At 35.6% G+C, this 144,179-nt stretch overlaps 14 protein-coding genes across 25 annotated transcripts in view; 6 read left to right on the top strand and 8 right to left on the bottom strand.

Annotated features, from left to right (window-relative positions):
• The window catches only part of LOC136275418 (proline rich transmembrane protein 1B-like), a 3,232-nt gene extending 578 nt beyond the window's left edge, over positions 1 to 2,654 (top strand). Inside the window, exons 2-3 of the mRNA XM_066084487.1 lie at positions 100 to 218; positions 2,239 to 2,654. Coding sequence (XP_065940559.1) covers positions 100 to 218; positions 2,239 to 2,364 — 245 coding nt within the window. The 3' untranslated portion in view covers positions 2,365 to 2,654. The remainder of the gene's footprint in view (positions 1 to 99; positions 219 to 2,238) is intronic.
• Positions 2,655 to 3,268: 614 nt separating this feature from the next.
• On the top strand, positions 3,269 to 12,091 carry LOC105324274 (uncharacterized protein DDB_G0286299). Its single transcript, XM_034453738.2, has 5 exons — positions 3,269 to 3,474; positions 8,891 to 9,089; positions 10,245 to 10,366; positions 11,036 to 11,124; positions 11,290 to 12,091. Exons 1-5 carry the CDS (start codon positions 3,318 to 3,320, stop codon positions 11,899 to 11,901), a joined length of 1,179 nt encoding a protein of 392 aa, XP_034309629.2. The 5' UTR covers positions 3,269 to 3,317; the 3' UTR covers positions 11,902 to 12,091.
• Positions 12,092 to 14,961: 2,870 nt separating this feature from the next.
• On the top strand, positions 14,962 to 36,016 carry LOC105337379 (glutamate--cysteine ligase catalytic subunit). Its single transcript, XM_011442085.4, has 16 exons — positions 14,962 to 15,243; positions 18,541 to 18,650; positions 23,629 to 23,748; positions 24,126 to 24,191; positions 24,382 to 24,495; positions 24,728 to 24,786; positions 25,825 to 26,042; positions 28,002 to 28,118; positions 28,624 to 28,762; positions 29,919 to 30,031; positions 30,455 to 30,547; positions 33,121 to 33,225; positions 33,495 to 33,576; positions 33,678 to 33,796; positions 33,934 to 34,060; positions 35,428 to 36,016. The coding sequence occupies exons 1-16, from the start codon at positions 15,094 to 15,096 to the stop codon at positions 35,685 to 35,687; spliced, it is 1,992 nt and encodes a 663-aa protein (XP_011440387.3). The 5' UTR covers positions 14,962 to 15,093; the 3' UTR covers positions 35,688 to 36,016.
• Positions 36,017 to 36,607: 591 nt separating this feature from the next.
• On the bottom strand, positions 36,608 to 39,736 carry LOC105337377 (probable palmitoyltransferase ZDHHC24). Its single transcript, XM_011442084.4, has 2 exons — positions 39,597 to 39,736; positions 36,608 to 37,781 (listed from the first exon to the last, which is right to left on the bottom strand). The coding sequence occupies exon 2, from the start codon at positions 37,771 to 37,773 to the stop codon at positions 36,721 to 36,723; it is 1,053 nt and encodes a 350-aa protein (XP_011440386.2). The 5' UTR covers positions 37,774 to 37,781; positions 39,597 to 39,736; the 3' UTR covers positions 36,608 to 36,720.
• A 1,221-nt stretch (positions 39,737 to 40,957) lies between these two features.
• On the bottom strand, positions 40,958 to 42,826 carry LOC105337376 (uncharacterized). Its single transcript, XM_011442083.4, has 2 exons — positions 42,688 to 42,826; positions 40,958 to 42,604 (listed from the first exon to the last, which is right to left on the bottom strand). The coding sequence occupies exon 2, from the start codon at positions 42,599 to 42,601 to the stop codon at positions 41,510 to 41,512; it is 1,092 nt and encodes a 363-aa protein (XP_011440385.1). The 5' UTR covers positions 42,602 to 42,604; positions 42,688 to 42,826; the 3' UTR covers positions 40,958 to 41,509.
• A 2,302-nt stretch (positions 42,827 to 45,128) lies between these two features.
• LOC105337375 (neuropeptide Y receptor type 4) lies at positions 45,129 to 49,055 on the bottom strand. Of its 2 annotated transcripts, none has more exons than XM_011442081.4 (3): positions 48,901 to 49,055; positions 46,127 to 46,728; positions 45,129 to 45,790 (listed from the first exon to the last, which is right to left on the bottom strand). In XM_011442081.4, exons 2-3 carry the CDS (start codon positions 46,685 to 46,687, stop codon positions 45,290 to 45,292), a joined length of 1,062 nt encoding a protein of 353 aa, XP_011440383.3. In that variant the 5' UTR covers positions 46,688 to 46,728; positions 48,901 to 49,055; the 3' UTR covers positions 45,129 to 45,289. The 2 variants fall into 2 exon arrangements, with proteins under 2 accessions (XP_011440383.3, XP_011440384.3); XM_011442082.4 differs by having other exon boundaries at positions 48,897 to 49,036.
• Positions 49,056 to 53,844: 4,789 nt separating this feature from the next.
• LOC105337394 (acetylcholine receptor subunit alpha) lies at positions 53,845 to 55,188 on the bottom strand. The gene has a single exon (XM_011442102.4). It carries the CDS (start codon positions 55,186 to 55,188, stop codon positions 53,845 to 53,847), a length of 1,344 nt encoding a protein of 447 aa, XP_011440404.3.
• Positions 55,189 to 58,930: 3,742 nt separating this feature from the next.
• Positions 58,931 to 67,398, top strand: LOC105337374 (Uncharacterized protein C2orf50). 8 transcript variants are annotated; one of them, XM_011442075.4, is made up of 6 exons: positions 58,931 to 59,232; positions 62,917 to 63,040; positions 63,857 to 64,018; positions 64,869 to 64,908; positions 65,177 to 65,200; positions 66,247 to 67,398. In XM_011442075.4, the coding sequence occupies exons 2-6, from the start codon at positions 62,991 to 62,993 to the stop codon at positions 66,436 to 66,438; spliced, it is 468 nt and encodes a 155-aa protein (XP_011440377.1). In that variant the 5' UTR covers positions 58,931 to 59,232; positions 62,917 to 62,990; the 3' UTR covers positions 66,439 to 67,398. The 8 variants fall into 8 exon arrangements, with proteins under 8 accessions (XP_011440377.1, XP_011440381.1, XP_011440378.1 ...); XM_011442076.4 differs by lacking the exon at positions 62,917 to 63,040 and having other exon boundaries at positions 58,942 to 59,232; XM_011442074.4 differs by lacking the exons at positions 58,931 to 59,232; positions 62,917 to 63,040 and adding an exon at positions 62,394 to 62,649.
• A 1,228-nt stretch (positions 67,399 to 68,626) lies between these two features.
• On the bottom strand, positions 68,627 to 76,321 carry LOC105337373 (phospholipase ABHD3). Its single transcript, XM_011442073.4, has 10 exons — positions 76,138 to 76,321; positions 75,604 to 75,767; positions 75,388 to 75,506; positions 73,561 to 73,621; positions 73,206 to 73,248; positions 72,651 to 72,763; positions 72,214 to 72,390; positions 72,004 to 72,055; positions 71,742 to 71,907; positions 68,627 to 71,314 (listed from the first exon to the last, which is right to left on the bottom strand). Exons 1-10 carry the CDS (start codon positions 76,246 to 76,248, stop codon positions 71,133 to 71,135), a joined length of 1,188 nt encoding a protein of 395 aa, XP_011440375.3. The 5' UTR covers positions 76,249 to 76,321; the 3' UTR covers positions 68,627 to 71,132.
• Positions 76,322 to 76,703: 382 nt separating this feature from the next.
• LOC105337371 (double-strand-break repair protein rad21 homolog) lies at positions 76,704 to 84,049 on the top strand. 2 transcript variants are annotated; one of them, XM_011442072.4, is made up of 11 exons: positions 76,704 to 76,862; positions 77,322 to 77,495; positions 77,606 to 77,835; positions 77,971 to 78,077; positions 79,799 to 80,005; positions 80,293 to 80,367; positions 80,757 to 80,855; positions 81,527 to 81,909; positions 82,035 to 82,137; positions 82,336 to 82,694; positions 83,026 to 84,049. In XM_011442072.4, exons 2-11 carry the CDS (start codon positions 77,352 to 77,354, stop codon positions 83,320 to 83,322), a joined length of 2,004 nt encoding a protein of 667 aa, XP_011440374.2. In that variant the 5' UTR covers positions 76,704 to 76,862; positions 77,322 to 77,351; the 3' UTR covers positions 83,323 to 84,049. The 2 variants fall into 2 exon arrangements, with proteins under 2 accessions (XP_011440374.2, XP_034309486.2); XM_034453595.2 differs by lacking the exon at positions 80,293 to 80,367.
• A 2,660-nt stretch (positions 84,050 to 86,709) lies between these two features.
• On the bottom strand, positions 86,710 to 93,328 carry LOC105337370 (uncharacterized). The gene is made up of 6 exons (XM_011442070.4): positions 92,993 to 93,328; positions 91,191 to 91,341; positions 89,641 to 89,710; positions 87,985 to 88,059; positions 87,703 to 87,888; positions 86,710 to 87,238 (listed from the first exon to the last, which is right to left on the bottom strand). The coding sequence occupies exons 1-6, from the start codon at positions 93,208 to 93,210 to the stop codon at positions 87,216 to 87,218; spliced, it is 723 nt and encodes a 240-aa protein (XP_011440372.3). The 5' UTR covers positions 93,211 to 93,328; the 3' UTR covers positions 86,710 to 87,215.
• A 7,104-nt stretch (positions 93,329 to 100,432) lies between these two features.
• On the bottom strand, positions 100,433 to 120,606 carry LOC105337369 (recombining binding protein suppressor of hairless). Of its 3 annotated transcripts, none has more exons than XM_066085569.1 (13): positions 120,304 to 120,606; positions 115,231 to 115,582; positions 112,977 to 113,157; positions 111,463 to 111,486; positions 110,855 to 110,950; positions 110,384 to 110,549; positions 109,975 to 110,149; positions 109,038 to 109,175; positions 104,074 to 104,186; positions 103,372 to 103,512; positions 102,967 to 103,122; positions 102,188 to 102,373; positions 100,433 to 101,925 (listed from the first exon to the last, which is right to left on the bottom strand). In XM_066085569.1, exons 2-13 carry the CDS (start codon positions 115,532 to 115,534, stop codon positions 101,752 to 101,754), a joined length of 1,854 nt encoding a protein of 617 aa, XP_065941641.1. In that variant the 5' UTR covers positions 115,535 to 115,582; positions 120,304 to 120,606; the 3' UTR covers positions 100,433 to 101,751. The 3 variants fall into 3 exon arrangements, with proteins under 3 accessions (XP_065941641.1, XP_065941640.1, XP_065941642.1); XM_066085568.1 differs by lacking the exon at positions 120,304 to 120,606 and adding an exon at positions 119,262 to 119,818; XM_066085570.1 differs by lacking the exons at positions 115,231 to 115,582; positions 120,304 to 120,606 and adding an exon at positions 113,740 to 113,888.
• Positions 120,607 to 126,606: 6,000 nt separating this feature from the next.
• On the top strand, positions 126,607 to 142,630 carry LOC105337368 (ubiquitin carboxyl-terminal hydrolase MINDY-2). Its single transcript, XM_011442066.4, has 9 exons — positions 126,607 to 126,880; positions 127,510 to 128,078; positions 128,249 to 128,355; positions 128,581 to 128,771; positions 132,626 to 132,768; positions 137,561 to 137,757; positions 138,519 to 138,620; positions 139,512 to 139,707; positions 140,481 to 142,630. The coding sequence occupies exons 1-9, from the start codon at positions 126,751 to 126,753 to the stop codon at positions 140,493 to 140,495; spliced, it is 1,650 nt and encodes a 549-aa protein (XP_011440368.3). The 5' UTR covers positions 126,607 to 126,750; the 3' UTR covers positions 140,496 to 142,630.
• Positions 133,314 to 136,491, bottom strand: LOC105337367 (uncharacterized). The gene is made up of 4 exons (XM_066085571.1): positions 136,159 to 136,491; positions 135,702 to 135,798; positions 134,382 to 134,527; positions 133,314 to 133,570 (listed from the first exon to the last, which is right to left on the bottom strand). Exons 1-4 carry the CDS (start codon positions 136,220 to 136,222, stop codon positions 133,473 to 133,475), a joined length of 405 nt encoding a protein of 134 aa, XP_065941643.1. The 5' UTR covers positions 136,223 to 136,491; the 3' UTR covers positions 133,314 to 133,472.
• Positions 142,631 to 144,179: the final 1,549 nt, after the last annotated feature.

The raw sequence follows: 144,179 nt of genomic DNA, 5'->3' as shown, positions 1-144,179 counted from the left end.
TCTACCTTAAAACTTGAGAGTGTTTCAATGCTATATGAGAATATATTGGATCGAATTGACCTGCTATTAATTTTGTTTATTTTGGTATTTCTCCTTTAGACACGTCACAGAAGGCGGACGGACGGCTGGTCCACGACTATCTCCCCACCTCTGTACTGGTGGCATGTCTGTGTTTCTACATGCCTACAGGTCTGCTGGCGGTCAGATACGCCCACAAGGTACCCACAGAAAACTGCAATTTACAATATCGAAAATCTAAATTCACCGTGCAATGCTACCTATCTACACATTAAACATATAGTAGAGAGATAGGAAGATACTCGTATATAACGTTTAGAATTTGGTCAAAAAGCTTATTCCCCCTTTGTCTTCAAATTTTTTATCCAAATAAAACATTGTATTCGACTGGCAATACCGGTATGTATTCATTGGTATACAGGTGATAGTTTATTTCTCATTGATAGCAAAACAGAACAAGACTGACACAATCTACATACATGTAATTACATGCATAAACGTACATAGCTAACAACGGATTTTAACAATATTTTTACAAAACTAATTTCATCTAGGAATTTGCAATATTTTATGATAGTCAAGGCAATGGCTGGTGATGATTTCAAGGTTATCTACTTTTACATATTGAGACAGGGTGTTGGGGGTGGGGTTTACATGTGTGTTAAATTAACACCTAGCGAATACATCCTCGTACACATCATATCATCTCTCATCAAACTTTTCAAACGTACTTAAACAAACGTCCCCTGTAGGTGTTTGTTGTTAAAAGGAAGGATTGCGCAATTCACCATCCATCACCGCATTAACCGCTTCTAACTCTATACCGAGTCATTCACTAACTGTAAGTGTGTTGTTAAAAGAGGTTCAGTACAGTTTATATGTACATGTATATATATCTAGAGGTCTAAGTGTGGCAAGTGTTTCCGGTCGATAGGTTTACATGTTTGTTTTAAAAGAGACTCACTTATTTGTCGTTATACGGTTATATAATTGCAAGGAGATATGAAAGTAAACGAAGAAGAAAAAACAACGCAGTTCACTTTCTTTATTATATCCTTGTACTATATATAGTTCAATTTCTTTTCAAAACAACAAATAAGTGCATTATTGGCATGGTGAGGAGTAAATCTCAATTCAATCAATTCAATTCTTTATTCACTCAAGACCAGTTCACTGGTATTTGAGGTTCAAAATCAGTATATACAAATGTACACGAACACAGTCAAGGATCACATGTACAGTAGGAGTAATAATGACGAAAAAAGGTTAAAATCACAATACAATAGGTTGTTAAAGTTGGTTTCTGGAAGAACAGACTTTGAAAATTTTCTTAATAAATATTGACAAGTTTTTTAGTTTTTCTACATTTATTTAAAAGTATTCATGAGCTCGTTAAATTTTATAATATTTGGGTTTTCATAATATCTCTTGGGCAAAAACATTTTTCTATCGTTTACAAAATGTGTAGATTCTAAAATATAATGAAATTCATCCCCAATACTATTAGAGTCACACATTGTACATTTTCTTAATTTTTTTTCAATATTATGCCATCTACCTGTTTCTATGGGGAATCGATGATTATGTAAACGTGATCCGTAGATCTGTAGGTAAAATCAACGAGTACTTTTCTAAATTGAGATTTGATCTCGATCCTCAGGATAGCCACTTTGTGTAATGTATAGCGCTATTAACAAAGTGCCCAGAGCCGAGGCAGTCCCGTTGTTAAAAGAGTCCGCGCATAAGATGGTAATGTCATTAGTTAGAAGTAAACGAATTCAATTCTGGCACTTACTCGCTGTCTGATTGGATAAAAAATAACGTATCACAAAATCGTGTCACAAAATCTGCGAAAAAGGGGGAAATCTGTAACATTTTAAATTCACGTCAGCCTTTTTTGCGATTTAAAACGTTTCTCATAGAATTTGATACAGGGTACAATTTCTGCGTTTTCAATTATTTTTTATTTAAAAGAGATCGCGAAAAGGGCGGATATTAAGTCCTCATCGAAGATTACCAGATATACGGTTTTAATTAATCATTGTAATGAATAATACTTTATGACATTTGATATTAGGGTGCTAAATGTTGTATATATCCTTTTGTTGTTGTCGATACTATATTTACCGTTATATATAAGAGAGTACGTTCTGAAGTTTTACGAACTTATCGGTGTCGGTGTTTTTTTATTTATTAGAAAACCCAATTTATAATTTTCAGGCTAGGCAATCTCTACGCAATGGAAAAGAAGAAGAAGCAGAAAGGTTCTCTCGGAACGCCTTGCTGCTTATCCTTACAACAGTGTTCACACTCCCGATACTGTGCTTTACTGCTTTTGTCACGTGACTTGACCTGCTTGGTGTTCAGACATTTAGGAAATATTGTCTATATGATCCAGTGGAGCGTAGCAGGGTCATCAACCCAATTGTTTGGCAATCAATCTGATTGCACGTGGTTGAAAATACGTTAGACCTATGTAATGAAGCTGAGAGTATATTCTATTCATTCTCTTTGTCAGTGCGACGGATGATAGTATCCATGATTTGAATATATTTTATTGTATACATACATGTATATATAAGATACATAAACAAATGGTTCGGACACAAGTTCTGACAACTTACGAGGTCTTTACCAATAAATGAAAAAATTATACAAAACTTACAACTGTTATTACATGATATAGAACTGTTATTACGATAAATGGAAATAAGTTATATATACGAGAATAAGAAACATGCACATAAACTATATAAAACAAATCTATCAGTTTCGTTAATATACAATTGAACTAATGAGAATAATTGCTTGTTAATATCAAGAGATAATGACTCATCGCCCCATAATAAAAGATGAGTATTAATTATATGAAAGTGGTCTAGTTGTAGCAGATTAAGAACAAAAATATTTCTAGCGATAGTATAATTTTTCATTTAAAGAAAAAATGGTAAGCATCTTCGGGTAATTCACACCGACAATTACTGCTTTCTATAATATTTATTTTGTGTAAATCATATATTATCCATATCAACACGTTGTATATAAATTAAATTGTATTCATGTACATAAACATTTTTTTAATGTGTTGTGATAGTAAGGAACTTTTTATATAAAACAAATAAAAACATGAAAATAAGCTATTTTGTGATTTTTTGCGACACACAAATGACGTCATAAAGACGTAACGTCACAAATCGAATGTTTGAAAGAGGGAAAATCTACGGTAATATAATTATGTTGATTCCTTGTTGCTACGTACGCTATCACGTTCATCACATAACTTCTTCAAGAATTGAAGGATGGAAGGAATACTGCCCTACAGAAGTAGCGAGTTTGAAGTTAATCCACGCATCTACCAGCCATGGCGAGACACGGAGGAAATCGAGAACATGATGATACAAAAGATGGTGGACCAAACTTTAATGTCCGTGCTATCTACAGTGAGCGAGGAAGTGTGTAAGTTTTTTCAAGTATATTAGCACTGACTCTTCTATGTACTCATTTAACAGCCATCGTTCCAATACTCCACTGATTGATAGATTCAGGTGGTATAAATAAGGTGTTTGGATATCGTTTGTCACATATCTGAGAGTGATGAAACAATATCATGATAATGTAGTATATATATTACAATGTTGCGCGTGTCCTTTATTTTAAAACAGTGAGACAGAAAACAAGGAGAACGCTTTAATTCAGCAAAAAAAATATATATGTATCATGTATCATGTATATATGTACATGTATATAGCAAATCCGCGTAATAAACAATTAACAATCATATCTTTTGCTTATGTAAGTTTATTTAAAATGTATTTGTATCATTATATTTACATCCACCAAATAAAGATTCCCTCTATTTCTACCGAAAATGGATTGTAATTTATTACTCGGTAAAAACTGACAGGACTGAAATATACACGCTCCGTTTATCGATTGGTTGACCTTCATCGACCTAAGAAAACTGCACGAAATTATCATGACGATGTCAGTTCTAAAGACGATATGGCTGTTTCTTTTATCAAACGCACTGATGTACATTAATCTTACTTTGTTAATTAAACAAACCGAATTCAAGTATCGATAAAAGGGGAAAAATCCAAGATTTCATCATTGATACATCATCTGTTTTTACCCGGAGAAGTTTACAGGGACGAAAACAAACATAGTACGGAGAATCAAAATGGGAAATGTTTACATCTTTTCTCCATTCGGGAGTACTCGGGACAACTCGCACATTATTTAACGTTATTATCCGGGGTACTTTCATGTCCGTCGACTCTTTATTTTGGACTGTGTTGTTAAACATGGAGAGGTAGAGGTGACGTTTCAAAACAGATAATCTGGACTTTTTTCGTTTTAGTCAATGGACGTAGTTAAATTGGGCATAAAAGTATTTATGATTATCGAGTTATTACGCAAAAAGTGGTGGAAGTAGAGACGTGGGAAAAAGTATTGTAACTTATCAAATCTTGAAGTTGTATCTGTGAACAGCAGCATAAATATTAGTACTAATCTGTAAAGGTAAATATACCCCACCCGATGACAATAGATTTGTATCGATAATGTTAAAATCAAGCAAAAAAGAAAGGCGATGAAAAAAGGATTAATTCTAGCAGTAAGATAATTTTCCACAAGCAAAAAAGAAATGATGCGCATCTTCTTTTTTCCTACATGAACACAAAGACCTATTAATTATATTGCGTTTTTATGATATTAAGAACACATTTATGTCTTAGCTTAGTGTCTTAGCTTAGTTAAAGTAGTCATGTTGTATATTTTATTTGATAAAATGAAATATATCGGAAAAGACAGTATGAAAAAAGGAGTTTTATTATACTTTCATGTTAAATACTGAAATCTGATTGGTTAAAACGCAGTTGATAACCCGTTCTATTACCCTCAGCGTTAGCAACACACTTGGCAACGGGTAACACAACGAATTGTTACATGCACGTAAATTATGCGCGTACAGTTCGCCATAGAATTCACGCCATTCCAATATAAAAGCAGTAAAGTTTTCTTTGAAATTAAGACATTCAGTATAATAAAATAAATAGTGCCTGTTTGGGAAGGTGAAAGTTGAAATTGAGACCCATCGAAAACCATTGTCAACCTCCGCTTCGCGTCGGTTGACAATGGTTTTCTCGGGGTCTCAATTTCAACTCTTACCCTCCCAAACAGGCACTATTTATATAATGGCGTTTTCAAAATGAAAAATAATGGCGGATGATGTATCTTCGAAATAAATCGATTGAGATGGTTGTTCGTGCTTAGAACTACCTTTAACGAATTCTATTCTTTTATAGCATCAGAGATGAAATACTTTATAACTTAATTGAAATATCTACACCTTTGAATAAAATATTGATCTTTGTCACGTACGTTTGGATGATATTGTCACGCCTGTTTGGATGATATTGTCACGCCTGTTTGGATGATATTGTCACGCCTGTTTGGATGATATTGTCACGCCTGTTTGGATGATATTGTCACGCCTGTTTGGGTGATATTGTCATGCCTGTTTGGGTGATATTGTCACGCCTGTTTGGATGATATTGTCACGCCTGTTTGGGTGATATTGTCACGCCTGTTTGGATGATATTGTCACGCCTGTTTGGATGATATTGTCACGCCTGTTTGGATGATATTGTCACGCCTGTTTGGATGATATTGTCACGCCTGTTTGGATGATATTGTCAAGCCTGTTTGGATGATATTGTCACGCCTGTTTGGATGATATTGTCACGCCTGTTTGGGTGATATTGTCACGCCTGTTTGGGTGATATTGTCACGCCTGTTTGGATGATATTGTCACGCCTGTTTGGGTGATATTGTCATGCCTGTTTGGGTGATATTGTCATGCCTGTTTGGATGATATTGTCACGCCTGTTTGGGTGATATTGTCATGCCTGTTTGGGTGATATTGTCATGCCTGTTTGGATGATATTGTCACGCCTGTTTGGATGATATTGTCACGCCTGTTTGGATGATATTGTCATGCCTGTTTGGATGATATTGTCACGCCTGTTTGGATGATATTGTCACGCCTGTTTGGGTGATATTGTCACGCCTGTTTGGGTGATATTGTCACGCCTGTTTGGATGATATTGTCACGCCTGTTTGGGTGATATTGTCATGCCTGTTTGGGTGATATTGTCATGCCTGTTTGGATGATATTGTCACGCCTGTTTGGGTGATATTGTCACGCCTGTTTGGATGATATTGTCACGCCTGTTTGGATGATATTAGAGAGGTTAAGCATTTCAACGTGTACGTGTACGAGTACGTGTAATTAGGGGAATCCCCTAATCTTATGTGTATTACGTCACATTGTCCGTGTACCGCGTAATTCTACAAGTTGTTCAAAATGTGTAGAATCAAAAGTACACGTAGATGAAAACTTGTAGCATTTTTTGATAAGAATATAGACTAAGTGTACATAAGATGTTGTGTAATGTAAAGCAGACGATAAATTAAGGACAACTATGCTTTTGGTTTCATCATAGTCAAAGAATTATATCATAAACAATGAGAGTTAACTGAACATGTTGAAAACGTTGAATCTAATTATTTTACACGTACGCGTACACTAACATATATACAAATTTTGGTACGTGTACGTGTACACATACTTGCAGCTCTACACGTACTCGTAGACGTACACGCTTAAATGCTTAACCTCTCTATTGTCACGCCTGTTTGGATGATACTGTCACGCCTGTTTGGATGGTATTGTCACGCCTGTTTGGATGGTATTGTCACGCCTGTTTGGATGATATTGTCACGCCTGTTTGGATGATATTGTCACGCCTGTTTGGATGATATTGTCACGCCTGTTTGGATGGTATTGTCACGCCTGTTTGGATGATATTGTCACGCCTGTTTGGATGATATTGTCACGCCTGTTTGGATGATATTGTCACGCCTGTTTGGGTGATATTGTCATGCCTGTTTGGATGATATTGTCACGCCTGTTTGGGTGATATTGTCATGCCTGTTTGGATGATATTGTCACGCCTGTTTGGATGGTATTGTCACGTACGTTTGGATGATATTGTCACGCCTGTTTGGATGATATTGTCACGCCTGTTTGGATGGTATTGTCACGCCTGTTTGGATGATATTGTCACGCCTGTTTGGGTGATATTGTCATGCCTGTTTGGATGATATTGTCACGCCTGTTTGGGTGATATTGTCATGCCTGTTTGGATGGTATTGTCACGCCTGTTTGGATGGTATTGTCACGTACGTTTGGATGATATTGTCACGCCTGTTTGGATGATATTGTCACGCCTGTTTGGATGGTATTGTCACGCCTGTTTGGATGATATTGTCACGCCTGTTTGGATGATATTGTCACGCCTGTTTGGATGATATTGTCACGCCTGTTTGGGTGATATTGTCATGCCTGTTTGGATGATATTGTCACGCCTGTTTGGGTGATATTGTCACGCCTGTTTGGATGATATTGTCACGCCTGTTTGGAAGATATTGTCACGCCTGTTTCGGGTGTTATCTCGCAAATATTTAAGTACCCCCTCCAATCCCCTGTATGAATTTTGAACATGGTAGTCATTTTTGCCATATTGCCCCAGATTTCAAAGTTTACCGACCCGTTTCAGAGTAAGGTCCTTCTATAAAAACAAAAATAGGAAATCCACTAACAATTCTAGCAGCAGATAATTGAGAGTCATTTTCAAGTTTTTCAGCACTATGCATCCAAAACAATGGAAGGATAATTATGATATAAATATCATTAAATGTAGAGTACAATTTTGAGAGGTTTTTCCTGCCAATTCCAAACTTTTTTTTAGAAGACCAATCTTTTTATAATTATAAGCATTATATACAATATTCTGACTAGCTAAGATTTTGAGACAATGAAAGACATTGATGACGGAGCACACCAGTCGCCTTTAAAAATAATCAAGGCAAAGCAGAAAATCTCTTTTGATGAAAAAAAAACTACCTTTGTTTTAGATGGTTTTTTGAGACGCCATTTATTTTTTTAATTTTTTTTATTTTTCTTAAACGTCTAAATCGTGATTTTACTTGTACTAGTATTCCATATGTAATTCATGTATATATTGTAAGTTTTATCATTATGTCATAAGAGTATGTGTTTGCAGGGGTATATAACTTTTTCGAAAGAAAACACGCCACAAGACGTGTCGAATATCCATATGATTACTCTTATCATATAACTAGTAATATATTAATTAGTATTTACTCTACTCATTTGAGTTTTGTTTGGACGATGCTTTCTTCAGCCAAGACAAGTTCACAGTATTCGTTGAAAATCATACATTTTTAAAGGGGCATGGTCACAATTTTGGTCAAATTTTATTTCTCTGTTTTTATCATTTACAATGCTTTATGAATGCATTTCTAATGATCAAATGAAATTTTGGTGCAAGTCGATGAGTTTTAAGCAAGATACAGAGCACACAATTCTTCGTCATGTAAACAAGGCTCGTGCCCTGTTTTTGTTTACATAGGTTCAATATACCAGTAAAAAATCTTTTTCAAGCTGATTTGTCTATATTCTTATTCATTTTAAGCATAAATAAACAGTTCCTAACGATTAACACATTCATTTAAGGTCTTAAACTGGAATTTTCATTTCAACATTCAAAATGTAAACAAAAGCTTTGTTTACATAGCGATGAATTATAAGCTCTGTAACTTGCTTATAGCTCAACAAATGACACTCAAATTTTGGTTGGCTATTAAAAATGCCTTACTGAAGCATTCTAAACATTAAAATCGAAAAAATAATTTTTGACCAAAATCGTGACCATGCCCCTTTAAGGCATTGTTATAAAAATGAAAAGTCATATATCATACTGATAAAACATTTTTAATTTCTCAGCCATGGATAAAAGTCGATCAAAGCCAGTTAAGATGGTCATCAGAAATGTTCAATACGCGCCATCTAGCGGCACAAGTCCTTTGAAGCCCTCAACCAAGAACAAGAAAGAAAGGCGACCAAAGAAAGGCAAACGAGAGGAAACAGGATCTGACGTCACTGTCAATGAACCAATGATTTCAGTCCCGGCCTCAAAATTCAAGTATTTTTATCTCTAGTTTTTCCTTTTCATGCATATATACATATATACTTGTATCTGTCGTTCGTTAAAGTATAATTTAAAATAAAAACCAAGATACATGGAATTGACACTTATGCCGGTTGATAGATATTTTGATATTAGATCTCAAAAGAAATTTTAACATGCATAGAGGGATTTACCGCCAGATCTTGTGATCACTATAATTTTGTATTGTTATGAGTATTGTTTACAATACATGGTATTGTTTACAATATATTGTACTGTTTACAATGCATTGTATTGTTTACAATATATTGTACTGTTTACAATACACTATACAATATAAATTGTACTGTTTACAATACACTGTATTGTTATGACTATTGTTAACAATATATATTGTACCGTTTACAATACATTGTATTGTTATGACTATTGTTTACAACACATTGTACTGTTTACAATACATTGTATTGTTTACAATATTTATTGTACTGTTTACAATACATTGTATTGTTTACAATATATATTGTAATGTTTACAATACATTGTATTGTTTACAATATATATTGTAATGTTTACAATACATTGTATTTTTATGACTACTGTTTACAATACATTTTATTGTTTACAATATATCAAGAGCGCCTGATGATCTTGGTCATTTTTAGATTGGATTGACACCCCCTTAAAAACAGGAGAATTGTATAAACACATATGAAAAATACTCAAGTGTATAGGCTATTTATTAATTGTTCTTTACAAAATTATAGCTTATATCTTAACAAATTGTATCTTAAAAGTAATCATGAAAGTATCAAATTGTGGGCCACCTAGTCTCCTTTCTCCATTACTTAACGACCTTCTGTGTAGAAAATGAAACAGTACGTGTCTTAACAATACTACAATATGTATATGAGATCATGGGAAAAGTCACCCTGATACGTTTATTCAATTTGATATCATTATAAAGAGAAGAGTTGGTTTAATTCCGTTTTTGGAGAGCCTGTAGGCATTCCTGATATATGTCAGAGGTACCAAATCGTCAGAACTCCGAGATTTGTTTCTTATTTCCTTCATATTGTATAGAAAAAATGACAGTTTAGTTACCGTTTAAAATTCAATTTACCTGTAGGCACCTTTCGTTACTAGATCTTGACCTTACTTCCCCCACAGGTCTATGGTACTGAGCGAGGTGGAGTCTAGAGCCACGCGGGTACACGACTACTACAGCTACCAGTGGAACGACTTACAGAGAGACAGGCTCCAATTGTACGGCGACTTCATCAGGCTCTCCGGTACGTACACGTTAGAGATATCCATGATACATGATACGTACCATCATCTATTTTATTTTAACTCTCCGGTACGTACACGTTAGAGATATCCATGATACATACCATCAGGCTCTCCGGTACGTACACGCTAGAGATATCCATGATACATGATACGTACCATCATCTATTTTATTTTAACTCTCCGGTACGTACACGTTAGAGATATCCATGATACATACCATCAGGCTCTCCGGTACGTACACGTTAGAGATATCCATGATACATGATACGTACCACCATCTATTTTATTTTAACTCTTAACCATTATAAATGTGCATGTATATCGAATCCTTAGATAATTTGAAATAGTGACTTTTTTTCGTTTCATCTAGTTCGAGTTATGAGGGTAAACTATATATTAATAGAACCCAGGATAATGAATTGATAAAAACCGATGTAAATGGAATAGAACTACTTTGCAATCTTAGCCTCCATAATATCAAGGACTGATGACCTCGCCATGGGTCTCGTGGAAACAATAAAAGTCGTGTACAACTTCATAATTCAATACTAGTAACTTGCTACAGGAATTGGAATGGTTTATCGATATACATGTGTTACCTGACGCGCCACGGGTCAGGCTTTTGCTGATCGCATGTAATGCATTTTTGCTGTATTTTCCTGGTCTAGAGCGAGACAGAAGGCTTGAGGCACAGATGGACCTCGCCATCGCAGAGATTCATTGCCTGCAGAATGAAAACGAGAAACTCAAGATAGAGGTCAGCATCTCTCTCTCTCTCTCTATCTCTCTCTCTCTCTATTTCTCTCTCTCTCTCTCTCTCTCTCTCTCTCTCTCTCTCTCTCTCTCTCTCTCTCTCTCTCTCTCTCTCTCCCTCTCTCTCTTCTGAAAATAAGTAATACGTGACATTGTTGTTTTCTTGCAGCTTGATGACATTAAGAATGCAAAGAAAAAGAAAAGAAAAGATGCTAAGCTCCGACGAAACAAAGACAAAGAGCAGGATAGACAAGCTGATTCTGCAGAGAAAAATGGCGATACACAGGAAAGGGAAATGTCTAAAGAGGAGGAAAAGGATGAAATGGCAAAGGATGGAAATAAAAAAGCCAGGAAAGGCAGGCATGGCAAGACGGAGAACACAGAAACAACCGCAGACGCTCTTCAAACCGAATCTAATAGAACAGCAGGTTCTAAGACATTGAGGGATAAATCTATGTTAAACACATTGCTTGATCTCCAAAAAGAAGCGACCTCAAATCCGCTAACCAGAGAAATGGGTACGGGTGACGACGGTCAGTTGATAGTCCACGATGACGGTTGCGTTACAGCAACAAGTATTGTAGAACTGAACTTCAGGTCAAAAGGCGTGGCCCTAAAATCAAACGTCTTGGACAAGAAATCAAAGGAAGTGGGCGTGGCTCTGGACAAATCAGAAGACTACGAAGGTTTAGATTCAGGAGAACCAGCTGAGTCGGCCAATGACGTCAGCAAGTCAGGCGTGAAGAAACAGGGGGTGGGAGTTGAAGATGAACTAAGATAGGCAGTGTATTTAACTAGATCAGGAAGAAAGATGGCTTCTGTCTCAGACTAAGTTCGATCCTATGAGAACCAATTATTGTAAAAAGTGTAAATAACATATCAGTCGTAAATTAAACATATCCATTAGATTATACAGGTACAATGAAAATGTTAATTCAATATCAGATCAAATAAATTTGTTGATTTTTGTGTTTTTGTGTTTAATTAGTTAATTAAACCTTCAACTTTGCACACTTTTAATCCGTAGTTTCTGCATTTGTATCTCCAGGCTCGGCAATAGCACATCTGACATGATTGAAACAAAATTGACAAATGTAAAGTCTACAAGTTTGTCGAATTTTGACATGACCTTATATGGCAACTGCTTTGCTGCGGGAATAGGCATGATGTAATCGCCGGAATGGACGAAAAATAAACATAATATTCAGCTAAACGTCAAGGTTTTGTGATTAAGGAACTCCACACAAACAATTGTGTGTTATAGATCGTACATGGTAGTATTATTCTTCACGTTCAAAAAAGTAGGTCATTGAATATTTTATGAAAATTACTGAAAAATACCTAAATATTTTACACTATGCTTGAGATTTTCTATTAAGACAGTACAGCTGAAAACACATGTGTGAATAACTTCAGATTTACCTATTGTATAGTTAGGAAATAAGAAATAACGTTTATTGTAATAGTTGAAATACATGAAAATCCCTTTTACATACTTAATTAACGTAATTATGAGCTTCCGGAAATTCAAGGGTCGTACAAACCGCAATAATCTTATATCGTTTATTTGTACCACGTGGACTTTGATTGACAGTAATTGACACGTGCTGAAAACTACAAGATCTTCGTTCCACTACGGTCATCATGGAAAACGAGGTTAAAGCGATTCTCTAAATGAAACACGTCCTTACTTACTCGATAGTTTATAAATGTTTTACCAATTTAGGTTCATTTAAAAATGAATAGACATAAATATGTCAAATAACCCCTCAAGGGGCCTCATTTATAAAAATTATAAATTTAGGTTGTAGCAACTCCAATGATAAACACGAAAAATACATGCTTACAAAATAATAATTGTGGTTATTTTAAAAACTTTGAACAGTTATTACCTATGAGAAGTAGAAAAGACATTTTATCAATAAACCTGTCCAGGAGATTCTTCGCGAGCCCTGCATGTGTTTTGTTTACAGTAAATACGCATGCGTAATAGTATAGAAGACTGAACCCCGAACACGTTGCGATTTATTTATGTGATAGGTTATACGTAATTATTAATTTTAATGAAATAATTAGATTTATTGCATGGAGAACTTTGTAATTTTCTGAAAGTTTATACATTCATGAGCAGTACAAAAATACCGCACCCGATCGGAAAATTTTTTCAAGTCGGTTTTTCGATAAAATTCGCCGTACTGTCTCTTTAATTGTGTAAATAAAACAAATTGCTAAACTCTTTAAAAATGAAATACAGTTTATGAATTGCAGTGACATTGAATAGATACTAAAAGAAATAAACAACGTTATTTAGTGAACATGGCGTTATGAATAGCAATTGCTCTGTTGGCATATTCCATGATGCGCGCTAGCCATGTTGTTTATTACTTATGTTTGCATTTTACCACTCGCAAATGCCCTGTATTAGCCTTGGAAAAATCAACTTTAAAGTTGGAAATTCCAAGATTAAAGTTGGAAATTCCAACTTTAAAGTTGGAATTTTAAAGAAAAAAAAATACGAAGTGGCACTAATACGCTTCCGTAAAAAGGTGATGTTCGAAGTCAATATCTTGTATAGTCTGTCCCAAGATATTTATGCAGCACATTTGGACGAAGTGCAGTTGAAATAGATGAAAGGGAAAATTTCCAAGGTAACATTTAATATTCACAAATTATCATTTTTCACTTGTAAAAATTCACAGGAACGGAAACAGATATCTTACAGAGATTTATAATGGGGAATGATGACATCATCGTTTTTTCCATTCGAAAATCACTAGGAATACCTGGCACAATTTTTTAACGTAATCATCCGGGTCTGTTGCAGTAAAATTTAATTTCCCGTAGACATAACTTTTTTTGCGATGTATTGAAACCTGATAAGGTAGAGGGGACATTTCAAAGATGAAATCTTGAAAAATTTTCATAATTTTGAATGAACATCTTTTTAACCCCGATGTATTTATAAATATTAAGTAATTAATCAAAGATATCTTGGAACAGAGTATCAATGAAAGGAAAATATATAATTTATGTTTCAAATGAGAGTTTCTAAAATATTTCTTCACGACTATTATGCATTTTGGTTTGAAAGTTTATCATTGAAATCTCTTATTGTCTTTCATTTTCAATCTAATTCAGACCATTTTAACAAGAGCTTGGGTTTTGGGTAATTGTGTAAAACAGAAATACGGGGGCTATCTATTCAATTGCTATTTGTTAAAATATCAATTAATTTGTTAAAATCAGTATATCTTTCTAATAAACAAATATATAAAAATAAAAACAGCTAAATCCTATTACCAAAACATTCAAAATATTATATTTTTATGAGTTTGTGTCCTTTAAACAATATTAATAGAGTTTCAGGTGACAGTTAGCTTCCCGTCGTCCGAGATTTCGCCAACGTTTTATAGCTGACCTATATATTTTCTATATATTAATCTTAATTTTCAATTCATTGCTTCAAAAACTTCTAAATCCTATGCACATTTTACATAAAAACAATATACTCTTGGATTAAGATCAATATATCAATTTTACTTATATGTAGTTCTCAAGGTACAGATTGGTCCCGTAACATTTTTCAACAACAAAACACACTAATGGCAGAGTTGCCAATCTCTGTTATTTATGTCTCTGCTATATGTGAACCCTCGTCTCCGTTATCGTAATTATATCCTCGGTCATTAATCCGTCAGGTCTATAAAACATAACATATATTCAAAATACCAAAAACGCGAAAAAAAAAACAACTTCAAAATCAAAAGATTTTCAACTGTACAAACTTTGTACGTCTCAGTACTTTCAGGACTTTGATTTTTTTAATCGCCATTTCAGGGAGATCGCGCATGCCCGCCCGACCGTCATCCAAATATAAACATTAGAGCACGTTATTATTTACACTATGGGTTTTTAGAAGCAAGCTGACTGTCAGAGCCACACACTTCGGGAATTTTGTGAATTTTCAATAAATATGGGTTTACTGTCCGAGGGCTCTCCACTGGACTGGCCGGAAACGAAAGCCAAGGCAGATCACGTGCGGAAACATGGCATCAAGCAATTTATCAATCTGTACCACAAACTGCAGGACAGAACCAAAGATGTCCTTTACTGGGGTGACGAGGTAAGAATGGATGGTCAGAAAGGGCCCAGACAACTCTGTGATGATATGCAACTCGGTATGACAAGCCTTTTGGGGATGTCATGTTCATAATAGGACACGATGTTATAGCTATAGGTGTGCCAGGACGTTAACCATTGATTGGGCTAAGAAATGGAACATGAAATCTATGGGTGTATTCAGGTGTCAGCCAGTTAGGTGTAATGAAAGGTATCGGGTGTTCAAGTTAGAGTAATTCTAAATGGCTGAAAAGTTCTGGTCTAATTGAACAAATATATCCAGATATTACTGGATCAGTCTGAGATAGACAATCATCAGCACCATGCTATGCTATGTGTGTTATTGATATTTTTATGTTTACTGAATTCCTGCTTCTAGACGGGTAGTTTTGTCCCAGACCTTGTATAAAAGAGCCGTGTTATCAGGCATTGACCCCATCAATCAAATCAGGTGTCTAAATAAATAAGTAAATAAATAGATAGATAAACTCTGTATGACTTGAATTATATTTGATCTTTTTAAACACCGATTCCTATGTTTTGTGTGCATTATTTGCATCTAAGATGATTTATTCCTCACCCGATTTGATGCCCCTTATGGAATATACAGACCATGTATTAACTGTATTAATTTAAGTCAACTACAATTAATAAACCATGTAACACATAACGTTAATATGTCAGTGGTAGGCCTGTTTTTTTACTACACCTCACACAATATTTTTTTTAACACTCTCATTAGCCGTGTCATTTGCAATGTAAAACAACAACCCCTTCCTCCCCCCCCCCCCCCCCCCCCCCCCCGACTTTTTTATTAGTACTTTGTCGTATGTTTTATGTTTTTCCACCTGATGTGATTAATGTGGAGCTCTTCCAAAACAGACAGTACATATTAAGCAAAACATGATGTGGTTTGGACACACAGGAACAAGAGTTATCTTGTGGGATTTTCCTCTCGCACCATTGATAAAATGCTGGATTTGTGAGCCTGAGGACCTGGGTTCAATCCCCAATGGCAAATCAGGTCTCTGAAACTTGTTTTCACTGTGCAAAGATGACTGGTTTTTTTGTCATTATGTTTAGAGTCCAACTTAACTAATCTTGCATTTTTAAAAAAAATTATTTATTTTAAAATAAACAAAATCTCAGAAAATGATCAATTTTTAACATCAGGAATTTGTAGTAATATATATTAATCTGATGTAGGTGTATAAAGTACCGGCATTATAATTAAATCCACAGGCAGCAGACCCTGGTTCTAACTGTTAGACAGTGGACCTAATCCCATCAAAAGACCTGAACTTGTCCTTACAGATATCAATTCAGTTTTTAAATGCTGTATTTTTCATTTCTATAATGAAAGGGTTAAAGTTTCTCACAATGGAGGAGATAATAAACCAATAATGGAAATACCCGTAGTAGTTGAAAGTCACTCTGAAATGAAATCTGATTAATTTTATAAGTTAAGCCTGCCAAGACGTGCTTTGACCAGTACAAAAATGTTAACACCAAAGGAACATAACAGTTTGAACTTAATACCTAATATTTTGTCATATGTCAGGTCAATCTTATTACGTGCAATAATATATGAGGAAACAATCGAAGCATCTGAGATAGTCCGTGGTCATTTGTCCAGCCAGGGACGTATATACATCCCTGGTCCAGCAGGCTTAATTAGAGGCTATCTCAGGAATGTGATGTGTTTTGAGAATATCTAGGAAACATCTGAGTCTTAAGTTTTTGGAAGCTGTCTTACATTCAGGTGAATAACCCCCCCCCCCTCTGCTTTGGAATTGTTGTACCGTACAAGTGTATCATGGTTTCATGGTTTAATGACTTTAATTATGTAGTTGTAGGTAAGGAGTGTAAATCCCAAACTAAATTAAGTCAACCAGTGTAATAGCAAGGGGGCAAAAAAATACCATACTCATTAAAGTAGTAGGTGGGGTAGAAAATCCTTGTATGATTTTTTTGTCGATGATTATGGTTAATTTTCGTAATTACAGCTTTATATATTATGTTTGTGTGATTGTGTCACTTGTACTATTTATATATATATATATATATTACCACAATATGGCATTTTCATGCCAGTTTCTCTCTATAATTATCTACATTCAGTCAGGCTCGACGGTCAAGAAATTTTATCATCTATCTTAATACTGTTTGACACAGCATTCACAAGGTGCAGTACTCGGCCTACCAAATTTAGATATTCTTAGAACATATTTGCTACATGTCATCATATTAATGTTCTAGAACTTAACTTTCTGTGTCCCTATAGGTGTCCTTATACTTCAAATAAATACACCAACGCAAAGTTCTGCCTGTGAGATTGAGAGTTGAATGGCCTATTAAAACAGTGATTTAAAGTCCAAGAGTAGTACCGTATTGAAAAGATACTACCGTAATACTAGTAGCTGTTGAGACGTCTTTTTGATCTTTTCATGTTTTCCTTTAGAATTCTCTAGCATTATAATTATAAAATCCAACATTAGGATTGAGAAAAAGAAAGTCTGAAGTCACGCTTATTTCAGTTCAATTGTTGTCCACGTCATTTGCTATCATCTGTTAAACGTAAAATATCAATCCGAGATGAAGAGCAGATCAGCTTTGGGTCATTTATATTTCAGATTGTTAATTAAAAGCAAAAATCCTTACAAGTACGTGTTCAATTTCAGTTTTATTTCACTTGATGTGTAATGATATACATGTACATGTACAGTTAAACTTTGATATCTTGAACACTGATATCTTGTTAACAATGTGGATATGTGAAAGTGATTTGTACAGTAAGTCCCAACCACTTATTTTTTAAGTATTTTACCCTCAATATCTAAAATACTGGGATATCTCGAAGTTTTAACCAGTCCCATCTAGTTCAAGATAAGAAATTTTGACTGTATACAAATATCTTTCAAATTCTAGCCATATATATATTTAAATTGCAATACTGCAAGATAATAAAATTATATCATAATAATCATTGACAACTTAATAGAGAAATGCATGGAAAAGTTGTTATCCCCAAAGTTAAAAGTTCAAAGGTTGGTTTATGATCTATTAATTAGATTAATTAGAAAACTCAGCATCCCCACACCCTTGATGTAGAAAAATAATGTTCTATCCTGATACGAGATCAATCACCAAAGTTCAAGGTCACATCACGAACAAGGCACCTATTAGAAGAGAGCTCCTTTGGGGATATTGCTCCTACAAATTATCTGATTAACAATGAAGTAATGTTTACAGATTTGCTCCAAGTTTTTGCTGGCTTGAACTGTCAAATTGCGTGTTGTAGATAGAGTATATGTTGGTCAAACTGAACAATGAGCAGAAGAAAGCCCAGCTGGCCCTGTGTGCTGAACCTATCCTGAAGACACTACAGAAGGCGGAGAACGACAACCCCAAGTAAGAACCACGATCCACCACCATACACACACGATCCACCGCTGTACACACACAATCCACCACCATACACACACAATCCACCACCATACACATGATCCACCACCATACATGCATGATCGACCACCATGCACACACGATCCACCACCATACACATGATTCACCACCAAACATTCATGATCCACCACCATGCACACACGATCCACCACCATACACATGATCCACCACCATACATGCATGATCCACCACCATACACACACAATCCACCACCATAGACATGATCCACCACCATACATGCATGATCCACCGACATACACACACGATCCACCACCATACACACAGGATCCACCACCGTACACACACGATCCTCCACCATACACTCATGATCCACCACCATACACACACAATCCACCACAATACACACATGATCCACCACCATACACACACGATCCTCCACCATACACACACGATCCACTACCATACACACAGGATCCACTACCGTACACACACGATCCACCACCATACACACACGATCCAACACCATACACACACTATCCACCGCCATACACACACTATTCACCACCACACATACTTGTACCACCACCATACACACACAATCCACCACCATACACACACGATCCACCACCGTACACACATGATCCACCACCATACACACACGATCCACTACCATACACACAAGATCCACCACCATACACACACAATCCAACACCATACACACACTATCCACCACCATACACACACGATCCAACACCAAACATACTTGTACCACCACCATACACACACAATCCACCACCATTCACATGATCCACCATCATACATGCATGATCCACCACCAGCACACACGATCCACCACCATATACATGATCCACCACCATACATGCATGATCCACCACCATACACACACAATTCACCACCAAAGACATGATCCACCACCATACATGCATGATCCACCACCATGCACACATGATCCACCACCATACACACACGATCCACCACCATACACACACAATCCTCCACCGTACACACACAATCCACCACCATACACACACGATCCACCACCCTACACACACGATCCTCCACCATACACACACGATCCAACACCATACACACACTGGGTGCGTTCAGAGTATTTCCAGTGGTACCAATACCTGTTTGCCAATGGTAACAATTGATGCCACTGGTGCAATTGGACCCATATGTACTCTGAACGAGTTTTGGGGTACAAAAAGTGGGAAATTTACCAATGTTAACAATGGTACCTTTGGTGTACCATTGTTAACACTGGTTGATTATTTAGCGCAAAATGTCAAACCAAGATGCAATATTTTTGCCTCGTTGATCATTTTGTACATTCAGAAATATTATTTGTGTACAGTAAAGTATTTTTTCTTAAATTTTTTTTCTCCTGCAAAAAAACGTGTGTAGATTTTTGAAAAACATGGCTAAAATAAGTCATTATCATATGAGATTACTTTACTATCATATACACCCGATGATTTTTATACCGGTTGTCCAGCCAGGGACACATTAGAAAGTAAATTAAATGCTATGGTTATTGCCAATAACAATCTAAAGGGTCCTACCCCTAATGTAAAAATAAAAAAACTGTTGGTGTTTTGTGGAAACTCTATTTGAGAGCTTACGATGTATGGCTGATCGGTTTTAGAACATCTATAAAAGAAAGTTTTTTATAGAATATATTTTCTTCCTTGAAAAATATTGAGGCCGAATAGATACTGGCACTGTACCAGTTATCGGCTATAATTTTACGTTTTCTTTTCGTGTTTCCTTATTTCTTGATATATTTGAATAAAACTTGACATACTTTGAATGGTGAACTCCTTATTTATCCATCGTTAGATTATATCATCATTTAGAACCCAAACATATTGTTTTTGTGCTATTTAGCACGCTCCGAATTTGCCGAGTTTTTACGATTTACTGTACCAGTTATCGGCCTCGTGATAATAACCCAGTAAAATTCCTTTACATGTTGATTTCATATTCTGCAAAGTGAAAATTGAATTATGTCAATTGCAGGGTCAGCCTATAGGTCGTGGGGTTATTATACATAAACAAAACTCATAAAATTATCTGTTTATCGTCATACGGTAATACATAAAAACGTATGCTGTTCAATACATAATTGTGCAATTAGGCGTTCAACTGCACCATGAATCCTTCAGAATTTAGTAAATTCCTATTGTTGAGAAATTTAATATGCATTGATATTATATGTCAAATCAAAGAAGGGATATAAAACGTATCACAAAGAGGTCATATTCTATTTTTAACTTATTACGTCACTTTCCCCACAGCTGAAAGTGCAAAGATGTAAATCAGCGGTAAACAATGATCGTTAAAGCTCATGTTTAAAACATATTCAAGAAAGTTTTCCAGCAAACTTACTTTTCTTTATTCGAAACAGACGACTGAATTAAAAAATCTCGGATAGTCGCATGCTATAAACCCGAACCCTCGGTTTGGCCGATAATTGGTCTTAGCCGATAACTGGTACAGTACCAGTAGCCTACATCATAGGCAAAAAATTGGAGAAAACTTTCTATTTCAAAATGATGCTTTAGATGTCATTCATATTCCAACCAATGTCCCCACTCACCTGCAACTTGCCTACATATACGGAATGAAATTTTATTCAGTTGTACTTATGGCATGTTACAATGCTTATAAGAAATTGTTCAGCTACAACAAGATTTCAGGCGGAAAAGCCGTGAAAATAATCTGTTGCCTTTAATGCATACACAATATTCGCCATTTTTGTGACGTCATAAAAAAGTTACCATCGCTAACAGAGCTCTAGATCGTCTGCAGAAATGTCTACCTATGGTAAATTTTATCGGCAAACATTGGTACCGTTGGCATACCAATGGTACAAAAAATTACCAGTGGTAACTTTTGTCTGCCAACGGCATTACTCTGAACGCACCAACTATTCACCACCATACACACACTATTCACCACCACACATACTTGTACCACCACCATACACACACAATCCACCACCATACACACACAATCCACCACCATACACACACAATCCACCACCATACACACACAATCCACCACCATAGACATGATCCACCACCATACACACACTATCCACCACCATACACACACGATCCTCCACCATACACACAGGATCCACCACCGTACACACATGATCCACCACCATACACACAGGATCCAACACCATACACACACAATCCACCACCATACACACACGATCCACCACCGTATACACATGATCCACCACCATACACACATGATCCAACACCATACACACACTTTCCACCACCATAAACACACTATTCACCACCACACATACTTGTACCACCACCATACACACACAATCCACCACCATACACACACGATCCACCACCATACACACACAATCCACCACCTCACACACGATCCACCACCGTACACACACGATCCACTACCATACAGTGCCAGCAGTTGTTCCTTACAAGAATTACATGTGAACATTTTTCAACACATTTAATAAGAATTTCCCAATATTTTGATAGAGAATAAATCATATGAATTAATGTTCATTGTCACATGCATGGTACTTGGTTTTGTATTTTCTTGCATAAAAATAAAGCTTTATAAAAAAAAAAAAAAATTAATGAAATTTATATGGAACTTCGTGATAATATTTTTGTTTGGAGATTCATGTTGAATGCGTTTCTCCACATGAATTTCATGTAAGACACAACTGTACAGTATAAAATAATATCCATTCACAAAAAGCTGATAAATGTCAGTTGTATTCAATCATTCAAGCTGATAGATGTCACAACACAGGCACTCTGCTATGGTTCTCAGTACTCCATCAATTGTGTCAGAAAAAAAACTATGTTATTACCTCCAAATCTCAAGGTTAGAAATATTTTTGGTAACAACTAAGTGGAAGATCATCAGATTTCGTAGTATACACAAGCTGTGCTGACTTACAACTTTTAAAGAGTTTACGGATGCTAAAATTTTAAGATATAAAACAATTACGGTCCGGTACTCTCTGTGCATTATTCTTGTCCTGTATTTGATCATCTCTTTCCTCTTTCATTGTTTAGAAGTTAAAGTTTTAACATGGGAAGAATGAAAATGTAAACTTCTTTAATTGAATGTGTTTCCCATCTATATGAGACAAAAGGTTTGAATAACATAAGTTACTGATCTAGATTTCAATGACAGACAATTGGCGAAGCAAAAAAAGAAATTGTGACTAGCATACAAATGAGAGAGGAGAAATGCTTTATCTACTCCAAAGCTTAAATGTGTGTGTGACATTCTTAGCTGTTAAATGGAGGGATTGTAGTGATCTCAAATTGTGATGAATCACTGTGACACAGCACATCTCAGAGAAACAGAGTGAGAGAGAGACTCAGAGAGAGAGAGAGAGAGAGAGAGAGAGAGAGAGAGAGAGAGAGAGAGAAGGGAAGGAGAGTTTCCATTGAGTTCAAGATTAATCAGAATTCTCTTCCCATTAGTTGATTTTCATTATCTTCACGTTAAATTATTTCTTTGTTGAACAATATAGACACACCCTTACTAAATGTTGCATCCCTAAAAGCGTAAAAGGATTTACCTTTCCTGTTTCGGTTATGAAGTGATTTGTATTTTTCTATTAAATGTGTCTCTTGTAGCAAAATAATTCCAGTGTTACATTTTTTAGACCATGAGTAGATTTTTTTCTGTGTCTCAGGAGTGTTTAACTCCCTTACATTAGCTGAAATAAATTTCTTATTTTTCCATTTAATGGTTAATCAATATTATTTCATATAGCTAATGTTGATGACAGATCAAGGTTAGGCAGCTGATCAGTAAAAGCCTTCAAAGGCTGAAGGTCAAAACTAGCACAGCATCATGTGACAATATAAAACTTTTGCAATTTTTTTGGATGTTTTGGATATTTGATTCCCTGGCTGTATTGCAGGAACCATCCCACAACATGGAGACCCGAGTATGCCAATTATATGGTGGAGGGCACCCCCGGGAAACCTTACGGAGGAATGATGGCTCATTTCAATGTAGTCGAGTCCAACATGAGACTCAGGTAAGGAACCCGAGAGATACCCTAGGGAAAGAGATGGCTCACTTCATTGTAGTCGAGTCCAATCATGAACAACGAAAAATTGTTTTTGAAAACTTGAACCCTAAGTAAATTTATAGGTATTCATTATGCAAGGCAAAACGAGTTCGTAATGTACAGTATTATATGAAATGGGATATATAAGTGCGTGTTAATTTGATATGAATCAGAAGAGGATTGTTGCATAATAGGCATTCTGTCATAGATTTTATCAAAGAAGATACATGTATCTTGCAGGGACACTATTTCAGATTTTGGTTTCCTTTTACATCTAAATCTTATTTTAAATTTTTTGTTGTTGGTTACAAATTTTAGAATTGATTCATTTTTTGTCTGTGCAGGAGAGAGGAAATTCAGAAATGGTGTGGGAAGGACATAGTCCCTCTGTGTCTGACTTCTTTTCCCAGGTAGGAATTTGTGTCTGACCTCTTTTTTTAGGTAAGATATTTCTGTCCCTTTGGGACTGTAGGTTCCTTCAAAAGGACACTGCTCCAGAAAAATGTTATTTACCTTTTAATATAAACATGTTGGAGATTTCTGAGTGTACATGTATTAACATGGACTTATTGATTTTCTTTTTTTTTTTTTGGATTCAAGAACTGGAAGTCCTGGATTCACTGACCCGGAACATCCACCCACACCCTCTGATGGAGCCTCCCACTCACTCTTTTATCCGGATCAGGCCATCTTCCCCGGACATCCACGATTTAAGTAAAAACTTAATAATTCATTTTCCCTGGAAACGCAAGATATTTATAAGTTAAAATCTCAAACCCATGTTTTTACTAGACACCCAAGATTTAGCATTCACTCTGTTTGTTAACAAATTTGACCTTCAAAGTTAAAGTGCTGTTGATTTAAATTTCAAATCATAGTGTGTACATGTATGACTGTAATATATAATGTCATCAGTACCTATTGTATATTTATTTTTATTTTTTAGAACATTAACCAGAAATATTCGTCAGAGAAGGAATAAAAAAGTAGCAATAAACATTCCAGGTGATTCTCAATTCTACTTGATTTTATACTTAGTCAATAAGTGAATCCATTGTTTGTGTAGAACGCTGTCCAATCCGAGTCAGTGTAGTGTTTGTAACAGACCTGGGGGGGATTGCACCTACACTGTTGACCTTAATATTAACTTTCTCTTGTGTGGAGTAAACATTGGACTCCAAGGATTAAGTAGTCAAGCTACCAATACATGTATCTCACCAGTTTAACTGTTAAAGGTATCAACACTACTGAGTGAATTTCAAGGGTCATAACTCTTATAGTCCTGGTATATTTCTATTTTGATTTTTTTCATGTGTCACTGCAGTTTGACCAGGAATAATGGGCAGTCTTCCTCTGATTGTCTTCCAATTTTTATCAGTAGTCAATTAAGCTTGACATGAATTGATAATACTTACAGAAGGGTAAATTGTAATTTAAATATTAGGTGGTATGGGACACCTCCATATTGTGACGTACCTCTAATCGAAATAAACAAAGTCAAGTATAATTTTATAAATTTTTTCTTTTCTGAAAAAGTTACTTAACAGCATAGCACAATGGGTTAGAGTGTAAACAAATAAACAATTATTACAAAATAATATTTAAGTCATGAGTTCAAATCCAGCTGGGGCGTTTGTAAATTTACCCTTGCAAAAAACCTTCAAATTTTTTGGTCATAAATTGTAAAATTAAATATTTTAAGACGTTGAAGTATTTTGACAACAATGTACTTTTAACCACATTAATATTGACAGGTGTCCTATACCATCTTAAATCACACAAGGTGTTAGCTAGATTCTTGGTATTATTTCTCCAAAATGGATCAATACTTATCACATCCTGCAAATCAGTACCATTTTTGTACGTACTGTTACGCTATTTGAGCATAGTATAAGGATTATTTTCCGTTTATTTCTCCAAATTTATGATGCAAACATTACTTTTTCTAAATGTAGTTGGACAGAAATATAGATTAAATATTAAATCAGATAACTTTTTAGATATTTCTGTCTGTTCTCTAACTTTCCATGCTCTCTCTGACAGTGTACAAGGACAAGAACACAAGGTCGCCCTACCTGGACGACTTCCAGGCCCTGGGGGATGATGGAGAGGCTCGGGCGGGGGCTAAGCCTGACCACATTTACATGGACTGTATGGGCTTTGGGATGGGCTGTAGCTGTCTTCAAGTCACGTTCCAGGCCTGTAACATCACCGAGGCCCGGACACTGTACGACGAGCTGGCCCCACTCTGCCCTATCATGGTAGGAGTTGTCCCCCTTTAAACTCATTTTTCCAGCAACTGCTAATTGAAAAATCTTCTATTGACACCTTGTTTTGTATTCAGTCATACATGTAATTTGAAAATGAGCTATTTTGTTCCTATTTTTAATGGAAAATTGTTGTTTTATTCAAGGAATAAGGAATTATTCTCTGAGTATCTCTGGGGTGATCAAATATGGTCGGGAGTCATCAAATCCAATATAAATCCTGAATGGCTTTATGATAAATATGGTCACGCCCGACCGTATTTGATCATTTCAAAATATTCAAAGAATGATTCCTTATTAATACTTATATTTATTAAATTTACAGCCATTGTAAGAATGAATATTAAGGAGGCTGGGTGGTCGTCCGTAAATTCTGAAATCTGATTTGTTTGGCTATAAACTATAATTAGGGCCCCGCAAGGATTTGCGGGTGCCCTATAGTAATCACTCTGTCCGTCCGTCCTTCTGTCCGTCCGTCCGTCTGTCACTCTTCTGTCCACAAATTTTCTTTTTTTTTCTAATAACTTTTTTCATGGTTGCCCAATCAAGTTCAAATTTGGTATGGTAGTTCAGTAGGCAGAAATACATATTTTGATGCTAAGTTTGGTTCTCTATGTCTTCTGGTTTGGAGCTGGGGTGGTGGGGTAAATTCCTTAACTATGCATAATGATAATGGGCAAAGAGAGATAACTGCTGAGAATGTTACCATTGTATACAGTATTTGGAAGGCTGTGCAATATTTGTCCTTTGGGATTAATTAACCTTCCACAGGAAGAAAATCATTGAGATTAATTACTGCACTACCTGTGTCTTCAAAATGAACTTTGTATTGAAGTTAAGGTTAATTTTGAATGATGTATAGTATTGTGTACATTCTTAGAAATATGGATTTAAAATATATAATATTCATACTTTATTTTGGTTAAAATACCGTACACAATGATTTATGAAATTTTATTGAATTCTAAAATCAAAATATATATTAAGATATCCTTTTTCACTATTTTATTTTTTAATTATTAATTTTATTTTTTTCTGCCTTTATGCTGTTAATTTTAACAGGTAATCAGATAATAACCCCATTCTGTCATTTCTGAAAAAAAAATCTTATTGTAAATTTAGAAGAAAAGGATGAGAGAGCAGAACAATTAATCCCCTGGGATTAATTATCTTGCCTGCTGCAGAAAATTTAGAGGCTTATCTCTATCTGTCATATGAAGATTAATGAACACCTTTGTCTGCAACTGATGTTTGTTTTGAAGTTGAGGTCAACCCTGGGTGATACAATGTATTTGCATTCACTGAAGGCTTGCATTTTATAAAACACCTGTTTAAATCTTTTTTAAATACACATTTCATTTAGTTTTTTTTACAAGACATGAGGTTATCCCTGTTTTATGCAGATACAAGGTTACTATTTTGAGTTTTTGGACATTCGGGAATTATCTTGAAATTTTAAAAATACAGTTCTTACTTATAATTTTCATTTCTTTTTTTTACCACCTTATATATATTGCAGTTCTTTACATCTTATGCCGGGCATTTATTTTTCATCATTGTTAATATAAAGAGGATGGAATTCAAAGTTTTTTTCACTTCTCTATATTAATTGTCATAGCGGGGCCCTTCCTGACTGGTCAGTTTTCTAGTTTAGTAAAGGAAAAAATGGCATAATTTAATAAGCTTTGAAATTTGAATATTTTGCTGTACCTTCTTATAAGTATTTTCTGCCACAACCATCGAATGCTCTTGAAATAGTCATTGATGAAATGTATTGGCCTCTACATTAGAAAATCGATTTGTGTTATTTCAGTCAAAGACACTGGAAAATGTAAATATAAGTACTTGTAACTTAAAGACATTATTTGCTGGCTCACTTGATTTGGATGGTTGAATAAAAAACCATGTTCTCTCAGTTTTTTTCTAGTTTGATGAAATACGATTTGTTTACAGCTGGCCCTTAGTGCTGCTGCTCCTATATTCCGCGGCCATCTTGCTGATATTGATGCGAGGTGGACAGTTATATCTCAGTCTGTTGACGATCGGACGGACGAGGAGAGAGGAGAGAAGGTATGTCGTCAACAGCATGTCAGCCTCTGAACTTTTCGAAAACCAGTTAATGTGATTTATTACAAAATGGAGTTCATACCGATAATTATATCCTTAGCATTGCATGGAGAGATCAAGTTTTATCAATTGATAAATTCTGTTCTATCTCTTTGTCGTATTGTAGATTCTTTGGAACAATGTAACATTTGATAATTTAATTTTGGATGAAAAAAAAAATTAATATTTTCAATATGCACATTGTAGTTTGATGCTAAAAATCTGTTTAAAAAGTTTGGATATTTGTCATCTTCTCAAGCCACGGGTTTTGTGTCCATTCTATTTCCACAAATAATACTGTGGAAATAGAATGGACACAAAACCCGTGGCTTGAGACGATGGATATTTGTGTGAGGGAAGTTTTGGTAATGCATAATGAATTATAAATGCCTTGTACCATGGTTCATGATGCTTTCAGTAATGTTCTGATTTTTAAGTTTGATGATTTTCACTGTTACTTCTGTTTCAGCCTTTAAAAGAGAACAAGTTTGTGATCAATAAATCCCGCTACGACTCGATCGACAGTTACCTTTCGCCCTGTTACCGATGTTGTAATGACCTTGACCTTGTTTATGATCATGACATCTACAAGGAACTCATCGCAGCCAGTAAGAAATCTTTATACAGTGGAGCCTCAGTTATCTGGACGCTTTCGTTCCCAAGTACAATCGTCCGGATAGGTGAAGCGTCCGGATATCTGAAATATGTCTTATTGTTGTCATGAATGATAATGTATTAGTATACAATGGCTCCCAGGGTTGATACTAGGTTTTTTTTGCATTTCGTACCATATAGCAACACATGCTAGAGTTGTCTGTTGATATGAACGTTTTTAAGAGATAAAGAACTCTGCTTTATTTTAGCATTTTATTATGAAATATTAACCGGACAATAATGACAACCGAATCTATCTAAATTCTTTGTGTCCAAGTGTGATATGTGTGTGATACTCTGTTGTTCGCAATTTTTCAATTTTTGAAAGTGCTTTGGGAAGTCAGTGTGTTTATGCAAGCTACTCATGAGGGTCTAGCACGTAAAAAAGGTGTGAAACTTAATTGCAGGGGCAATCTTTTGTACTGAGTAGGGTATCATTAAAATTTGCCGTCCGGTTAAATGAAGCAAGATTAGTAGTAAATTAGTGTTTTGTGGTAATAACAGACCGTCCGGATCCGGAACACGAAATTCCGGATAAATGAGACAAAATAACGTATAAAAAATCTGTTCCCAAATAAAATCGTCCGTAAACTGAAGCGTCCGGTTATCTGGCGTCCGGATATCTGAGGCCCCACTGTATATTATTAGTATTTAGGCCATGCATGAACTTGCCTGGGTCCTACTGTAAATTCCTTATATTACGCGAGTACTAAATTCCGCAATTCCACTGTTTTCTATCAAATCGCGAGAATATAAATGGCGATCACCAATTTTTTTGTTATGATTTCTTATAATTCAAAATTTCTGAAAAATAAAAGTGAGATTTTAAAGTCTGTGAGGTTTGCTTCTCGCGATTTTATGTGGAAATAAATTCCTCACTTTTAATGAGGAATCTACAGTATTTTCATTATAAGTCTATACACCTGTTCAGCTTTCTGATTGGTTTCTTGTTTGTTTTTTTGTTACAGACGTAGATGTACATGTAGAAAAATTTGTTTTATCTATTCTTCATTGTGTGAGCAAACCCTTTATTAATCTGTTACACAGGTTAGGGTTTTATTGTCCATGATTATCATACAAAACTGATCATGGTTTTGTTGTTTATAACAGATGTCGACGAGCCTCTCTCCAAACACATCGCTCACTTGTTCATCAGAGACCCTGTCTCACTGTTCAGTGAAAAAGTCAACCAGGATGACGAAAAAGATACAGACCACTTTGAGGTATGTAAGAATGACATATAAATTTAAAATCAATTCATTTATGTATAATTGAGGAAGAAGGGGGCAGAGACCTGTTTATCTTGCTTCTAGTATACTGTGGAATCATTAAAATTCATTAGGGCCAATTTTTGTGGATTGCTTAAAATTTACAGGTTCGTGGAGACGTAATTTTGTATATTCTCTTTTACATACAAAAGGAAATATGACTTTATAACCCTAATTAATTCATTTGTGGAGGATGTTAATTCGTGGATGAGAGGTACCCACAAATTCCATGATATTTGAGCCACCATTTGAGAAATCTAATGATTCCGTGGTATATTTCTGCATTACAGGCTGATCAGTATGACCCTTTATCAAAATTTTATCCTCCAAGGGAAAAAGGAAACCTAACCCGATTGTTTGTGGTGTTTTCTTTCACAGAATATCCAGTCCACTAATTGGCAGACCATGAGGTTTAAACCCCCTCCCCCCAACAGTAACATCGGATGGAGGGTGGAATTCAGACCAATGGAGGTAAATTTTTTATCAGACAGCATTTAGGATGACCAAGCAATGTTTCTGTAAAAGGTTTATGATCTTGAAATAGGTTACCTGGCCCCGTAAGCATGTTCAGTTATCATACTTTGAGGATGTCAATACTGTGTGATACTCTTTACTCTCTATATGTCATTGATATATGGTTATACTCTATGATATTTAGTGATACTCTGTGATATATGGTGATACTCTATGATATATGGTTATACTCTATGTTATATAGTGATGCTCTATGGTATATGGTGATACTCTACGATATATGGTGATACTCTTTGATATATGGTGATACTCTATGATATATAGTGATACTCTATGGTATATGGTGATACTCTATGATATATGGTGATACTCTATTTTATATGGTGATACTCTATGATATATGGTGATACTCTATGATACATAGTGATACCCTATGATATATGGTGATACTCTATGATATATAGTGATACTCTATGGTATATGGTGATACTCTATGATACATGGTGATACTCTATGATATATGGTGATACTCTATGATATATGGTGATACTCTATGGTATATGGTGATACTCTATGATATATGGTGATACTCTATGATATATAGTGATACTCTATGATATATGGTGATACTCTTTGATATATGGTTATACTCTATGATATATGGTGATACTCTATGATATATGGTGATACTCTATGATATATGGTGATACTTTATGATAAATAGTGATACTCTATGATACATGGTGTATCATACATGGTGTACATATCAAAGGGGTGATGCTCTATTAAATACTTCTGGTCCAAACTATTTTTGACACAGCCCCTTGCTTTAACGCTTCAGTGACCTATTTTTGAAGATTTGGTAGTACTTTCAACATAGCTATATCCACTACAAAAATTGATATAAAATGAATTTTGTCAAAGATCTAAATTACAAATATGAATGAAAGCACATAACTGCATAGCATAGGTGTGGGAACCTGTGGGCTGTTGGGGGGGGGGGGGGGGGCAGGGCTTATTCCCCCCCCCCCCCCCACTTTTTTGGCAAAGTTATACATAACTGTAACCAAAAGACCCTTTTACTTGTTTGTCAAGATTTTTGATAAGTTTAGCCCCCTTCCAACTTTCAATTTGCTTTGTGAAGTTTAATTAACTGCAAATTACGTTAACTATTAAGGAGTTCATCCTGACGACGCGATGAAAACAGAACGCTCTGGTTGTAATTATATACAAGAACTTACCGAAATAATGTTTCATGAGACTTTTATTCCACCACCAGTAAGCATCCATATTCAGTATTTTCAATTTCAAATCATTATGCTAGTGTTTGTTTTATAAAACATCACCAACTGTTGCTTGTTCAGGTCAATTCAAACTAACGAGCATTTGCAACTTTGTGTATGTCAATAAACTTGGTTAATCAAGTCTTCTGATCAGTATTTCCATTTTATCAAGTAAATGAGCTGTAAGAAAAATTATTTAGAGCTAAAAAATTATTTCAAGGTTTATTTCAGTGAAACTTTACATTTAAACAGTTAGATTTATCTCAGAAATGACGTAGTAAATTGTATTGTGCAAGGTCACAATAACCGCATAACACAGTGTTGTATCATCGTTTTAAATCTTTGAAAAATCAATTCTGGTCATATAAGGGACCGTCTCAAAAGCTTCATAATATAAATCAAATTGTATGACATAAATAGAACATCTATAATTGTGTGATTTTATATTTGCTTTATCCAACTCGTTGAAATGGTTATATTCGCTCTGCAAGCCTCACGATTATATACACCATTTCAACTCGTTGGATAAAGCAAATATAAAATCACACAATATAGATATCCTCTATATTCTTTATGATATATGCATGGTGATACTCTATGATATATGGTGATACTCTGATATATGTTGATACTCTATGATATATAACAGGTCCAGTTGTCTGACTTTGAGACAGATATGGTGATACTCTATGATATAAAGTAATACTGTATGATACATGTATATAACAGGTCCAGTTGTCTGACTTTGAGACAGATATGGTGATACTTTATGATATAAAGTAAAACTCTATGATATATAACAGGTCCAGTTGTCTGACTTTGAGACAGATATGGTGATACTCTATTATATAAGGTGATACTGTATGATATATAACAGGTCCAGTTGTCTGACTTTGAGACAGATATGGTGATACTCTATTATATAAGGTGATACTGTATGATATATAACAGGTCCAGTTGTCTGACTTTGAGACAGATATGGTGATACTCTATTATATAAGGTGATACTCTATGATATATAACAGGTCCAGTTGTCTGACTTTGAGACAGATATGGTGATACTCTATGATATAAAGTAATACTCTATGATATATAACAGGTCCAGTTGTCTGACTTTGAGACAGATATGGTGATACTCTATGATATAAAGTAATACTGTATGATATATAACAGGTCCAGTTGTCTGACTTTGAGACAGATATGGTGATACTCTATGATATATGGTGATACTCTATGATATATGGTGATACTCTATGATATAAAGTAATACTCTATGATATATAACAGGTCCAGTTGTCTGACTTTGAGAATGCAGCCTACACAGTGTTCATTGTCCTCCTGACTCGGGTCATCCTGACGTACGGTCTGAGCTTTGTGATCCCGATATCTAAGGTAAGTCACAGGTACAGAGGAATTAGGTGATCCCTATATCTAAGGTAAGTCTCACCTGTGGTACAGGTGCATACTATTCTTGCTGACGACAAGCATTACTACAAACCAACTTTCAAGAGATTTTTCAATTGCAAATGGCTGGTACATCTGAGGATATTTATTCTCCCCACAAAGCATTTTTGTACTTTATTTATTTATTTTCCCCACAAAACACTGTTATGATTTATGTGAGATGAAATCTTTTCTACTTCTATTCATATGATTTTTAGGTTGATGAAAACATGAAAACAGCTCACAATAAAGATGCAGTCCTCAATGACAAATTCTACTTCCGGAAAGAAATCTTCACAGGTCTGTACATATAACATGGCAGAGTTTTATACACGTGCTACTGACTGTATTTGTGTTGTATGGGTGAGGTAGACTCATTGCTGGCTATTATCTGTCCACAGACTGTACCCCCGAGGAGTTCACCAAGTGTATGCCCGAGTGCTGCTCAGAGTCCAAATGTCAGACCAAAACCGAGGACCAGTGTCAATTAATGACCATCGATGAAATCATCAACGGCAGCGTATGTAGAACCATTTGATTCAGATATAAGGTATTCAAGAGAATGAGTTAGTCCATGATCAGTAAGCATATGTGAGACTGACCATGGGTATCTGACAATGGTTAATGAGACTTTAAGTTCTTTGGCTCTGTCTGTAGGCTGACTTCCCTGGAATGATTCCTCTCATCAACCAATACCTAAACAGTATGGAGGATATGGATCTGGACGTGGACACCAGATGTACAATATCCAACTATCTCAACCTGATATCTCACCGAGCCTCAGGTAAATAAACTCATGTATTACAACCATATATACAATATCCAACTATCTCAACCTGATATCTCACCGAGCCTCAGGTAAATAAACTCATGTATTACAACCATATATACAATATCCAACTATCTCAACCTGATATCTCACCGAGCCTCAGGTAAATAAACTCATGTATAACAACCATATATACAATATCCAACTATCTCAACCTGATATCTCAACATGCCTCAGGTAAATAAACTCATGTATTACAACCAGATATACAATACCCAACTATCTCAACCTGATATCTCACCATGCCTCAGGTAAATAAACTCATGTGTTACAACCATATATACAATATCCAACTATCTCAACCTGATATCTCACCGAGCCTCAGGTAAATAAACTCATGTATTACAACCTTATATACAATATCCAACTATCTCAACCTGATATCTCACCGAGCCTCAGGTAAATAAACTCATGTATAACAACCAGATATACAATATCCAACTATCTCAACCTGATATCTCACCGTGCCTCAGGTAAATAAACTCATGTATTACAACCAGATATACAATATCCAACTATCTCATGTATTACAACCAGATATACAATATCCAACTATCTTAACCAGATATCTCACCAAGCCTCAGGTAAATAAACTCATGTATTACAACCAGATATACAATATCCAACTATCTTAACCAGATATCTCACCGAGCCTCAGGTAAATAAACTCATGTATAACAACCAGATATACAATATCCAACTATCTTAACCAGATATCTCACCAAGCCTCAGGTAAATAAACTCATGTATTACAACCAGATATACAATATCCAACTATCTCAACCTGATATTTCACCGTGCTTCAGGTAAATAAACTCATGTATTACATCCAGATATGAAAAATCCAATTATCTCAACCTGGTATCTCACCAAGCCTCAGGTAATTAGTCTCATGCATAACATTCAGAAGTACAATATTCAACTATCTCAACCTGATATCTTAAAAAGCCTAAGGTAAACAGAATCGTGTAAAATCACCATTGTTGTTGCCTTGAATGTATAATGAATAGACTAATTCACAATTTGCAAATAGTGTATTGAGTTGTTTCCCTTTGCGGTTCAACCCAAAGGTAAAAAGTAAAAAAACAACCTTCCCTTTTTCGTGCTACCAAATATTAGGGAATCCTATTGTGAAATCTTTTTAAAATTTAATTTAATCCTTCCATGTGTAGGTTGCTCCATCCTCAGGCGAAAGAACAGTCAAATAACAGAGTTACAAATCTCTAAACAACAGTCTAAAAAAAAAAATTTTACAACAGCCATTTGTTAGGTGTGGATTGGTCTATATACTAGTAATTTGATTCCCTTGATTTCATTGGTAGGTAAGTCGGAGACCACTGCCCGGTGGATGAGGAGATTTGTGCTGCACCACCCGGACTACAAACAGGACTCGGTGGTGTCTGATCGCATTAACTACGACCTGATGCAGGCCTGCATCGACCGCAGCAAGTGCTGCATATCTGCTACCAAGACCAACCTGACGATTCCTGAGGCCCTCATCAAGTCGGAGAACTATCTCAACAAGAAGAACCCGTTCACTTACACCAACACCATGCGGGAGGACATGGTCAACGGGGAGTAAGGAGCCACCCTCACTGACCACTCTCTGTCACCGACCACTCAGATCAGCCAATCAATGACTGCGGGTCGTCGGAAAAACTGTAGCATTGTTATACACAAAACTTGATAATTAAAAAGTGTTGAACTGTTAATGTAAGAAATCCTATTGATACAATCCCTGTTCTCTGTTATGGTGTTGACACAAAAAGGTTTGATTAATAGGTAATTAATATCACTGAAATGTCAGTTATTGGATCCAATTTTAATATTCTTCATTAGAGATTTTTTTATATGGAAATGTCTATATTTCAGTGAAAATTAAAGTACAATTATATAAATTGATAATCTTCATTATGTGTCATTTATTCTTTACTAACACGCGTGCAGTTAATAAAATGCGTACCAGCACGTTGCAACACCTCAAACCACTCCCATGCGAGTTACTTTTTATTTCTTTCCCATAGATTCTGTCTACAGGAACCGGTAGTTTTTGTAAGTATTTCCAAATCAAGACAAGAAACAAGTGACTGTTCTATCCATTTAAGTGAAAGACATCGTATATGATGCGTGAATTCAGAAAAAAATAACTGTTCTGTTTCTAATTGCTTAAATAAAGAAGCTTGCCTAGGCATTAGCCAATTCCCCAAGCTGAATGTAGTTGCAGACATCTTCTTATCAATACTCAATAGGGTAAATTTATTAAAGGCCCTCCTAAAATTGACTTGAAATAGCTACACAATAAACACAAACACAGCATGGAAGATATATATTGGTAAATGTATCAGCGTTTTATTGTTTCATGTTATATCATGCTATTCAACCATAAAGTTTATAATGAGCGTCAACAAGTCTTGCATCGAACTCAACTTCTTCCAACATCTTACAACTTTCTACAACATCTTACAAATTGAACACATAAGTTTGAGCTCATCCATCGCATACATGGAAAATCTGTCGTATTTTGATTCTTGCATTCCTAACTGATAAAATGACGTGCACTTTATACACGTTAATGGCGTTCATGTTTTAGACGACCAGATTTTACACTATGCCTTCTATTCTACGTCAGAGCCCTGATAGTTACTGTTGTGATCCAGTTTAATGCCCTTCCACGTGGTGCCGTCATTTTCCAGGGGGAACATAATCGTCATCGGGAAGATGAAGTTTAAGAACCAGAAGTTCCCGAACACCTCCACAAAGTTGGCATTGGTTGATTTGTTGTTCCTGATTGGTACGTTTTTGGCGAGTTCATATAACGTCACGCCTTTTGTTACTATTATTAGCTGAGATGTAAAATATAACAGTCCAAAGAGTCCTATAAACGACGCAGTGTAAAGATGGACAATCATAATTGCGATGTAACCTTTCATCGCCCCAAATAGCCCTCTATATATAGCAACAGGAAGTAGGAAGTCCGTCCACACAGCTTCCGGCCAGTATAACATGCTCAGATAGCAGGCAGTCAACACAACGCCGCCAAATCCCACAATGATTGCGTAAAACGTCAAAACCACAAAATACCGCTGATTATAATGACCCACACAGGTCCCAATAACAAAACAATGATGGTCCCTCTTCAGTATGCAGGCTTTACAAACCTTGCAATGATGTGCTCTCGGCGGTTTCATCATATCACACTTATCACAGTAAGACCACGGAATTCCGCCATTATCCGGCAGGTGCCCGTTGGGAACTTCCGCCATTGGCAAACCGAACTGATCGGGGGCGTTCTCCCATCGCTCCCTCACTTCCTGGGCCTCGGGCCTGTCTCGTGTCTTCACATAGCGTGTACTGTATAGCGTGACACACACCAGATTGCCTAGCGTCTGAATCACACAAAATATGTAGATGACCTTGACATAATATTGAGTCCAGTCCGTGAACTCATACATGATGTATGGAATGATGTGAGCGAACGCCATGTACGGCTGTGTAGGCGTCTGGAATACCCACAATGCCCAGCACAGGTACAGCATCCTCCGCGACTGGTGGCCCTCCCGCTTCTTCTCCTCGTAGTGTTTCCGCCATTTTCCCATCAGTGTGCTCGGTTCGTCTTCTTCCGCTTCGTTTGTCGGTATCTCCACTTTCACGCTCCTGGCTATCGCCATGTTGGAAACTGTGACAATAAAACGATGAATGTTATTTCTTGTGTCTGTATACCCGACTTTTTTGTTTAACTCTTTTGATTTACTCTGAGTATTTTTGTTACGTTAGATTTCAAGTTTTATGACTAACACAACCCAATAACAAAATTTACCTGTATAAAAATTTAAAATTATCTAACAATTGCCTGAAATTAAATTCATTCTGACAATTGTTATGATATTCTTTTGGATTCTATTGTTGCAAATGGTTATTTTGTTCATTTTGTTCAGTAACATCGTATGATTAATATACATGCACGTGTATCAATGAAACAAAAAGCGTCGTGCAATTTTTTTTAGTTCAATCCTGCATGTTAAAACTTGTTATGATTTTCCTATTCTGTAATTAGCGGTTAATTAATTTACGGTGATTAAAGGAACAACAAGTGTCAACAAGGTCATCAGACACTCGCAGTGTAAAAATGAAATATACAACTACATATTATTCGTACTATAACTTTTCAATTCAATTTATTATCCTTGAGCTTTACAACTCATCGGAATACAAATTATAATACATATAAAATTATATACAAATGTGCAATGTGCAGTAAGTGAGTGGACATATTAAGACAATATAATCATGTACATATCAACATAAATGTATAAGAAGCTTAAACTGTGGTATTATTACAATGCTGCGCTCTCATTTTGGAAGCGCTAGATAAATATTTTCATAAATTATTGAGTTCCTTTGTATTGTTAACACTTAAAAGTTAATTAAAAACACTTGGTTTTTTGTAATAAAAACTCTTTATATATTTCTTTCGTAATTCAGTGTAAAAAGGACATATGAGTATAAAGTGGAACTCATCTTCTAAATCTTTTTTATTACAATGATTGCAAAATCTTTCATTTCTTGGCACCTTGTTGTGTCGACCTTTTTCAATATTTAAAGAGTGTGATGAAGTTCGAAAAATACTTATAAATTTTTTTGAAGTATAATTAATCGGTCTCCTAAGATAAGTTTGCAAACAAAAATTATCCACAAGGTGTTGATATAACATACTCTTCGGAGATGTCGAAAAAGATGACATCAAACTTTGTTTATAAATATCTAATATTCTACACTAATTACTGAATTGTTTACGATGATCAGAGGAACGGGTGTCAACATGACCATCTGAGGATATAGACCAAATGTGATAGAAAACACTCTAAATGTTGTCTTGAATTGTTAATTAGTCCTTGGTTTCAGAAGATTTCTCAGAGCCCATCGAAATAAAATTTGGAACAATTACCATTTAAGTGATAACATGTTATTCCATTACAAATAGAGAATTCCCCTTTCCTATAATAAAATATAAACATTACAGGTGTGTTAACGTTTATTGTTTACGATTGATGACAGTAAAGTTTAACCTATAATTGATTGAAATCAATGCTACCGTCTCTGGGTACATTACATAGACGGAAGCTGATCGATATTAAATAAGATTATAACGGTGATTGATTTTGGAATATGTTTTGAATTACCATGGACGTAAGTTCCAAACATTGCAAGTCAGATGAAAACTTTAAATCGCCGGTCAGCGAAAGGATCAAATCTTAACACCATTAGAAAACTTGTCCGTTATTTAAAGAAAACACGTGTCTGAATACTGCATTAACTATATCTTCCATTAGTCATATCAACTTAGAAGCAATAAGAAAGGCAATGGCAAAAAAATAACAAATTTAATTTGTGTTAATAAAATTTATGTCGAATTAAAGAAAAAAAAAAGAAATTTACAATACGTAGGTACGGTGAAACATTGCTGTGCTTCCCACCTTCACCCCTATCTTACCTGAATTAACACCTGTCTGTAGCACCAAGGTCTGTCCTATTCCGGTAGTCACAGTGAGATTCTGGTCAGAACGTATCCAGCTTTCGTAGCTGTCCAGGTATGGTGATAAGTACTACAACCATACCGAAAGGTGGTACTCAGAATGTTTAATCCGCGCGCGTGTTACAACAGGTACCCCTTGCCGGTCAATCACGGTCGGAGAAGCCGCGGAAGTCCGTATTGTTTGGGGTTAAATTACTTTCTCGGGACACCTCTGTCCATTTGTTGCCTAGTTCCCACAGTATAATCCAGTCAAAACAACCATGAAACTACCGGTTAAGACTTTACACGGAACTGTTGGCCCTCGATAAATCGATACCTAATTGTTTCTTCGTCCGAAAATTGTTTACTTAACAGGTTTTCGATAATCAACAACAAAAATTCGAATTCTGTATCTTTATCGATATAGATACAGAACCTTTTAAAATTCGTTTGCTACTAAATACTCGGCAACAGCATGTTGCTAAACGATCGTGCTGGGGATAGGGGGATTGTACAACATCATTAATTATTGAAACCAGAGGCAGGATAGAGGGTCTCTAACCTCCGTTATTGGCCCGTGGCGACAAAAAGGAATCCCGAGGTACCGGGACTGCACAGCTGAAACCAAATTGCAGGTACAGGTGTATTACGGCATCACGTGTACTTGTATGGATCATTGTAAATCTGCAGGCATGCACGGAATGTACATGTATGTGGCATCGGGAATGGTGCAGAGAGCGGACGTTATATTTATCATTCGATCCAGGTTTGAATGGGCTACTTCTCTAAATAATAGTAGTGATTTTTGACTGCAGCTTTTAAATAAAAAATTAATAAAAAAAATAATGGCATTACAGGCACATGACGTTAAATATTTTTCTCACGATTAAAAATACACAATATGCATACATACTACCTAATAAAACACCCTTGTGTATTTTAAGGTAAAGGGTATATATTTTTTTTATGAGAAAAATACATAGCATCAGGTGCCTGTGCATGACATCGTTACTTCAGAACATATTTCTAGGGATGAATGGAAAACTATTTTGGGTGTACTGCAAAAATGAAATAAAATTAATAACACTTAAAATTTTTTAGAAAACAACTTGTAAATTTAATGGCACAATGCTAGTCAAAATAAAGAAAACTCTCATCAATCCCCTAAGGATAAAGCGTGATTCAAACCGTTCTGAAGAAGTAGAACATTTAAAAAGTGAACAGCAGATAAAAGAACCAATTAACTGATGAACAAACATTTGATCAGCTCAGGTGAGCAAAGAACTTGTAACTTAAAAAAAATGTATAAATACAACATCATGGAATGAAAACTTTTACAATTTAAGATAGTATCTTTCTTGTAAATTTATTATGTTCAAATATGAAATAAAAGGAATCAGCATTAATAACAACAAATTAATTAAGTACTAAGAATAAAAAGGAATTATTATGCTTTTGATATATTAAACCAATTTACCTTGAAAGTAAATGTAATATGTAATATATACAATATTGAGTCATGCAGAATGTTAACTAGGGACAAGAGAAATATCAAAACTAGAAAGATTTATAAACATAAAAATATCACATTGGACATTTCAAAACAGTGTATAGATGTTTTGCTGGACGTTGCCTTTGAGCAGTTTGAGCATTCAGGTTAATCATGGCACTAAAATGAAAGTTACTCTGTGCACTCAAGTATTTTTTTATTTACAGTTTAATTATTGAGTTTTCTTGATGTAGACTTTTTTTTCTTTTTTTGTTAGATTTTTACATAGAATATTTTAAAGCCACTTTGTACATATTTGTAAGATTTCTGAGTTGTGAATGATTAAAGATTTTTTAAACCAAATTTACAAATAATAAATTTAAAGTATACAAAGCAATTAACATTACACAGTTTTAATTGAACTTCTTTTGTCACTATATTTCACTTGTTTCTCACAATTGGCATTATGATCCAACTTGACTCCTTCCCACTTTACTCCATCATCTTTCTGTTGAAATAGTATTTGCATTGGAAAAATGAAATTGAGTCCCCAGAAGTTACCAAACACCGACACATAGTTAGAATTCACCGAGTTGGAGCTTTTAACGGGCACTTCTTTGGTAAGTTCATACAGAGTTTTCCCTTGAGAAATGATCAACATCTGCGATATAAAATAGAATGTTCCCAATGCACCAAACAGAAACTCCATGTGCAGATGATAGATCATGAGGCCAATGTGGAGTGGTATGCTGCCGTGCCATAGGGTCCTGTAAATTGTGAGAGGAAGGAAAAAGTCTGTCCATGGTGCGAACGGCCAGTGTAGGTGTTTAATGTAAACGAAGGTGAAGACCCCACCAAACAATCCACACACCATGGTCCAGAATGCCATAACTACAAAGTACCTCTGATTTTTATGTCCAATACAGGTGCCAACCATAAAGCAGTGGTGGTCACGCTTTAGAATGCATGCCTTGCAGAAATAACAGTGGTGTGTTCTCGGTGGGATTTTCAGTTCACATACATCACAGTACGTCCATGGTAAGCCCCCATGGTTGTCCTCTACATGGCCATTAGGGGTTCCATTTCTGTTCGGGTGCAGGGGTACAAACTTTTCTGGAGGGTTGCGCCAACGTTCATGGATTTCTTTTGGTTGGGGGTTGTCTCTTGTGGTTCTATACATTGTATCATACAGACGAACACACAGGTAGTTAGCACAGAATTCTAAGCAACAAAAAACAATAAAGACCTTCAGGTAATATTGAACCCAGGGACTGTATTCGATAAACAATGTTGGAATAATGTAATAAAGGAAAATGATCAGCTGGGATGGAATTTGGAAGGCCAGCAGACTTGTGACGACGCATATTCCTACTTTTGCATCATGACCCTCCTTTCTTTTTTTCTCCACGTGTTTCCTCCATTTCTCCATTAATGTTAATTTGGATTCATCGTCTGGTTCTTCCAGATTGATTGTGACCGCGCGAGAGACAGCCATGCTCTTTAAAAATAATGATCGTTTATTAATGAAAAATACATTCATTGAGTAAAAAACTATATTTTACTGGAGAAAGGAAACCATACCTAATGGAAACTTATAGCGGCACGATCAAAAACAAAGATATGTTGTAACATGCTGTCATAATTGACAAATATTCTTGTAGTCGTACAGGTTACCAACAAAAACAGAGGTTATTATTAAGTCGCACAGCACATCATTCGTACATCTTCAATGACATTTAATAAAATCAAAGTCTTGAAATTACCAATGGGAGTGATGTGAAGCGCGGATGACAATTTGACAAACATCCCAATCGAATTGCTTTTGTTGACTATTTATTGGAATGAATTAAAGTTTCATGGTGAGAATGAGTATATTGTCATGTCATAACGTTACCATGAAAACCCTCATAATATTATTTATGAATTTGTCAACAGATATAACGTTAATCAAATGTTTATCAATTTTTTTTACCTTAAAAGATACAAGAATTTTTCTTTCATGGTACTTGATATATTAAGTGATGCTACAGATCGATGCTTTCTTACTAAATTGACAATCGAATATTCAGATTGCTATGGCAACAAGCGATTGAAATTTTAGATGACTCCCTAGAAGTTAATTTCACGTGTAGATCTATATAAGGTTAATAATTGTATAAAGAATCAATCTTAATCTCATAGCCCAAAGACTGAAGTTGACCAAAAAGAATAGGATGTCAAACGTCACAGCAATTATATTCAACAACTTGAACTCTAAAAAAATTAATGTTATAGGAATATTTGTTTGAAAAAGGCCATTTGAAACTACTATTTCGTTGAAATCAATTAAAATGATGATGTAAGAATTACAATTCATTTGGGAACATCAGATTTCACTGATGAAATATGTACAGTACCAAAGCAGACCTATGGAACGCCATATCTACCTGAAGGTCAATTTCGTACATGTATTGACCCGCGTTAGCAAGTATTTTATTGTCCGGCTATATTTCATACTTCTTTCATTTAACAAATTGATTAATTGATCACAAAGAGCAAGTAAAGGTAACTAAATCATTGTTAATGAACATCAGTACGTTAGATAAAAGAAACACCCAAATCGACTTCAATATATATACATTGTATATAGGAATCTGAGCTTGACATCATCATGATTATTTAGTGCAGTCCGTGATTTTTCTTAGGTTGTTCTAGGCTACGACCGATTAAAAACTGGTCTGAACTGAATCGTGTAAATTTCAGCCACGCCAGTTTCTCTAAAGCTATAAACCACAATCGTTTTTTTTTAAGAAATAGAGGAGAAAATACGCGGTTGATGTAGATTCGATTTCAACAAAAGTGTTAGAGTTGCTAGTACACCAGTTTGCTTTTAAAAAGCTTAAAATTTAAAGTGCTTTACATGTTTTTTGGGGTTTTTTTTTTTGTTTTATTTTTGATTTTTTTTCTATTGTTTTGTTTTTGTTTTGTGTTTTGTTTTGTTTTGTTTTTTTGTAATTCACCCCATATCAACCTATCAAGTTCAACAAAACTAAGTATAATAAAAATGTATAATTTAAGTAACAACTGCTGAACGGCATATGTGTACTAGTATATAGTACCAAGTATTTATTAACTCTGCCCCAAGTTTCTGCTTTCACCAGTTTTTGCTTAATATCACGATAATCATAAATACTTTTGTGCCCAAACTGCTTCCATACACATGAAAAACGGCAATGCACAGTATCTGTTTTGAAACGCCCCTCTAAACGTTTCAGGTTTAATAACGCAGTCCAAAATAAAAAGTCTGCCACCAGGGATTTTGCATTGCAAAAGACTTGAAAGACCCCGGATAAAAACGTAAAAAAAATGGTGCGAGGTGTCCCAAGTACTTCCGAATGGAGAAAAGATGTAAACATTTGCGTTTATAAATCTCCGTAAGAAGTTTGTTTTCGTTCCCGTGAAATTCTCCGGGTAAAAACAGATGAGGTATCAATGACGAAATTTTGGATTTCTCCCTTAAAACGATATTAATTGTTCTTCATTGACAGGTATGTTTATTCTAATTAAAAATAATAAAAAAAAGTGATGGAAACAATAACTGGGGAGTTAAATTCTTAAAGTCTTATAATGCAACATACCGTGAAATGTACTAAAATCAAAACTGTTAGAAATGAAGTCGAATACACACTGTAGTGTTTTTGATAACAATACAATTAAAACAATGTACTTAGCATATGACAATGATTTTGTATATCTTGTATTGATTCTTTTATAGTACCGATGACGTTAATCAAGTATGGACCCAACATGTTTACAAACAAAAGAATTTGACGGATACACAAATGTTTACCATAAATACAACAAAAATCAGGATTTTGTTCCGAAACTATGCATTCTAGCATTAAGACCGCTGTGGCGCTTCTGTTTGAGTCAATCGCCTTTCCCTCTTTTTTTGAAAATTCTTTTCATACGAGAGACAATATAATTACGACTAAATTTGTGAAGAAATATATATAAAAAAGTAGGACAACGAATTTGCAAAATATCACAGCTTTAAAAATATTTATTCAATGCATAATATAAGGAGCTGATCATACTTTATTCTGCCTTGCATATGATTTATCACAGTTTTTTTGAAAAAAAGAAACAAGCAGCAGAAGGTTCAATCAAGTCGTGTTGTCACATTTAAAATAGAAATGATCAATCACATGATCAGACCGTACATTTTTTTCACTTCATGTCGGAATTTAGAATCCCGGAAACTGTAAATGAATGGGTTAATGGCGCTATTGATGAAATAGGACCACACGAAAGTATAGTAAAACTGACCGCCGATCAGCGTCATGGAGCAGTCAAACGCAGGGTTCACAAAGAATATCACCGACAACACGTGATGTGGAATGGCGCTCAGTATATAGGCCAAGGTCACGGTAAACAGCGTCCCCGTGGTCCGCTTCAGCGTCGCCTGGGAGATGGGCGAGGGCCGGTTCTCGTTTTTGGGCTTTACTTGTGGAGACTCCTCTGCAAACTGGACCGATCCCGTCTGCACGCTATCCCGGAAATAGGTGTGCACGTAAATTTTCCGCCCTATGACGACATAGATACCGATGAGAGCAGACGATACGGCGAGGAAGAATAGAATATGAAATATGTGGAACAGAGCCAGATGTTGCAGTGTTTTACCACTAGCCAGGCATCGGAAACCCTACAATTCAAATTGAACAAAGTGAGTGACTGTTTAGATATCATAAATTGACCAATTAATCAATTCTCCTATTATGATGATGGTTAATAACATTTGTAATAGTCCTGCAGGACGACTATCACAAATAAAGGCTTCAAAAGAAAACTCTAAACATTTATAGATCGCTGCGATTTGAAGTAAATATTTTAGAGTTTATTGTTTTACCAATATTTTTGCTTGGTTTTAAATATAAATATCCCGTGAATAGTTAAGCATTGATAAAAATGTGAAAATAGAAGAGAAAATATTCATATGAAATCGTGATCATATCACTGCAGCAATTTAATTTCTAATCACCATTAATCCTGGAATTCCCGTGGGTTCGTCGGTGATTCCGTACAGGACCAGAGCGGGCCACGACAGCAGTAAACTTATCCCCAGACACGCCGCACACATCAGCCGGGCCTGAGAGGTGGTAATCTGGGTCCCCAGTGGGCGTGTCACCTTCCGGCATCGATCGATCGCAATAACAACAAGGGCACACGTGGAACAGATCGAGGCAAAATACAGAATAAACCTGTAGGTTTTACAGAAGACTTCAGACTGAAAAGTGACGGCGTTACACAGGTAGATGATCACCAAAGGTGCGCTGACAGAACAGTTAAATATGTCCAGAATAGCCAACCATAACACATATATCCGGTAATTTGAATTTTTGAATTTGCGGGTGTACACGTAGATCACATGGGCATTTCCAACCAAGCCAATCACAATTAGAATTGCCAGAAATATGACCCCGCCAATCAAGCGCGCCACTAATATCTGATTGGCTAACTCAAGAGTGATGTTCCTGTCTCTAGGGAGATAGTCCTTGACCCAAGTGTGGCAAGTAAGGTTAAGGTCATCGCCGGACATCATCTAAATTTTGTAAGATCTACTTTGATAACATTTCAGCTCAACTGGAAAAGAGAAGAAAGATCGAAATTATGCAAATATTAAACAGATGGTCTTTCGATTAAACAATGTAAATACTAAATACGTTTTCTTGGGTGATTGATGCCTTAATAAAAGTAGTAAGCTTCATAAATACAAAAATACCACATCATAAAATATGAAACGGATCATTGCAAAAAAATAAAAAATAAATGCATAGCACTCTAACGCAATATTGTTTCAGCAACGAATGCTAGCCCATTTATATAACCGTTGGAGAAAACATTTCACTGTTTACATTAACATCTTTCTCCCTCTTAACATTGCTTCGGTTATCTATATTAACTTTATTAAGTGGATAAAAAGTTCGTAAATTATCATTATTGTCGATAACGTTTTGCTTCCTGTACATTCGAGATTCGGTTGTAAAACGTTTGTCAGAAGCTGCATGAACACAATCGAGTTTCTAAACATCCAAGTTAACGAAAACTAACACATATGTATAGATGCAGCAATGAATCAAACAAAATATTAGCTCCGTATCCATTCCAGGGAATCTCTTTTTCAGTTTTAATTAATCAAATAAAACAGATTATTGGATTAAACCAAGAAGCTCTAAATAAGGACACTCTACTTTCATATAGTACTTGGGATACTTGGTTCGCCTCAGCGCCGGATATTTCATTGGGAAGTCGTACTCTCTTAAAGGAAATCGGCGATGGAATCACTTCCGGTTTAGGCTGATCTAACACGATGGCCTAATGGCGGTGATCCGCTACTAGTTCAAGCCGTGACTGATCATAATAAACCACACACTCTGTGGGATTATCTCTCTTATTTCGAGCTTACAAAGATTAACTGGTGTTGCATGACCAAAACTTTTATCAGACATTTCATTTTAAAAGATCAACTCCTGCCTCCATCAATTTGACATAAAAATCAAAGTAGATTTTCTCTGGCTTTTTGACACAAAACGTAGAAAGTTTTTTGATACGAACATGTGAAGAATTATGTGAATCTTTGCCTTTAAAACTCCTTTAGGTAAGAAAAACAGCAAAACACTGAATTTGAAGACAGAATAACCTTTTTAAGGACACGGGTCAACATGTGTCCTTCCAAAAATAATCTCCTTTCACAATTCAGCAGTGCTTTAGTGAATAATTTTCATGTACAATGTATGTCACTTGTGATCGACACACAAAACTGATAAATTAACTTCAATTTGATTTCGAAATAATTACCTATAGATATTTGGACGACGCGTGCTATTGTATGAGTGTATCCAAAGTAATAAATCACCACGTTAAAAAAATAAAAAATAAGGATATTAATGACCATGGTATGCAAATCAACACATTAACTAAGATGTAACAGTTGTTTATTACATAACACTTCATTTTTATAAATGATGCAACGTATGATGCAATTATTTTTCATTCGCATATTGCATATATTTTTGCATCAGGAAAGCCATAAGGTTTCAAGAAATACGTTGTAGGTAATTATATAACACCCCCACCTTTTACCCACCTTCAATACGCCCACCGCGATAAGTTTGGAATGTGGTGAATAGTGTTTAATTAACTGATACATGTCAAAATCGTCTAAGTTCTTACAAAGATGATTCAATTCACAATTGTACATAATGGGGACATACGCACATGCATGTGATCTCCGTAAACAGGATTAGGTATATACAGTTTACCTGTTTCCTGGAAAACACTAGTCAAATCAACAATAAATGAAATAAAAAATGACACATACATATAGACCAGACCCCCCCCCCCCCCAAAAAAAAAAAAACAAAACAAAAAAAAAACAACAAAAAAAACAACAAAAAACAAAAACAAAACAAAACAAACAAACAAACGAAGCGAGAAATCACTAGTCCAGGGTGTTTTTGTTACATCCATTACATATGTAAGAGGAATGTAATGAATTCATTCTCGATATTTTTTAGTAGTTGCATGAAGATCTAGAATTTAATGAATCAAATATAATTGAATCTTATTTCGAGTCATTTGTTCCCATTGTTTAGAGTAGTTATGCCTACTTCTGACTGAATTATAATACTGACTCTAGGAATAGACTACTATAACAGTAAAATACTTCCCTGTACAAGCGTCAAATATTAACCATTTTTGTCGTTTCATTAAAAAAAACCCAGTAAAATAAACGATAAAGTCAGACATACTCACATGTGCTGAGCCATTAGTTTCTCTCTGTTCTGACCTCTGTGGTCATGTCCATTACTTAGCGTTATGAAAACATCCCACAGACAACCAAAACACAAACCACCAACAGGGCGAACGTTGGAGCAATTTCAAACACCGCACCACGCCACTATTGTCTCTCTGTAGTCAGTGGCTAAAATCTATAGGTCCCCGATTAACTTCAATCAACAATATTGTTACAGACGAAAGTAAACGTGTACGATAGAACAAAATGGCAGCTAGTAGACTTATTGAATCGTTTTGGATGGCTGGTCGGGACGGGGGTCCCCTTTGTTGATTGTTGAATGATTTTGTGGTCAGAAGTCCGCGATGCGTTAGGTGTCGCTTGATCATACATCGACAAATCACTCATTACGCCGCTCATATATATAAAGTGTTTATCTCCACACGTGCGCTGTGCACTGAGGCTACACGGCCTCTCACAGCAAGACAATTACATCAATCTAATGATGCATATTATGTATCGTATATAAGTGGGAGAGATTTTCTAAACTTCACATCTGTCATTTGTTCATCAAAATATCATGTAATCGGGCGAGGTCGTCAGTAGTCAGTTCTTCCGGTTAACTTGAATGATGTTACTATTCACCTTATTTGAAATTCCTGGTATTTTTTGTTGATTTTTTAAAATTCTACATTTATTTAGTGTCCATTGATTATGAATGTAATTTAATTTTATGCTGTACAACATTCTTGTTTCCTTTTGCTTCTGTGGGGTAGTGACAATTTGTCTTATAACACAAACTGCTTTATTTTTTCAGTAGTTCAAAACTTTATTAAAGAGTATAGACTTTAATAATTAATTTTTTCTTGTTTTTGTTATTCTATACTGTATATCAACACTGTTTACTATTTCTTCGCAAATACTTTGTTAATGCATATTTATGAATATTACTATTATAAAGTAAATAACTATAAGTAACTAATATCAAAATGATAATTGTGTATATATTGAATGTATTATCATTAGGAAAAGAACACATAAGTTGTTAGATGTAAGAACTTGTTTCCAATTTTCTCCTGTAATTAAACAATAAAATATGTTCAAATCAAATATATTCTCAAATAATTTTTATTACCAAAATGATTTTAGGGTGTCTTTTTTGGGCAAGTCCATTATGACGTCATAATTGATTGGATCTATTTTTTCCTGTCCTATAGAAAATAAAACAGTTTTATCCATTTCATTTGAAATCCTATAAAAATTATACCTATGTTCAATTTGATATCATTTTAACGTTTTAAAGAAAGGTAATGAACATTCTGTATGCCGTTTTTTGACAAACTGAATGCATTCTGGGTGTATTTCATCCGTCAAAACGGAAGAATAGTTGTACCTTTTTTCTTCATTTTTCATTGAAAATGAAACGCTTTTCATCTTAAAATCAAGTCCCAATACACCTTTTAAAACCATACTACATGTTTTAATTGTAAAGAAGCATCCTTGAAAGAATTCATATATCACGACGGGGGCAATGCCAAGGTAACATATTAAGCCGATGATCTGGCGAACAAAATGTCCTCGTATCGTCGGCTAAAGAAACATAATAATGATCGCCAAACACAGGCATCGGACGACGCGCAGCAGTCACTTTTATTCCTAGAAACACCGATATCTCCAATATTTTGAATATTCATCGGTCGGTGAATCGTCACCCGATCATCGAACGTTGAGCCACAATTTGATTTTAACGGTCGGACAATTACATAAAAATTTGGCAAATGCTGTATATTCACTTATAACCACGTGGACATTACCCTATTTTATTGACGAAAAAAAAATCTGAAGCAAGGCGCCGTGCGCCTGACCGCCCCTTATCGACCTGTAGACGGTAGCTGTTTAACGTTATCCATGTACGTATGGCCGATCATCCATCAGCCGATTTTCCAAAATCGCCAAAGAGAACAGTCGACCCTCGGCCGATTTTCGGTCGTCAATCGGCGTCTGCAGGCCGACATGTATTAAAGAAAATTCCAAATGCCTAAATGTCGACCGACCGACGACAGACATAACGCGGGGGTGTTAAGGAAGCATATGGGCAATTTGCCGTCTTATTTTGACTGTTGTATTCAAAATCGTGAAATTAAATAATTATTTTGAATAAGATCAAAAACTTAGTATTATCCTTTAAAATAGATGTCAGTGCAATAAAATCGGGTAGTACATCACTGCCACATTGGTGCATTATCACGTGACAACTATAAATAGCTTAAGTATATTCCTTAACATAAAATGAGATAGAACAACACTACCCCGCGGTTTCTAAAATAAAATAAACATACCAAGTGAAGGCAAAACATCTCCGTTTAATCAAAACCGCTGCTAGAATCCTATGTATTTCCTTATTAAAAAGTTATTCATCCGGTTCTCGTAAAACCTTCCCAACATTTATAAAGTTTGCACGGAAAACGGCAAATTGCATTAAAACAACACACAACATGGGATTCTAGCAGCACTTTTCAATTTAAGCATTGATCAAACTAACGATACGTATAAAATTTCAAGTTCAATATACACGGGGTAGTGTTGTTCTAGTCGGATTTTTATATCGTAAACAACGACAGAGGAAAGCCTGGCCGAGAAATAAAAGCAAATTTACATACCTTTTAGCGAATGATTGATGAAACTAACATCTCCCCCAGTATTCTTATGTTCAATTCTCAATAAATCACACCACAATACTTTATTAGAGTTCTTAGATTAGTTATATTTTGAATTTGTTTACAATGCTTTCCGATCAAATTCACACGGCATTCAACTTTTAGTCATGACGTCATCAATGTGTAAATCTACGTAATACAAACTAATTTCTGGCGAAAATTGTCTTCAGTATCTTTTATTTGTTTTTGGTCTACGTTTCGTTGCTTATATATTTGAATATGTACATAATAACTAAGATTTGTGATTTCACGGAATTACATGTAACTCAGATTCCATATGCTTCCTTAACACCCCCGCGAAGAAACTGTCTGTCGATGGTCGGACGATGATTGATGGATGCTCGATAGACTATTCAACGACTGTTTCTACTCTAGAAATCAGCCACCGACGCAGAAAATAAATAATTTGGCCCGACGGACACAAAATTGGTCGGCCGACGAAAAAAGAGGTCGATATTGGCGATAGGACAACGGCTGATGATCTACCACTTGTTGCCCGAATAATCCCATCCCCCCCCCCCCCCCCCCCCCGACCCCAAATCCCGTCGGTTGATTTTGGAAATGAGACTGGGATTTAACAGTAAGAGGAGTTACGAATTAGAGTTTAGGCTCCAAAATGAATTTCAAATGCAAAAATGACACTCTCTGACGGGTTAGCCTAAGGGCTGTGGGCCGCTTGTATTTTTTACCTTTCCAAAATGTTTAAAACATATTTATTTGTTATATATTATTTACACTTGAACATTCAGAAATATATAGGCTTCTTTCATTTACTATATCTTGACCTTCATTGAGCCAATCGTCCCCTTTCCTGAAACGTTGCACCAAAAGAAGTATCCAGAACTGATTACTAGTATAATAGGAATAAGGACTTAAATATGTTTGGCGAATTTATAGTTAATCTTTTAATTAATTTTGGGGAGAGGAGTCTTTTCAAGGTATTTTTTAGCATGATCTTTTCCATTCCCATTGGCATCCTCTTTGAAAAACTGCGGTATGTGCCTGCATTTACTGAACAGATAAAATTTGATCAAGGTAATAAGACATGAATTCTTTGGTATACCTTTCTTTTTTTATATCCAACTGCGCCATCTTCCTAATCTATAAGCTATAAGCTTGTTTTTGTATGATTGCATCCTAGCAAAAAAGAGTATAAGCATATTAAACCCTTGCTTCCGAAGATTGTGTTATCTTCTGTTGAGTTTATAAAACCTTTTTGCAGTTTATATGGCATAAACAAACCCAATCTAAAATATGCAACCGTAGCTCGTGTATAGCTTTTCCTTTATTCAATCAAAAAAGGAACACAGATGCATTAACTTCAGATGCTAGAATAAGTAAACGAACCAAGACAGGAAACAGATTCCTTAGTATTATTTCAAAGCGGCAATATGGTCAGAAACATTGATTATTCATGGTTTCTGGTTCATTGGTGCTTTTTTAACTACCGCAGTTTTGAAAGTTTAGATATCTTAAAAGTTATATCTTTTATACTAGTATGTGACGAATATCAAGAGTTTAGCGTTCCCACAATTTAAATTACATAGAATTAAAACAGCTTTGCAATGCGTACACGTATTGTCCTTTACAAAAATTTATTTTTGTAAAGGACAGTATACTTGCAGTTAGACATCAGTCTGACTGCAATACAAACTGAAATAATTTTAATGAAATAAATAACAATTCTTAATCACCCAGGTGTTTTCTTTTAGTTAAAGCCCATATCTTAAGCATTATTTTGTTATATATCTTTTAACTAATTTAATTTTGTGTTTTGTCTTTTAACTAATTGGTCTATTTTCTTACCACTCTTTTGAAGGAAAGTTTCATGATCTACGTACATGCTGTCCAAAATATCTTCATACTTTGTCTAAAGTTATATAATATATTCAACATTCTAAGAATGTATTACCGGTATAAACCTTTTACACGTCAAAAATATTACCTCTCTTAGCAAAAATATTTTGATATCTCGTCTAATAGCAGGTACCACAGCTTCGTCTTCGCTAGCCAAGGGTTTTCGGTCCACTCCGTTCCCCATAAACCCATGAGTTTATGGCCCCAAAAACCCATGGGTTTTATGGGGAGTGAAGTAAACAGAAAACCCTCAGAGAGAGAAGATGCCATAGCTTGGGTATATCAATAAAATGATACACATTTTTTTTACTTTGAGAAACAAATACAAAAGTACATGTATGTTAAAGTGTAAACATTAGAATAAAGACTGAGTATTGTGTCAATTTTTAGTCATCTATCGGCTTTGTAAGCAGGGTAGAAGAACCACATATTGAGAACAATCTGGGTTATTAGGAATATCCAGAACAGAATGAAATCAATGGCGGACGACACGTTGTGCCACGTCATCTTCCTGGCCCCCACGTCTGATGACGCCGATGGAATGGACGACGACGCCGACGTCTGCCCATGGAGATCGCTCTTTGTTTTCATTCGTCTCATCACGCGCGTCGTCTTCTTGTATTTTGCTGTAACTTCCTTCGGTGGAACATATGGGTGGTTTTCTGACTGCTTACTTTTGTTTTCTCCCTCCTTAGGACAACTCTCCACTTTATTTCTTTTACGCAAAAGAATGTTGACGAACTTAACAGTGCATCGATACAGGTAGGGGATGTCTTTCTCATCGTCACGATGGTACAGCCGTAGCTGAAGTGTGGTACAGAATATGGCGAATGCTCCAATGAAAAACTGGAAGATTATGTAGTAGATCAGGTCGGAGACGTTGTCGGAATCTTCCGGAATATTGTCCGCGACGAAACTGACGAACACGCTGTAAGACAAGAGTAGGGCCACGGCGTAAGACAACTTCTCCCCGGCGTCGGCGGGAATCACAAACACAAGCACCTCCAGGTATCCCAGAAATACCACCGGAAGTATGATGTTGATGACGTAGAATAGCGGCTTCCGTTTCATGCTGACGGTGCACATTAAGTCGGTGAAGTTGTCGAACTTAATTAGCTCGTGGGCCACTCTGAGATTGCTCCACCTCGGGTTGCCATTATCGAATTCTGTATTTAGACACGATGAAATTTCTGAGTACCTGACATTATCTCCGACAGACATGGCTAAAATGAACATGAAGTATTGTTCATCAAAAGGGAAATCGGTAGTATCAATAGAGCAGAAAAGGGACAGACTTAACGTTGTGTGGCGAAACACCTTTCCGGTATGATCAAGTACCATTTCCAGCTCTTTGCTCTCCCCCTCCATGATTTGTTGCGTCGTGGTTCCTTTCTGTGGGATTCTGATCAGCACCTCGGGGCGCCACACCCAGTCGCCCTGCACGTGCAGGTGTTGGAGGTCACCGTACTGTGATGGGTCCCAGTACAGATTCTCGTCCGTCCACGAGGTCTTTACGTCCATGAGAACCTTGACCTTTTTCTCGACCTCGATAAACTCGATGTCAATGGCGGACAGCAACACAAAAATGTCGACGTCCAGCGTCTGGTCTTGGTTTTTCAGAGGCACAATATGGCGGTCGTACTTACTCCGGTTCTTGAGAACTTTGTGAAGGTTCACCACATCCGCCATAGAGGTGTAACTGGAGCCAGATACTATTGCCAACGTCCAGCACATTAGCGCTACACATAAACAAAGCATTGTCGAAGGTTGAGTGTTCGAGCCGAAGCCGATGTAAATCATGAGTCGCTGGCTTACGCTTTGTCATCTAAGCCAGGTAAGGGAAAAGCTGTGTATAAGGAGTTTCATTTCGCATGTCTCGTTACCTATATAAATATGAATAATTAAACTTCTCCGCTACCAGTGCTTGAGGTTTGTAATAAATATGAAACAATTTCCTCAGATCGGGTTGTTTATGGCTCTTTTGAGACTAGTCAAATCGATGAGTGACCAGTGAAGGTAAGATTTTATTACTCTTTGTACTTTGATTGATTTAATGAACTGAGAAAAAGATGGGGATGAAAGGGGTGAATAAAATTACTGTACATGTATTTATTTTGATGAAGATAAAAAATTTAATACTGCGCTGAATAACCTTAGATTTGTATACATATTCAATATAGGATAATTGTTTTCGACTTATTATTCAGGAAATGTGTGATATAGCAAAACACGTTGTCTTTTTCGTTTAATAGATCTAAGGAGACTTGAAATGATGTAAAAATAACGTTGATTATTGTTATAAAGACAAAGTAAATGCAACCGCAGCTCATTATTTACCAGCCATGTGTAAGAAACAAACATAAAAAGGAAAATGTAGTATGATACAAATAATGTAATAGACAACGAAAAAGTAATGTTTATGTAGCAATAAGAATTAGTTTAAAGATAAAGTAATTATAACTGCAATTGATAATGAAGAAACGATGATTATATATATATCGGTGATCATTGGTCCAAAGTGAAAGTACAGATGTAATAGTTAATCAAATAGATAAAGTAAAAGCAATGATTACTAAACAATGATCATTGGTGTGAAGCAGTTGTAACTGCAATATTTAATGTTAGAGCGATGATTATGTAAGAATGTTTTTTGATCTAAAGAGAGAGTAATCATAACTGTATTAGATAATAGAGAGCGATGATTATGTAACCATGATTATTAACCTGAAGAGAAAGTAATTATAACTGATAAAGATATTGGTAGAGCGATGATTATGTAACCATGATTGTTGATCTAAAGAGAAAGTAATTATAACTGTATTAGGTAATAGAGAGCGATGATTATGTAACCATGATTATAAGTCTAAAGAGAAAGTAATTATAACTGCTAAAAATATTGTTGGAGCGATGATTATGTACCCATGATTATAAGTCTGAAGAGAAAGTAATTAAAACTGCATTAGATAATAGAGAGCGATGATTATGTAACCATGATTATTGGTCTAAAGAGAAAGAAATTATAACTGATAAAGAACTGTGTTGCCTTGCCGATGACGACTTCCTCGTTATTCTTTTGGGGCGACGAACTGATACACCGCTAGAAAGCTCAGCATCAGCATCTTTTCGCCTGTTGAATTACAGGCTCCTAAAAAACACTGTAGCCTTATACAGTAGGGCATTATCATTTCAATGTATGTGACAATATGATTTATTTACTGGCATGCCCATGCTCTTTTGTATATATGTTCGGATATTTATTTATTTATTTATTTATTTATTTATTTATTTATTTATTTATTTACTTATTTATATAGTGATGTTTTGTTTGTAATAATAATTTGATATGTAATGATTTGCTCATCATGATCCTCTACGGAGGGAAATAAATGATGAATGAATGATAGAGCGATGATTATGTAATCATGATTTTTGGTCTAAAGAGAAAGTAATTATAATTGCAAAAGATAATACAGATCATGATGATCATAATTATGTAACAATGATTATTGATCTAAAGAGAAAGTATTTATAACTGTATTAATTTAGATAATAGAGAGCGATGATTATGTACCCATGATTATAAGTCTGGAGAGAAAGAAATTATGACTGCATTAGATAATAGAGAGCGATGATTATGTAACAATGATTTTTGATCCAAAGAGAAAGTAATTATGACTGCATTAGATAATAGAGAACGATGTTTATGTAACGGCGATCATTGGTCCAAAGGAAAAGTAATTATAACATCAATATATAATGAAACAGCGATGATCATGTTACGATGATAATTGATCTAAAGAGAAAGTTAATGTATATTCAATAGATAATAGAGAGATATGTTTATGTACCGGCCCAAAGAGAAAGTAAATTGTTATTGTAATAGATGTATCCAATTAAAGAGCAGAGTTGTGAAGCGGTGTCAGATTACTGGACCAAAGAGAAATAAAATGTAACCGCAAAAGATAATGAAAGAGCGATGATTATGGAACGGTGATCATTGGTCTAAAATGAAAGTAATTTTTACTCAAATAGATAACGTAAGAGCGATATGATTACGTAACCAATCCATGATAATTGTTCTAAAGAGAAAGTAAAATGTAACAGTGATCATTGATCTAAAGAAAAAGTAATTGAAACAATAAAAAGATCGATTCATACTTTTTTTTTTACTGGCCTTTTGACAATATAATTCTCACGGTCTAAACATAAAGCCAACAGAGATGTGATAAAGGCCATTTTTCTCAAATAACAAAACGATTGATTTGTAACAGATATGAATTCAATAACCATCTAAGTTATATCCAAATAAATAAAGAAGTCCGTAAAAAAAGATCATTTATCAGCAGCGATATGTGTATAGTGGGATGAAGTCACCGTAACGGTCATAAATTAAGTTACTAAAATTGAATACATGCACAGTATTTGTACCCTCGTTATTTTGGTTGATAAAACAGTTCGTAATGAAGCACGGTTTATCAGCGATGTTTAGATGATTGGGCTGAAGATGAAGTCACCTTAATCAGGATAAATGAATAAGTAACTGAAATTGTTAACAATACTTGTAGGTAACAGTGGGCAGTGGTGTAAACTCAAGACATCAAGGGATTATTAAGACGGTCGTTTGGGGGAGAGTTATTGGTAGATGTTGCATAAAATTATTTACATTAGATTGAAAAAAATTAGACTTAAAAAAAGATAATGTGAGATTAGTAGATCAGTAAAATATATTTCAATGATTGAAGTTACATTGTATTGCAATAATTGAATTTATATTGTATTGTAATGATTGAACTTACATTGTGTTGTAATGATTGAACTTACATTGTATTGTAATGATTGAACTTACATTGTATTGTAATGATTGAACTTACATTGTGTTGTAATGATTGAACTTACATTGTATTGCAATGACTGAACTTGCATTGTGTTGTAATGACTGAACTTGCATTGTGTTGTAATGACTGAACTTGCATTGTGTTGTAATGATTGAACTTACATTGTATTGCAATGACTGAACTTACATTGTATTGCAATGACTGAACTTGCATTGTGTTGTAATGACTGAACTTGCATTGTGTTGTAATGACTGAACTTACATTGTGTTGTAATGACTGAACTTACATTGTATTGTAATAATTGAACTTACATTGTATTGTAATAATTGAACTGACATTGTTAAAGGAGATTTAAAATTCAAATCTCGGTCAGAAATTGACACAAGGCTAAGAACTTCAGCTGAATCAATGTAATGATATAAGACTTGGCTACAATAAATATGTTTTATAAACATTTTGTCTGTCGTTGTGTGTTTGTCAATTTGACTTTATCAAGACGTAATTTGATCTAAGTGACAAGACACAATGGCGGAGCAGCCAGTAGAATGAACCATTACAGCCATCAAACAAAGCGCCACTGTTAATATTTCCTATATTCAATAGCCTTTATCAAACATGTTGAAAGCTGATATTTAATCAATACCTCGCTGTCCGTTAAGCCCTGACGGTTGTTAATATACATAGCAGGAGGATTAAAGGGGCCCGCTTTAGCACAGTGTTCTGTGGTAAGCCCTCTACAAGACTGGGCCCATTTAGCCGAGTGTGGAACACTTCATTATGTAGTGGACACAAAAAACAACCAAAACAAAGGCGATATTGAAACAGTTGGGATAGCAAGGATCCAGTCCGTTTTATATTTAATTCCTTTTTTGGATTGTTTATTACAAAAACCATTCACAATGTCTTCCGGAGTCGGAAGTTATATGCTGGCAACCAGAAAAAGGTGAGAACAGTTTTTTGTTTATATTGTGAGTTTATCAATTGGCCTCTAAACCAAGTTTTTGGATGTTTGTTACTGAAATATAATGGAAAATAACATTTCAAGCGAGTTTGTCAGGATTCAGTATCATTTTATTTTTTCTTTAGTTCCTTTTTAGTGATTGAAATTATTGTACACGTACAGTATTGATTGAAAAGAATATTCTGTGTGTTGGTGGTTTGTGATTGTTTTCCAATCTTTCCCTTAAATGAAAAAGGAAATAAAAGATATTGTAATGAATAAATGACCCTTTTTTAATCAAAATATTTAGTAAGTTCTCGTGTGACCCTTCTTGTTGTTGGTATTTGTCATAAAGTTTTTAATGTTGGTCGTTAGGGTGCATGGATTTTAAGCGTTTAATTCTGTGATGTGCCTATATAATTTCACGTAATTTCAATAAGCCTATCTTTCAGGTCTCTGAAATAAGATATACCATCAGTTGATTGATTTAAATTTTAATGAATGCGACAGTAATGTGTGAAAGATCGATAAAGCCAACGAAGGGTGATCTTTTTTATATATAAAAGATTGGCACTGCACAGAAATAAAATCATCACCAGCCCTCTATCCCGTGCAATCATTAATGGGGAAAGAATTCATCGTTTTGTAATATTAGATAGATAAATTGCATGGTCAGTACAGGATCTCTATGAACAATTTTTCTGCAAACTAACTTAAGTTGCATCAAGATGTTTTTGGTGGGTAGCTGTTCCTTCGCACTGGGAGAAATCGATGTTAACCTTCCAAGCAAGTTAGAAATGTTCGACGTTAAAAAGGCGTTCTTGAAATAAATCAATCCGCTGAATACCTACATACCTAACGTTTCACCTCCTCCGATCGATAGTATAGGCCATTCATCAACTGATTAGGGGCAGACTATCTTTTTTAGAAGCATGTCTAATAATAGTGGTTTGATAGAGAGTTGGATGAGAGGGGGTTGTGTTAGGTCAACGAGTTCTATAAAGTATCCTAGAATATTCCGCGAGTGGTGCATGAGAATAATACGATACCATGGTAGTCAAGGTAAATCTAGAGAGGCTACGAAAGATTACAAATTTTCTTTGATATTAAGTAGCTGTTGTAAATCTAGAGAGGCCACGAGAGGCAAAGTGGTTTTGTTGAAAACGTTTGAACAAACTTTTGAATCGGGTTATAGAAATTAATAAAGATATGTGAATTTAAACTTACTTCACATATAAGTATTTAACACGATTGTTCAAAGAATTAGCACGCATGTGCATGTTTAATACCCCTTTGTGCAAAACAATTAACTTCCCTTAATTGGATTGGTGTGAACGTCCCTGTTTGCGTTTAGCGGACCGATATTAATTCTCACCGTTGGTGACAGGCATTTAACAATTTCTCTTCACTGCGAGATTCCAGTATAAAGTTATTGTTAGGATCACCAGAGGTGTCACGACTTAAATCGACAGCCAGTCAATCGATAAATTCACAACACTTTTTTTTAAATTTCCATTATCTAAATTATGATTTGAATGACAAATTAGTTAATTGTGGGCAAGTCTAAAAATATAAAGAGGGTATAGTGCAACGACCGATGGATTACAAAGACGGACAGGATTTTGTTCCGCCACTTAATTGTAACTTTATGAATGAGTGTTAATTTTATGAATTCTATGCATTTTATGAATGAGTGTTGAATTCTATGAATTTTGTGTTAATTAATAATAATATTTTGAAGAAAACAGCAAAACAGCAAACAATATTAATTAAGCTAAGAATTAAACCATTGTCTATAGTGGGTACTCGTAGTATTGAATATACACTGCATTATACGGCGTGCAATGGGTTCGGTCTATTAATTAAAAGGATTTTAGAATGTTCATGTAAATACGTATCAATCAAATCCGTCGTTTGTGTAGGATCAGGACAGTAGGATCGGTGTGTCAGAGGTAAACAGTTGGGGAAGGGGCACATTTTTTTTAAGCTCGGGGTGGGGGTGGGAATGGGGGGGGGGGGGGGAGGGGGTCATTGCACGTCACGGAATCCTCACTTTACACAACAGGTCGTCCTCTGATCAACAGATCGACGTCAACTGTTCAGTGGCCATCGTGTTTGACAGGTTTGTTTACAATCTACAACGTAAGAAATGGACAGGAAATAAATAGAGTTGTTTGCAGTGAGTAAGGTCCCAACAATTAGGAGGGGAGGTCGCGGGTCTCTGTATACAGTACAAGATCATGTTTGGGTGGTTTCCTTTCCGGGGAGGGTCTATTGTAGGGTTCTATTGGTTATACTTAAGGGTAGCACAATGCTCAGCCAGACCTCATTCGTATAAGGGGATGGGACAATGTCATTGTGTAAATCCCTAAGTACATGAATATAATATTTTGGTTATGATGCCTCTCCCACACAAGAAAAGGTATTTTGCTATCACTAATACTAAGTGACTGTAGTTTGGTAATACATGTACTGTATGCACCTCTCTCTCTCTCTCTCTCTCTCTCTCTCTCTCTCTCTCTCTCTCTCTCTCTCTCTCTCTCTCTCTCTGTGAAATAATTTGAACTTTAAACATCACATTAATCATTTTAAAAAACGATATAAGACAATGCATATCATATAATATAGTTTGACGACAACCTTCCATCAAGAAAACTTCTGTGTGTTACCTCAGGGTATCCTCGTCTTGTTTACTACAGAGAACAATCGATCATTTAAAAATCAGTGCAAACAGTTTCACACACTTGATCTACCTGTATCGATCTGCCTATACCTGTCCCGGCAGGTGTCAGGGGAAATCGCGATGTCACTAAATGAACCCAGTGAATCTTGATCTAGTTTTTGTAATCTTTGCTTTATTTCGTATCAATTCTCAATCGGAAAGTGCTTCAGATTAAAGAGTTTGTAACAGTTTCGATCTTGTATTTCGATCAAGGGAAGTGTGTAGGACCAGTTTATGGAATAGATCCATGTAAGATTCGACGAGGGTTATTCATTAAGCTGAAATGCATGCAGTGTCAAATGATTTGAACTTGAGGATATTTAGAAAAACCTTAAAGGAACGATTAAATAAGAAATATATCCGCAAAATAGACCCAGAAACCAGATTAAATGTTTTCCCTCATCCGTACTTTTTGGACTGGGTACAAATTGCGTGGTCACATTCCGTGTCATCTAATGTCAATAAAATCCGAAAGTTATGGCATTGTGGAGAGCTAATATAGGACAATCATAAACACAGCGGTAGCTAAGTGGTGAAAATACGGCTATTCAACTGTGTATAGGGCAGTTATAAAGGACCAATAAAGGATAAGAAGCCGTGAATTAAACTGATTGTAGTAACTTTGTTAACTGGTCAGTCAGGATGAGTGGACAGTTTGGGGGCATCATGTTCTCCTACTACGGCAGGACCAAACCCAGGTATCTACAGACCTACATTGTATCTTGTACAAGTATATCTAGGTATATAAGTTAAGGTATATCTAGTTATATACAGGTGAATATAGGTATATCTCAACCCATCTTCGCATTGTTCTAGGAGTTTACCATTTGCCGGTGCTATTATTTTGACAGCTCCCAGCGGTTTCAAATTCTCTTTGACTCAATAGCTTTGGGATATGTATACGGCCAAGCATTCTAAAATTCACTGTTATCGGGAACTCTATCTTTGATTTGTATTTATTTCAGTTTGTAGATTAAAAGAAGTTTCTTGAATCATAAAAGTTTTTGAATGATCGAAAAGATAAAACAGAAATTTTAAAATGTCTCAAAACGGATCTTCGCCAGACGTTGCAAATTACCATCTTAAAAGGTAACAATAGGTAGCAGCGATAGGTGGAGGTAGTCAAATTTAATGGAATCACAAATTGAACGGAATTTATAACCGTACACTTTTTGTAATTTGCACTTTGTATAGTGAGGAATTTGTTGGTGCACGCTTTGCAACGAAATGCAGAAGTATCAGAAAAGGTCTGTGTGAATATCATATATTTATCATGCTTTGGAATACTTGGTGATTGTGGATACTCTGTGTGGGGACGTGATAATTTTGTTGCGTTATTTTTAGAGGGAATAATGGTATAATAATGGTATTTCGTATTTTATTTTCTCCTTCTATTATGACGTCACAAATGATTGTCCGTTGTCGTATTTTTTTTTAATTTAGATCAATACAATTAAAGATAAAACATAATGACATCTAATGAAATTTACTTTGAGGTTAAATAGAATAGGGCAATGAAATTAATAGAAAAAACGTCAATAGCTAAAAAAGCAAGAGCAAAATTTATTGCTAGCCATAAAAGTTTTCATTGTGACGTAACGGAAACGTCGTCATAGTTACGTCCGTCAGTTAGATGACAGATGCATCTTGTTGCAGTCACCCTGACTAAATAATTTGGTCACGGTGTGAAAGCTAAACAATTTACTCAAGGGCTCAAGTGCGGAAAGCAGAAAAAAGGGCAATTCATAGTCCTTGGCAGGCAGTGGAATTAGTTGCAGGCCGTCGCTTGCGATCGGAATAAGATATCATATCCATTTAGCTTTCTTTAACTGGTTGTAAAATGCTGTGGAAGTCTGTTTCTAAGAAATATAACCTGGTTTGCTTTTTTCCCAATGGTTTCACCAGCCAGTACCATGACAACTGTATCCCACCCGAGAGGAGACAGCAGACCACACAGACGACAGAGAAGGCGCACAAGGAGGGGGACTACTCCAGCTGTGACGCCGTCACCCAGGACCGGATCTGGAAACAGAGCGTGGGCAAAGAGGGCATGTGCCTTAAAAACTGGTATTTATAACAGTCATGCTTAATTCTTCAAATTAAACATACTTAGTTCATGATGTATGGCATACGGTTCAAGATGTTCAACACCATTGTAAGAGTTAAACAATATGAGCTGCTATTTTCTTGTTGAAAATTGTTTTTACGAAAATGTCATTTCCTTCTAAAATGACAAACAATATCATGGTTTTTTTTTTTATTTCTGTTAGCCATATTTTTTTGGGAAAAGCAGCTATGGAGCAAAATTGAATTATTGTTATCTTGTACAAAAATTGATCTGCTAAATATTCCTTAGAAGAGAAATCTTTCTTCTGACAAAAAAAATAATGAATTTTTTTAAAAAATCTTATCTATTATAAAAGAGTAAGTTACATGCAGACTTATCATACTAGCAGGTTTTTGAAGTAAAATAAAAATTCTTTAAAATACTACTTTAACTTAAGGTATGGCATAAAGCAAACGTTAAATTAGTGGTAATATCGTGGCCAAACCGAATACATATGCTTATATCATTCTGACAAGGGATTGCACAGTCCAATTTGTTTTGATTTTATCATTGCCTCCCCCCCCCCCTAAAAAATACTTATTTTAGGTGTATATATTACAGTACTTTAAAAAACAATATCTGAAAAAAGAAACACCTTACAATACTTGTTATTTACACACGATCTATCTATTTTATACATGTATGAAAATTATATATTTTTAAAGTCAATACTTTCTTTAGGGATAACCCTAAGCCTATTCACACCACAACCAAGATATATTATATGATGTGCAGTACCAAGCTTTGGTTGCGATATACTGGTTTAGTGGGTATATAGATTTTATAAATGCTATCTTTTTCATTTTGTAGGGAAGGAAACTGGGGCTTCTTAACAGAATTTGATTCTAAGGTAGGAAACATTCAACCAATTAACAATCATTACGGTACAATGTGACGGTGCTACGGGATATAACTCTTACTGACAGGAAATCAATTACAATTGTTCATGATGATTTACGTCATAATAATGGTGAAAATTGTGTGCATTTCAATTACAATTTTGAATGAGTTTACGAGGCAGTGTTGCGCCATAAGAGGACTGGTAAATGACAACAAAAAGCAGTTTGTACTGATACTTCGGTTTGATAGTATATTTGTATTGTATGTCTCTGTTACAGAAAACCAATCCCGGATTTACTATGGTAACTGATTTGGTGTGCAAAATAAATATTTTTTGTGGTGGCGAAAGCTTATAATCTGTTATTGTTTAATCTGATAATCTCGGAGAGATTTGGTGAAGGAGCTGCAAGTTTTAGTATCATCTCTAAATATAAGTTGAATTTTGCCCACATCATTATCGTGTTTTTGATATGGTTTGTATTTTTAAAATGCAATGATTGAAAGAAGGTTCAAAAAATAAAACGCCCATGATAAAAAAAAATGTGTAAACTGCAACGAGCCTGAAATGATGGGAGAGGCTGGGGACTTTTGTTTTAATTTATCATATTAAGTTGAGCATGAAAATAAAATCACAACCATGGATCGAGTGGCGAGTACAAGAAAACTTGTGTTTATTGTTGAATAATGGAAGTTTCTTATCAGAGCATTTGCAAAAAAAATTCATTTTCGGGGTTGGATTGAAATTGAGTAACTTTAATAACAATAAACCATAACCAGTCTAGGTTGTATTGATAAACGAGTTTGATAAATTCGTGAATTTGGTTTGCGTTTTGCATATACTAATTATGCTTATTTTAACCTGACATAATGTTTTATTAAAAATTATAAGTTCCGTACGCATAGCTTACTGAGGCTGTGTGTGTGTGGGGTTTTTCTTAATCATTGGGGACCCAAGACCCGCAATAGTTATCATAGTTATAGTTGTTTACAATAACCACAACAATATTGTTATATAAGGAGAGCAACTTGTAAGTTGTAGGAACTTGTTTCTGGTCCATTTGAAAAATTTCAATAAAATAGTTTCAAACCAATAATCACACAGCAATTAGGATTAATATAAACCAGACCCCCCGACTGCTTACGGCTCCATGCGTTCAGTTTCTCTCTTTCGAGTCCGTTGAATCCGCTGGTTGTAGAATTTGCATGATTGACGGTGATGCTGTATTAACACGGCATAACACAACAACATGTACTAAAATTATAACGAAAATTGGTTTAAAATATTCAAATTAACTTGTAAAAGAAATAATTGTACCAAATATTAATTCATTCGTATTTCACGATTTAGGGAAATCCCAAGCCCCGGGAAGAACTTCCGGAAGATGTCAACATGTACTCCAACGCCGTCCCAAACACCAACTCCGGTAACTATGGCAACAAGGTCAAGTCGGAACTAGGGATCAAAATGCAGAAACTAGAGCACCAGTTTTTTGGTGGTCAGCGAAAGCGGAAGCTGGGTAGTGAGATGGTGTGTTACTGATGTTGATTTTTTGTAGGGTGGTTCCTTTACTGCTGATAAAATATAAATATTGTAAATCTGTGATACTATAACCGTTGTCCATTGTTTTACATATATTTTATATTCTTCCATTTATATTTTTAAAGAATTTATTTTGTACTTATTGTTATGCACTGAGTGCAATATGATAAAGTTTATAATTGCTATAGTGTGTAATTCCCCAGTGTCAAATGGGGCCAGTTATCTAGATATGGTTTCATTTCTTTGAGATTCTATCAACAACAGTAGAATTTTTGACTTATTCTAGATATATCATGTTGAACTGAGCGAGTGGCATGACTCTACCTCAAGCAAAACTTGTAAATCAGAATTCAGTCTATAACTTTGTTTATAACATGTACATGAATCTCCCACTATTCTGTAAAAAGATACACCATTGTTTTTATCATATAACTTGTGTCTTGACAGACTGAAATGCTTCAATTTAGTTCATGCATTTGTTCCCAGCTTTTCTGTATACATGTAATTATGGCCTAACTGTTCTGGAGTGTATATTTTTGCCCATATTTGCATTTTCCAAGCTCTTCAAAGTTTTTTGTCTTTTGCCTTGTTTTTCTTTCATTGCTTTTGAAATTTAAATATATGTGCTAGTTATTATCATCTTGCTGAGCGAGTTTTTTTGTGAAGTTTTCTTTCTGGTCCAGTCCAGTCCACAACTGCTGATTAAATTCTGCCTTTGTTTTAGACACCGCCTTTGTTTCTCTTAGACTTGTACAATAAGCCTCACTCAGTCTGCTTACATTGTCCTGCAAATGACCGTGCCAACTCAAAATCCAACCCTCTGTTTTACATAATAAACTCAAAGCTTACTCAATTCTTGGGGTCTGAAATTGTATGATGTAATGAACTAACTCTTGTATGAATGGAATGTTTTCTTTTAATCATTAAAGTTTTATATCAATAAAAGTGTAATTAAACATATTGTCATCTGCAGCTTTTATATACATGTCCCTGTCTTTTTAATAAGATTGTATTAAGGTAAGAGCCATAACAACTGCTCAGCTGGTGGATCTTGGGTGGAAATTGTGCTGTGATCCAAAAGGAGGCATTTTTGGTTATATTCAAAGTAAAATTGCACCGGTACCCAATGTTATATATTTTTCTCGTAATAGAAATATATACCCTCTACCTAATATTAGGTAGAGGGAATACTTTTTTTATGACGAATATATAATGACAGGTGCCTGTGTAAAATTGTAATTGGGTCATATCTTACAAACTAATTGTGACTTCAAGTTTGCAAACACAGAGAGGTATTCAAACAGAATACAATATATATTGTCTTGTTTATAAATTGGGAACCGATGGTCAAAACATCTGGTAGTGAGGACTTGCATGTAAGCCATGGAAGACTTCAATGCACGGATTTGTAAAACAAGATTCACTTCACCTGGTAGAACACGGAAGTCTGTAACTGGCAAGATTTAATGTGCTATATATGCATCAATTAATAAATAATCAAAATACATTGACATCCAAACAAAGATAGAATCTATGACAAAATAAAACAAAGCACCAATATAAAACATTGTGTTCAAAAAACTACCAAACATCTCAAATCATTCAAATCAGAGTTACTAGTAATACAGATACAACTTAACCTATATAACTCTTTATACACTATTTAAGGAATAATGAATCATTCTTTGAGTATTTTGAGGTGATCAAATATGGTTGGAAGTGATCAAATCTAAAAAAGCATGAAGGGCTTTATGATAGATTTGATAATGCCCGACTGTATTTGATCACTTCATAATATTCAAAGAATGATTCCTTATTACCCTGTTCTTATATTTACATAATTTTCAGCAATTGTACAATTATATATATAAAATAGTCATTGATGAAATGTTTTGGATTATACATTACAAAATCGATTCGTAGTTTTATCTCAAACAAACACACTGGAAAATGTAAAAAATACATATATGTGTTATACACATACATTTTACTTATTTCAATTTGTAAATATCTCGAGCACTTGGGATATTGGAAGTATTACACCTTGATTAGCTTCAAATGTAAAAACGATACAGTTTTGAAATTTTGTATGTACCTGGTAACATTTTTTTTTAAGTTACTCAAATAAAATACGAAAAAAGATCAGACTGAGCAGGGTACCTTTTCGTTAGTTCGTATGGGGAGAGCATTATAAAGGTGGCCCAATATCAAATTTTTTTGGCATATCATAGATCCATTTGAAGAAAATTGTCTCAGCAATACATAGCATAATAGCAGATTTTGACCTACTTTAACATCTACTCCAGCTTTTTCAAAAGATATCACGACTGATGTAAACCTTATAATTCAATGGAGACATTGTGACAAACAGAAAGGGAAACAACTCTGGAAATTCTCAATATTCCTAAGCAATACTACTGCAGATCCCTTTTATTTTTCCATAAAAAAATTGCTGCATGAAAACAGCAATTTATTTATTAGTGATACATATGGAAATGGTAATTTATCATTGATCAAAATATCTACCTGTTCTTGCATTTTAATATTTATGATTGAGAACTCAGATGGTTTGGAGTCTCACAAATCCATAGACGTAAAAAAGTTCTTTACAAATTAAAAGGGATTTACAGAACATGACTAGTTTCAACAGCGTTGGATTTGATGTACAAGGTGGTCCAGAGACATTTTTATGTGTCCGTCATTCTTGAGTGAAGGATGATGAGGTGCCGTGTCATAGATGGCCATTATATAAAAATCTCTAAATTTGTAAAGCTCAAACGTGTCTGTATATTGAGGTAGAGGAAAAAACAATCACAACAAAGGGAATATATGTGTAAATGTAACAGTGCATGCATGGGTTGAATGTAAATATTGATTTCCACAGAGAGGCATCTTTGGTGCAACATAATAAATATCTGGTATACAATCAGAACATGTAGTACAGTTACAGACAGTGCAAGGTGTCCCACTAGATAAAGACATTACATATACACATATTTATCAATAAATTGCAACAAAACAGCTGAATATGAATTAAGACAAATTACTTGTCAAAATTGAAGTGTGCCCAACCCCAGATCATTCCAAGTAAAGACAAAATTACAGTTCACACACACACAAAAAAAGTTTCATTGCCATTATAATGAAGATTGCCATATGGTCAAGATAGTCTTTAGGAGAGTTAATATTAAAACTGGAGCCCTATATCTGTTTAAGTTCCTGGGTCTTACCTTGGTCAACTGTTACATTGTACCACTAGGAAAGTTTAACTTTCATTACCCTAGGCTCAAATATCACAGAGATATCACAACTATTTAAGGAATAAGGAATCATTCTTTGAATATTATGAGGTGATAATTTCGGTCGGGGTGTGATCAAATCCAATAAAGCCCGAAGGGCTTTATGATAGATTTTATTACACCCGAACCGAAATCATCACCTCACAATATTCAAACTTTTCAAAGAATGATTCCTTATTACTTATAAATGTTTTTATATAATTTTAAGCCATTGTACGATTAAAAATCTAAATATAAATAAGCAAACCCCGCTGGCGCCCCAATTATACGAAGTAATGGGTTATATAGTACAAAATCAATACGTAGAGTTATCACAAACAAAGACACTGAAAAATGTAAATACATCCTGAAATATACTAAATGAGGTTTGTATATAATTATAATAATTAGATAATAAGAATATACGCTGTCAAGTTATGGTGTTACACTTATTATGAAGGAGACATACCTGGATGATTCCGTTTCATTTGATACAATACAGTACTTGCAACAATGGTCCTATATCACCAAACAGACATATACTTTTAGTCTCGGGATTAACTATTATCAAACACGTCATACATGCACACCTAATCACTATGGTTATACAAGTGTGTATAAAACAGATTTTGTTCAAATATTTGTAAAATTTGATTACTGGTATATAACAGTCTAAAAGCTTTCTAATCATTTTCATGGTAAATTTACAATAACAATACACGTCCTTATTTCATAATTAGATCACCACATATCAGGTGTCTAGCAATACGTGAACCAATACAAGTTCAGAACTACATGTACATCAGGAAATAGTAGAAGTTGGAGGAATAATGCATCTTTATGAATTCATGTCAGCTTTGAAGCCTTAGGCCAATCTTTAGGTTTACTGAACTTTTTCAGACTCAACTCTTCACCAGAAAAAAATATTAAATATATAGTAAATGTTTCCATGTCCAACATGAAAAATGTTTGTTAAGTGTACTAACCCCCACTGACTACAAATTTACATCATGGTCTAAGTTTTAGAGTGTTTGGTTGGGGCTCTGGACCCCCACTCACAAGCCATCTACAGGTAAGAGAGCTACTGGCATTATTTCATAACTGTAAAACTCCTAATGAACACAGCTTGAGCTTTGATCATAACAGAAATATCAATCATAAAGTTATTAGGTCAAGAACACTATAACAGTCCTAGGAAGAGCTAATATTTGTAAAGCATTTGTTATAGCAGAATCAACTATACTCAGTGATTAACAGGATTATGTCTGTACAGACCATTTTGTGAGATTGTAAATTTTTTTAGAAATTCTACCCATTGGATGAGACATTCCTAAAGTGAGTTACCTAACTGAACACGTTGACAGATTAATTAGGTCAATCAATGCCCCAGATTATTGTGCCATGGTTGGTGACCAGTCAGTCCTGTTTGAGGTGCTGGGGACCGTGAGTAAACACAGCCTTGACATACTGAGCGAACAGGCGGTCCATGTAGCCCTCGTGCCGTGGGAACAGCCCCTCCATGAATCCAATATGGCCCCCGTGAGAGGTGATTACTATGGCGATGTTGTCATTCTGCTCAGCTTCCTCTGCTGGTATGGCTATATACAAACAAATAAATATTCAACTGATCAAATAGAATTGAAAGAAATCCTTCCACTGCTTTAAATATTTATACTGCTTTTAGTTTTCTTGATGTTATGAATACAGTTAAAGAAGTTTTTAATTCAGTCTCATGACATGCTTACGGTTCAATGACACAGTAATTATCAGTCATATAACACAGTTATCAAACAGCAGACAGTTTTCTAAATTTTATTCCAAGAAATGTTTATACGGTGTATCTTGTTAAAATGGAAAGTCACTAAATACTCCAAAATTCACTATTCTGTTACTGAAAAGTCAAACTTTGGACAAGAAGAGTAATAAAATGATGATAGAAATGTAAAATATAGACCAGTGTGAGGAGGGTTAAATGTTTCAATTTTTATTCCCTATATTTTCTGGATTTTGTATTGTTTGACTGACCATGAGAGGGAGAGAAGGGGTCATCTTCAGCGCTGAGGACCAGGACAGGCACCCTGAGGGCGTGGATCTTGTTGTGAAGCGTGGCAGCATGGTAGTAATCGTCACACGATGAGTACCCAAACATTTTGGCTGTGAACCTGGAGTCAAACTCACGAATGGTGGAAGACTGTAACAAATAACCATAAGAGTCAGATCATACAACACAATACTATCTTATTTCTGGACATCAGTTCAAATCAATGAAATCAGGGTTTATTTTTACCTTCAAAACATCATCAATGTCATCCAAATGCTGGTCAAAGAGAGCCATGTTACTGCAAAAAGAGAATGAAATGCCTGGATTTATAGCAAATGCAAAATAAAAGGTACGGTATGTGTCAGAGGTACAGTGGGTTTCCACAAATCGTGTTAGTAGTTAAACAGATATTTCCCTTAAATCTGATATAATATAAAAACACCAGAATGTCCTTACTTCTTGACATGACTAACCAGACCCTTGGCCAGAGTTCGGTTCAGCACGTGTCGGTTCAGGCCTGGTTTCTCTATCTCCAAAACCGACTCAAACACATTCCAGGCCACAGAGATACACATACCAGCCTCCAGTCTACACTGGTCTCCCAGCTTGGCAAGGTAGTTAAATAACATCATCCTACAAAAAGATCAACCTCTTGTTATCAAATCATAAACCGAGAATCTAATTAAAAAAAAACATAGAAAGGTATGTAGAAATTGATGGTTTCAGAGGCAATACAATAATAATAATTTTGTCCTGTAAAGCCTACTTCAGTTGGTAAATTATGAACGATAAGTGACATCATCAAACTAAATGTCTAGAGCATGTAAAGAATTTCTCTGCTGAAATTGATGTCTTGAAGTCAAGGTCACTGCTAACCAGACTGTTACACCTACCCCCCCAGGCTTATTCCTGCTCCAATAAATGGAGCCTCCGGGAAGCGATCCTTGAGTAGGTTTATCACATAGGTCAAGTCCTCTACATTAGCTGCACAGTACGTCTTGGGAGTCTAAAGAAAGGATTGATATCTCAGTGTAGATATTAATATTTCAGTGTAGATATTGGTATCTCAGTGTAGATATTGGTATCTCTGTCTAGATATTGGTATCTCAGTATAGATACATGTATCGGTATCTCAGTGTAGATATTGGTATCTCAGTGTAGATATTGGTATCTCTGTATAGATATTGGTATCTCAGTATAGATATTGGTATCTCAGTATAGATACATGTATCGGTATCTCAGTGTAGATATTGGTATCTCAGTGTAGAAATGTTGAAACTGATATCACAATGTGTGATAAGCATCAAATTATATCTTATCGTTAACATAATGCATGTACTCATACAATCTAGATTTTTCAGAATTGCTATAGAAACAAATACAGTTGACATGGGTTGATATTTGTTATATTGGTACCAATAATTCAAGTTTTATATACATGTACTTACCAGTAACTGGGTACCCATTCCTCTATTGTGAAACACCACAGACCTAAAAACCAACAATAATTTGTCAGTCACAGAATCATACAACCCTGAAAAACCCTTTGGTTAAGGACAACTTTTCTCCCAAGTACAAATATTTGTTAGAGCTGCTTGACAATAGCACAGTAATGGATCTATAAAATTTTATTCAGTACTTTGAAATTAATGGACATTTGTATTTGTCTTAATGAAGTACACTACCGGTATATGTTTTAATATGTAATAATCAAAAACAGAGGAGGACAGAGAGAGAGAGAGAGAGAGAGACAGAGAGAGAGAGAGAGAGAGAGAGAGAGAGAGAGAGAGGGGGGGGTCTTACCTGTAGCCCTGCTGTGCCGCCTGATGAACCAGGTGTGTGATATAAGACTCATTACTGGTCCCTAAGGTACAAACATACTATCATGAGATCACGAAACATGGTCACTGATGACCATAACAAAGCTTTATTACATGTAAACAGTAATATAAACACTATTAATACAAAGAAGAACTGTTATTAGTCCCCTACCGATTTCACCGGAGGGGACTATAACTTTCCTCTGCGTTCGCCAGTCCGTCTGTCTGTCTGTCTGACTTCAGTTTTCCACACTCTTTTCCTTATGTGTTTGAGAAATAATATGAACTTTTCTGAACAGCTTCAAAATGTCAAACTACAGATCAAGTTTACACTTTTGTAGCGTCTGGTTGACATATTTTTGAGAAAATTAATTTTTTATATTCCAATTTTTTAATGTTCAGGTTCGTTATCGGGTTCGGTGTGTATTGAATGAACGAGGAAAGTATGCAGTCAGTAATAATATTGTGCATTACTAGTACCATTCCTTTATTGTTTCTAACAAACAAATAAGTTCTGTAAAATAGTGTCAAGCATTGTGTTATAAATTTAATCGACAGGGTTTTTGTACTATTACATTCGGGTTTGTTATTGGGTTGGTCTGTTGATTCGGGGTACAGAAGACGGTAAAAAATGATATTCTGCATAACAGTGCATTGTTTTCATAAATTTCGACCAACAAATATTTATTGGACTTGGTGAAATTACAGGAGATGAAATTAAGAATATTATTTTACCCATTTTTTATTTAACTTCTATATCAACTATGTAGTTTGAATTTCCTCTGTTCTTTTATCTCTAATTAAAGCATAACATCTCGTTTATAATAGTTTTGAAATAGATGTATGCTTCGAAGCTTTCATAGAATAATACAAACCGATAGGGGATGTGTATTGCTTATGCAATACTCTCATAATGCTTGTTCTGTTAAGGATACTTAATCAATATAACTGTGTATTAATCAGGATCTTGGCAAATGAACAAATATTAAGGTAGTAACAATGCATTGATACAAGGATGAACTTGTACTGTGATGCAAAGAGGTCAAAATGACATATACCTGAAAATACACATAATAAAATCTACTATTTAGATACTTTGCAAGAATATTTAATGTGCAAGACAACATAGTAAGTTTGCTTATGATTTTGAATTTGAGAAGTTTAAACAATTCTCTTTATTTTGGCTTTTTTTCTTGTTTTCAGCTGATACATTTACCGGTACTACAAATATTTGACATACGGTAATTAGAATCAGGGTAGTTTTGAATGAAATCTCCCTTCAAAAATGTTTCCAAAAAACAATGGATTTTTAGAATTCAATTCATGGAAATCATGGAAAATACTTTTAAATTCTTCCCATCAAAAGAATCTACTCAGTTGCGTTGAAAAAATAATCTGTACTCAATCATAAAGACATTGTTTGAACAATTTGTTTTCAGTCTGTTGATAAGATGCCACTATAGATATCTACACCTTCAAGGTTAGTTATTTATTCAATGGTCACAAGGCTAATCAGACATAGATCATCAGATGTATATCAAATAAGGTCATGTAATTGTTGTTCATAATCTATTTTGTGTTTACCTGGGGTTTTTGGTTGAATTTACCAATATATGTATTTAAAGGGTGGCATAACTATTTCTTTTTTCTTATAAGCTAACACTAAACATTACTCAATTGAAAAATCACAAGTATTTCCTTCTTTAATGGTGGCCTTTAGTAAAGAATCATATTTAATCCTTGACATTCTTAATTTTGCCTGTAGTTTAACAAGTCAAGTGCAGTTTTATGTGTCCCTGAGACATTTTACCTGTAAGTCCTGGTAACAAGAGGACCGTCGGACGAGTTTTTACATCTTTAAATTTAGAATCATTGTTATCAAACCAGTCTAACAGAAGCTGCCCCCCATCTGGAAGCACAACAAGTTCACTGAAATCAGAACAAAAGTTCAAGATTCAATTCACATGAACAGTTAATCACAACACCAAATATCAATCTGTTTATTGTTTATGAAAGAATAGATTACCTCTCATAAGTTATTTTTGGAGAAGACTTCATTATAGATCGGACAATTGTTTGTGCTCTGGATTCAAAACACCAAATAGTTGGTTTGAATTTTTCATGGAGTATGGGACAGTAGTCCAACAAGAAATTTCTAAACTTTTTGTCTCTGCATGCTAAACGAGGTTTCTGGTGAAAAAAAAGAATAAAACCTTATTATTAAAAACATTAAGACACATTTTCCTACATCTGTGATGTTTGATGTTGATATACTTTAAAGGTACCGTAAATTCCATCTAATTCTAAATTAATCATTTTGAAAATTAGTAAATCTTCTGCAAAAATCTTAAGGTTGATTAAATGAGGTCAAAATTGGTTTATAAAGCATTTAAACTAAAGAAAAAATCAAGCTATTCTGGTTAGCTTTATAGCTATTTCAAGCTATATAGCTAAATCAACAGATAGTGCTGGACCTGTATCAGTGTATAATGATAGGGTAGCTATAGCCAGTATAGGTGAAGATCTGTGACATGAAGCCGAAAGGAGCTCGTTCACTTACCTTTACAACAAAGAGAAAATAGTACGTAAGATAGGAAATCACAAAGAACAATACAATTGAAAAACTAGAAATCTTGTCAAAGAAAGAGGTAGACGTTTCGTCCTCATCCATTTTAAGTGGAACCGAACAGTCCGATACAGATTCGTCGTAACAAGGTCGGGGTCGGAATACGGAAGATGAAAACATGTCGTTCACTATATATTCGGTTGACCTTTATGTAAAAATGATCATCATATCTCGTCATTAGAAATTTTTATCTGTAGTTTGAATAAAAAAGAAAAAAATTGCTATGCTCTATTTAACGAAATAACATAGTATTCTTAATTGGTAACTAAGAACGATTTAGCAAATAATTGATTTATTTATAAACAAATAAAATTCATACGCTAAGATATGCAGGTACTTTGGCGCAACTCTTATTTCTGCAAATTTCAAGCTTCACTCATAAAACGATTAATAATTATATATAAAATTATATGAAAATTGTATTCTATATCATTTTGATTCCCTGAAGTAATTTTAAACGTAATAAATGTTTTGAACTATTTTCTTACGCCAAGTTTTGAAAGGAAGAATTTGAAGCGGGAAACAACAAGTGACGCCATATTGGACGCAGTTATCGTCTGGAACGCCGTGGTGAACATGAAATAGTTTCATGGTTGTATGCAGCAATAGCTTGCATACGTTGTTATAGCTCATGATATTGGAAAAACTTATATAATTTCGTAAGTTTCATTCATGTAAAGATAACCCTAACATGACTGATATTTCATCGTGCTTATGTGATGAAGTTGCATTTCATCTTTAGACGAAAGGAGAAGACAATAAATTATATACCGTGGATAACCTTTGTATATGCATTGTTTAACTTCCTCAACTGCAATTTTATATACCATATTTATAACAATGCAAGAAAAAAGCAATCGAGTAACAATGGTCATTTACACCAAAGAATTTTTAGTCATTTTCTACAGGTGCACTTACAGATGTCATTACTTATGTTTTACATAGATGTTAATATATTTGAGTTATTGTGTGTGTGTGTGTGTGTGAAATTAGGATACCAAGGATGGTTAAATTGATTAAATGTGTTTAATTTTATAGTTGTCCTACAGCTGTACATTGATGAAGTAATGCAATTGAAATATTAACTGTAATGTGTATTGTTTTTTTCTCTATTTAAGGTTATTGTGGATATATTAAATTGAGGAACCATGTTTTATGCTCACTTTGTGCTGAGCAAAAAGGGCCCATTGGCCCGGATTTGGCTGGCAGCTCATTGGGATAAAAAGCTAACGAAGGCTCATGTATTTGAAACAAATATTGACAGCAGTGTGGAAGCAATTATGCAACCAAAGGTAATATTTATGAAAATAGCTGATATTTCGATTGTATATGGCCTTTTCTTATTGCTGTATAATTAAATACTTCTGAGTTAACTTAATGTTTCTACGTATTTCATTTTAAGGTCAAGCTTGCATTGCGTACATCTGGTCATTTGTTACTGGGAGTTGTCAGAATTTATTCTCGGAAGGCCAAGTACTTGTTAGCAGACTGTAATGAAGCTTTTGTCAAGATCAAGATGGCCTTCCGTCCGGGTGTGGTGGACCTGCCGGAGGAGAACCGCGAGGCTGCCGTGGCCGCCATCACCCTGCAGGAGAACTTCCACGACTTTGACACCACCTTAGCTGATCTCAAGTAATTAGACCATGTCAGATCTATTGAACCTTCCGTTGATCCACACAAGCTTTAAAAAAAAAATTCTCGAATGAACTTTTCCCCATTACTCAATTAGTGTATTGTATTAATCAGGAATGGATGTTTAATTTTTAGTGACCTTGACATGCACGCCCAGTTTTCTGTCAACCAGAGTCGTCCCGAGGACATCACGATGAGGGAGGATTTGTCCAGTATAGCTTTTGTTGGCGATGATGGGTTTGGTGAGTGCCAGGGCCCAGTATCTGTCTTCACTGTAATCATAGCAATCAAACTGTGTAAATCTAGCTACATTTGATTTATAAAGGTTTTTTCCTAATTCCTATTATTCAAAGAGACAAGGAGTTTAATTAAAAAATACAAGGAATTTTGTCAAATCAAGAAAAAAGCAGTATCATTTTAAGTTGGCATAGTAAATTTTATAAAACAGGAAGCTCTCTTTTTTAAACTATTCTTTTTGTATAGCATTCTTATTTAACAATTGATCATAATTTAAAAAAACTCATAAATAAGACACATAGTGACATACTTCCATGATTTTTTCTGTTTTAAGTTTTAATAAGACGGTTAAGATACACTCGTGTCTCTAGAAATGTATTTGATTATTTTTGTTCAGGAGGCGAATTTGAATACTGCGTTAAAATGAGTATGATTGAAATTTTCCAAATGTTGAAACTCATTTTTAATAGTGAGTGATTACAAAAGGTGGAAGGCATCCACTTGGTGTAGTTTGATTTTATCATGAATATTATCTCTGATTTCATTTTCCCCTTTTCATGCATGAAAATGTGTTCATACAGAAGGAAAGAAACCTTCTAGAAATCCCCCATATCATAGTTAGCTTATGTTGCTCTAGTCAAACAGAAATCCCCCATATCATAGTTAGCTTATGTTGCTCTAGTCAAACAGAAATCCCCCATATCATAGTTAGCTTATGTTGCTCTAGTCAAACAGAAATCCCCCATATCATAGTTAGCTTATGTTGCTCTAGTCAAACAGAAATCCCCCATATCATAGTTAGCTTATGTTGCTCTAGTCAAACAGAAATCCCCCATATCATAGTTAGCTTATGTTGCTCTAGTCAAACAGAAATCCCCCATATCATAGTTAGCTTATGTTGCTCTAGTCAAACAGAAATCCCCCATATCATAGTTAGCTTATGTTGCTCTAGTCAAACAGAAATCCCCCATATCATAGTTAGCTTATGTTGCTCTAGTCAAACAGAAATCCCCCATATCATAGTTAGCTTATGTTGCTCTAGTCAAACAGAAATCCCCCATATCATAGTTAGCTTATGTTGCTCTAGTCAAACAGAAATCCCCCATATCATAGTTAGCTTATGTTGCTCTAGTCAAACAGAAATCCCCCATATCATAGTTAGCTTATGTTGCTCTAGTCAAACAGAAATCCCCCATATCATAGTTAGCTTATGTTGCTCTAGTCAAACAGAAATCCCCCATATCATAGTTAGCTTATGTTGCTCTAGTCAAACAGAAATCCCCCATATCATAGTTAGCTTATGTTGCTCTAGTCAAACAGAAATCCCCCATATCATAGTTAGCTTATGTTGCTCTAGTCAAACAGAATTTCTGTTACAGAAACTTACGTATTCAGTAGTCTGTAGACAAGTTCGTTAGTTTGTGTTTAAATTAAAGACAAATTAAACTGAAATCTGTGGACAGTATCACCATGACAATCTTATTAATTGGTACATGTAGTTAATATATGTCTTGGAGACTCAAAGATTTATATATGTTTTGGAAAATAAGCCTTTAATTCTGACTGAAAGGTAAAGCTTGTCAATGTTGTTTACAGATTTCAGTTGACACTTAGCTGGTGTCTGAAATCCATCAAATATTTATTTATATAGAAAAATACATATTTCTGTTAAATGTTAAGGATAATGCATGAATGTGCTAACTCAGCTTTTACCTTTCTTGTATAGGTGATGTAGGGTTTGATGACAGAGAAATCCTGCGAGATGCGTCAGGCATTGATGACTCCCTGTACACCAATCGCAGCAGTATTCGACCAGTGGAGCCTGATGAAAAGACACTGAACGAGCACACGTCAGAGAAACCGATGGACGTGGACTTACATCCAGCCGTTGATGCTGATGATTTTGGCGGGGCCGTGGATGGGGGATTTATAGGTGAGTCAATAGTTTGTGTTTGTTTTCTTTTCCTGTTGAGTTTATTGAAGGATTGCTTTTTCTTTTAATTGTACAAAAACTTGTTTTGAAAAAAAAAAAATACAAAAATACAAATGTGGGTTAAAACTTATTGCTATAAAGTCTTTAAAGAAAACGCATCCTTATTGTTCATGTTTGTTTGGAGTTAATGATTGTTATAAATTAAGCTATTGATGGTTACAGTGTTAAAAGGTTAATTGTTAATTGTTATGAAGTTGACTGTTGATTGTTTTGATTTGATGGTTAAGATGATGACCATGAACATGATGATGATGACGATGATGACGGTGGGTTTGGAGGAGGGGTGGATCAAGAATTTTTTGGTAAGAAAGGTTTGCTGGGTGTTGGATAAACAGTACAAATACTGTGAGTGAAAAATCATGTGTGTTGAAATACATGTTTTTAAAATTTTTCACATGGGTATAATAAAAGGAATTAGTTTGAAAAAGTTCATTGTAAAATATAAGCTAAAATCTTTGTTTAAAAATTTGGATCCTAAATAATGTAAAAACAATAGATATACATGTTAATCAAATTAGTAACTTTTCTCTTACACATTATGAAACATAAAGTGTAGGATAAGTAATAAGTATACTTCTTTATTATTCAGGAAAGTTTCTACAGATATCCCGCAAACTAGTTCAAGTAATAACATTTTGGAATTTTATGCATCTCGATTCTGACATGTCATATTTGTGAGTTTGTGTTTTAGGGAATGACTTTATGAATGGAGGTGGCTTGTTTGAGGATGCTCCTTTACCAGTCGGGGAAGTCTCCATGCCAGCACCTGTGGAAGAACAAAAGCCAGAAGGTATTAATTGAATTCCTATTTTATGTCCTGCTTTGGAGCATGACCCCATCCTGTACATTTTCTCTATGATGTGCTGGCAGACAAGAAGTTGATGAATGTGATTCTTTTTAGTTTTATGCACACAGACACCTGACATTTTTTTTTTACAAAAAATAAATATATGCCCTCTACCTAGTACCTAAGAATTCACAATTTACACATGGCCACCATCTTGGGTTTATTTTAGACTGTCTTGTCTAAAAAGAGCTTGAAACTCTTTGGTAAAATTATTTGGCGATCTTCTCCATTTTCCTTGCAACACCTTAGCTTACAACAAATTCAACCAAAATGGTGCATTACATCTATCAGTACCGTAATTAAAATCACCTTTCAATCTGCATCTACTGCCTTTTTTGAATGACGGATGTTATTAAGTAGAATATTCACTGTACACTCACTGTAGTGAAGGTATATTTTGTCATATTAGAACGTAAATAAAGTTTAGAAGAACAGCACAACAATTACTGTTATGACTTACGTTCTTAAACTTGGATTTTAAGTATCATTCAAGTTTACAGCTGTTTATGAAGCTCTTCAACAGATGATATGCCATTAACCAATATATAAGTCTTGAATTTAACTTGTTCATGCTTATGCCTTAACAAGATTTAATTTCTATAAAACCTCTACAGAACCAAAAGATGCTTCAAGCAACGTAACAACAAACACCACATCAGCCACAGAGCCCACCATGATTCACCATGCACCGGGAACATCAGGGGAACAAACCACCCTCATCAATAACGAAGAAGAGGCCTTTGCCTTACCTCCCTTAGATGCCACAGTCTTCCCAGGAGCAGAGAAAAAGAAGAGGAAGCGAAAGTTGATTGTAGATGAACAGAAAGGATTCCCTAGTGAGACCATGAAGCTTCAGCTGTCGGATACCTCAGACATCATTACCACACTAGATCTAGCGCCTCCCACTAAGAAACTGATGCACTGGAAGGAAACTGGTGGCGTGGAAAAATTGTTTGCTCTTCCTGGCAGACCAATTATTTCCAAAACTGCTTCTAAGGTGAGGGACAGTGCTTGACTTTTGATTTTAATTTGGTTTACAATTTGTCAAATAACCTTAGACAGCCATCATAAATGTACAAATTTAGAAAATTCTTAAGAGTTTGATTATAATATGTGTTGTAGCTTTTCTCCCGGAATCTGATCACGCGACAAGTAAAGGAGGAGGAGGAGTCCGACCAGGACAAGCTGGATCTGGAGGCCACGGAGATTCTCCGTGAGGAACAAGGTACTCACAGGATTCTTACTGATTTGTTCATTGCTCTCGTCTTTACCTAGAATTTGTGCAGGTCAGATGAGACTTTTCACTATCCAACTGAATTTTCTTGTATATTTAAAAGATTTAGAACATGTGCCCATCAGATTATGTTTCATATGTACACAGACATCAAGTTTTGACTGGTTGAATGTTATTTTTTGTTGACAGAGAGATCTGCAGCACCGATTCAGGAAGTTAGCACTATCATAGAAGAACCATCGGTCCTAGATGAATCTGCCACAACCACACGAACAAAACGAAGGGAGCGACAGTCCCTGAAGTCCCCCAAACCAGTTCCTACCCCATCCCGAGAACCCGACCTCTCTCTGAACAACACCACGAACCCCTTCTCAAACACATTTACAGAGGCTCCCATAGACCTACCAGGGGGGCCGCCGTCCCTGCTGAACCCACATCTAGATCCGTATGAGACGGAGCCACCCTCAATAGCCCCATTCTCTGTGCCCCCTCCCAGTGTCCCCCCACAGTCAGTGGCCCCGCCATCAGTACTTCCACACGATGCACCGGTAAGTGTAGGGTTGAAGTATGATACAGTCTTTGCTGTCAGGTTTATCTTTTCAAACACTTTTGCCAGAATTCATTTATTTTAACCTGATCACTAAGCTCCCTGAATCATTAGTGTCTAAAATTTCAACACTGCTATTATGCAATTCAATGATACATTTTTTCAAAGGCATTAGAATGAAGAATAAAAGAAGCAATGAGTATATCTTTGCACATGCTGCTTTTAAATAATAATCCCTCACTAAAGTGGATAATGATAAGCATATTGCAAAATTCCTGCTATTTAGTATAAAAAGCTTTTTGGTTGATTTCTAACACTTTTACTTTTGACAGTCATTCAATGTGGAGGCTGAGGTAGATACAGAGGCGATGCCGGAGAATGAGGAACAGGAGGAGAAGCGATGGACGAAGCGGACCCAGCTGATGCAGCACTCACTGGACGTGGCCTTCAGATACAAGAACACTCTCAGCTTCAAGGAAATGTCCAGAAACTTGAACCGAAAACAAGCGTGCTCAAAATTCTATACACTCTTAGTTCTCAAAAAGTTCCAGGCTATCCAAGTGCAACAGCCGGAGGAGTTTGGGGACATTTACATAGACAAAGGGCCCAGGTTTGGAATGATCTGCTGAGGAGACGGGGAATTTGTAAATCTGTGTTACTTCTAAACTACATGTTACTTCTGGTATATCATCTGATTGTGTTATGTAATAGCCTGTGTCCAGTGTAAAACTAGGTCATCAAGTAAAACCCTTTATCTCAATGTGAAGATTTTTTTTAAAAAAAACTTTTGCTATTGTTATCCAACTTTTCTCAACTTTGTATGTGTTTAGATATGAACCAACGATGTGATATTTTTGGAATATTTTATGATCTCTGTACTTTCATCAAACCTTCTTTGGTGAATTTTTCTGATAAATTTTATCTAAGTTTGTTTTAAAACTAATGGGGCACAGTAATTTGTGTTACTGTTCATGTTGTGTTCATATTAAAAGTTTATTTTTAGAACAGTTGAGATTCAAAGGTCAAAGCCACAAAAGAAAAAAGAGTTTTTTGAAAGCTAAAACTCATTTGGATTCATTATTTATGGTATTTTTTGCTTTCCCCCTGTTAAATGGCTATGTATTATGTGTCTAGACATTTAGATCTGTGGACTCGCTGGAGTTTACCGTTCGCGAGCACTCCACTTTACAATGGCAGCTTGGCAGAGGTTTTCCATCTACATGTTAATTTTATGTGTTTTATTTGGCACATTTTACTTCACTTCTCAATATCATCTGTAATTTTAGAGGAAATGTCAACTTTTAATCATAGTTCTTGTATAAAATATAGTATTGTGCAATAAATTCTGAAACATCAGTATTTCCAGCATTTGACTTCATAAAATTTTAACACCTATTGATGATTCAGTATGCTTATAATTCAATGTATACAAATCTTGCATCCTGTAAAAATAGTGGTTAGTGGATAAACAGTGTTTATAGCAGGGACTCTTCAATATTGTACAGTCATTGTTGTATTACTACTTGGTGACGTGTGTAAATATATTGTATGTGCATGTCTTTTTTATATACATGCACATTAATTATATTTACAATAAGTTCCAGTGCCCGTGAGTGTTGATATCTAATTCAGATTCATCAGTGTAAGCTGAATTCAAGGCTGCATAGGGATTTAACTACAGCTGTATCAGTCATATGACCTAGAAGAAAAATTAAATATATACGAACCATCTGTAATTACAGTGAATGAGACCCAGTCCAGATGACAAGTTTTAGTTGATTAAGCAACTTGTATTGGTGTCAGTTTATTGGACCCTTATTTAAGGTGGTGTCTAACGTGATTTGAGGCCTAACTTTTAGAACCAGTTAAATTTTAAGGGATCCAAATTACTTATGCGCAAAGGTAAACATTGATATTAATTTTAGAGATTTGTAGGGTAAAGGTGGACTTTACATTTCTGTGATATTTCTTCTGGCGATAATACTTAAAGTGCTGAAGAACTGACGGGAGTTGATTTTGTCGATGTTTATTTATTTTAAAATCAATGATATGTTATTTTGCATGACAAGTACATGTATTTTCTAATTTGAATTACGCACATTTTTATAATATGAACTTTTGGACTTTTTCGACAAGAATGTCGAGAAACCCCCATATGAATAATGTTAAATAATATTTAAAGATAAAATTTATTCAATCAAACTATGTATCAGTGATAGAAATATTACTCGAAAATTGTATGGATCCAAGCAATACTGAACTCTTGTCTCGTTCAACCAAACGCTCGGCTGACACCGTAAATTTCCGGCAAGGATTTACGGAGACAGCCGAGCGTCGACTTGAACGAGACTATATTGAACTCTGGCGTAGGAATACATACGACTACAAAAAATATTTAAATTGTTTGTACCATTTAAAATCTGACTATTTTCAAGGTATTTAGAAATAAGCTTCCTTGAAAAACAGTGCTTTAGCATACATTACATCGAATTTATCAATTATTTTCAAGAACTAAGTTTTGTCAGCAGCAATGATTTGTGCTGAGGTCCAAACACTGTTTCACTTCGGTTTGTCTGAGCAACTGCATAGGAGAGTTGATTAAAATCAACTCCCAAAAAGTAGTAAAAGTTATTTACAATTTTCAAAGGTTTGTAGAATTTAGACCTGCGGTAATCCCATTAAAAAAAAACACTTAGACCTGCAGTAATCCCATCATAAAAAAAACCTGCTTTGAAGAAATTATAAGAAACATTTACTTTTAGTTTTAACCGTGTTTTCCAAAGGAAAAATCCGGTTATTGAAATGGTAAAAATGGAAAGCTGGTGGACGGCTGGCAAAAGGGTACCCTTATTGTACGGATAACTCCCACAGTTTTCAAGACAGGAAGTTGTTCTTTTGCAGATCAGTTGTACTAGAGGTGCACATTGTTTGGATCTTTACTAAGATAATTCATGATAAAATATACCAGCTGTTGAATTTAGTCTTTTTGGCAAAATATTGCATATAGGCTACCCCTATTGTACTGATAACTCCTTTTATAGTTTTCAAGATAGGAAGTTGTTCTTTACAGAACGATTGTGCATATATCAGAGGTGTGCATATTTTCTTACGTATGTCTGTAAATTGTCCTGTTTAACAAAACTCAAGTTCATTGGGACGATGTTAAAAAAGGTAGCTATGACAGCTTAATAAACAAGGAAGAGTAGCTAAAATTTAAAGATGGGTGACTGGGGAGGGTACCTAAATAGGGCTTTCTTTGTGTATCAAATGCACCATTGAACCTACGGGTTTCTCCATACTACACTGTTGAAATCAGTCTAATGTAGAGAAAAACCACGAGTTTCCGAAAAGATTATAATTAAGACTCACAAGTTGTACATGTTTTCTTTGCCAGAAGGACTATGAATTTAACTTTATTTTGACAATTTTTTTTTTGGGGGGGGGGGGGGGAACCCAACTTGGGCCATGTTTGCTCTTGTGATGTGATGGGGATGAATGACTAATAAAATGGCATGGCTGTCATACTTAGCTTACATCAGCTGATGGCTTTTGTGTGGTTTTCTATTTAGTTTCATTTTGATTTCTGATCTGCTTATTTTTAGTTTCAGTGTCATATTTCTAATTGTAGTCGTCTTCGTTTATAAACAATGTTGGGATTAAGATTCCCAAATAATGAGAGAATACGATGGATTTTATCATCCTTGTGTATTACGTCCTATGATTAACAATGTGTATTTTTTCTCACTTTTAAATATTTATAAATAATTTAGAGTGAATATGTAAACAAAATCAGTATAAAAAGTTCAGTTACGTATGCGCTATAAACCGTGCGATCATAGTAGGAAAAACCCACGGACTGGTATAATGTTTTTTCTGCCATGTTTTATACCTGCATACCCACATGAACTTACCAAAAAAAAGCAACTGATTCTTAAAATATATTCCATATGGTATGGAATTTATCAACTTCTTTCTTGAGTTATATGCACAGAAGTGGTTGAAAAATAAACAAAACATTTTACAAAAAGTAACAAAGTTTATTCTTAAAAAAATAACAGTGTATGTATATACAAGTATAAAATAAAGTTGAAAAGCAGAAAATTGGAATGATGTACAACCATTGATCATGGCACCTGTGTGGACGACTGCTTGTGTACATATGGCGGCTGTAAGCAAACCCCTCCCACCCCTTCTCACATTCTGAGTATTTGTACTATAGACTTGCATGGTTAAAGATCATAACATATCGGTATACTTTTACCCTGGGTATGAATAGAACACTTATACTCCTGAAACAGTTTATACCGGGATAATGCGTAATTGTAATGGCAGCTTCTGGTAACGAAGTAGTGAACAAGATACATGTTTATACTGTAAAGTTTCTTGTGCAAAATTTGGAACAGCACCATTTCAAGTGTCCGTTGGGGACTACCTTGACCCCCGGGCGAAACCGGTCCCTCAGTATCGGTGACTAGACTGGAATGTAAGGCTATGGATGACCAATCTGGTGTGAACTTTGACCTCAAACATCAATCATGGCTACCCCTGTAATATATCAATACAATAAAGAAACAACAGCTACCAATGCAGAGTAACTATTACTTTACTGAAGAGATATTTTTAGCTTTTCTATCGCATGAAATAATTCTAAAGCTTGAGATTCCAGAATTACCTCGCTTTGCATATTATGAAAAGATAAATTATACATTCATATACAGTAGAACAGGATTGCACCGAAACTCCTTATAACAAATTCCGGTTTACAATGTGTTTTCACCCCCCCCCCCCGCGTCCTAAGACTTAATATTTCTTAAATATAATAAAATACATTCAAAACAAATAAAAATAAATGCGTGTTTAACTAATTTTAAAACATAAACTTTACAATGCAAGATTGATATAAAATCGTTTTGCCAATATCTATTTAACCGGTTCCGTTACATCCATATTATAGTGTGCGATACGTGCAAAGATTTTACTATCTGTTTTATCTTAATTTGGCCACTTACGTGTATCGCCATCTGGCGGGAAATCATTGCGTTTAAAGCAGCGGAAGCGATCTACGAGGATCTTAACGTCTGACTTGAGTCGCTCTACCCCCGGGAATTTGATGGGTGTGGCACGACAAAGGGGGCAACAGACGGCAGGCGCAGTAGTCATTTTGGAGTAATTCTGCCAACAATGATGGTGGAAAACTGAAAAAATCATAACAGTTCTGTAATTAAATACATCTATCAGTTGTTAGAACTACTACCCCCCCCCCCCCCCCCCCACTTCTCTCCATTTCTTACCATGTTGACAGACAAGCTTTGCTTTCAGCTGTTGCTTTGAGTCCATCCTTTCCCAACAGATTGGACAGTCGGTCCCTACAGGTATCATGAAAAACAAATTACGCATGTATATTACATCGGTCTAACATATATAGTGCAAATAGCTGTGAGAATACATGTGTAGTACAATCGTATGTATACCATATCAAAATAAATTAGTTCATTTCTGCTGTTAGTCATATTGACCTTGTTCTTGATCTAAAAGATAACAGATATAAAGTTCTAATAATAGGTTTAGATGACAGATTGGAGTGGAAGGGGGTGTCGATCAAGTATATATAAGAAAACAATTACTCGGCCAATCTGATGAAATCTCATAAGTGCAATCATGTGATTTTTTTTCATTTTCCACTTCAATATCTTTTGAAATAAGAGCGCCATGCAATGACTTTTTCTTTAATGAAAGGACAGGTGCCCTTGTATACAGAATATGTTACTAGAGAAGGAGAAGCTATTCACCGTCGTGTCTATTGCTGTCTGCAAAGTTGTCTTTATAGATGTCGGTTTATAACAAGTGTCGAATTGAATAGTCTACAGATATTTAAATAAGTTGTCTATACATGTATATGTTGAATAAAGTTGTCAGTGAATGTGCAATTATATAAGCCACCCATGGGCGTCAATTCAACTTGTCTAGAACTGTGCAATTTACGTTTCAAACATTTCTACTCTAATTTTGAAAGATATTGAATTGAATTTTAAAAAAAAAAATGTTAATCCAGTTGTACATGGATGCTGCATTGCATCCCTATATTATTGAAGCCAAACTAAGTCAATATATCAGTTGATTTATACATATACCTAGTTACATATACATTGTATATATATATAGGTATTTAAACTATAATTTGTGTTTTTAAGATGTTATAACTTCATCGTATCAGATTATCTTTATAAATACACGTATCTACTAATTTGTCAATTGACGTCTGTCTATAAATGTTAAAATAAAATTGTTTGAAAGTTCAATTTGTTGTCTTTTGATGTACAATTAAAATGTCAAAAAATTTCAGATATCATAAAATAATGTTTTATAGTTGCCAAGACGTCAAATGAAGTGGTTTATAGATACATAATAAGTTGTCCATAGATGACATAAAGTATACAAAATTTGACATAAACACCCATTATATAATATTAAATGATTACATATGAGCTATATTTATCAACTTCCTATACTTTGTTTCATGCCGCATACTTAGTCACTCCTTGAGGTTAGGGTCAATAAAAACCACAACTCTATTCCTGTACCCGGTCAGTAAAAACCACAACTCTATGCCTGTACCCGGTCAGTAATAACCACAACTCTATTCCTGTACCTGTACCCGGTCAGTAAAAACCACAACTCTATCCCTGTACCCGGTCAGTAAAAACCACAACTCTATTCCTGTACCCGTTCGATGAACCGACAAAAACACCGGCAGACAAAAGCAGTATTTAAGACTTCTAACGTGTTTTTTTTAAATAACACCCAATTATAATCCACCACGCTTTAGATGCGTGCTACAGTACTAGTAAATTTATGTGACCTATTGTCTATATGACCTATATAATTAAAAAATCGGCATTGGAAAATTCGGGGGAGGGGGGGGGGGGGGGGCAATGACCTGTACGTACCGGATTGTTTGAGGATTTTCATGTCCCACCCCACAATGTAGTAAGCGCCGCCTCTACTGGAACCAGTCTTCTGAAAAAGATCAAAGGAGACCGCTGGACGAATACATTCAAAATAACCTAACGTCCGTCACAAACTAAACTATCAGATATAAACTTATAACATCTTGATTACTAATATCTAAGATGATTCTTAAAACAATACATTATATCGTTCCATCTCTTTAATGTTGAAAATCTTATATTTCATATTCCATAGGCCGTTTATATTAACCCTTCTCCCAGGCACGTAGCATCGGGGGGGGGGGGGGGGGCCCCGGGGGGGCCTGGCCCCCCCCCCCCCCCCCCACTTTTTCTCGCAGCAACAAATTTTTTAAAATTTACATATAAAAAATGGAATTATCATTGAGTTGGCCCCCCCCCCACTTTTTTGGGAGTATGTAAAAAATTGATATGAAAATAAGGAAATGAGTAGTGAAATTGAAGTTACATGGTAAGCCAGGCCCCCCCCCCCCCCCCCCCCCCCCCCAGGGATTAGGATTTTGAAGATTTTGGGAAACATAATATTTTCCTTTTTTTTTTTTTTTTTTTTGCTTGTCAAGATTTTTTTGATGAGTCTGGCCCCCCCCCCCCCCACTTTCAAAAACGATGCTCCGTGCCTGTCTCCTTCAATCCTCCTTTCTTCTCTGCCTACTCAGAGGCCGTATGGTGTACGCGTGCTTTAGTCCTTTTTGAGAAAGTATCTTTTAAATTTGTATGTCAAGTGCTATACTGGTACAAAGTCATCTTATTTTTGGCGAGATATTGATGATATTTGTCCTTGTGCTCTTATGATGAGGTATTTGAATCATCGTAAAAGTTTGAATCATTGCCCCCCCCCCCCCCCCCCCCAAAAAAAATTAATAAAATTCAAAGTGATGAAATAAATCAATATATCAAAATTAATCGAAGTAGTGGGGTATGTACGATATTATGATGATAATGATAGGAACATAATATATTTCCTCCATTGATACGAGCACCTGTTTGTGAGATGTCTCAATATGCACGCAATGTATATGAAAAACACATATTATAACTGTATTACTCTAACACCCCCACGTTAATATTACACGAGGGACGATTTCTGACCTTCCTCCCATGTAAAAATATATCTGATAAAACTGAACACACCCTCTCCATTGTACAGTTGTATACGGATATCTACAGAAGTACACTTTCATTATGAAAGCTTCTTTAGTGTACAGTTTTATATTTATGTACTCCCTATGTACAATAATTACAGTGTGGACGCCCCTCCATGGTACAGTATTTACATACTGTCTATGTACACTTACAGTGTGGACGCCCCTCCATTGTACAGTATTTACATACTGCCTGTGTAATCTTACATTGTGGACGCCCCTCCATTGTACAGTATTTACATACCGCCTATGTACACTTACAGTGTGGACGCCCCTCCTTTGTACAGTATTTACATACTGCCTGTGTAATCTTACATTGTGGACGCCCCTCCATTGTACAGTATTTACATACCGACTATGTACACTTACAGTGTGGACGCCCCCCTCTGGGTCGGTACTGGTGCTGTGTTTCTGACACATACAGAGACAGGCCAGTGACGTCACGATCAGCATTACAATGATGGCGATACACAGCGCCATGAACACCATGTTTCCCATCTCGTATCCGTCCTCCGACATACTGAAAAAAGAATTAAAGTTTAAAGCCAAGAAAATTTACACAATGTTTAGATATTTTAGTGTCATTAGATATCTAGTCGGTCATGGTCACTGAGTATGATGACGCCAAACAGGTGCACTCAATGCTGTACGGGGGTGTCAAACACAGAGTATGATAAGTGTGACCTTTTTCTTTTTTCGATGTATTTCCACGATATCTTCTTATTTCTACACATTAAAGTTCTTACGAAATAATGCATATTTAGAGTTTTCGTCCATGTACATTTTCCATTGACTGACAGATAAAAAAAATAATTCCAAACAGATTGAGTACAGAATAAACCAAGTACAAGCCATACCAGAATTCTGCCTTGATAAACCCTCAAAAGAGACGTTTGAATTTTACAAACCTAGCGTATTGAACTAAAAGCTAAGTTTATTTCTGTAAAATACAAATAATTCACAATGTACACATTGAATATTAGTGACATTAATTAATTGCTCTGGTTCCACACATTAATTCATCGGAAATAAACCACTTATGATGGTCCAAGTTTCAAGTAAAACATTCTACTCGGGTCGCATCAGGAATTTTTCCTTTTATACATAAAGTCATTAACGTATCCAGCCATTTAACATACTAGTATTCTCCACTCAATATCAATTAAACAATTCTCTCTCTGATATTATAGAAATAATAAAAGGAAAACAGGAGAGAGACATTAAAACTTCCTGAAATAATTGTACAAAATCAAAAATATCTAAATTTACCTTGAATTAAATTGAGTGGTAGAGAGCAAGAGAACGGCCCCTGTTTTGTGTTGGTATGATTCGACCTGTGTCATCTTCATGATCTTATATATATACTCTCTCTCTCCACCAGCAACAAAAGCCAGTGTATTGCTTTCACCTAGTTATCAGGGGTGGATTGAGGGCATCGCATAAAGGAGAGGGGGTCAGTGGCCTGATTAAATCGATCCCCATTCTTTATTGGCTCTATAACGTCAGCGATTGCTATCTTCGTTCATCCAGAACGGACGGGACCTATATATTCATTGTCAGCTCTAAAGCTAGCGCAGCCCGCTGAATACAAAGGAATAGACAGTTGTTTTTTTTTTAAAAAGCACCTTTACTTATAACTTTAATATAGAGACTTAGTCAACGATAAATCCATCGCTGATGGGGAAAATGTCAGGTTATTTATAGTCACATATTATGTATGCCTGAATACTCGCTCACGGAATATTCCACATGAAGTAATTCTGTCACACATACAATGCTATTTTCTAAACAAATTGAACAATATAAGAGAATTCGTTTACATCAAGTTTTATTATTCAAAGATGAAAACAGTTAAGTTAGATTATGGTAAACAGTAACAAGCAGTATTCAACAGCTGATCAGAATGTTCAGCTGATAATTAAATAATACGTTTATATGTATATTGTTAGAACCATGCACTTATTGTTAATCATATATATGCATGTATACATGCCCCCATACACGGCCCATCATAGTTAAAAAAAATTAACGAAAATATATATCTGTCACCGTGACCGTAAGCGAAGATACGTAATTAGTTGTTTACAAACAACATTCTAGCTGTTTTAGTCGCTGAGAGCCCCTCCCCCAGGCTGATTCTGATACAAGTATCTATCTGGTCAGTTACCTACCTGGACCTGATGATTCCGACAACGAAGACCACAAGAAGAGTGACGAGGACCAGGATAAAGGACCCACACAGACAGGAGTAGGCCTCCAGCCCCGCCCCCCGCCTTTGGTGTCTCGCACGGTGACCCATCCCTCCCGGGGGGTCAGGACTACCCCCGGACACCGACGACATAACAGTAGCAGAGGAAGACATCTTAAAGTCCCGTTCACAAGTATGCATTAAAAAGCGGCTTCCCTTTCGTTCAAGAGCTGCACATGATCTGTCACTTATTTTTGTTTTTGTTGGAGTTCCGTTCTGCTCTATTTTTGACGCTTGCGTTGGTTTTCCGGCTTTGTACTTTCGGTTTATTGTGTACACATTGAATATGTATGTATTAAGTTTACAATCAATAACCGGGCGATTAGGCTGGGTACCACTGACCGATCACATGTACAAGGGTTACCTGATTCATCGATATTTACTGACCGGGTAGATGACCGCAATCGGCAATTGACAAATCTCTCTCTCTCTCTCTCTCTCTCTCTCTCTCTCTTATATATAATTTAATAATTCCTGCCTTCTAATAAATATATAGCCAGGGTAGTTTTTTTTTAAATGTGGGTTACGGGGATTACTAGTGCAAACGATGTACGTATGATCTTCTGTTGGCGATGATCACGTAATTGGGAGCTTAGAGACGATCCGTGGACACAACACGCCCGATGGTTTCCAAGTTCAAGCTCAAGTTCAGTTTATTCTCTCAAACCAAATTTTTGGGTACAAGAGGGACATACATGGAACCAGGAACTCATCGCTCACCTGAACAACAATATAGCCATAACTTATCAGAAAAGCTTAAACCGTCAGTATCAAATACAAAATATCAAGACAACGTAATAAAGTACATATATCTTGTTTATAAAGGTTTTCTTCTCCACATTATTTAAGTTAAACATCGAGCTCCTTTTGATGTTAAAAAATTTTTTTAGAGCTAAAGAAATATTTGAGTGCCTAAAGGTGAAATGTAAGGTCAGGAGTATACATTGATGTGTGGATGAGTAATGCAGCCCATGGGTCTCTTTAAAAAAACAAATTTCAATAGTGGTTTATGACATCGACTCTCGGTTATTGGGTTTATCCACAGAAATTAAAAGACTTCAATTGTTTAATGTTTAAAGTGAACTAATTTTTTTTAAAAATGTTATCATTGTTACAAAAGACCGTTTGGTAACATATTGGTTAAATTTATATTAGACTTTAGATGGCTGGTTTGTTCTTGATGCAGGCGTATATGGCATCGAGGAGGGGGGGGGGGGCGTTCCCCCTTCCTTGCCCCCTCCCCACCCCCCCACCCCCACTTTTCCAAGGAACAGAATTTTATAAAAAAAGAAATTACATATTGAAAATTGAATAATGAAGGAATTGCCCCCTTCCCTTCCACTTCTATGGGAGCATGTTAAAAATTGTACGGAAAATTTACATGTGATTATGATAGAAGTTCTGGGTACATAGATACTATATATATATGCACTAATCCACCCTCCCCAACTCGGTTTTTGAAAATTTCCATTTTTAAAATTATGATTATTGCTTTTAGTACGTACTCCCTTCCCATCACAACCCATGGGGATAAGAATTGAAAGACTGGTGGATTATTATTTTTTTTTACTTGTCAAGTTTTCGATTAAGTCTGCCCCTTCCCTTTTTCAAAAACGATGCCGTCATGCATTTACAAGAAAGTGAAAAGCCTACAAATGAATCCGACATGCAGACGACAGCCCATGGTGACCAAAAATAAACAAAAGGTCACCGACAAGGATCGATCAGCGCGCACTCAACAGCTGTGATCCTGAAAATTTTTACAATAGACGTTAATACAATGTTGCGTCTACTTTTTTTCACCGCATTTGTTTTTATCAAATCTATTCTGTGCACCAGTTTGCTTCCACGTTGCTTTAACAAGTTGTCACTTCATGATGTTATGATGAGAAAATATTCATAATAAGTTTTTTTTTCAAAAATTGACCCCAATTTGACTGGACTTTTTCTGACCCCTGGGGTTTATGACTTGATGAAACTTTTTATAGTTTATCTTACAAATCATTACCTCCATAATTTCAATTTCAATTTCTTTATTAACCAATTAAGGGCCCTCCTCCATATGAAGTCCCTTTATTATATGTCTTTTTAAAAAAATGAACACCATTTGTATCCCTTTGACTCTTCAGAGGTCATCTGCTCTCTAGGAGATTTTTCCTGTCATTGATTAGACGTGGTCCGTACAAACTTACAGCTTCTTCACACTGCCTGTACAAATCTAGGCTGTCTGTACAAACGTTCAGCTTCTTCACACTGCCTGTACAAATCTAGGCTGTCTGTACAAACGTACGGCTTCTTTACACTGCCTGTACAAATCAAGGCTATCCGTACAAATGTACAGCTTCTTCACACTGCCTGTACAAATCAAGGCTATCCGTACAAATGTACAGCTTCTTCACACTGCCTGTACAAATCTAGGCTGTCCGTACAAACGTTCAGCTTCTTCACACTGCCTGTACAAATCTAGGCTGTCCGTACAAATGTACAGCTTCTTCACACTGCCTGTACAAATCAAGGCTGTCCGTACAAACGTTCAGCTTCTTCACACTGCCTGTACAAATCTAGGCTGTCTGTACAAACGTTCAGCTTCTTCACACTGCCTGTACAAATCTAGGCTGTCCGTACAAACGTACGGCTTCTTCACACTGCCTGTACAAATCAAGGCTATCCGTACAAATGTACAGCTTCTTCACACTGCCTGTTCAAATCAAGGCTGTCCGTACAAACGTTCAGCTTCTTCACACTGCCTGTACAAATCTAGGCTGTCCGTACAAACGTACGGCTTCTTCACACTGCCTGTACAAATCAAGGCTATCCGTACAAATGTACAGCTTCTTCACACTGCCTGTACAAATCAAGGCTTTCCGTACAAATGTACGGCTTCTTCACACTGCCTGTACAAATCAAGGCTATCCGTACAAATGTACAGCTTCTTCACACTGCCTGTACAAATCTAGGCTGTCTGTACAAATGTACGGCTTCTTCACACTGCCTGTACAAATCAAGGCTGTCCGTACAAACGTTCAGCTTCTTCACACTGCCTGTACAAATCTAGGCTGTCTGTACAAACGTTCAGCTTCTTCACACTGCCTGTACAAATCTAGGCTGTCCGTACAAACGTACGGCTTCTTCACACTGCCTGTACAAATCAAGGCTATCCGTACAAATGTACAGCTTCTTCACACTGCCTGTTCAAATCAAGGCTGTCCGTACAAACGTTCAGCTTCTTCACACTGCCTGTACAAATCTAGGCTGTCCGTACAAACGTACGGCTTCTTCACACTGCCTGTACAAATCAAGGCTATCCGTACAAATGTACAGCTTCTTCACACTGCCTGTACAAATCAAGGCTATCCGTACAAATGTACGGCTTCTTCACACTGCCTGTACAAATCAAGGCTATCCGTACAAATGTACAGCTTCTTCACACTGCCTGTACAAATCTAGGCTGTCTGTACAAATGTACGGCTTCTTCACACTGCCTGTACAAATCTAGGCTGTCCGTACAAACGTTCAGCTTCTTCACACTGCCTGTACAAATCAAGGCTGTCCGTACAAATGTACGGCTTCTTCACACTGCCTGTACAAGTCAAGGCTGTCCGTACAAATGTACAGCTTCTTCACACTGCCTGTACAAATCTAGGCTGTCTGTACAAACGTTCGGTTTCTTCACACTGCCTGTACAAATCTAGGCTGTCCATACAAACGTTCAGCTTCTTCAAACTGCCTGTACAAATCTAGGCTGTCTGTACAAACGTTCGGTTTCTTCACACTGCCTGTACAAATCTAAGCTGTCCATATAAACGTTCAGCTTCTTCACACTGCCTGTACAAATCTAGGCTGTCTGTACAAACGTTCGGTTTCTTCACACTGCCTGTACAAATCTAGGCTGTCCGTACAAACGTTCAGCTTCTTCACACTGCCTGTACAAATCTAGGCTGTCCGTACAAATGTACAGCTTCTTCACACTGCCTGTACAAATCTAGGCTGTCCGTACAAAGGTACAGCTTCTTCACACTGCCTGTACAAATCAAGGCTATCCGTACAAAGGTACAGCTTCTTCACACTGCCTGTACAAATCAAGGCTATCCGTACAAATGTACGGCTTCTTCACACTGCCTGTACAAATCAAGGCTATCCGTACAAATGTACAGCTTCTTCACACTGCCTGTACAAATCTAGGCTGTCCGTACAAAGGTACAGCTTCTTCACACTGCCTGTACAAATCAAGGCTATCCGTACAAAGGTACAGCTTCTTCACACTGCCTGTACAAATCAAGGCTATCCGTACAAATGTACGGCTTCTTCACACTGCCTGTACAAATCAAGGCTATCCGTACAAATGTACAGCTTCTTCACACTGCCTGTACAAATCAAGGCTATCCGTACAAATGTACGGCTTCTTCACACTGCCTGTACAAATCAAGGCTATCCGTACAAATGTACAGCTTCTTCACACTGCCTGTACAAATCAAGGCTATCCGTACAAATGTACGGCTTCTTCACACTGCCTGTACAAATCAAGGCTATCCGTACAAATGTACAGCTTCTTCACACTGCCTGTACAAATCTAGGCTGTCTGTACAAATGTACGGCTTCTTCACACTGCCTGTACAAATCTAGGCTGTCCGTACAAACGTTCAGCTTCTTCACACTGCCTGTACAAATCAAGGCTGTCCGTACAAATGTACGGCTTCTTCACACTGCCTGTACAAGTCAAGGCTGTCCGTACAAATGTACAGCTTCTTCACACTGCCTGTACAAATCTAGGCTGTCTGTACAAACGTTCGGTTTCTTCACACTGCCTGTACAAATCTAGGCTGTCCATACAAACGTTCAGCTTCTTCAAACTGCCTGTACAAATCTAGGCTGTCTGTACAAACGTTCGGTTTCTTCACACTGCCTGTACAAATCTAAGCTGTCCATATAAACGTTCAGCTTCTTCACACTGCCTGTACAAATCTAGGCTGTCTGTACAAACGTTCGGTTTCTTCACACTGCCTGTACAAATCTAGGCTGTCCGTACAAACGTTCAGCTTCTTCACACTGCCTGTACAAATCTAGGCTGTCCGTACAAACGTACGGCTTCTTCACACTGCCTGTACAAATCAAGGCTGTCCGTACAAACGTACGGCTTCTTCACACTGCCTGTACAAATCTAGGCTGTCCATACAAACGTTCAGCTTCTTCAAACTGCCTGTACAAATCTAGGCTGTCCGTACAAACGTACGGCTTCTTCACACTGCCTGTACAAATCTAGGCTGTCCGTACAAACGTACGGCTTCTTCACACTGCCTGTACAAATCTAGGCTGTCCGTACAAACGTACGGCTTCTTCACACTGCCTGTACAAATCTAGGCTGTCCGTACAAACGTACGGCTTCTTCACACTGCCTGTACAAATCTAGGCTGTCCGTACAAACGTTCAGCTTCTTCACACTGCCTGTACAAATCTAGGCTATCCGTACAAACGTTCAGCTTCTTCACACTGCCTGTACAAATCTAGGCTGTCCGTACAAACGTACAGCTTCTTCACACTGCCTGTACAAATCTAGGCTGTCCGTACAAACGTTCAGCTTCTTCACACTGCCTGTACAAATCTAGGCTGTCCGTACAAACGTTCAGCTTCTTCACACTGCCTGTACAAATCAAGGCTGTCCGTACAAACGTACGGCTTCTTCACACTGCCTGTACAAATCTAGGCTGTCCGTACAAACGTACGGCTTCTTCACACTGCCTGTACAAATCTAGGCTGTCCGTACAAACGTTCAGCTTCTTCACACTGCCTGTTCAAATCTAGGCTGTCCGTACAAATGTACGGCTTCTTCACACTGCCTGTACAAATCAAGGCTGTCCGTACAAATGTACGGCTTCTTCACACTGCCTGTACAAATCTAGGCTGTCTGTACAAACGTTCAGCTTCTTCACACTGTCTGTACAAATCTAGGCTTTCTACACATTAACAACTGTTCTCTCTCTATTTTATAATGTCCTGGTATCCCCTTCATCACCCCCCGCCCCAAAGAATTTGAACCACCATTGAACCACCACTGTGGTCCCTTGAACCACCACTGTGGTCCCTTGAACCACCACTGTGGTCCCTTCCACCTGTTCTGGATACATGAATCTTCCTTGCACAAAAATGTTGACAGAAACTCACACACATTCCTTAGAATATTGAAGTGTTCAGTCGTCAATTCTCCACTTTATGTGCATAATTTGGTTGAAGTCGATTCAGAGTTTCTAGGAAAGATATGTTAATGATAATCAGGGATGTCTGAGATTTTGGCTCGATCAGCTGAGCCTAAAAATATTCCCTTGCCTACTCATGTAACTCAGCCGAGTTAATAAGTGCGTTTACTATAGTACTCCAAATTTTACATACAACAACTGCTATATAATTATTATTGAGGTATTTATTCAGTAACTACAATTAATTGTACAAATAAACAGGTCATGTACAGACAATTATTTGATGTTTATAGATGACTGGCGAATCATTCACTACTGGCACTTGAGGAGAACCACTGACAGAAAAACACAGGAGATGGGCCGCCCAGGCAGTGAAAGGTCTACACCACTGACAGTGGTTCATGAAAGAACTAATCCACAACAACCACTGACAAATAGTCAGCGAGAAAACTAACTGTCCCCCCCCCCCACTGACAAATTGTCAGCAAGAGAACTAACCCCCCCCCCCCCCACTGACAAATAGTCAGCAAGAGAACTCCCCCCCTCCCCCCACTGAAATAGTCAGCAAGAGAACTACCCCCCCCCCCCCCCCCCCAGCCACCACTCACAATTGGTCTGTGAGATTTTACACTCTGTCAACCACTGACAATGGTCAAACAGAACCACCCACTGACATTAGTACAAGAGAACTACACCCCCCCCCCCCCAAATAAAAACAAAAAAAAACCCAGTGACCACTGACAAGTAGTCAGTGGGAGAAATGACCGGATGAAGGAGGAAGAGAACAGTAATTGGTGATTGTCATAACAATAAGAAAGGTTTCAGAACACACAAAGTAACAATCCTTATTGGTAGTTCAGAAAAAATAACAGCAATAACATACACAGGATGTGTTACAGTAAAATAATCAAAAATGCCAAGAGGTTTTACAAATTTTACAAAATGGTTTTTATACCTATTAAAATTATAAAATTTGGCCCCGTGAGAATACAAACATATACAGGGAAAAGCTCAATAAAAGACTGCATATAGAGTGCCACATGGTTCTAGAAACAAAAACTGATCTTATTAGAAAAAGAACACTCACTTCTGGATTTAACATCAATTACAAACACTGTCTTATAAGAAGGAGAACAGAACAAGAGAGAAATGAAAACCTTTTAGTGTTGCAGCATACAAGGGATAAAATTAAATACACCAAGCAAGTGGGAACATTCAGACAGATACAAAAGGAAGATTCCTAGAATGGATTGACAGTGGTTAAGCTGCCTGTGAACATATCACCGACCCTTGAACAGTTCTCATAGAAATATGAACATAGCGAGTTTCTGAACAGCTCATGGAGATATAGAAACATGAACCTTGTACAGTGTTGTGCAGAAACATGTCATTTCATATCATTATTTTACTGATATTAAAGTGAGTAAGAAAGACAAAAATAGAGATACAATTGTCAATGCCCAATTCAGTCATAAAAACCTGTGTGACACAATATGCTGTAAATGTGGAAAATTTACAGATGAGGGTAATTACATCTTATACACCATAATGAAAGTATTCATTGGAAAACTGATCCAATCACTGACCCTGGTACAAAACGATTTGTATCTCTTACACAAATCATGTTTAGGGAATTTAGGGAACATGGAAAATTCCCAATTACAGAACTGATAGAACAGAACAGGTGCATGATGGGTAGAAACTCAATATCATGTGATTGACTGGAAAAGCATGTCTAACAAAGATCAACAAATAATGATCAACGGAGCACGACCCGTCCCCCGTTCTATACATAATCTATCAAACCAAGAACAAACCAACGCTCATGGATGAATCTGTAACAAATATACCGTTAGTGTGTTAGATATTGCGGTTTCCGTTGTCTTGACCTTCCACAGACATAAGATGATTGATTGATATGGCGGTGGTACATGGTAAGAGGTGATAATATTGCAATGGTTGGTGTACACGTCAAACAAAATACTGGCACTCCTCTAATGTACAGGACACAGGGACATTGTCACTTCGTGACACCGTTTCTATGGTAACAAAATGAAAGCACTATCAACATAAAAGCACAGAATACGATACAGGCCTGCATGGTTAAAGCACTTCATATATATATACAAAGTTCAGCAAATTCAAGTCAGCAATATAATGGTCTGTAACAAATTTATCATGTTCAGACTTAATAATGTAGTCTATCATTTCACATTGGTTTAAATTAACATATTACATTGTGTGGTGATGACAGAAATTAAAAAAATAACCCTGGAAAAAATATAGTTTCAATGACCTCTCTTTGAACTTAAAACATGTCACAAGATGAGACACCAAGGCGTGATTAAAAGCCCAGCCTCGGTGTGGGCTCTCACTTCCTGCGAGAGTCACCAGTCACAGTGCGGACACAGAACCACAGACACTGAATACAAAAATATCACATGATTGGTTAGAGAGTTTTCCGGTCGGTGGACCGAGACGGGACAAGGCACTATAAGGGGTTGCTGAAGTTGGCTGTGGAGGTAGAGTCCGGACTGGACACGCCCGGCTGAATGATTCGGTCCACTTCCCGGGAGTGGGCGCGGGGGCCAGGCTCCGGGGTGTAGGTGAAGGTCAAACCCGTGGAGTAAATAATCCCATCACTCCTCACTAACAAAACAGGCACCTGTCAAAGAAAGACAACTCTTTCAAATGCATGTTACTATTAAATATAAATTACAAAAACATGAAAAATGCTTGAAAACAGAATTGCATAGCAACGTTTTTATTGAAGCTTAAGTTTGTTTATATTTTTTTGTGAGTTGGTCTGCACAACCTTAATTTAATCTCAAGACTCTCAAGCCCTTATCTCTTGATACAAATTATAAAATCGAACAGCTGATAGGATATAGCAATGAAACATATCTGTCTTCTAGAAGTCTGCTTACCTGCAGAGGTTGGCGCACCCATCTCCAGCCGGCCCTGAAGGCCGAGATATCAGGAACCACACAGAACATGCTCTCCTCACAGCGGAACATGGTCTCTGCCTCCACCTCACCGAACCACACCTTCAGGTTGGGGGCCAGGAATTCCCCACTCAGCTCCAGCATGGCTACATCCCCTCCTCCATTCAACTGTCAAACCAACATAGAACCAAAATCAATAAAAACAAGTTAACTTCAAATGAACAAAGCAAACAATATGGAAGATTGGGTGAATATTGCACTGGAATCCAATAATGTAAGCTATTGTCAAAATACAGGGTTGGTGTGAAATTACTGGTAAAACTAATGTCAGCATACTTTAACAAGAAATGTGATAATCTGACACCCTCAAATTGAACAACTGCACAGTACAGGCATGTAGGATGAAAAATACATTAGGCCACACAGATATAATTTCTTGTTTGTCAGACATCCAGTGAAAAAAGGTACAAGCGGGCGAGCGATTAAATAATAAAGTTCTTATTTTTTGTAGCCAAAGATTTTAGGCGGTACACAAGTAAATTTATATTTACAATATATATTTTTTCTACTTGATTCTGATTTATAAATTAACACTATTTAAAAATAGAGCGAAATAGAACAGGAAATAGTGCAAAATTTCCTGGATGTAGAAATTAATAATATAATTAGTGTAGTTTTATTTGAATACGAGTGTGTGGGGTCCAACTAACAAGAAATTATATTAGTGTGGCCCTACGAGACGAGATGAGGAAACTACTCACGTGTAAACTGTTGACGACGGGTACAGGAGACACCGGCGACTTGACGGGACCCATCCCCTCGAAGAACGTGTACTCCGCCTTGTCTGTGCTGATAATTGTCCAGGACGCTCCGTCGTTGATCATCTCTTTGTTGGGTTCCTTGGGACAGGGTGTGGCCTTTAGAGAAAAAAGCATGTCAACAAAATTATCATTTCATTAAATCATACTGTTCTTCAGTGTCACTATTGGGGATTTGTCTACGAAGGTGACTTATTTTCTTGGATTAAATCAAATAAATATAATAAGGAAGAGGAACTAGATTAACATTATGGATGCACATTCTCATGTAGAAAAAAAAGTTTGAGTTGTTTGTTATCCATTTACTTCATTGTACGTACAGTGGGAGAACCTGTTAGTTATACACACCTGGAATTGAATGATGCGTTCCTGTGACAGACAGAGATACATCCTCTCCGAGTCCTTCATGTAGAACGCACACTTATGTAACTGGGACACGGGGTCGTCAGCGTCTAAAATGGCTGTCTGCTTGTCCACCTTACGAATTATCTGGAAGACACAGTGAACATGAACTCTTTGAAAATGCCTCTATCAACAAATAAAGTCAACACATACAGTCAACACTTGTTGTTTATAAACCTATTGAGAACATAGATGATGAAAGTCTACATATTCATTTCCAATCAACAATCTTTACAACCATTTAACTACTTAGTTTGCTATTTACAAATGATTTCATAGTCTAAATCTCTGTATAAAGAATTTGCAAGTCAAGAAACTGCTAAGTTTCCCCGACTCCTAAGTTAGACGTCTTTTATTTCAAAATCTTATTTTTGAGAGAACACAATAATGAATTTATTTGTGAAACTAATTATTTATTTCTCACTGAACAATAGTTTTTACTTTTATTTTCTATAAGTTTACTGGAGATATCTATGGCAAGTAAAATGTCTTGTGAAATGATACATCCTAACTGTGATTTACAGTACAAGTTGATTGTTAACTTACAAGTCTAGGCAGAACAAGTTGATTGTTAACTTACAAGTCTAGGCAGTACAAGTTGATTGTTAACTTACAAGTCTAGGCAGTACAAGTTGATTGTTAACTTACAAGTCTAGGCAGTGCCATTCCAGTGACTGAGCAGACGAGTTTAATGGTAGAACCATAATGGATGTAGCCATCTCTGACCGTAAACTCCTCTGATTCACTTTCATTGTCATCCACTGTAAAAATATCAAACTACTGTAAACATCAAATGATCACACTGACTACTGTAAACATCAAATGATCACACTGACTACGTGGGGAAACAAACAAACTATCCCATCATTCAACATCCTTAACCCATTGTATGCTTAACCTAATGTAAAGAAATGAATGCTTAACCAACTGTAAGGAACTGAATGCTAAATCAATTGTAAGGAATTGAATGCTGAACCAAATGTTACAAACTAAATTGTCTAAAATTTTAAAACTTGATAATTTTAATGGATTATTATTTTTTTTATTTTTGCACTACAAACAATCTTACATATTTAAACATTCACTGAACATCAAACAAGAGGCCCATGGGCCACATCGCTCACCTGAGGAACAATAGGTATGGTAAAATCAGCTTAATGGAGTCATAATACAAACTATCTGGACAATGTACAATAATACATGTAGATCCTGTATAAATAAAATCCATTTTCCCCTGGATATTCTTATGTTTATAATCATTAGTCCCTTTTCTAACAGGATGATTTTATAGTCATATCATCTGTTGAGTATTGCAGTTCTCAAAAAGATCCTTAACAATAGTTTATATATGGGATATAAACGTACATCAACCTCTGAACCTTCTCGTGAGGCCAAAGAATTGTCCTGGGGCCAAAGTCTTAACAATTATAAAGAATCATCTGGCTGATTAGTTTCTGAGAAGATTTTTAAAGATTTACCCTATATATTCTTTTGTTAAACTTTGACCCCCATTGTGGCCCCACCCTACCCCTGGGGATCATGATTTTCACAACTTTGAATCTACACTATCTGAGGATGCTTTCACACAAGTTTCAGCTTTCCTGACTGATTAGTTTCTGAGAGGAAGATTTTTAAAGATTAACTCTGTTTATTCCTGTGTAAAACATCGACCTCCCATTGTGGCCCAAACTACCCCCAGGGTTATGATTTTCACAAATTTGAATTTACACTACCTGAGGATGCTTCTACACAAGTTTCAGCTTTCCTGGCTAATTAGTTTCTGAGAAGAAGATTTTTAAAGATTTACTCTATATAATCATATGTTAAAATTCGACCCCCATTGTGGCCCCACCCTACCCCCAGGGGTTATTATTTTCACAACTTTGAATCTACACTACCTGAGGATGCTTCCACACAAGTTTCAGCTTTCATGGCCGATTAGTTTCTGAGAAGAAGATTTTTAAAGATTTACTCTATATATTCATTTGTTAAACTTCGACCCCCCATTGTGGCCCCACCCTCAGGTGAGCTAAAAAGGTTAAGTTTACAATACGTTGGTTTCTGGAAGAACAGACTTTGAAAATGTTCTTAATAAATATTGACAAATTTTTTACTTTTTTAATCTTTAGTTTTTAAGATATGTGTACAAACATAGAATTGTGAGCAAATCTCTGTATCTTGCTTATAATTCGAAGCTTAACACTCAAATATGGTTAGTAAATAGAAACTGTAAACAATTAAACACAAGAAACATGCACTACATGTATAACAAATAAAGAACACAATTTATTTTTTCGAAATTATTCATATATATATTACATGTATATACCTACATATTTCCGTCAGCGATATCAAACTCTATTTAAACTGAATAAACTCGAAAAAATGCCGAGCATCTCAACAAAACCTATTGCATTAATCTGCCATTACGCAAAAGATAATGCCGAATTACCGATAGAATGAATTGTATTTCAGTAGGCACCTACCCCTACATCAGATTTTGCTTAATTTGCGCAGGTAAACAGTTAACTGTTTGATTTAACGAATTCTCTTTGATTTAATACGTAAAAATCACGAAATACAGACGATAGTTTCCAGGTAACAAAGCATAAATAATGAAAACGAAACGAAAATTAGAACAAGCTAGCACCAACGTCATGTGTGAAAACTGTCAACGCATTGAAATATCTAGCCTCAATTTATTTCACAAAATCGGCACCAATATATTTTGCATGTTTCAAAATTTCCCTTCATACGCGAACTGTTGCACAACAAGCAAATTCATCATAGTCAGATCGAACCTTTTTCGTATAATGTCATGGCTGCTTTAAACAAAGAACCTCGTTTTAGAAGTATGGAATACGAGTCTTGGTAGCGAGCGCAGCTCGCCGGCGCGCAGCGCCGGCGCGAAGCGAGCTCTACCGGCAAGGCGTGTGTGAATAGAAAATTCGGACTAGTTGCACATTCATTCAACGGATTTTTTTGGCGTCAGTAAATCGGACCAGTAATGCATCGTTTTAATCGTCCCAGTAGTTCCCTGTAATCATGGCAATTTTTATCACTTCACACTCTCACGAGAATCAGCAAGACAAATTTAGACAGTAAAAACAATAACGATGTAAGCGACATACAGTCAATGTTACCTCTAAAGTTCACCTCAGTACACTTTCAATCAAAAATAATCGTGTGACGTCACAAACGTTTACACATTGATCCGATATATTTTTTCGGAGTCAGTCAATTTTGACCCACAATTCATAGTACCAATGGTTTCCAACCTCACGTTCCAACATCACGTTCTCCTGAGAATCAAAGTAAAACCTTTGAAAAGGTTATAAGATGTGTAATTTTAAGAACATCATGCTTTTTAAGTAAATAAAACAGTATACTTCGCATACTATTATTTCTCAGGGGAGTTTTAAAGAGTAAGACGACACTTAACCAACGTCAGCTTTGACGTCACAATAAGCACTGATAAGGGGAAATTACTCTAATTGAAGTTATTGTAAATCTGCTGAAATGACCAAAATCCTCTCAAAACAGTTGTAAATTGCACTAATTTGGATGAATGCTCACAAATAATTTATTCACTATAATTACGGTAATTTCCTGAAACGTAACGTTATACGTAGCAGCGCCTTTTTTTAAAGGGGGTGGGTGGGTGGATGGCAGCATCATCCAAAAAATCTTTGCAAGCAAAAAGAAAAATAAATCATGAAAATTCTAATCCTTCAGCTCTTTAGCAGTTCAATGGTTTCTTTATTTTCACTTCCATTTATTACATGCGGGGGGGAGGGGGGGACAACACCATGTTCTTTTAACATGATAAGCAAATATTTTTAAGCGTAAACTAAAATTAAAATTAAACATTAATTATTTTTTTTTAAGTGGAGGGGCAAATCCATGGTAAGTCGATTTTCTATGTATAAATTGACAAAAATGAAAAAAAATTTAGCATGGGGGGAGCTCTATGATGAGTCAATGAAGTTTTCTATGTAAGTTTAAGAAAAAATGTCTACTGCAAAAAAAAAGGGGGAAATCAATCAATCAATCATAATCACAATCACTTTTAAAGAGGAGATGCAGTGCAATGAATATTTATATATTAAAATCTTAATTATTTAACAGCATTGTATCTGAGATTAAACTATTGTTCTACATATAAATAAATAAATTATAACAAATCTTATAAACTATGAATAATGAAAATTAACTGAAAAATAGGTATGTTTTTTTTTTTTGGCATTCAAATTTCACGTTGTTAATTTTATTTTATTAATTCATTATAATTCATTGTTTGATCACATGCTGTGCTCGCCCCAACGGTCGCACCGTAAAACATATTAAAATGGGTATGCAAACCCGGGCCGTGGCAAAATAAAAGCCGGGGCAGATCGGCAATCGTCAATTCCAATGCCGCATTATTTTGCAGCAATATTTACAGCGAATACAAATATACTAGTCCATCAAATATCCTGAAATTTTAATGAGATTGGCAGATTAATAACTGCTAATATTTTGTTTTACCCAGGCCAAGTCTTGTCTACCCATTTTATTGTATGCCGAACCCGAACCTATTAAACTGATTGAAACACGCATTTCCTTTATTATTATTTTCGTAATAACTCAGATTTGAAACAGAATTACCACTTAATTTTTGCAATTTATATTTTCCTTCCCATAAGGATAATTTATGCTGAACTACGTTGAATTTGCCTCGGTAGTTCTTGAGAAGAAGATTTTTAAAAATGCACCCCCCTTTTTCTACAATTTCAAGGTTTTCTCCGCTTTGAATACAGATCGGACTTTTATTTCTGCAATTTATATTCGCCCTCCCATAAGGATGCTTTGTGCCAAATTTGGTTGAAATTGGATAAAAGGTTTTAGAGAAGAAGTTTAAAATGTAAAAAGTTTACAGACGGACAGACGGACAGACGGACGGACGGACAGACGGACGACGGACAAAAGGTGATCAGAAAAGCTCACTTGAGCTTTCAGCTCAGGTGAGCTAAAAAGCTCATTGGGCAACGGTATCGAAAAATCAATTTTAAAATTCTGCGATCTATTAAAACCTTAAAAGTACATTTGTAGATATAAATTTTCAAACATAAGCCACTCCTGATGAAAAGCTGCTCTTGGAAATAAGCACCTTACCTCCAGCAGAAAAGTTTATTTAAAAATAACCTATACATGTATATAAAGATAACCATTATTAAAAATAAACCCAACAATTTTTGTTTATGCCATATAAAAATTCCATATAAAAAATTCATTTTTATAAAAAGTCTGTTTTGATCTTTTAAAAAAGTTCGATGCAATATTTCAAAGTATTCTGACTAAACTAGGACTATGATTTGAAATATTTTTTTTCACAAAGAAAGCCTTTATTTTAAACAGTTATCTGCTTTAAAAAACCCAGACTTAATCAGTACTTAACAAATCATTGAAATAAGTCAATATTTTATGGTACATGTATTAAGCAACCCATTAAATACATTGTATTAGTCTGGGCAATGACTAGTAAGCCATTCTGCCCACCTTGCTCCCTCCCTAGGATTCGATAAGTAAGCCATTCTGCCCAATTTGCTCCCTCCCTAGGATTCGATACTCACACAGATGTATGGTGAAGGCTCCCCACTGAGTGGAGCTGGCGTGGAAATTCCCATTCTCCACATGTAGGTATCGCGTGCTGACTGTCTGGGAACGAAGCCGGTTAAATAATGCCACTTTGGTTCCCGATGCAATACACACTGAAAAAGCATTCACAAATTATTGTTTGTGACCATGAGTGTTAATTTCACCATCGTCATGAAACAATTCTCAGTTATGTTTTCAATACTGGCTTAAAATTGTTTTTCTGAAATTCTGCTGATTTAAGCAACCTTAACTTTGTAAAAAAAAAAATTAGCCAGAACAAAAACAAAGAAAAAACCTTGTTTTCACTTGCAATACAAATACCAAATCAAATACCAAATCAAAGTTGTCATTCAATTCTGCCAACATCACCTGAGAGTTTTTGTCACACTTATTTGTTGGCACTTGATTTATCTAGTTCCACCTTCATCACCGGAATTAACGCGCTAATAACTATAGGCAGGGCTATTAAAATTCAGTCTCTCACTACTATGCATTTACAATTCTGAATCTGCAATTTTCCACACATTCTATAAGTTTATCAGCAGAAAGGTTTTGTTGGTCAAGCTGGTGAATTTTCCCCTTTTAACAACCTCTTTCAAACAAGTTTGGCAGAAATGGAGAGGGGGAAATCCAAACAATATCACAATCACAAAATTAAAGGAGGCCAAACAAATGTAAATCTGTCATAAAAACAGTCAAAATGCCCAGTATAACAAGTTGTAATTGGTTGAATAATGAAGGAATCTAGGCATGCTGATCTACAACATAGCTGCTAACAGGAGGTAACTCCTTCTAAAATAGCATCCATGGAAAACTTTCTATATGGAATTATTAAATATGAATGTGTTTATATCAATGTGTGGATGACTTTACATGTTTTGACTGAACCATGGTCACTCAGTTTTCACTTACAATCTGCGTTTTTGAGGGACTGCTTCTTCTTTGATGGTTTGGAAATCACTTTAATCCGCTTGCTATTAAATACACCGATATCTTGTCCGTTTCCAAAGAACATTTTCACAGTCAACATAAAATGTTTTCTCTTGTCAGAGTCAGATATATAAAGAGTCTTTGCTGCACAGTAGTTCTGTAAAATTGAAAAACACTGTTTGTAAAAATTCTTCAACTTTTCATTCAGTTGCAAAGAAAAACGAAAAAAAAATTCTTGATATTTCTTCAATATTCATTAGGAAAATTCCATCAGATTCCATAACTTTGCACCACAATGTACTTATCAAATGTATCAATTAAGATTATGTGGTATCTAAATGTGACCATAGCAGGTATTAATAGGCAGTGGACAGCGTCAGGAAGAACCCACCTTTCCTTCCAGATTTAGCTGCACCATTTCCTGGTCGGAGTTTCCAATTCCCATGAAAGCACACGTGGTGGAGTCCTGTTCCGTTCCACCCTCCGCTTCAATGGCCTCTTTTTTCCGTTTCCAGCCACTTCCAAAGAGGTATATACAGGGGGGAGGGCAAAAAAATCTGTTAAATCACAAAATAGAATTGAACCCATGGTCTTAAAAGTGTACAAATATCTACGTGTATATTTTCATTGCTATGGAATTTCTGTGATAAAATGTTATTTCTTTTGTTGTTATAAAAGTGATATGTGATGGTTTTGATGTAATATTATCTTGTTTATGTTGCTGTATAATTTCTTAAAACATAACGTTTTTTCTTGGGATTTTTGGGAGTTGTGTGTGTATATGCACTTGTTGTGTGTCACGGCTTTCATTGTGTGTGTGTGTGGTTTTTGGGGTTTTTTTTTTTGGGGGTGGGGGTGTTACCTCTTTTCATTGCCGTAGGATTTCTGGGCCACTTTCGCGTGTAATATTACCAGGACCTGATCTCCCCTATCCTTTAGGTAATTCCTCATGGCTTCCCTGTCAAAGATAACAACTTGTCATGAAATGTTCTCCATGTTATTAAAGCATTGATGATCTTCTCCGTTAAAATCACGAAGAAAATCAAGAAAATTCTGAAGTTTTGAACCCCTTTTAAAACTTATGTTATAATAGCAAATATAAAACCTGTTCTTTAAATAAAGTTATGTCCATTGTAATGCTTTCTAAAAATAACATTTTTTTACATAAACTGAAATTTAAAAGAGATTCACATGAATATTTCTTCATAACAAAGAGATGGACACAAGTTACTTGACCTTAATATTGGACAAACAATATATCAAGGTTATGAAGATGATAAAAGTAAAGGCTTTATCTGAACTAGATTTGAGCTTCCTGTTTTTCTTTTGTTACATATCTGACATGAAAATGAATTGTATGGGCAGAAGAACAATGGATTTCCTACTTATACCCCCGATCTCTTCCCCACTATAAGGGACTGGATAAGAATCCTTTCCTGACAAATTCTGGGAAATTCTTTTTTGACTTACTTTGTGAGTCTTTGGTCCTGGTAACTGAAAAAAAAAATACACAAATTAATTTAACACTTATACTTAAACAATAATTTTTTTGTAGCACAATAGAAAACAAATGGCAGTGCATCTATCACCCCAATCCTCCCCCCCCCCCCCAAAAAAAAAACTCTCATGAGGAATATACGATGAAATATTGACAAATGTCAGAAGATTGTTTGTTTGAGCATTAACACTACGCGAGTGCTTAATTTGTTCCTGATGTGTATCGAGTGGAATCACTTCAGGTGGATTATAACAATCACCTGGATTTTACCTGCACTACCTGCTTTCCCCCTCCCAGTAATTTACCTAATCTTTAAGTTTCATTCACAAAGAACATGAAATATAATAGCAAGTGGCAGCGTTTTCTCTGTCGGCTTTTGTAAGACATTTAAAGCAGGCAGTGTTTACAGTTTGGGGAAATCAATAGACAAATTCTTAAGCTTATAAAAGCCTGTTTCCGTCCAAAAGTAGGCTAAACATAAAAATATTTGCCCAGGCACTTCTTACAGGTAAATAACAGGGGCAGAACTGAAAATAGATGGCAATCTTGATATCCCTCCACTATCTACAGAAATTGTTACAGCTGGGGTTGACATATAAAGTTTATCTCACTGGTTTCTTTTCATCCTCTCCCTATCTGAAGCCATTATGCTAATCATTTCTGAATTATCAGCCGAAAATCTTTGACAAAGTGCAGAAATGCATTTAAGTGCAGTGTAATGGTGTTTTCTTACATTAATGGGGCCAACTAATATTGTGTTCATTCATAAATTCAGTTACCATTCCATAATCATGTAAATTTGCCACATTATGCTGCATAATTACACTGTACCGGTATATAAGTCATGCTCCTGTATTCACAGCATATCACTCCTAAATCTACCAGGTTTTCTTTTAAACAGTTGGTAATTGTGTCCTCATTTAGACAGTAATTATTTTCTTGCCTATTATGGCTTAAAATGCCAAAAAGTAACCACTATCTACGATAAAAATCAAGACACAGAGCACTACAAATCTCAGAATTAGAGCTTACGGTGAAGAGAGACATGAACTTGGGCATCAATGATCAAAAGCTGATGTATAAATACGGATAACTACCGTATCTACAACACACCCAGGCAGGTCCCTATTGTATCACTCACTGAACCTTAGTCATCAATGAAGCTATACTAAAAGTCTTTCATAAAATTAAAATCACCCAAATACTAAAACTAAGCATGATCGTCGATTCTTTGAAAAAATTTAACACAGAAATTTGAACTACCGGTACCTGTGCACCCGACCCCCCTAGTGAATATGGCTACACCCTACCCCTGGGTGAGGTATGATTTGGCGGACTAGCCCCGGGGCCATAAAAGTTTTATGAGCTCACTTTTTATCTCAGTCTCATTTATCCATTACATATTCCTTTTATAAAAGTGAGACTGAGATCAAAAGTGAGCTTGTCTAACTTTTATGGCCCTGGTGCCAGGTCTTCCTTTACTCACCCTCTGTCCACATAGCTGTTGGAGGCATACAGGGGGGACGGTGTTGAGATGGGACTGGGGGGTGCTGGGATAGCCTGGGTCATTGTGGTGATGCTGAGGGGACTGCTGGTGGCCATGGCGCCAGGGTCACCATTGATCTTCTCGGGAGGGGTGAGAGATCCAGCCACAATGTGTGATGGATCTGTAATAGAAAAGGACACCTCAGAACTCAGTATAAGTATCCTTGGATCAGCTGTTGCCCACATGGCATGGTGGACCATCCCCTGCAATCTGTACCTATATATAAACAGTAAATCCCTGGCTCTGAGCAGTGGAAACCCTATATGTATGTGTGCACAAACAGCAGGCAGACAGTCAGCTTACACGCCAATACAGATTTTGTTTTTAATAATTTTATCGTTTTGTAAGTGTCCATTATTCAAAGGATTTCAAATTTATTTATTCCTAAATCTTTCTTTCTCTGATCTTCACAATTCTCCAAGATTAATTCGATCACTTGGTCGTACACACCAAAAAAAGTTCCTGGATGAATAATATTCTACAAAATTTTTCATAAAATCTGTTCGTATAAAAATTGTATCAGCATTTTTTTTTACTGTACTGAAATACTGTATACAATGTAATAATGTTTGTTTGTTTGAATACCGGTAATCCAAACAAATTCATTCATTAAACAAAATTAACTTGATCTTTGAAAAATAAAATACCAGTAATGATGGAATATTGTTTTTAAAAGGAACCATAAATTGTACCCAATTCTTACCCATCAGCATGTAGTTGGAAAAATCCTCAAACATAAAATTGGACGACTCCATAGTGTACTGTATAGCTACTGTCTTACTATCCGGCCTTCAGGCCATTGTTATAAGATAAGACTAGAGAATATTCTTTATCATCAATAATTTGTGATTTCAAAAACTACAGCCTTGTTCAAAATCTGGGTAGGACTATGGATTTTACAGATATTGTGTGAAATTTCTCAATTCTGCCCCGGCAAACACGGTCATTTGATCCTATCCGTGTCAGACTCGTTAAATTGATTAATTGTGGCAGAAATGCTATTTAACTCAAAATAATGCAATATTGATCAGAGCAGGGGTTCATATGTTTACTGGCAGAATCTTAAGGCTTGAGACAAGACAACTTTAGAACAGAGCTGTTGTCCTTATCAGGAGCCTGTGTCAGGTTATCAGCTGATTATTTATAATCTGGTAACACCTGTACGTGTCCCAGGATTCCCATCCTCTCAGGTAGACAGCACATCATGGACCATTAAAAAAAACCCCACTTCTGCTGCAGTAAATCTCGGGTCTTCTGCCTGGCTTAGTCCCGACCAATGGACCAGTAGTCAGCGATAAAGCTCTGCCATAAACGTGTCACCCAGACACAACAGACAGAGGGCAACACAGAAACACTGCCCTAACCCAGACCAGTCAGCTGCCGGTTCTATACCACTATACAAACAGTCCCTCTGACCTCCTCTACTTTAGTATTGATTGTCAACAAAATAAGGTCAATCTAAGAAGCAAGGTTACTGCCCACCCCCCCCCCCCCACCCCCTCCCCAAAAAAAACACCTCAATTAAAAGAACAAATTAAACTTAAAAGTATACAGAGTGATTGGTAAAAAAAAACTATATAGCCACTTCTTCACTTTCTATTATATGAACTTGTGTAAAATCTAACAATAAGAATGTCTGCTCATCATCCCAATACCATGCTCATCATCCCAATACCATGCGCATCATCCCAATACCAAGTCACAGGAATTAAGGGGAATAACAGTAACTAAGATTTCCTTAAAGCAATATGAGCTGCATTTTTTATGTTGATTTTTTTTTATTTTTATTAAAATGTTCTTTTCTATTAAAATGACAAAAATATCATGGTTTTTAAATTTCTGTTAGCCATATTTTTGTGGAAAAGGCCGTTAAGAAGCATTAATTGGCGCAAAATTGAATTATTGTCATCCTGTACAAAAATTGATTTGCTATATATTCCTTAGAAGAGAATATTTCCTTTAATTGACAAAAATTCATGATGTTTTCAAATCTTATTTATCATAAAAGTTTCAGTTATATGCAGACTTATCATACTAGTAGGTTTTAGCAGCAAAATAAAATTCTAAAAAATACAGCTCATATTGCTTTAAAGTAAAACTTTAAACTATATAACGCCAATTTGCATATTAATTACCACAGCACATGACTGTTTGATTGAATTCATCAGATTTCCACCCTGTTATCAAAACTCACTGTGCACATGATCTGGGATTCCCACAGATACAGGGGTGGTTCCCATAGCAGCCAGGTAACCATGGTGATGACCTTCCTCCTTCACAAGCCGACCGGGATTTCCTGGCTTGTTACTGGACAAGTCCATGGGGTTCTCATAGCCGCCGTGTGCCATGTGACCGGTCAGATCCGCCCTGGAGGAGGGGCCAGGGTCCGCCCGACCCCCATACTGTCGGTCCGGGGGGTGGAGAGTGTAGCCAGCATTGTGATGCATAAAGCCGTGGCCTGTATGGGAGCCATTTTGTTGTGGCTGGGAGCAACTCATTAGGTGGCTTGACTGTTGAGTGGGTCCAACACTGTAGGTGTAACCATTCTACAAAACACCATCCACATGATATTACAGCATGGTCCACATGTACACAACAATTCCACATTATAAAGTACAGCATCATCCACATTCACATACAAGTACTCAAATCTACAACTGGTACTTGGTACTCATATATTTATTTGGATACCCGATATTCTATTAATTGTCATCCACTTGCTAATACATCCACATATAGACAAATGCACTAAGCAATATACACAATATATTCATCATGTGGATATCTTAACATCACCCATATCTAATTATCTATTGTCTTCTTCATAGAAAGCATTCTATAGAAAGGAGAAGATCCAACAAGTTGCAAGAAACTGTATCGAAACCTTTTTAAATTAACTTTTTCTCAATAAAATATGTTTAAAACAAAATGAAAGCATTCAATTTTGAAATTCTCCCTATTTGGCACTCCATGTAACACCTTTTTAGCCCCCCCCCCCCCCCCAAAGATTTTCATTTTTATAAAATTAAGTGCTCAAAGTGTTGAACTGTTGAGTCTGTTCACTCATCTGTTAGTGGATACAAGGTTAAATATACAAGGTCCAAGGGACTGTCCCTGAATGACGAGCTTACTCCCTGGACTGTACTATAATCTAAAACACAGCATTAAAATTACCATCAAGGAATTTCATAGGCTGCTCTAAATTCATTACTGGTAAGGTTCATGATATTGTGTACCTTTGAAATCTTTCAAAAAGTCCATTTCTATTAAATTAATTATTTATGTTGAACTGAAATAAATATATTATTAATTGACACAACTATATACCTTCATAGTGACAATTTTGTTAATATAAAAATTTGGATTTAGCTGGGTAAAGTTTAAATTGTGGATCTTTTGACTTGTTTCAAATTTTGGTCTCTAAAAAATAATCTGATGCACATTTAAAAAAAAATATAACACTGTTTCCCCCTTTCTTCTTTGTTTGAATGTCTAGAGCTAGTGCAAAGACCACTGCATACAGACAATGCTCCTCTCCTGTACATCTCAGACAACTGACAAATTGAACTACTGTAAATCTAAACTCCATTTACACATTTACTTCATGGTCTTAAAACCTGAGCTCCATTAAGTACCCACTGTACCGGGATTAACTAAGCATATCCTCTTGGAGGAATGAAAGGTTTGGAAATGTAAATACAATTGATGTCAAAATGACCCCTATCTTTTTTTGACTCTCTCTGAATTGACAGAGATCAGTGCAGGCTTTGGGAGCCTTCTGCAGCTGCTGCCTGCCATATGACACAATACCTGGCTGCTATTTTAAGATGCCAGCCAAGGTGTAATGTGAATTTAAATTAACCTTGAATTAGGTCATGCAACCGATTATGAATTCACACACTGGTTAGAGAACAAGAGAGCACCGACTGTAAGTTCAATACTCTGTCACAGAATGCTGTCAAAACGCTGCCACAATGTCAGTCAACGCTGACACACCGCCAAAGTCACTGCTAATAGGACTCGGTTTTTATCAATTGCCTGACAGGATTGGTCATGTGCCCACAGCATCAGGTGTTCAAATTTTTTAATAATGCTTTCCATAATTTATACCCTGACATTTATAAGAATCAATTTTAAGCATAATTTTATTCCACTTCTCTGTTACATCCTATTTAATCAATATTCATATATTGTTTCATTAACACACAGAATTCTTAGAATTGTTACACCTCATCATTCAATCAACTATTCATGACTGTGGTTTTTAGAGTCAGCTTTAAATGTTACCTGGTACAGTACCCGGAACTCAAATAAAATTTTGCCAAAAGCTTTTTTTTTGTATTATGATCATCAAATTTAATATTTCAGAAGTGTAAAAATTTGAGATGACCCACAAAATGCTGCAACATCACTGCATTGGCTTGAAATTTTGGGTTGTAACCTTTCATGTATAGACTGACAATCTTAATTAAGTTAATTTTCTATTACATGTATTATAGGTTTAATTACCAAACTACTCTGAGTACTCTGTGTTTTTTTATTCAATGACATACAAATTATCCTACAAGTACAATACAGATTTACCATGACAAATGTATATTAGCTAAACAAATCATTATATAGATTTAAAACAAGTACATAGCCTGACTTTTTCTATTGTTACAGGGATTACATAATATGGAACAACTCCCCCCCCCCCCCCCCATTTCAGAGAAATCTGTAAAATTTGATGGTTCTGGTAATTTATGCAGCAGCTCTCAAATGACAGAATCAATTTATTCATAAAACATAACCCTGTTTTTATGAGCAAAGGTCAAAATTTCACTCAACGCAATCTTTTCTTTTTCTTTATAATTGAAATTGTAACAATGAAAATAATATTATAAAAAAAAAAAAAAAAAAAATTATATATGCATAAGAGTGCTCTTAATGGTAAATGAATATTATATAAATGCTTTCTAAGAAAAGGGTTGTAATGAAGGAAATCGGATATTAATAAAATGATTGTCATTTACAGGAACAATGAATAGCGGATATCAGAGCATCAACTTTTTACTTGCATTAATAATACATTTTTCCCGAAAATATTTTTGTCAGAAAATATAAACAGCAGGCCTAAGCAAAAAGCATCGAAAGTGTCAAATTTGGAAGATAAAATATTTTTTGCAGTGATAATCCTAACATTAGATAAATAAGTTTTTTTGCATTTTTAATAAAAAAAAAAAATTTCCAAATAGAATTTCATTCTAGCATATATTCTCTTATATCTTTAACAGGTTGGGACCAATCTCCCAAATGCGATCTAATAGCCCATTTGGGGTATAATAGCCCAAATGGGATATAAATTTAAAGTGCAAAAAAATTTTTGATTTTGAAATTTTTGATATAAATCGCATTAGAAAAGATGAAATACAACAACTTTTGGTAAACAACTTTTTCTGTAGCTGTACTATTATTGAGATTGATCCCTCAGTATATTCAAAACTTCTTGGGGATTAATCTTACAAACTATAGACATATAGAAAAACTTCTTCACCAAGAGTTGTTGCATTTGATTCACATTAATGCAGATTTATATAAAAAACTTTAAAATAAAAAACATTATTTTTTGCACTTTAAATTTATATCTCATTTGGGCTATTATATCCCATTTGGGAGTTTGGTCTCAACCTGTTTAATATATCTCAATCTCAACAATGTAATTTTCACTTATCTCCTTTAAGAACTTTGATTAAAAAATATAAACTATTTTAACATATTGGCAAATAAATGTATGAAAGATACATAATTGATAATAATATAAGATGTCATGTTCATATGAAATTCACATGTATTTAAATATCAAACCTTTAAAAAATGTGAATTAGATATATTTTCAGTCCATCAAATAAATGTTTAAAAAGAAATGAACTTAATTTAATAGACTTCAGATATCAAAGACACACATTAGCAGTGGTGGGAGAAAATTTGAAATGTAAGAAGTTATCTAAACGTCTCCAGTTTCTTGCTGTACAAACAAGGTGCCTTTCCCACGCTCCCAATTCTGCCACCATTTTGTTCCACATTTTAAGGGTTTCTGTGCACCGCGGAAGGAAATTATGAGTAAACACAAGAGCTGTTACATTCTTTCAGATTAACAACGGTCGCACTGGGGCTATTCAACCGGCATTAAATCGTTAAAAAATGCGATTAATTTAAGGCTACAAAACGCATTTAAAAACATACCTGAGAAACATAAAGGTGTTGTTCATTCATTTTCAATCAATTCTGAGTCAGTAAGATATACCAAGTCCCATATAAGATGCTATAAAAAGTCCTCGCTAATTCACACAAGATGACACGCACAATAAATATTTATCCCCAAATAGTCCTGAAACTCGATGTACGCAACTTTCCACGTTAGATTTCCTCGTCCACTCCATTTTCTAATTCTGAAACGTTCTCTAGTCTGTATGTTAATTAGATTTTCATTTCATCACTACGATGGGAAAATAACAGTTGTAACGTAAGTCAGACCCGTGGGAAATTCACATTTGCATTTGGACACCGTGAGAACAATAGTTAATAGCCCTTCCATTTACTTCCCTAGTAAGGTCACATACTCTTGTTTACATACACGTTGAATACATACTACAGTATGATGGTCTAAACTTTTTGATGAGACATATTACCAAAATTGCGTAAAGTAATGAAATTTCATTACCCATATGTGTCAGAAATTTAAAGAACCACGTGCGGGTTAACTACTATTCCCTCATTTATGGGATTTCAACCAGATGAATGGAACAGCGCAGACGTTGCAATGTTTGCAGCGATTGGTCGATCTTTTCACCACAAAGCAGGTGTTCCCACGACATCATTTCAATCGAGACTGTCTACTGCACATTCCAGGATTTTAAGGTTATGCTCATCCAAAGAAAGATCGAAATACCGTCAGATATTCACAGTATAGATTTTATACCAGTTATAATTTTACCGTATTTCAAAATGTTACCGATTGTCTATGATAAGAGGTTTCTCTCAAAGGCGTGCTTTAAAACGTAAATTTTTAATCAACATTCGGTTATTAAACTAGAATTGAATAAATTACTATTACATACATGAATTTTTTTCAATATTCAGTCTGATTTAATTATTTAAAGTAACTAATGTGCAAGTTCAGGCGCACGATTGACCGGTAAGGAAAATGACCCCATTATTCAACTTCCATACAGCACATTATTTTGGTCAAGTGTTATGTATGCAAGGACTGTGCAGGTAAGCCTACCTTTGTTCCGTGACCAACAGTTCTCCCCTCTGGCTCCGGATTCGCACGTCGGCTCCCCGTTTGACCTAAATATATCGAGACTTCGTTAGCGGGCTACCGTGCCAGAAATGTATCAAACCATCCAAATTGCCTTAGTTCGCTTCCATTTTGGATTGCAGTAACTTATTCTAATCTATAAATTCACCATTTGTTACACGGTTGGTTGTTTAAATAACTATACCGATATCAAAATTAAAGAAAGTTTGGGAACTCTTACAAGATGGCGATTCTTGTATGAAACTTTAGTTACCCCTCGAATTCCCTCATAACATACATAAAATCTGCATATATATTGCCTGAACTATCGGCAATTTTTCATTGCCGCAAGGTTATGCTAATTTATCATGTGTCCGTTTTCAATAATTACAAACAAACATAAAGAATAATTTTATTTTGAGCTTAAACAACTCATAACATGGCCTGGGGAAAGTTAATGAATACCTTCAGGTGCCCCAGGGAATTTCTGTAGAGTTTAACGCACGTTATTCCCACAGATAGCGGTGCGTTACGTGTTTTGTATATTCACACATGCAGTTCAACCCCGCCCAGCTTAACATCCTAAATTCTGCATTTCAACAAGGAATTTATGGATAAAAAATACCGAAACACGAAATTTGTTATATTTATTCCCTCCTCCTTTACAATGCAATATCAATACGCTATGACAATGACTCATTAGCTGTAATTATTAACAACTACCATAACTGAATTCCCTTACCTTCCCACACCTTCTTTCAATTCAATTAGTCAATTCTTTATTCGCTCAAGACCAGTTCACTGGTATTTGAGGTTCAAAATCAGTATATACAAATGTACACGAATACAGTCAAGGATCACATGTACAGTAGAAGTAATAATGACAAAAAAAAAAGTTAAAATCACAATACAATAGGTTGTTAAAGTTGGTTTCTGGAAGAACAGACTTTGAAAATTTTCTTAATAAATATTGACAAGTTTTTTAGTTTTTCTACATTAAAAGTATTCATGAGCTCGTTAAATTTTATAATATTTGGGTGTTCATAATATCTCTTGGGTAAAAACATTTTTCTGTCGTTTACAAAATATGTACATTCTAAAATATAATGAAATTCATCACCAATACTATTAGAATCACACATTGTACATTTTCTTAAATGTTTTTCAATATTATGCCATCTACCTGTTTCAATGGGGAATCGATGATTACATGTTCGTAATTTTGTAAACGTGATCCGTAGATCTGTAGGTAAAATCAACAAGTAATTTTCTAAATTGAGATTTGTTTTAAAAATTCTATAATTAATACATTTTGGTGAGTTATCTACAATACTTCTCCAATCTTGTACAAATTGATTTTGTAATATTTCTTTAACTGTTGACTTAAGCCAGTTATAACTACATATTGTTTGATTTTCCCATATATATGACAACCCGCACGAGTTGAGTATATCATGTATACATTTTATCCATGGATGTATAAAAGATCCATTTTTGTAACATCTATAAAAATAACAATAGATTACATTAGTGAGTTTACAATCGTGGGCTGTCAAAACTTTTGCCCAGTACATTATCATTTTAATTTTAACAAAGAGTGACAATGGATACCTTCCAGTTTCTCCATACACCATACAATTTGGAGTACTAGATTTAAGATTAAGAATAAATTTCAAAAATTTTAAATGTACCTTTTCAATAATATCTAAATTTTCGTAACCCCACACTTCGCACGAGTAAAGTAAAATTGGGTTAATGACCTTGTCAAATAGGTCTAACTGACAATTAATTGGTAGGCTAAAATAACGTATTTTACGTAAAACACCATACAATGCCTTTGACGCTTGTTCTACTAAATGTTTTTTTGCATTATTAAATTTTCCACTTCTTGATAAAACAATACCCAAATAGCAAAATGATTTTACGTTTTCAATAGTTACTCCTTTATACAAAAATTTACGCTTTGACATTGCACCTTTTGAAAAAATGAGGATTTTTGTTTTGGCTATATTGACATTAAGTTTCCATATATCACAATAATTTGCAAACACATCTAAAGCCTTTTGTAAATCAGGCGCAGATTCAGATATTAAGACAGTGTCATCGGCATAAAAAAGTAGACAGAGTTTCAACATAGCAAATAAATCATCCTGTATTTGAAGAGAAGGACAAGTAAAACCCTCTATCTGGTTTCTTAATAAATAATCTTCCAAATCGTTAATAAAAAGAGAAAATAAAAATGGTGACAAATTTTCTCCTTGTCTTACACCTATGTTACACATAAAAAAATCTGATAAATGTTGGCCAATTTTTACCTTTGATTTAATACCCTTGTACATGTTAATAATAAATCTCAAACATTTTCCATCTATCCCACTTTTAAGAACTTTCGTCCATAGTCCGTCTCGCCAAACTGTATCAAAAGCTTGTTTAAAATCAATGAAGGCACAGAATAGTTTCCTCTTATTGTTTAGTGCATATTTACAAAGAAAATCAATAACAAATATATTATCTGATGTACAATAACCCTTTCTAAAACCTGTTTGCGCTTCATTGATTAAGTGTGTTTCGTCAGCAAAGGTGTTTAAACGGTCACATATTATACTAGTAAAAAGTTTTCCTAAACAACTGAGTAATGTAATAGGTCTATAATTTTCAGGCTGACTCCTGTCGCCCTTGCCTTTGTAAATTGGCTTAATTATTCCTAATAGCCAATCGTCTGGGACTAGGCCACTATCAAAAACCAAATTGAAAAAGTTTACATATAAGGGTAAGAAGGTTTCCATTGTTGTCTTAATATACTCGTTGATAACATGGTCACCGCCAGGCGCTTTATTGTTTTTTAATTTTTTTACAGCATTCCTAATTTCTTCACAAGTTATAGACTGATTAAGAAGTGTATCATTATCTAAATTTATGTTTATATCTATCTCTTGGTCTTCAACTGTGCCTTCGTTTGTTTTTTTCATAAACTCAAACATTAAATCAATATTTACACCAGTTTTGTCTTTCTTATTGGTACTATTTAAAATATCCCAGTATTCTTTAGGTTTCCCTTTATGGAGTTCCTTAAGCTTGTCTGAAATACTATTATTGTAGTCCTTGATGCTTTTATCCAATGTTTTCTTGTATTCTTTGCCATACATTTTAAGATTATTAAAAGTTTCATTTGATTTTTCTTTATTATATAAACGTTTTGCAATGTGGTATTTTCTTCTGGCTGTGCGACAAGTTTTATTGAACCATGGTTTATTAGCATCGTCTTGTCTTTTCTTTGGGGGAGTTTTATTTTTTAATGTCTTTCCTGCTGAAGCAATAAAAATATTACAGACTTCACTAGTGATTTTGTCTATATCGTACTGTTCTACAATGGGTTTACCTTGTAAATATTCAATATTTCTGACAGTTTCGTTTAATTTATCGCTATTGATATTATGTGCAAATTCTGTAGCTTTTCCAGACTCCCAAATGAATAAGTTTGAATCTACTTTTTCGGCTGATTGGCTACTTGATTGTTTCTCTATTGGTAATTGATCTAAAAGCTCAAAAGTGATTGGACTGTGAACATCGGAGTATAAGTTACAAAAATCGTGAATAAAAAACCCATTAACTGACTGCAACAAAGACGCATTACATAATACATAATCTACAGTACTTCTATCTTTACAAGTTAACCGGTTCTCTCCGAGTCGGCCATTGACAATGAAGAGATTGTTATTCTTACACAGTTCAATCAATTTGTATCCAAAGTTATTACAGTGATCATCACAACTTGACCTTTCAAGTGAAATATTTGAGTCCAATAATATATTAACCTGTTCTAATGATTGCCGTGTTTCTTCGTCCATGTTATTATGGTTTGCTAAAAAATTATCTAAACATACATAATCTTTCAATTTGCCAGTTCTTGCATTGAAATCGCCTAACAAACATACATTCTGAGTAGTTTTTAACATATTCAACATTTCTTGTTCTATGTCAGTAAAACAGTCGCTAGACGAGTATCTAGTGTTTTCAGGAGGAACATATGTAATTCCAAACAATATATCTGAGGAACTGTTAGATAAGTTTCTGAATAACTTAAACCAAAATACATATTCACATTCAGATGTTAAAACTTCAATATATTTAACCAAATTTTCTCTTATTGCTAAGATAATTCCTCCAGATTTTACCTTTGCAATGTCAAATCTATTTTTCATATATACAACAAAACCTGGAATATTAATAACATCAGTATTGTCTGTTTTCGTTTCAGTTAAGCATAAAATATCGTATTTACAAACAAAAGTAACAAAATCAGGATACTGTAATTTTTTCCTGAGTCCGCAGACGTTAAGGGATAGAAAACTTAGAGTCTTTGTTGTCTGGTCTTCCACGCGTCCCTATCTGACCCGGTCAGGCGTTGATCCGTGGCGCGGTCTTTTCTGCGGTTGGCGGCTACCAGTGTTTACTACTCGGGAGTAAGGCATGCGTTCTGGCTGGGTGGATACGTCCTTTTCTGGGTCATATAACTCTCCGTTGACGTATAACAAGTCTTTGACCAGTCGCACACGCTTTCCATCTCTCTTCGCTAATCTCATGATCGGGTACAGCTTCTTCCTCCTTTCCTCAATCTCTGGCGGGAATTGCTCGTTGACCCACACATTGGACCCCTTTAATTTCTGAGGGGCACGCGTCCGGATCAGCTCCCTCTCTTTGAAGTAGGTGAACTTAGCCACAATGTTCCTGGGGTAAAGGTTATGCTCAGACCACTTTCCCATGCGATGCACCCGTTCAAAGCTAACGTCGTAGTCAATCCGGAATTTCCTTTTGATGAATTCTTGTAAAATCTCCTCTGTGTTCTCTCCCCGTTCTTCATGAATTCCAGAAAACACAAGATTGTCCCGCATTGATCGGGATTTCAGGTCAATAATGCTTTCTTGTAAGTTTGAATTTACTTCACGCATTTCGAATAGCTCTTTCCTTACGTTAGGGTCTGTTGTTTTCTGAAGCTGAGCGCACTTGTCGATGTTTTTTCGGTTCTCTGCGATTGCAACTGTGTTCGAATCCGCTGTGGCTTTAACCGAATCAAAAATATTTCCTAGCGATCTCATATTGGATTCTAGGTCGTTAGAATTGGTTTTCACAAATTGGACATCTTCAGTAAGCACTTCCACTTGGGATTTCAAAGAACTGACCACATTATTGATTTCAGCGAATTTGTTGATATTTTTTTCAATTTCAGCTAATCGAGACTCCAGGCCGGCGTTTTTGTTTTCAATATTTGTAAGTTTAGCGTTCATCTGTGTTTGCATTTGTGTTAGCTGTATCAGAACTGTGTGGATAGATGCTAGTGTGATGTCACCCTTACACTACTCTAAAAAATTACAATTCTTATACTTTTGAATTTATGCACGTAAAAAATCCACGTGTACGAAAGAGGACGGAATGGTCTCGTGCTGATTATGATTGATATCCATCATACAAATAAAAATAAAGATATCCATGAGAGATTTATTTGGTATTCATGTCTTTAAGTCCATGATTCTCAATACCTTTGTATACTTATTTAAAAAAATAAAAAGGTAAAATATAAAAAAAATTAATCGATCAAAAAAATGTTAACTTTGAGACTGTGTTTATTCAGGCTCGTGTAAATAATAGCTACAACTTTGCCCGGGCTCTTTTAATGTGTAAAATGCATTTTGTGTATAATAAAGGCGATCTCTCTCTCTCTCTCTCTCTCTCTCTCTCTCTCTCTCTCTCTCTCTCTGTGTACTGTATTCTTGTCCTAAAGGGTCACCATGTCTATTTTTTCCAAATCCTGAAAATCTTTATCCGTGGGGGGAGGGGGGGCAGCAGTTATACTTTTAACTTCAATTTCACTGTTCATTTCCTTATTTTCAATTCAATTTTTTACATGGCCCCAGAAAAATTCAATTTATTTTAATGTAAGGTTAAGAAAAATCTTTGCTGCGCAAAAAAGTGGGGCAGGGGAAGGGGGGCTGCCCCCTGCCTCCCCCCCCCATGCTACGTGTCAGCATTGTACAAATAAATCCGAATTTTAGGGCGGTGGTGATCCTAATCCTCAAGACCCCTTAGATTCGCAAATGCAAAGTTGAAACAATCAACAGATGAAGTAACTGGGAGAGATAAAATGGCACCCGACAAACCAGGGCTACATAATGGTAATTTTGTTACAAAACTTGTTTTGATCGTAAAAATACAATTTAAAAAAAAGGAGTATAATATTAGCCATCTTTGCCAGGTAAACATGGTAAATAAGCAGTGAAAGTTTTGAAAACTGAACGCGACGGTAGAGTATCACGCATGTAACACAAAAGAGTTCAAAATATGGCGACCACTGATTTGTTTTGAAAAGATTTTTGTCCATATTTACGACTGCAGTGCTTCGTTTCCTGTTTTTTAACGACACTTCGAGATCTCAATATGACCACTCCATCCAAGGAAGGGAATGACCCATGTTCAAACGAGAACAGCGAGGAATCGGAGTCGGATGCTGACATGGACGAGGTTTTGTTAGCGGAGTTTGAGGATAATGATCCAGGGCCCACAAAAGGTTCCACTCTTCTTCTTGAAATAGGAAATTTTAGTGTAACAAAGTTTATCTGCCCTATTTTGGTTTTGATACTCGCTAAGCTGTTGATAATTGTGTCGCACAGACTAAGTGTTTACATGGCTGGATGAGTCATTGCTAAGCTGGCTATCACCTGATGACATGGTTATGTGGGGGCTTGCCTGTTTAATAATTTTTTTAGTTGATAAAAAATTTAAGAATGCTCATTGAAATAAAAATTTAGGCAGATGGACCACTGTAGATTATAACAAGTTTCCATGCAGATGTATTTGGTGGAATGCAAGGGAAATAATCTGACACTATTGTTTATGATAATAAAGTCTATTTTATTCCATTTAAACAGGAGAGTGTTACATGTATTGCGTTAAAACATTTAATTAATGTGTATTCCATCATGCTTTGTAAAGTGAATGAATTGTTGGGTGAGGGGTTTACGATTACCAGGTAAGGAATCAATTCATGCTAAATGATTTTTCAACCACACATTACCTGTATTAGTGATACATTGTATTGATTAAGTTGAAGTAAACAGTAAGCTAAAATTTTGTTCGTGCACAGATGGGCTGTAGATTAAATTGTAAATCAAGGATAACATTTGTTTTAATTATTAGTTGAAGCAGAAGTCAGAAAGCCTCAAACAGCATTTGCAGAGGAGGAGAAAAAAGAGGATTCAACACCAGTTCCCAAACCCCACACAGGTACAGAGGAAGAAGGTGGAAAAGTGGATTCAACCCACGGGTCCAAACAGTCTAAGGATGACCAATCAGAGGAAGGTAAAGAGGTCTGGGTGCCACCAAGTCGTGAAAAATCTGAATTATCCACCACCACCACCACCTCCGCTTCTACTAATGAGTCGTCTGAATCGTCAGAGACAACCCAGAGCAACAGTGAACAGTCGAAGCTTAGTGTCGGGTTGCCTGCCCTTGCCAGTATTGGGGCAACTGCTGCACCAACAGATGAGAGCTATGAACCTAGTGTATATCATATCAAGTGGAACACGTTTGATTTACGAGATGTCCCCATTATTACCCAGAATGAGAATGGACCATGCCCCCTGTTAGCTATCATGAATATCTTATTGTTAAAGGGGAAGGTCAAGTTAGAGCCTGGGCAAGAAATCATCACACCAGAACAGATCATGACTTATTTGGGGGATAGCATCTTGGAAAATGCACCAAAGGTATTCATGCATGTTACGATTCAGACTAAGATGTGATGAAATATTTGTCCAATTGTGTTGTGATCTTGTAATAATCTGAAGCTATACATGTACATGTGTATGGCATTATTTACAGGTATTACTTATTCTATTTATTTTTCATGAAACTTAAGTTCAGAATGTATTATTAGAACAACACAGAAGCAGAGCAGCTGAATTTTGAGCAGAATATGCATGATGCCATGGCCGTGATTCACAAGTTACAGACTGGCCTGGATGTCAATGTCAGATTTACAGGGTAGGTCTGAGCTTCGACAGCTGAATGAAATGCAGGCAGTGTGTTGTATTACTGTTAAAGTCACTGCTGATCAATCATTTGTTGTACTAGATTATCTGTACCCTGTTCTGTCCTGATTACTTTGACAATTAGGGTGGTCTAGCCCCGATGAATTTCACAATGTGTCATGTACAAAGTCAACATACCTTTTATATTTATATATTATGTTTATGATACATTTTACAGGATCCAGGATTTCGAGTACACACCAGAGTGTATCATCTTTGACCTGCTGGGGATTCCCCTGTACCATGGCTGGCTTGTGGATCCCCAGGACACCAAGACGGTGGAGGCGGTGGGGAACTGTAGCTACAACCTACTGGTGGAGAAAATCATCAGTGACCGCAGCTCAGAGCAGCCTGAGCTGGTCAACCAGGGTAAGGGTACAGGGGACTCTGGGGAGGGAAGGGAATAACTCTCAAAGTGGCCTGAGCTTGTTTAAGGTAAAGCTACAGAGGAGGGCAAGGGGAAAAACTCAGAGCAGCCCAAGCTAGTCAACTAGGGTATGGCAGGGGGGATACTGTATGCAGGGAAATATTTGAGCCTGTTTTATTTTCACCTCTTTTGCCCTCTTTGTCAGCAGGCAAATTGAAGACTGAGCTAATTCAAATTTCTTATATTATCTCTCTGTTAATACAACTGTGTCTGGGTCAATTCAAGAAAGGGCGAAACCATTTGCAATTGATGACGGGGGAAATAACAGAGTGTGAAAATGTCCGTGTATAAAGTAACTATCGGAGCAACCAGAGCTTTTCAACAAGGGTAAGGCCTAACAAAAAAAAAATAGTTTGTTTCCGCTTTCATTCTGAAAAAAAGTAGGGTCGGTCGGTTGGAATTTTTTTTTATTTTTTCAAATATTTTTTTCCCCTTTAATATTGCAGTATCCATATATGCCGGTTAGATACTGACACTGCTGAATGGTATAAAATGAGAAATACTTTTAATATCATTCCTGACTATTAAGCTGGTCTTAAGAAAACACAAAAATGATATTATATATCAGATACTTCCTCTGCCAACGATGAGAGCATTATTAAAATCTACAACACATGGAAACATACAGCCATTTTGAAACAAAATGTTTGAGTTACACTGATTTGAGAAGAGTAACTGCTTCAGGCGTATTTGTGACCAAAATTTTGAGTAATTCTTTTTCCAAATTGGATACAAACGAAAATAAACGATTTTCCAACAAATTCCTTAAAAAAAAGTTTTGAGTTGAGGGGGTAAAAGCTAGGGTCGGTCGGGAAAGCGGAAACAAACAATTTTTTTTCTTAGGCCTAAGATTAACAGAGGAATGGGTAATAACTCTTGGAGCAGCTTAAAGTAGTCTGAACAAGTGAGGGAGGGAAGGGGTGATGGAGGGAGGAGGTATAACTCACAGGTATGTGGAACATACATCCCTCTAAGACCAAGAATAATCATCATCCTTCTCTTACAATTATAATCAAAATATTGCTTGCCTCAAAATTCCACTTTCCTCATTGATGTTTAAAAATTTAGACAGTAAAGCAACTGATTAATGTTTATTTATTTTTATACCCCCGCTCCGAAGGAGAGGGGGTATACTGTTTTACCCTTGTGTGTCTGTCTGTCTGTCCGTCCATCCGTCTGTCTGTCTGTCCGTCTGTCTGTCCGTCCGTAACAAAAATTTCTGTCGCATTTATCTCAGCAACTGTTTATCGCAGATGCTTGAAATTTTAATACAGTGTTTGTTAAGGCATGCCATATCGTGGGATATATTTTTGTACCAATCAGACATCAACTTCCTGTTAAATGAAGACTTTGTTTATTTTTAGCAAAATTTTTCAAACAAATTTCCGTCGTTCTCAGCAACTGTTTATTGCAGATGCTTGAAATTTTTACACAGTATTTGTATAGGCATGCTATATCGTGGGATATATTTTTGTTCCAATCAGACGTCAACTTCCTGTTTAATGAGTACTTTGTTTATTTTTAGCCAAAATTTTCAAACAAATTTTCGTCAAAGATTTCTCAGCAACTATTTATCGCAGATGCTTGAAATTTTAAAACACTATTTGTTTTGGCATGCCATATTGTGGGATATATTTTTGTATCAATCGGACGTCAGCTTCCTGTTAAATAATGACTTTGTTTATTTTTTGCCAAAATTTTCAAACAAATTTTCGTCAAAGATTTCTCAGCAGTTATTTATCGCAGATGCTTGAAATTTTTACACAGTGTTTGTTAAGGCATGCCATATCGTGGGATATATTTTTGTACCAATCGGATGTCATCTTCCTGTTAAATAATGACTTTGTTTATTTTAGCCAAAATTTTCAAACAAATTTTCGTCAAATATTTCTCAGCAGCTATTTATCGCAGATGCTTGAAATTTTAACACACTATTTGTTTAGGCATGTCATACTGTGGGATATATTTCTGTACCAATTGGATGCCAGCTTTCTGTTAAATGTCAACTTTGCTTATTTTGCATATTCACATCAGAGCGGGGGTATCATTAGTGAGCATTGGCTCACAGATATCTTGTTTTATTAGAAATAAAAATCTTATATATGTCAATATATGTCAATGGTTATATGACGAAGGGGAATAACGAATGATAAAAGAGGGAACAACTTATAAATAGCTACACAATGAGTGGATAGGTGATTGGGGGGGGGGGGTTAGATTATTTTTGCAGAAGTAAAGAATTCATAACATGTATTATTCATAGAGCTCTGATCATTGTAAACCTACAAAACTCAACCCAAACCTTTTCGCTCTAACAGTATTGTTTACACCAGAAACTCTATGTCTATTTTTTGAGTGTATAAGTCTACTACTAAAACATGTACATATACAAGATGATTCGTTCCATTACATATCTCCTCAAAAGTGAACAAAATCTGTTTACAGCTAGTTCTATTGATGTGAATTTGTTAAAGGATTTCCTTTCTTTTGAGATGAAAAACATTACATAGTAAAGTTTTGAGTTTTCCTCAGCTATGGCAAACGGAAAGATGAATATAATAGATAGTTTAAAGAAAATCTTGAAAGCAGATCGGTTAAATTCGATTCATGTTAAATATACCTTTTATTTATACATGTATCAAAATCGATTTGCATTAATCATGTTAATTTTTCATTTGAACGTCAAGGATTAAAATTACTTCCAATAAAATTAAGTCAGTATGAATGAAAGTCCATTTTGAGAACAGGGTATGCTGTGGGTATGCATGATTGTTAAAAATTAAAACTGTCTTTACCTTGGTATCGTGGTAGCCAACAAATCCAGAATAATTCTTGTCAACCAAACTTTATTTTGCTTCCTTGAAGGAAAGAAATTTGTAAGAAAGAGTACCAAAATCTCGTTTAAGATTAATGCTGGTATCTTTAATAGACCCACTACGAGGAAGATTGGTACCGGTACTTGGTATTTTTATTTAAGGCACACATTGAAGAGAAAATGTTTCAATAAACATGATATATGTTTAACGAAGTTGAATATCATAGCCAATAAAATGCTGCATTGTTTACTCTAAGATGATGTAATGAAAACACAATGTCCATTCTCACACATGGGAACTATGGTACTTGTGTGTGAGTTGAATTGGTGTCGTCTAGTGTGAAATAAGGAAACAAGATTCTCCCATCGAGAGTCGGATACAAATGGCAGAGATGGTGGGAGAGTTGTGGGCCGACTTTCCTTAGAAAAAATCTCAAAATAATATAGGGAAGTTCTGATAAATGAGAGAGAGAGAGAGAGAGAGACAAACAGAGAGAGAGTTATAACTGTAACCTCTCATGCAATTGAAGAAGTATCTCAATGGAATACTCCCTTAATCTTTATTTCTGAGTGACCCTTGAAAATGATTTAAAAAAAACCAAAAAACTTAATTTGAGGTAACACTAAACTGTTAGACAAAGTCTTAATTGATTTGATGTTTCTGTTTCTGAGCAATATTTTACAACCATTTTTATTTTCCTTCGTCTTTTGTCCAATGTGTCATTTAGATCTTTTACTCAGATACATTTTAATCTTGTATGGATGGCATTGAAGAATGTCTATACCACTAGTGTTGTGTGCAATTGTGTTAAACTGATGATGTACATTTTTTATGTAAAGAAAGATTCAGTTTGATACTTTTCAAGAAGATTATGATCTTTAGACAAAAAAATATTCCTATATATTTTTTCCTTCAGAAACCTTGCATTAAATGAGATGGAGTGATAATAATAAATGCATTATTTTATCAAAATATTTCAGCATTACTCGCGGAAGCTTTCCTGGATAGAACCGCCTCACAGCTGACATACCATGGATTGTATGAACTCAACTCAACCGTGAAGGAAAACCAGCTTTGTGTCTTCTTCAGAAACAACCACTTTAGTACCTTGTACAAGCATAAGGTCAGTATGTCACAATGTGGTATGGGCATAGAGTTAGCATGTCACAGCATAGATTAAGCATAGGGTCAGTATATTACAGCATTGTTCAAGCATGAATTAATATGTAATAGCATTGTGCATTAGGGTTAGATTGTCACGGCATGTCAGTTTGTCGAAGCATGCTGTCGATAATAGAAAATGTCACAGCATTGTTCAAACATAGATTGACATCGGTCTTATCCATGTAACTCAGACTCCTGTTGTAGGTTTGAGTCCTCAATACTGTGCAATTTTCTGTTTAAACCCCTCCCCTCCCCCCAAAAAATAAAAATTTGAGTCAGGGGTTTTTTCTGCGAGTGGCTTGGATAAATAAAGATTTTGGGAGAATTAATTCAAGGAATGACTCTCAATTTCCCGTGATCAACTTAAGCCAGAAAAATTGTGTTGCTCCATTTTCAGTATCGCGATAAATGTAATCAATGCATATAACATGATGCTGCAGTGCCTGATAAATTTTTGGCCTTAGTGAATACAACTTCCATTTCAGAGAGATAAAGCAATACCAATATGATTTTATCAAGCAAACTTTTTATTAAGTAAAATTAAACACTTGTTTGACCGATTATTAAGTAAAATTAAACAATTGTTTGACCAATTATTAAGTAATATTAAACACTTGTTTGACCAAAATGGAGTAAGTTGGAGCTGGATGGATTCTTTCCTGGTCATAGCCAGGAACTGATAGCAAGGAGAAACCAGGGAATGGGGTTGGATAGAAGAAGTCCAGGGGCAGAGGATCGTGCGGTCAATGCTGCAATCCAACCTGTCAAATAATAGAAAACAGTAATTGAAGTATAGATACATTAGTCCAGCTCTGATACTCTACTATACATAGTTCAATTTAACCTGTCAAATAATAGAAAAGAAACTTAAGTCTGAGGAAGGACTAATTCATCTGGCATTGATACTATACTATACATAAAATAATTCAACCTGTCAAAGAAACAGGGAAAAAGAATAAAAGTACCGGTACTGTGTACAGATTCAATAAACCAGCAATGTTACTTGCTGTAGTTATTCAACTCAAATGTGCTTGCTGATTAGCCAAAGAAATTCATTTGTGTCTAGTTTAGACGGGACAGGACAAAATTGATTTTTGGATAAAATAACTTTTCTTTTGCTTCATTCTTTCTGAGAAAAACAATTTTTGGAAATTTCTACTAGTATTTGTATAGTTCATTAATGGAAGGTTCAAAATATCAGTTATTGTTAGTAATTATTACGTCAAAGTTTACCATTTTATTTTCAGGGACTTTTCAGCAATGTCAAAGCTAACATTAGTCTCCCAATTATGATACAGTCAAACTTCATTATCTCGAACTAGATGGGACTGAGATATCAACAGTAAAATACATAGAAAATTAGTGGTTGGGACTTACTAATCACTTCGACATATCCATTGTATTCGAGATATCAGTGTTCAATTGTATAATATTTTATAGATCGATCCTTTACATTATGAGTGTGTTGAGCTACCCTAAAGTGTGAAACAAAAGGTTTTAATGTGTGTTAAGATTTGTTAACATATACCATGAACCTTCTGTCACCTCTGTCATACAGAATCTACTCCTTACCATTCTGTGTCTTGGTACACTGGTATGGATATTTTGTGTAGACGTTGGTGATGTCTGTTTCGTGAAGCTCTGCTTCGGACGGTAACAGACGACATCTCAACTTTCCAATGGAGGTTCTTATACAATCTTCATAGTCTGCGTAAGCACTGGAAGAACAAAGATGCAAGAATAGTAACTTTTGGAAATTTTTTAAATCTAGGCCTTAATTAAATGTTTGAATTTGTCTGACCTTTACAAGTAGACAATTTTTAACACTGGATGCAATTGCTTACCGTCAGACAAACTTTTCTTTTTGTCTGACCTCCTAGAGACCCATACTGCTAATTTCTGACCGTTATAAAGTTACCTACATATTTCAACAGATATCATTCTTAAAGACTCCAACAGTTATCATTCTTACCTACATATTTCAATAGATATCACTCTTTTTTTACAGATTTCAACATATGTAATTCCAACAGATATCAATATGATACTTACTTACATATATCATTCTAACCTACAGATATCATTCTTACCTACAGATGTCATTCTTACCTACAGATATCATTCTTACCTACAGATATCATTCTTACCTACAGATGTCATTCTTACCTACAGATGTCATTCTTACCTACAGATGTCATTCTTACCTACAGATATCATTCTTACCTACAGATGTCATTCTTACCTACAAATATCATTCTTACCTACAGATATCATTACCTACAGATGTCATTCTTACCTACAGATATCATTCTTACCTACAGATATCATTCTTACCTACAGATATCATTCTTACCTACAGATGTCATTCTTACCTACAGATGTCATTCTTACCTACAGATGTCATTCTTACCTACAGATGTCATTCTTACCTACAGATGTCATTCTTACCTACAGATGTCATTCTTACCTACAAATATCATTCTTACCTACAGATATCATTACCTACAGATATCATTACCTACAGATGTCATTCTTACCTACAGATGTCATTCTTACCTACAGATGTCATTCTTACCTACAGATATCATTCTTACCTACAGATATCATTCTTACCTACAGATGTCATTCTTACCTACAGATATCATTCTTACCTACAGATATCATTCTTACCTACAGATATCATTCTTACCTACAGATATCATTCTTACCTACAGATATCATTCTTACCTACAGATATCATTCTTACCTACAGATATCATTCTTACCTACAGATGTCATTCTTACCTACAAATATCATTCTTACCTACAGATATCATTACCTACAGATGTCATTCTTACCTACAGATATCATTCTTACCTACAGATATCATTCTTACCTACAGATATTCTTACCTACATACTCCACTCTGTTGGCGTCCGGCATCTATCAGCCCTGCTGATTCCTCTTGACATAGACGTTGTGCATCTTGTAAACATTTAGCAGCTTCAACTAGAATATTAAGAATATCATTCAATTAACCCCTCTCAAACATGTATATTGTAAAACTGGATTTTTTTAGGGTTCACTTAATTTGCTGTGTTTTGTGGCAACATCCAAAATTCCAAAAAACTCAATGACAAAATAGTGATAGATATTTTCCTTATTTAAATTTGTCAATGAGAATTGAAAAAACAAAATTAACATGTTTTGAAATCATCCCCCTCCCAATATCTGCTAATGTAAAGCATTTTATTGAATGAAACCTATCACAGTTAACTCATTGTAACACATTTAGAATCCACTCGATCAGTTTGGGACATCAGAAGGGTCTCCCTTTTGGGCTCTTAGTTATAAAGAAAGAAGACTTACTTGTTTCAATGGTGATGAAACACAGAATTCCAATCAGAGGAACACACACATTCACCTTAATCATTGCCGTTATCAAAGCTAGGACATGTCTTCCTTCAGGATGTCACAAGTGTCAAGTCATTCAATCCTTGTATTTTGTTGTATTTTTCTGTACACAAGATCGTAAACAATCTCTGTCACACTACAAGCTCTGTATCAGTCTCTCCTCTTTCTGTGGCTATACAATATACTTGTACACTAATGCATGCATTGTTTTACTGATAATATTCAAATTCATAAACTTGAATGGTACAAGAAAATCCCTGAAAAATTATCATGGCACCTTCACCTATAATCAGGTAACAATAGGCAGGTATTCGTTGGAAGAGAATTGATTTTTTTGATTGTGTTTATGTAAATTTTGCTTTGTTTGCCTCCAAGAGGCCCCAGGAAGCTGTGGTTAAGTAGGACCTGAAAGGAAAGGCACAGGAAACTGACACTGTAGATTTTGTAGTGACTAAGTGTCATTAGGATCAGTACTAAGTTATCGCAGTATTCATTGGGGATACTTATAGCGTACATATACTTGTCATTCTGGGAGCGAGGAAGGGTAATTAGCAAACCAATGGGAATTCCAATCAAACACTTATGATGACATTTTTTTGAACACATATTTTTAGAACTTGGTTAAATAATTAATATGAAAATAAAACAAATATCTCTGAGGGCTTTAAGTATCCCTCTTTAATGACAATTGATTGTGAATTGTTAACGATCAATGCTAGTGATTGTACTTGAACAATTTTCTGGATTTACAATACTTTGTTGACGATGAGACATTGGGAATAAAAAATAGGTCATTTAACAGACCATTGTATCAAACTTTAGGATAAGAGCAAAAATGTCAGTTGTAATGTGAATTGACAGTGTCTGTCCTGTTGATTTAGTGCCATTACTATTGAGTTCAGTTAAGTTGACAGGGGTTGTATTTTTGATTCAATTTGACAATTACTGTACTGCTGACATAAGGTTACATTGACTTTAATACTGACTTTAGTTGATGCTGATTTTACTGTTGATTTGATTTGACATTTAAGAAATAAAAAGCATGTTACAAAGTTCACATGCTTATGAATTTGGTTGGTAACGTGATCAAATCCTGTGTGTCTATTTCTTAATGTATTTAAGTTGAGAAAGGCAAATCATTCAGAAATAACATAGACCTGCTTGCAACCATCAAATGATAAGGCGTGAGGTATTCGTTGTGATGTCATTATTAGTTCACACTGAATTGAACATTTAAATTTTTGCTCTTTTATAGGTTCATATAAGGAAATATTTTTGCATATGTAAATATTTTTGATTAATTTGAAGTTGTTTTGGCAGTGTATCCTCCATTTTAACAGTGCATTTTATTCTACAGAATGAGTTATTTGTGTTGGTGACGGACCAGGGCTTTCTGAACGAGAAGAATGTTGTGTGGGAGACGCTGAACAATGTTGAGGGGGACGGGTATTTTGTGGACGCCCAGTTCCACACCTACACCAAGCCCCCGCCCATCTCAGAGTCCCTGGCCCCTCCCCCGGTACCCCCAGGGTCCGAGGAACAAGTAGACCAAGAGTAAGTCACTGAGAGATGTGTTTTTCATGTTGTGTCATTATTGGACTTTTGCAAGATTCGATGACATTAACAGTTATTAATGGCGTACTTTGATACTTTGAAAATATAGGGAAGATATTGCCTGTTATGGATACAAAATTAGTGTGTGATGAAAGAATTTGAAATGGATAAAATAGATAAATTTGAGAGTGTTGTTTGAAGAAAAGTTAAGGTCATTAGTTTAGATTTTAACATTAACGTAATTTTTGTGTTTGATGACTGATTCAGATAGAATGAGGGATTTAACTTACCTCTAGAATATATACCTGTATTCAGACATTAATTCCAGATTTCTGTTTTTATTTTCAACATGCTGATTTGTTCACCTCAGACCTAATTGAATTGGCTTTAGGAGTGCATTTAAACATTAAACATGCTCTTTTGAATAATGATGTAGCAAACTTATGAACATCAAAAAGAACTTTATTATTCTTGCTAGAACTTCCAACATTTTATGTTGAATAAGTGTGTACCGGTAATATGAGATAAATTATTTGCTGGAGCATGTACATGCAAATGGAAAATTCAACAGTTATTTTCATATTGAAATATTAAAAGGCATACAATGTAATTGTCAAAATAGATATATATATATCACTCTATGAAATGAATCCTTTTGCCTTGCTAAGACATCAAACAATGGGAGTTGTTGCCTTTATATAGATAGAGGTAAAATTGGTCAGGACAGCCGTATTGTAAATAAAGCTATGGTTGTTTTGTAGTTATCTATTGGCCATGTCCTTACAACAAGAACAACAGATGACAGATGAAGAGTTGGCATGGAAACACAGTCAACAACAACCAGAGCATGCCCAGATCTCAGAGTAAGAGTTACCTGCCTTCAATCCTTACCATAGGTGTCGTAGTTTTTGTAAGTCAAGAAAGATAACTCTTGCAGAATGATTCACTATTGGAGACTGCCCTACAAGGCTCTGTATGTGGTAATAATTTGCTTGTAAGGAAACCATGGAGACTGGAGTGTTTAGTCCTTTGTAACAACAATTCTTTACATTTATATGTAAAAGTACTTTATATGAGAGATGAAGAAGAAAACTTCCTTAAAACCAAGATTTCCTTATACCCAAGTTTCCTTTTAGTTAACTTTATTGTGTTTTAATGACAGCTAGTTTTGGAAAATTATTACCGCTTATTAGTAGATTGTGAAAGTGTGGAGGGTCAACCATTGGGATTATGCAAAATTTACTTCTAGATGATATCAAATTGGTATTTGTCCATTATAGACATGTCAAAATGATGTTGTCAAAAAATTATTTATAGGAGAACCATAACAGTTATGGTTTTTCATAATTCCATACAGACAGAAAACAACACAATCTCATTTAAATACATTGTGTCCAGATATTCAGAAATCAGATTAGATATGCTGTATGTATTTCCTATTAAAATTTTTTAATTATGGTTGTTTTTTTTTAAATTGAAGTGATAAAAAAACATAGCCTGTATGTGGTTTGAATGAATTAAGTTATCATCTTTGATAATGCATTAAAAGCTGAAGTACCTGTTGTTAATTGATTACAGATGACAGAATCTGTTAGAGACAAAGTAATGCACGCTATCTTACCATCATGGAATGTAAATGGCTGCTATGTTCTGTTCTTATAATTCTGATAATTATGATGAGTTCTGTTTTTTAGTCATCATGAAGTCCATTACTGCCATATTCTGTTACTTATATGATGAGTTTTGTTCTTAAGTCATGAACTGGCTGCCAGACTGCAGGCGGAGGAAGACGAGCGAGCGATGCGTGCTATGAACGAGCAGCAACAGAGACAGCAACAGCAGCAACCCCAGGGTCAGAGGTCAGCTGCTGCTGCCCCAGGTGCTAGTCGAGGTCGTCCCCGGGAGAGAGCAGAGAGGGACCGAGAACCGCGCGATAAATCCAAGGACAATGTAAGTCTAGGTGGTCCATGTAGATCTGTTTGTCTGTGTACAAGTCTAGTTTTACTGTGCAAGTATCTACTTATTTGTGGTGCAAGTTTATTTTGTTTCATGCAAGTCTAGTTTTTCCTGTGTGAAAGATTAGTTTTTCAGTGAGCAAGTCTTGCTTTTCTGTGCACAGTTTTTTGTGTCCAGTCTGATGTTCTTATGCAAGTGTAGATGCTCTTTGTGATGTATATTTTGAAGAGAAACATGTAGCTGTAATATATGTATATGATCCCTTTAGCATAGGTGGATGTAATGGCAAAAAACAGAATATAGAAATTAACCCTTGTTTGTAAATCTTGTGGATTGTTTTAGTTCTAAATCTTGATTGAATATCACTCTGTGGATTTGATACTTTTCCCCCCAGGGTTCATCCTCTATGGTATGTACTCACTGTGTCCCTCATCTCCACAGGTGTGACCGTTTGCTCTACCCCCAGTAATCACGACCAGTCTGTGTAACTGTGATGTAATGTCTTCATATAACTCATCCTTCCTCAACGTTCCATTCTTAACAGTATTTACAACGAACATTCTGTTGGTTGGCTTGATAAATTCGACGTTGTTCTTTTGTTTGATTTGATTTTTTCCCATAATTATACTAATGATCAATAATTGGCATTTTCAAACACTGTACATATCTTACAATTTGAAGAATGAGTTTAGTAAACATGCAATGAGCTGTAACGTTACTTCAGCGTCGTCTTACTGTGTGTAACATGTCCTTGTTTCTGCTTTCAGTGCTGTATTTTATGATGAGAAGTTTGGACGTAGCCTTCGAGGTGTTCATGGCTTCCATTAGGACGAGTCTTCTGTTTCGGTTGTGACCCTGTGTTCCTAGTCAGGCTTTGACAAGAGTAAACTGTACAACTAGAGTTATAATCAACACCATGGTCGGACAATAAGCTGTACAACTAGAGATGTTACCGACATCATGGAAAATAAGCGATACAACTCTATATATTTGGCATCATTTATACGGGCATTAGCTGGCCGGTCTGAGTTAACCAACTGTGTCAACTTCTCAATATCAAAACCAATTTTCTTGTGACTTTCAACCTTTGACTTTTAACTTATGACCTTTAACCTGTGACATTTCACAGCTGGTTCACTACATTACACATGTACAATGTGTATGTGTGATGTTCTAATAACCAATAGAATGTGTATGAGAAATGTAATGGATATTTTTAGATTTGACATGACAGACTGATGTTCTGTGTTTAGGTAGCCAGATGCCTAATGATGGTATATAAACATTCTGAGATATGAAAATTAAATAGATTCTTTGGTGTCACTTTCTTTGTCCATGATACAAATTCCATGAGAAATTCTCTGCCACTTCCATCAGTGTAATTTTAAAAGCTGTACGTAAATTGTGTACTGTATAAACGTATAACTATAGGCCCCATCATACTGTGATGTATTATTTATTGATTTTAGTTCATGTTGAGTTGATTTTGTATTTCAGTCTTTGATTTGTTCTCTCAACTACCATTGACACTTTTGTCTGGTTCTTACTTTGAACAGATCAAAATATAAATGTAATTTGTATATTTGACATTGTGTACTTGTCAGAGACTGTATTTTACATGAAATATTTTTCAAAGTTCATAATTATGTATTATGTATATATCTATAAATCATTCAATGTACCTTTGTCTTCTAAAATTGATAACATATACATGTATATGCCAATAATTTTGAAGTCTATGTCTTTGTATGCTATTAGCAGTCAGCCTCTCTGGTTTACTGTTGGTGATATTATCTGTCTTTGTGTTGCTTTTTCTGCGTTCAACCAAGCTGTCAATTTTTGTAGCTATCACCCCCCCCCCCCCCCCCCCCCCCCCGCTAATTTACACACACAGACATACTTGCATTCAACCCTCTCCCGTCCCCCTCCACACACTTGTCACACACACCTGCATCCAACACCTGCACAGCAAACCTTAAACACCCAGACTACATTAAGAGAGATTATCAGGTGTGTAGTCCAAGGTCATTAGTTATTTTGTACACAACACTAGTGCCAGAATCTACTTCCATTTTTACAACAGAATTTAAAGGGTAAAGTAACATAGTTTGCAGTGGATTCGAGCACATAACATTATGTATAAGCACACCATCATTTGACCTTATAAAACCCAGTATAATTAAGAAATGAACTCAATGTCTACCCAAGTTATACTCGTTTTGCGGATTATGATAAAGCACAAAATGGTCCAACCCAGGTTATACGAGTATAACTTAGGTAGATATTGAGTTCTTTCCTTTAATTTAATTTTCTGTAATTTGCTGTACAAATTGAGTCCGTTTTACTTTTAAAAATGATATTAATCTGTTCAAAATTCAAACGTAACGTCAAGCGGATTAGTTTGTTGTTTTTTTTAACTTTGGTGCATTGTGATGTGTGTTGTGACGTGCAAACCAGGCTATACAAATTTAACTAAATTTTTCTATCAAATCAAATGCTGCGTTACAACCAGAATTAAATTATTTACATGTAGTTCAATTTGTTCTACTTCATTACAAAGACATTGTAGAGTATCATGCCTGTGACTGTGTATTTGTTTTGTTAGTCTGTAGTTTTTACCACCTGTGTGTGAATCAGCTGTTTTTACCACCTGTGTGTGAATCAGCTGTTTTTACCTGCGTATTTCTGTCTGCCTGGTTAGGGTGTTACTATTACTGTTGACTGTGTACAAACAAGTGCAATGGTTCTGTCCTGTTGACTCTATGTTTATTGTATTCTTCGATATGTTCGGGATATGTTCTTTATCTAGGTCTTTGTTTATTTCTCTACAAAATGTTACCTTTCCCATGTAGACATAATGAGAATGCTAGTACCAATATTCTGATTTATAAAATAAATCAATAAATCACTAAACTCATCTGTGTTCATTGTTGTTCTGGAGAATCGAAAAAAAGAAGAAATAAGGTCATGACACATTTACCATTTAGGAATGAAAATTAAATTTAAGGTATGTTGTATGAGTATAAAATAATTAGGGACAGTTTTTGCTATATACTGAAGATGTATTTAATAGATAAAATTATAATTATTTATTCCCAAATAATATTATAAACAACATATTCTGAAACACTTATCACCACACAGTGAAACAATGATAAGTCACAATGATACACATCAACATTATACCACAGTAAAGCAATGATTACTAACATTGATACATATCAACATCACCATACAGAGAAACAATGATGAGACACCATGATACATATCATCAACACACAGAGAAAAAATGGTGAATCGCTATGTTACATATCAACATCAACACACAGAGAAACAATGATGAAACACCATGATACATATCATCAACACACAGAGAAAAAATGGTGAATCGCTATGTTACATATCAACATCAACACACAGAGAAACAAAGATGAATCACCATGATACATATCATCAACACACAGAGAAAAAATGGTGAATCGCTATGTTACATATCAACATCAACACACAGAGAAACAATGATGAAACACCATGATACATATCATCAACACACAGAGAAAAAATGGTGAATCGCTATGTTACATATCAACATCAACACACAGAGAAACAATGATGAAACACCATGATACATATCAACATCACCACACAGTGAAACAATGATCACTAACCATGATACATGTCAGCATCATCCCACAGAGAAACAATGATGAGGCACCATGATGCATATCAACATCACCACACAGTGAAACAATGATGAGTCACCATGATACACAACAACATCACCACACAGTTAGGCAATGATGAGACACAATGATACATATCAACATCACCACACAGAGAAACAATGATGAGGCACAATGATACATATCAACATCACCATACAGTGAAACAATGATGAGTCCCATGATAAATATCAACATCACCACACAGTGAAACAAAGATGAGACACCATGATACATATCAACATCACCACACAGGGCAACAATGATGAGTCATCATGATACATATCAACATCAACACACAGAGAAACAATGATGAATCACCATGATACATATCAACATCACCACACAGTGAAACAATGATGAGTCACAATGATACACATCAACATTATTACTCAGTAAAGCAATGGTTACTAACCATGATATATATCAACATCATCACACAGTGTAACAATGATGAGTCACCATGATACACATCAACATCACCAAACAGTGAAAAAATGATGAAACACCATGATACATATCAACATCACCACACAGTGAAACAATGATGAATCACTATGATACATATCAACATCACCACACAGTGAAACAATGATGAGGCACCATGATACATATCAACATCACCACACAGTGAAACAATGATGAGACACCATGATACATATCAACATCACCAGTTTTTTTTACCTTAACAAGCCTCTATAATTTTATCTGTATTTTGTTCATTGTGTTCACTTTAATAAATGT

This window comes from Magallana gigas, chromosome 5 (assembly GCF_963853765.1).
Source record: "Magallana gigas chromosome 5, xbMagGiga1.1, whole genome shotgun sequence".
Classification (NCBI taxonomy): domain Eukaryota; kingdom Metazoa; phylum Mollusca; class Bivalvia; order Ostreida; family Ostreidae; genus Magallana; species Magallana gigas.
This window is presented reverse-complemented; position numbering and strand designations above follow the sequence as displayed.

Coding starts and splice junctions, on each gene's coding strand:
- LOC105324274 (XM_034453738.2), top strand. CDS start 3,318: ATGGAAGGAATACTGCCCTACAGAAGTAGCGAGTTTGAAGTTAATCCA. Junction 3,475..8,890: donor TACAGTGAGCGAGGAAGTGT/GTAAGTTTTTTC, acceptor TTAATTTCTCAG/CCATGGATAAAAGTCGATCA. Junction 9,090..10,244: donor GTCCCGGCCTCAAAATTCAA/GTATTTTTATCT, acceptor CTTCCCCCACAG/GTCTATGGTACTGAGCGAGG.
- LOC105337369 (XM_066085568.1), bottom strand. CDS start 119,291: ATGAATGAACAACACCTTTATGTTTCTCAG. Junction 115,583..119,261: donor AACACCTTTATGTTTCTCAG/GTATGTTTTTAA, acceptor GGTGTTTTGTAG/AATGGTTACACCTACAGTGT. Junction 104,187..109,037: donor AGCCTTCACCATACATCTGT/GTGAGTATCGAA, acceptor ATATTTTTACAG/TGGATGACAATGAAAGTGAA.
- LOC105337376 (XM_011442083.4), bottom strand. CDS start 42,601: ATGGCTGTCTCTCGCGCGGTCACAATCAATCTGGAAGAACCAGACGAT.
- LOC105337374 (XM_066084485.1), top strand. CDS start 63,792: ATGCTGTGGAAGTCTGTTTCTAAGAAATATAACCTGGTTTGCTTTTTT. Junction 64,019..64,868: donor GGCATGTGCCTTAAAAACTG/GTATTTATAACA, acceptor TTCATTTTGTAG/GGAAGGAAACTGGGGCTTCT. Junction 64,909..65,176: donor TAACAGAATTTGATTCTAAG/GTAGGAAACATT, acceptor TCTCTGTTACAG/AAAACCAATCCCGGATTTAC.
- LOC105337367 (XM_066085571.1), bottom strand. CDS start 136,222: ATGATTAAGGTGAATGTGTGTGTTCCTCTGATTGGAATTCTGTGTTTC. Junction 134,528..135,701: donor CAACAGAGTGGAGTATGTAG/GTAAGAATATCT, acceptor TTGTTCTTCCAG/TGCTTACGCAGACTATGAAG. Junction 133,571..134,381: donor GTGTACCAAGACACAGAATG/GTAAGGAGTAGA, acceptor ATTATTTGACAG/GTTGGATTGCAGCATTGACC.
- LOC105337375 (XM_011442081.4), bottom strand. CDS start 46,687: ATGATGTCCGGCGATGACCTTAACCTTACTTGCCACACTTGGGTCAAG. Junction 45,791..46,126: donor CGGGAATTCCAGGATTAATG/GTGATTAGAAAT, acceptor TTTGAATTGTAG/GGTTTCCGATGCCTGGCTAG.
- LOC105337373 (XM_011442073.4), bottom strand. CDS start 76,248: ATGGATGAGGACGAAACGTCTACCTCTTTCTTTGACAAGATTTCTAGT. Junction 75,768..76,137: donor ATTTTCTCTTTGTTGTAAAG/GTAAGTGAACGA, acceptor TTTTTTCACCAG/AAACCTCGTTTAGCATGCAG. Junction 73,622..75,387: donor CTTGTTACCAGGACTTACAG/GTAAAATGTCTC, acceptor TTTGTACCTTAG/GGACCAGTAATGAGTCTTAT.
- LOC105337379 (XM_011442085.4), top strand. CDS start 15,094: ATGGGTTTACTGTCCGAGGGCTCTCCACTGGACTGGCCGGAAACGAAA. Junction 15,244..18,540: donor TCCTTTACTGGGGTGACGAG/GTAAGAATGGAT, acceptor TGCGTGTTGTAG/ATAGAGTATATGTTGGTCAA. Junction 33,226..33,494: donor TTGTGATCCCGATATCTAAG/GTAAGTCACAGG, acceptor TATGATTTTTAG/GTTGATGAAAACATGAAAAC.
- LOC105337368 (XM_011442066.4), top strand. CDS start 126,751: ATGACCACTCCATCCAAGGAAGGGAATGACCCATGTTCAAACGAGAAC. Junction 132,769..137,560: donor GTACCTTGTACAAGCATAAG/GTCAGTATGTCA, acceptor TTTATTCTACAG/AATGAGTTATTTGTGTTGGT. Junction 138,621..139,511: donor GAGCATGCCCAGATCTCAGA/GTAAGAGTTACC, acceptor TTTGTTCTTAAG/TCATGAACTGGCTGCCAGAC.
- LOC105337394 (XM_011442102.4), bottom strand. CDS start 55,188: ATGTGCTGGACGTTGGCAATAGTATCTGGCTCCAGTTACACCTCTATG.
- LOC105337370 (XM_011442070.4), bottom strand. CDS start 93,210: ATGCATACTTGTGAACGGGACTTTAAGATGTCTTCCTCTGCTACTGTT. Junction 89,711..91,190: donor CAGAGGGGGGCGTCCACACT/GTAAGTGTACAT, acceptor GATCTTTTTCAG/AAGACTGGTTCCAGTAGAGG. Junction 87,239..87,702: donor CCCGCCAGATGGCGATACAC/GTAAGTGGCCAA, acceptor GATATATTACAG/GGGTAGCCATGATTGATGTT.
- LOC105337377 (XM_011442084.4), bottom strand. CDS start 37,773: ATGGCGATAGCCAGGAGCGTGAAAGTGGAGATACCGACAAACGAAGCG.
- LOC105337371 (XM_011442072.4), top strand. CDS start 77,352: ATGTTTTATGCTCACTTTGTGCTGAGCAAAAAGGGCCCATTGGCCCGG. Junction 81,910..82,034: donor TTTCCAAAACTGCTTCTAAG/GTGAGGGACAGT, acceptor TATGTGTTGTAG/CTTTTCTCCCGGAATCTGAT. Junction 82,695..83,025: donor TACTTCCACACGATGCACCG/GTAAGTGTAGGG, acceptor TACTTTTGACAG/TCATTCAATGTGGAGGCTGA.